Source organism: Musa acuminata, chromosome BXJ2-8, assembly GCF_036884655.1.
Source record: "Musa acuminata AAA Group cultivar baxijiao chromosome BXJ2-8, Cavendish_Baxijiao_AAA, whole genome shotgun sequence".
NCBI classification, from domain to species: Eukaryota; Viridiplantae; Streptophyta; class Magnoliopsida; order Zingiberales; family Musaceae; genus Musa; species Musa acuminata.
The window spans coordinates 52696479-52822125 of record NC_088345.1 but is presented as its reverse complement, the minus strand read 5'-3'; the positions used below and the strand labels follow the sequence as shown (position 1 = coordinate 52822125).

The following is a 125647-nucleotide window of genomic DNA, read 5'->3' as shown; positions in this document are numbered from 1 at the left end:
TAGAAATACTTGATATGTAAATGTGAAGGACATAACGGGGCTATGTTGAGGATAGCTAACATGCATGATCGTTTCAGAGGGAAACTGGTGTTAAGATGTATGGTAATGAGTTACTCAGAGAAGTGAGTATTTAAGATTGATATTCAGAGGAATAATCAATCATTCGTGTGAGAGGCATCACAAGGACAAACGAGCTAGGATGCATGTATAACACATTAAAGGTTATGATGGTTAAGTTTGAGTTACGACTCAACGTTGGTAACCAAAACTTAACGATGCTCAAGGCAAGCAAGGTGTTTGGAAAATGATAAGATCGTGTAAAGTAAGATTGGTTACTTAGCAACCAAAAGAGTTGTGCAAAGCTCACAAAGGTGAGAGAAATTAATGCAAGGGTTTGAATACAGACGATGGATTGTCTGTGGCCATCCCAAAGCGATCGAAACTCGACATCATGGAGCATTAAAACTTTCTCTTTGGCATGGAAAGAATACGTCTGTAAGAGGTTAAAGTGTGTAGGAGTTTAGCATGTTGTTAAGCCTTAAGAGGCATAGTGGGAGCTATATTGGCGAAGAGTTGTAATCTAACAAGTGCATTCACGGGGATGGAACAATGTACAATTTGTTCAACAAGTCGAAGTAGTCCAAGGGGATGGTGGTATTCGAAACTTCTAAAGAGAAGGATGTGAGGAGAGAAGTTGATCCATCAAAGCAGATATCCAGGAGGAATAAGTCTCAATTCTCTAGAGGGAGAATCATGTGCAATGAACTGCACATGTTGAGGAGGGGTACCTCAAGACAACAACTCCACAAAGCTCAACGGATCAAGTAAGCACGAGGAGTCACCGCATGATCTCACATGAGGTAATGCATTAATGCACACATTGCGAGATCAAGTGGGGAAACGACCCAATACATCACCAAACGAAAACATACTTAGAATCGATGTGAAAATTAGATTTAACATAGGGCTAACCCGTGGAATGATATACACGAGGGCTACAAACTCAATGCAAATCGAGGAGTGGAGCAACTTGGTGAAGTGCCCAAGTTGCATGAAGGGAGTTAACATAAAAGATGAAATATGAAGTGGAGGCACGAAGCTTTCCTTGGATAGAGGTCAATAACATGAACTCTCGTAGAAGTAAGAGCGAGATCATGTTGTTGCATGGGTCCCTCATTCTGATGGAGCGAACTCAACCTGCATGATGCCAAAGTTGAAGGGAGTTTCAAGACACATGCATCTTATCTCGAGAAAGCATTTGATGGAGGAACTAACATAACTCAACTTACAAACATGAAGTTCGAGTCAAAAGGCCTTAGCATTGGGCAAGAGGATGCGAAGATGGATACTTTTAAAAAAAATGTCATAGTGTTGCCATTTGAATTATCGTGAAGGAAACAATGCGTTATAGAGATTGCGTTGGTGGGTCAAAGGCGTAGGATCCAAATAATGGTGCACCAACTTCAACAAAGTCAGTGGACTTCAGGAGCTGTTAGGCGACGGATTATCCTAGAGCTATGTTTCCTCCGAGTGTGACCTGAGAGCGGGTGGATGAAGATTGATTGCCTAAGGAGAGAACATAATCGAGGTGGCTGAGGCCTTGTAATGTGCTGGCAGAGGCCACACATGGAGAGATCGCAGTCCGAGTTCATCCCACAAAGATCAGAATGTAATGATAATGTCACCAGGAGGCGACATGATGCAGTGGATCATAGTGCTTCTTTGGTAGTAACGTTTGCATACTCAGCTTTATCCTCTGACTTTTCGGACTCCCTTAAGCAAATATAAGCTCTAAAGCAATCTAACTCTCCAACCGCTCTGATCATACTTTTGTATAATCAAGCCCCATTATGAGACTCATTGGTGCTTGCACTCGGAATTCCTCCTCAAATGTACACAGCCCCTATATGCTGATAACTATGGCTTTCATCCGATGTAAAACTCGATACACGCATGAAAGACCCGCCTTTGTGGTACCATAACATTCACTCCTTGAATCCATAGTCTTATTTGTCGTCATGTTGTTCACCGAAGTAGAGCTCCCAATAGCTTTCGATCATACCTCTGTATGATTAAGTCCCTCGTAGGACTTCTCACGTATGTGTCACAGAGGTGTTGAAGCAAGTGGAATTGCTCAAGGGGAATTGCTCGAAGAACACAGAGGTGTTGATTAAGTTCCATCGACCAAGGGGAATTGCTCGAAGGACACAGAGGTATTGAAGTAAGTGGTTGAAAGGGGCGAGGAAGTGACGACGAGTCCAAAGGGACTTAGCTACCTAAAGTCAAGCGTCAGTTAAAATTGAGGTGGACTTAGTGGAGTGCTACAGTACCGTAGAGGTGGATCTACCGATCACGAAGAAAGGGATGTAGATACGAGGAAATGGATAGTAGGGCCATGAGCATGACAACGCCATGGTATTATAGAGGTAAGACTTCCGTGGAGTCATCGATCCCTTACATTCATGAAGGAAGAGCACTTGGTTATAAAATGGGTTGAGGAGGTGGAAAAAGCAGAGGCAGACTTTAACTACTAAGACAAGGCTGAAGGGTAAAGGCTATGGAACTTCGTAAGACCGGTGTCAACAAATTTCTCATCAAAAGCCAAAAGTGAAGGACTTCATATCGATGTACGAGTGCTCGACCAAGGAACTAAGTAGGTAGTATGCGATGTTGTACCTTTTCTACTCAGAGGAATAGGCGACAAAGATGATGGAGAAGATAATACAGTCCCAAAGGCGATCAAAATTATTGAAGACTTGCTCAAAGTCGAGACAAATGTTTACTCTTTTTTGACAAAACTTCTTGTATTTCAGAAGTTTGATGGCAATAAGAAGCTGAATCGCAGTAGCTAACTTAATGCAAGGAGTGCAAACACTTCAAATGCTTCGGAAGTATAAGCAAAGAGTAGGCGAAGGCTAGTAACCGGCTCAATGCATAGAGTACAACCCTCGATGAGGTGAGCGAAGCCGAGTAACTTTTGTCTTCTCAACTCTTAAGAGAATGGGTGAAATCGAGTGCCCCGGTCCTCTTATTTATCCAATAGAAGAGCTTTACACAAGTTCAAAGGCCCTTCAAAGATACTTAGTAGAAGACAATAGTTATCAAATTTTGATCGATGGTGATCAATACTATCGAGAGTAGACTATCTGCTTCATTTCTCAATAGAATACCAATCGAAAACGAAAGTGATGCAAACCTACTTGGAGGCGACAATTAAGTAGAAGAGGAATCGATGGACAAATTTTGTGTAGGAAAGATTCCAAAAACTTCAAAATCTATGTGGCGATGCTCATTAAAGCTACAATAAACATCCACCCAATTTAAGTGACATAAGACATTTGAAAGAATGACGTATAACAACAAAGTTCTTTTCCTTCATCTTAAGGATCCGTGAGAATCAACGAGAATCAACACAACTCGATTAACCTCACACTAGAGTCAGAATTATTGGCAAGTTGAAGCAACGTGATAAATCAAAGTTCGACTACTCAACAATAGTGGTGGAGTGCAATTAGGAGCCAAGAGACATGTTGTAAGTGAAGCAGAAGATTGAAGATTTAACAAAAGCGAGAAGATGTAGCATTCATAAAGGCTTCGATGAGGACATCAAATTAATAAGTATGAGAGAATATCACGGACAAAGCTATAAACTGGATGTTTGATGTAATGCTTATATATGTTCATGTCTTTCGATTTTGTTTATGCTTTGTATAGCATATAAAGGGCTTGTAGTAAGTTTGGTAGCCCCAATTTAATTGGCTTTTATAGTCGTTTTAGGCTTGTAAACGTAGGTAGTGTACAATCATCATGTAAAGGTAAAACTAACTAGAAATAGTCCATCCAAACAATCATTTTGGGGGTTTTCTAACTCCACAAAGTGATGTGGTATATCAGCCATTACAACACCCAAGAACTATCCATGCAGCACATAATTGGATGAGCCTTTGGGGTAGTATTTAGTGCTGGTTTGATGTCTTATTTCATAGCTATGTGGGCACTTGTGATGTCTTTTAGTCACCGCAAACCATCTTGGACCCTTTGTTATACGACCGTTCAAAGCTTACGTCAAGTGTTTATTGAAATAGTTGCTTGTGGTTCTCTAGTTAAGTTTTTTCTTTGTTTCTTTTTTATAGATCCTTAAGGGATCATAAAAGATTCCAAGAAGGCTGATCCTTTACGAATGGACACGTAAGGGTACCACGTGACTTAGGCATTAGAAACTAAATATGTGACATATGGGTGGTTTGATTTTGGTTCTTGGCTTTGGGGAATTAAAATTAATAGTTTTAGTTTTGATTTCAATTCAAACCCATGATTTTAGATTTTTTCAAAGAAAAAAAAATTATTAAGTGAGCAAAGAGTAGTAGAATTAGTAAGAAAAAAATTACTATTGCAAAGACAAAATAAATCAATGGGATTGTTAGGTTCGAACTTCCTGTTTTAAATTTATCTAAGTATTATTATTATTATTTTGGTTGGGTGACAATATTGTACGTATATAATTTTAAATTTTTGAATGATGGACATGATATGTAATAATCTTTTCAATTTTAACGATGATTGTAAAACATATTAGCAATTCTCATGTCAATGATAGTTGGATGATTGATGATTGGACTAAGGAGAAGAAACGAAAATACCCTCGACGTATCGACTGAAGGAACGATTGATAATTTTATAATTATATTAATTTTTATGTCATTATACTCATTACATAGAAATACATCAATTTTGCAAAGAAAAATTATGATCAGGCAAAACATCTTACAGCTCATGTGGCCAAATTCATCTGTGCATCTTTTGAGCTTTCCTTTGTTGTCCACCTAAAGATTCCATCAGGCAACATTTTTAACTCAATAATTTCTCGGCAAATTCAAAATCATTAACACGATTGTAACCAATATAGAGATCAGCCCTAAGGTTATTTGAAGATGAAAATAACATCATGCCACAAGTCTTGTGCATAAAGATGGCATGTAGTGCTGCTGTCTGTCTAATTGCACCTAAAACCCTACAAGAGTGTCCACCTTGCCTAATTGTTTACTTGATGTTCTCTAACAGAGGAAAATATGAACAAATAGCAACAAAGGGAAAGGGAAAGATAATCCTATTGGACAAACACACTGATGATTCTGTTTTCTCAAAAGAAGTGCAAATTGATATACAACATAAAAGTGCAGTTAGAATGAACCTTATTTTAAACCTGCACAATGGTCATACAAGAATAAATTAAGAAATCGAGATGCAGATTAAATGGAAGAAAAATGAAAATGGCAATGGGCAAACCCCCAGTACTGCTCTTTAACTTGGACAAGAAACAAGAGATTTCCATTATTTTCAAGAAGAGAAAGGAGAAGACATGAAACTATATGTAAATGTGTAACTTGTTACATGGTAGCAGAAATCAGAATATCATGTCTAATTTTCTTGGTTGCGTCAATGATTCAGCCTAAGAAAAATTCCATTGGATGAATCAAATTTCTTTGGAGTTGGGAATATGCTTCAAGCACAAAGGTGGAGGTATTTGGAAGCATAAATGTCAAAATCACTGTTTTCTTTCTTTTTGGAATTATAGATACTACAAAAGAAGAATTCACTAGATTATGTGTCATTTTTCCATGTATGAGACATCCTAGTCCTGTGACTGCAGATCTTGAAATTGCATGTCCAATTTGCTAAGGTATACCGGTAAGATCATATGCAATTTGGGTTGCATGCTTAGCCTGCAAATCCATCATATGATTCTCCAATTGACAACAAAATCAATATATTTTATCAATTTGTAATTTCAAGCTCATTTGCATCAATAGTTTGAGATGAATATCTCTCATCCTTTATTATCTTAAAGAGTTCTTCCAATCTCTCATAGATTAATGCAAATCTAGGATGAGACTTATCTCTTGCAACAAAAGCATGTACCTCATTGTTAATCTGGATCCAACTCCATCCTGCTGCTTTCTGGACTTCATTCTCATCCATTTTTCTCCTTACTCTCTCTGCCTCCTGCCATTCACCATGCAAAGCATGCAAGTTTGAGAGAAGCACATAGCTTGCGCTGTCTGTTGGGGTCAGCTCGAAAATCTTCTCTGCAGCAAGTTTTCCTAGTTCTAGATTCCTGTGCAATGTACAAGATCCTAATAGTGCCTTCCACATAGTAATATCTGGCTCAAATGGCATCTGCTCAATTATATGATGTGCCTCTTCGAGTCTTCCAGCTCGACCCATCATGTCAATCATGCATGCACAATGTGAGGCAGAGGGTATAATGCCATAGTGATCATTCATCATCTTGAAATATCTAACTGCTTCATCAACACAACCTGCATGATTACACCCAACCAAAATCCCTAGAAATGTAGAGTCATCTGGCATGCTACAGCTGCTCTCTAACATCTTATCAATTACTTTGAAGGCCTCTACCCCATGCCCATTATATGAATAGCCATGAATTAATGAGTTCCATGACAATATATCATGAGTATGCATGTTGTCAAATACCAGTTCTGAATCCTTGATGCAGCCGCACTTGGCATACATAGTGATCAGTGAATTCCCCATGCAAACATCGTGGTCACACCCTAACTTTAGTGAAAGAGAATGAAGTTGCCTTCCTTGATCGAGTAAGGCAAGATTTGCACAAGAACTTATGGCACTAGATAATCCGTACTCGTTAGGTTTGTGTCCTTCCCTATGCATGTGGCGAAGTAATTCAATGGACCTGTCATCGCATCCATTCTGGAAATTACCAGAGATAGCAGCAGTCCAGGAGACAGTATCAGGTGCCTCAATTTTCACAAACACCTTCTCTAGCTCTTCAATCTTACCACATCTAGCGTACATGGTCAGCAAAGCATTAGACACTCGGATATCAGAGGTTAACTTACGCTTGATCGCCAAGCAGTGGAGCTGCAATCCCAACTTAGCTAACTCTTGAGGTAATCCACAAGCTCCAATAATAGTTGAAAAAGTGAACTCATTAGGTTGTATGCCTGCACTAACCATGTCATTGAATACTCTCAAGGCATCCTCTGGTTGCTCATTCCGAAGACAGCATGAGATCATTGAGCTCCAAGTGACAACATTCTTAGGTTCCAATTGTTGAAACACCAATTTAGCCCGAGTAAACTCAAAATTCCTCGAGTAAAAATCAATCAAAGCACTCGCAGAATAAACACTGTTGATGATCATGGTTTTGATCATGAAAGCATGGATCTGTTCACCAAGAAGTGGTCCGCATGCTGTTAAGATACTTGTAAGAGTATGCTCATTTGGCTTGATCCCTTGTCTCACCATTTGATCAAACACTCCAACCGCAGATTCTAACACATTATTCCTACAATATCCTGAAATTAGTGAAGTATAACTCACCACATCAGGATCTGTAATCCTATCAAAGACTGACTTAGCTTTGTCAATCAACCCACATCTCGAATAGAACTCGATCAGACAACTGGCAGTCCAGCGATCATCCCCAAGACCAGAGCGGGCGATCAGCGAATGCAGCTGCTCTCCAGGCTCAGCAGCTGCCGTATCAGTGCAGGCCTGGAGGGCAGCATTGACTGCAAAATCATTGGGAAGCACACCAGAGTCGAGCATATCGACGAAAAGGTGAAGCCCCAATTCTCCATAACCATTTCGGACGCACCCAGAAATCATCGAAGTCCACGTGACAACGTTCCTCTCAGGCATTTCGTCGAACACCAGAAAAGCATCATCTACGCGTTCAACTTTCATAAACAAATCGATCAGCCTGGTCTCGAGAACAACCCCCAGTTCGATTCCTTGACGTTTGATTTGGAGATACAGATCCAGAGCCTCGGAATGCGTCTTCGATGCTACTGCTTGCTTCAATCTCTCGACAGAGGTTGGCGAGACGGTCGGGCGGGTCTTCTGCGGGAGTGGGGCAGTGGGAATGCAATTTTTTGGTGACAGAGAAGTGGGGTTTGAAGGGAGTTTGGTCCATTTTGGATGAGGATGGAGAGGCTGATTCGAAGCTCGGAGCTTAACGGGGTTTAAGTATTCGGAAGAGGACAGAGGAGATGAGCTAATCATGTTTGTGGTACTCGTGGCGGGAACGAAAAGGTCCATTTATGGTCTATTTCGAGGGAACGGCATAGGATTTCTAAGAAGTTATATATATATATATATATATATATATATATATATATATATATATAGGAAATTCATATTATAATAATACTAATAATAATAATAATAATAATAATAATAAGTCAAACGGGCAGATTGATGAGATGACAGATTGATCGCTGGCTTCTTCTAACCATTACACAAATCTTTTTGTTTTAGGATGATGAAGTCACTAAGAAATTTACAATGCTGACTTGGATAGTTTCTAGAACAGAAGAAAAGGTTTTTGGTCAACGCCACTGAACTGTTCAACATTGCACCTTCGCATTAATTAGGGATAAATGAAGTCTCAATTCATGACGAATTAACGAGTAAACCAACGAATGATGGATGAAACAAGTTTCTCAAGTTGGTGCATATGCAACTAATATTACAGTTTCTATCCCATCACATAGGCAATATGGAGGCATAACATACGGCACAAATACCTGCTCACATAAATGAGGATGCAAAACAAAAGGGAACTCTCCGGTGACAAAAACATATCAGCAACCTGCACGGGAATTGGAAAGCAAAAACGTAAAATTCAAAATGAGGATAAGAATAGATCGAGGATAACTCAGAGAGACCTACCAAACTTCCGAACGTAGGTATCATTGCATCCTCAGGGATCCGAGGATGGGGCAGCAGCAGTCGTTGGGTTAGGAACCTGTTTATTTACAAGAGCAGATAGTGCTTTGACCACAATGCTCATATTTGGCCTGAACTCAGCTTCATATTGCACACACAGAGCTGCCACAGCAGCAAGCTGCATGAATGGAACAAATTCCTCACTAGAGTCCAGCAAAATTGATCTATGCCACATGGAATGATCCTTAGATGACACATGAACATGCAGAAATAGTAACAAAGGGGAGGAGAGACCTTAGCAACTGCCTTTGGTGCATAATCTCCCTTCAGTCTTGGATCCACACACTGTTTGACCTTGTCCTCGCTCAATCTAGGAGATGCCTGTATGGAGCGAGGTGACAAGGAAACAGTACAAGGCTGGTTATCTTACCACATATAATTTGAAGTTGATGCTGGTGTTACATCAGCATTGGTGTTAAAAAAGAGCATCTTGTGGAGAAGTTCTCCATATATGGATTACAGCATCAATCTATAACCCAAAGAGTAGGCTAGACTAGACATATATGAGAATCAAAGTGACAAGTTACAATTAATCTGAATACATGAATAAGACTCTGCAAATATCATTCAAACTTTGGATAAAGATACTCATTGAAGTCTTTCAAATGCCCTATCAATCATGGCACTGTACCATATTTGTTTAATGTGTTTTATTATGAAGGTCAACCATGGCTGGTAAGAGGGGTACCTAAAGAACATAGGATTGTATTGCTTGCAGAGTCAATACATAAAATGATTTTTTTATAATGACCATTCTCAAGCCTCAGCCCTTCCAAATGATGTGAGCAAAACTATCAGAGTTCATGCTTCATGAAATCCTGGAGGCAAACAGATGAATGACCGAATTAGCTAATCAGTAGACTCAAGCACCAAGGTTACCTGACCCATTATGCATAAAGGTTTCCAACCATTGCCGAGGCTAAGATCATCTATTGAGTCACCAAGTTCTCAAGGTGGATAAATTTAGGACTCTTATGACACTGTTATTTCAAAGAACATTGACCTACTAATGATGGGATTAAAACTTATTTCTTCAGTGTCATCTAACAAAGCACTAAATAGCCAAAACAAATTGTAAAAAGGGTTGTTCAGACAGTTTTATCACCAATCATGGTGAAGCAGTTAGCAATGTGTCACTTTTACATGTTCCTAATTCAAAATTTCCAATGCTGAGCTTGTAGACATTTTTCCTAATTTAAAACATCCAAGGAGAGGCTATATCTGTACCAATGTGTATCCACATATATGCTCTTTAAGACATGTACATTCTCGCTGAGCTTGTAGTGTCCTCTCACAAACAGAATACCACTGTTGATGAGCATAATTGATCACAATACAACCTATGTTGCTCGGAGTTGGATATCAGCATCAGACAGTTATCCTCCTTAGGAATACAGGAATTTTCAAACTTGAGTATGGAAATAATACCAATATATATTTAAATTGTTTTGTCGAGTACTTAAATACTATTTTCTTTTCTCCTCTTCTGTTCTCTTTATCACTTATTTTATCATTTCCCTGTTACTTTTTATTCTCTTCTCTTCTCCCATCTTCTGCTCTCTCTCTTCTTCTTTTTTTCTCCTGTTGCCAGATATTAAATCCCATTTCACAAAATCAATTCTTTCCTCAAGTCTCAACCTCCCTACTCAGGCAGATTCCTGTCCTTGAGAGTCCCGCCTCCCTCTCGAGCAGCAGAGGCAGCACTTTAGATCAGAGATTTTGGTGGCAGGAATGTACTACATGGACACCTCCCCTCTCTCTTCATCTTATTTGCCTTCATCTCTTGGTCTGTGGTCACTGCTTATTCTTCGCCTCAGGCAAAGGATCAACAGGAAACAACCAGACAGCCAAGTCCAGCTCAGAGTACAGATGCCACACCCACACTCGTATCGAGTGTGTTGTTCACAATACAGTAGGAGAAACACAGTTCGATTCATCAACTTAGCGAGACCCACACTACAATGTGCCCGAATACTTGTAGTGGCAGTCTTAACTTGATGGTGTACATGCGAAGAGGATCTTCCTCAGTTATATCAGATGTGGGACAATATAACCATGAAAGTGATCTTTGTTTCCGGTAATACGCTGGCCATGTTGCCAACACAACATGGCATAAAGTATTTCCGAGAAATGAGAAGGTTACAGAGCTCAAATTCTTTATGCATATAGCCACATATATGTATGAACATAAATATGTATACAAGAAATGTATACGAATATATGTGTGTATATTCCTCATCATAGACTTCTACTTAGGACTGCACGAATGAAATTATAGAGATGCGATCAAGTAATAGTTCCCTTTGAAATTAATACTAACCCAAGTAACCAGACTTTGCTGCCCTCTGGGCATTGTGTGGTCAACCGGTTTCCTGCCAGTCAGCAGCTCCAGAAGTACAACACCAAAGCTATAGACATCACTTTTCTGTGTCAGCTGGCCTGTCATAGCATACCTGCATAAGTTTTGACATCATTCATTAGAACCAGAAACCTGCATTATACTTGAGAATTCGAAATTAAGTCTATCTCAAACTAAACTAATGTCTCTATGTTCCAGGATAAGATTTATCTGGTTCCTCACGAGGAACAGATTCAACTAATGATGGATGATTGATAAATGATGATAGTTCAATTGCTTCCATTGTGTTGGTTCTACACCTCAATGTTCTTTCACACTAGCTATGTCTTCCAAAACTAAAACAATAAATTATGTAGGGTTCTGTTGCAACAAAACATTCAGTAAGACAAATTTGGACAAGGAACTACCTTCAATAAGTGATCAGCTATTCAGTAAAACACATGCTACAAAAAGTAACTTTTATGTGCAGATGAAGACAGAACATTTCCCCAATTATTAGTAACTTTGTTTGTCTTGATCCTTTGTCCATAAATTATCTAAAATTCTCCAGTAGAGAAGTAAAGATAAGCAGCATAATATGAGGAGTTAAAAGATTAAGCTGTCCAATTAGCCTTCCGAAAGCTTCTGTTGGAAGCCACTAACAAACTCTCATTTGATTTCCAGTGTTGTTCAAGAAATTCCAAATAAAGATTGATTGCCCTGTTAAACTTTACAAGTATTTTAGCAATCATAACATTCAAAAGAATAAAGATTTCAGGATTTCTTGGTACTGGGTTCAAAATCAAATTCAAAAACATCAAAGTGAATTACATCCATAGGATAAAGTACTCCCAAAACTTGCAATCAGAAAGAATACTTCATATCCCATAACTGATAACTAAAAACTGCTAATCCTTACAAACAGTGTTTGATTTATATTTTTTTTTTTTTGCAAATAAAATTATGTCAGATGACATTTCGAACTCTCAACCTTTTGATGAGTGGGTCTGGTACAAAATTTGCCTTATATGATGGCTAAATCTACTGAGTCAAGACTTACCAGTGGTCTTTCTGATCACTCCTTTCTCTATCCTACAAGTACTGGTGGCATAAAGGCTTCTATTCTAACATTCAGTATGATTTTGAAGCAACCCCTACAAGTAGAACCACATAAAATTTGCAACAAAAAAATTCTATGATGATCACATCAGTCTGTATCCTTATTAGTGTATTAGAGTAATCAAACAGCTCAGAGCCTTCTTAAATCAATGGCATAGAATATATATTCACAGTTAGGCTTCTAGTTTCTTTGTAGTTTCCCCCTCAACTCCAACTCAAGATAGCCAGTCTCAAATCCTTGAAGACTCGGCCTGTCTCCACAAGCATAAGAAGTTACTATCAAGTTTCAACCTTTCTAAACCACGTCACTCCTTTCTCATGTTTATCCATCTTTCTACTTGTTTCTCCCCTATATATATATATATATATATATATATATATATATATAGACACACACACAAGCAATATGGATACACACATTATGACCATAAGATCCTGGGTTCACCTTATTGAGTAATTGGATAGCAATCATTGTCACAACCTTTAATAAGTAAAAGCATAGTCAAACAAAGAACATAAAATAAGATTGAACATATGAACATTAGAATGTATATAAACAATTTGAGTCTCCATGTTGTAATTACTCTGGCGCATGATAACCAAAAGTTCCAAGAACACGAGTTGAATGAAGACGAGCAGCCATGTCAGGTGCTTGATTTAAGAGGTTAAAGTCTGCAATTTTTGCTTTGAAGTCCTCAAATAAAAGGACATTGCTTGATCTGATGTCACGATGTATAATAGAAGGCTGAACCTTCTCATGAAGATACTCTAGCCCCCTTGCAGCATCAACTGCAATCCTCACTCGCTGCATCCAGTCAAGTGGGGGACCAGGTTGTGCACCTTGAACTCCCTTTCTGCCTAAAGTTCCATGAAAGCATAATAGTATCTCATACAATAGAAACATTTCGAATTTATTGAAAGAATGTGAAAAGTGAAATATATAGCAATGCCACATGTCATACCATGAAGGATGTCATGCAAAGAACCCATTGTTGCAAATTCATAAGCCAGCAATCGAAGATTTCCTTCAACACAATACCCCAACATTTCCACAACATTTTCATGCTTCAACCTAGACACTATAGATACCTAATGTTCAAAGAAGGTGAAGTCAGGTTTTCAAGAATATGTACCGAGATGACAGTATATAGAACCAAGGCTTATGTATTGACCTGCAAAGTCCATCTGTAAAAATGAAAAAGGCAGACAAATTATTATCAGTACTACTATAACAGAAAACATACCTGAACCAAAAATTCAGTACTGGCCTCAGAGTCTGATGAAGAATCAAATTTTTTCAGGGCCACTTGATTTCCATTGTTCAGAACTGCTAGATACACTCTTCCGTATGATCCCTCACCCACCAAAGCCTTTGTTCCAAAATTATCAGTCTTCTCTTTTAATTCATCTAATGAGAGTGCAGGCACTTCGATAGAAGGTGTTGCCTTTGGGGGTTCATTTATGGGAAAAGTGCAATAATTTGAACCATTGGGCATATCTGCCAAAAAGAAAAGAAAATATCAGCTAATGCAACAGCAAAAGCACAGGCAACAGCATAAGATTAAAAAGATGCACAGAAGAACAAAATAATTTTTCAAAGCCTCTTGCAAGAGATTATAGAAGAAAGCTTTGACATGCTAGACATTTAATAATAAATAAAAGATTTTGTATACTATCTTTTCCAAAAATACATGTGCTGCTCTGATTCATTGAAGAGTGAAGCAATACTAATGTAATTGAGGAGTTCTCCACGGAATACATAGACAGTTTTGCCATTACTTTCATACATAAATAAACTGACAGCAATTGCTAGTGTGGCCTTGACTCAAATAATCGAGATGATGTCATAAACAGCAAGCAATTTATGTGTTTACTACCAAAAATGCAAAAAAAAAATCACAAATCAAGATTTGATGACCAACATAGTAGAGCCACCAAGGCAGGTTCATAAGACAAATATCTCATCCCTAATATCAGCAAATGTTTGTATTTCATCCAAGATTCTTGTATAAATTCCAAAGCAGTGGATGAAAAATATTAAAGTTTCAGATGCTGATCCCTCAATATCGAAGAATTTGGTACACTGAGCTAATAACTTCACTAACCTACTGTAAGGTATTACATGTTAAAATAAGAATGATACAGTGACACCAAACTCATAAGTTCCAACACCACATTTTATTATTATATGTATAACTGTTTTGGATTTCTAGTTTATCGGCAACAGGCTCACAAAGATCTACCTGGAATAGATCTAACCCAGTTAAATCCTAATTGTAAGATGAAGTAGAGGCTTTACTAAGGTAAACTCATATATTTCAGAATATCCGAGCTCCAATAATTAGCAACAGTCTCAAGAAAATCTAGCTAGGGTAGCACTAACACAATAAAACCATAAAATCAGGCAGACACTCACTTAGGAGGAAGACTAATAATTCAGAACCTCGAACCTCCAGCATTATCTCAAGTGCAGGCTTTCATAGATGAACTTAATTCAGTCATTCTTGACTAAAAGGGCATGAGCAAAGCATAAAGTATCATAAATAATACTATCACATGTCAACTGTAAACGTGTAGCAAAGTAATGCTTCAGTTAAACTTCATTAAGAGACGAATATCGTTTAAAGAAATGATGCAGGCACCCACCTAGACTGAGGTGGCATATTTGACCACTGTAGGTGTTGAAGCAGACAGACGGACACTAGAAAGCCATTCAATTGGCTCATTAGCAATCTATTGGTCCATTAAAACAAGCACCTCAATGTTAAAAATTAGTATAGTGATTTGGTAATGGGTTTTAACACATGTTATCTCATGACCATATAATTTTGAACATTTGTTGACTTCTCTCCATACACCTTCCATCGATGCCTAACAACGATCAGATAACTAAAACAGATGGTGGTGTTCCTCATCACCCATAAGCTGAGATTTTTCTTTTTATGTATTTTCAAAATTCCTATGCATACTTCTTCTTCTTTCTTTTTTTTCCAATCTTCTTCAGTGCCAGCAGCTGTTGTTGACCCCATCAAAGTTGGCAAAGCAAGATCTGCTGCTATGGTGAATCACCAGTGTCCTGACAGTTGCAAAGGCACCGCTTTTGCTGCTGCCAATGTAGGTTTTAGCTCTTTATGCTACTTCCATGGCAGCCAAATAGCGCCTAAATACTCATTGGCACCTAAGATGCTATTTTTTTTACATCAACTAATTTCTAAACATTGCAAATGACATCACAGGTAACAAAAAAAATAGAACTTTAGCTTTTGTAAGTAGTCATCAAGATAAAATCAGAAGTTTATCTCATTCCAACAATAATCATCATCATTTATAACATCAATCAAGAATTGAAACATCTAAGTTTAATCTTCAGTTAGAAGGTTTACAATCATAGTTGGTGAAAGAAAAAGTAAAAAAGGGGCCAGAAAGGGAATATTGCATGTCTTAACACAAAAAGCACCATTGATCTTCAAGGGACAAACGATCAAAGCAGCCAATAGACTACATATCCAATATCATCAAGTAAAAGTGAGACCATATAAATATACTTTAAAATAGTTTCAGGCTTGGGGAAATTGGGCATGCCCTATAATAAGATTTAAATAATATACAAGTGTAGATCAAGTTATTAGATTGTGAAGGAAGCAAAACCATAGGTTTATGAGAGTGGAGCACAAGCTAGAAACTCAAACAGGAAAACAATATGTTAAAACAATACAAATAAAAATATTCTATGCATGACAAGCGTGAGAGATAATAGAATCAAATCATCGGACATAATGAGTACGCATATGTAAGTTAGAAAGCATCAAATATTAAAAAGATACCATATTAGTGCAATGATCCAAGTTGATGATCTCAAGAAACCAAAACAAGCCACAAGGATAAAGAAGATAGGACTAAAACAAATAGAAAATACACTTCTAATGACATTTTTTTTCTAGTCTAGTTTCAACAACAACAGATACCTTCACTAGGTATCTTCTTTATCTGTTTAGAAACTCAGTGCACAAGGTGCATTTTACAGAGTGCAAATATTAGAGGAAAACATCAGGACACTTCAGAGAAACTAATTCATGTACAGTAATTCAACAGGAAAAACAACATACCATATGCGTCATGCATTGAGCTTGTCAGGTATTCATTTTCATGAACATGGAAAGAACCATCCAAATGTCGAGAACAGCAAAACCAGCGCCGCATCTTACTCTTTCTTCTTTATCTTATTTTACGTGGTGAATGTACCTTCTGAGATGAGTGGCACAATGAATTGTGTTAAAACACGATTATAGGAACTCAAACTCCAGACATTTAATTTCGTAATGTGAGAATGCAAATAAGTTCGTGATGTACAACAGAAAACTAAATGATAAATATTAAAAACAAAACAAAACAGCACAGGAGAATCACACATAATAAAGATGCCCAAATTGAAGTACGAAACCATTTAATGTCATCATAGACGACAACGCTAAGCAGCTGAACTATGAGGACGTCAACCGATTTCACCCCCAGGCGGGTGGGAACCAGAGACAGGTCCTTTTCGCAATCTTGATACGCACTGTCATTTGAGATCAAGGCGCAGCATTCTACTATCGAGTATGAATCATTGCATATGACATTGCACAGACCAATTTTAATCAAAACAAAGCCATATAAGAAATAGACGTTCAAAGAAAATCATAACCTCTCTTCTGTTTTGCTGCTTCAGCATCATATATGTAACATTAAAAACAATGTTTGACACGGAGGAACCGAACAAAATGATGCCCAATCGACAAAATAAGATAACTTGTCTCCAGCTAACACTCTCAAAATCCAAAGCAATCACGAGTCAGACAAATCGACGAAACTCGTTTAAACGTAAACCAAGTGCCACCAAGCATCGAAATCGGGACGAACAACAGCGATCGGAGAGTGGATCACGAATAAAATGTAGAAAAAGTCAGAAGAACCAAAGACAATGGAGAGGGAGATCGGGGAGAACGTAAGGGGAGTGCCTCACCTGGTCGCTGGAAGCCAAGGGAGCCCTTCACTCTCTCCAGCCACCGACCCCCGCGGTTGGGGTTGGGGATAGCGTTACAGTTAGGATTTGGAAAGGGGAGGAGCGAGAAGAGAAAGGCGAGGAAGAGGGAGAGACAAGGAGGAGGAGGAGGAGGAAGAGAGCCACCACTCGCTCGCCGCTCGCGACGCCAGCGGAGCTCCTCCTTTACGCATTCAAAAGTATTTTGCCGTGCGCCCCTCTCCCTCGTTCCGTTTCTTTCCAGGTTGGCTACTGGTGGTTAATAATAAATGTTCTACCACTCGAACATGAGGTACTCAACTTCTTAACCTCTCGTAATTGGAGACACTAATGGGGCCCGCGCTCGTATATAGTCCAAATGTACAGTCTCACGTCCCCATGGAGTGCTGTAACGGAATAAACATACTTGTTCTTGTCGCCGACCACGCCTCTCCTCTCCGGACTAGGACGTGGCCCACCAAATGGGCCCCGCGAAGATATCCATCAACAACGGAATCGTCGGAAGCGGTTAAGTAAACAGTATTACTCCACGAAAACGTGGGCCAGCTAAAGCTGCCGACTCAGAAGTCGGACCCACCATCCTGGACGCGTGGCTTGTCGCGGCCCCAGGCATATCCTGGAACTTGTCTTGTCGCCAACATATTATCCAATGGCTGTTGACATATTTTTATTTGAGGATAACTAAAGGAACAAAAAATGTTGTTTTATAGGACTATATATATATATTTATATATATATTTATTTATTTATTTATATTTATATTTATATTTATATTTATTTAAATAACACTGTTTTTCCAACTTATTGATTAATTAAGAATTAAACGCTGTAAAAATTGACAACCCAAATTAGCTCTTTCAAGAAAAGTTATTATTATTTAGAAATATAACAAATATATATATATATATATATATATATATATATATATATGGTTGGATCACTTGCAGTGCATAATAATTTAGATAAGTGAAAAATAATAATAATAATAATTTAATTTATTTAACATGAATACTAACAAAAACGTATGTCTATGTTCTTAGGCTCAAATGTATTTTTATAGTCGATAAGTAGGTTTCATAGGTAATTTGCCATTAATTATGTTTCACCTTTGTTTAAGGACTATAAATTCATAGTTGAATTCTTTTTTATCAATATCATCCTATTCAATTCAAATGCTTAAGGCATTATCCAATAAATTTTGATGATATCAGCTACTAATCCCATCCTTATAGCTTACCATTTGTCAAAAACAAATAAAAAGAAAGTTAAAGATTTGCACACCTTTGAGAGAGAAAGAAATGAATATTAGTTGAGAACTTCCTTTTTAGAGAGTAGAATGTGATGTTTGAGGGAGGCCAAACAAGAATGTGATTCGGAGTATGACCGATTGGATTCCAAAGGCGAAGTGAAAGCACGCACGGGCGGAAATGGGAGGAGCACTGATGTGTACATGAAGAAGAAGAAGAAGAAGAAGAAGAAGAAGAAGAAGAAGAAGAAGAAGAAGAAGAAGAAGAAGAAGAAGCCAATGGCGATGCAAAAGGTTGGGCAAGATAAAAGAATGGCCGACATCCAACAACAACTAAGACTCAATTTGATGCGACAACTACAAGTTGGTCAGGTCAACTTACTTAGATAAAGCTTAGAAGGACATGGAGGTGGTGATGAGCTCGGCATACGAAGTCACCTTGAGAAGATAACGTGGGACAGATTACGAGGCACGCCATCCCTTCCCTTTGGGCTAATGCTTCTAAAGAAAGAGATAAGCTGGATAATATGATCGATTTTGATCTATAGGGTGAGAGTCGCCTTTATTTATTGAGTTCATCAACTGTTACATATGCTGAAATAAATAATAAAAAAGTATGTTAAAACAGGATGGTGCAGAAACCAAGCGTGCAATGATGATGACGATGAATCACTTGATGCAGTGCATCAAGTACATGTTCTTTTACGACGTTCCTATTTACATTTTTTTTTTCTTTTTACTATTTATAATATTTTTTAAAAAGTAATAAAGTAATAATATACTATTCACAATTTCTTTATTTTTCTTTTTACTCTCACTTTTTTTTCCCTGAGTTTTTTTAATATTTTATGAATGCTGATGTCTTTTTGGACTATCATAGAATATATATATCTCAAAAAAATATAATAAATATTATGGGTTTAATATTTATATTAACAACTGAACGGATAAAAAATAGATATTATAGTTAATTTCTACTAACATTTGCAAAGGCTTGCAATATGACCCACCCTCTTGTAGGTCAATCTAGTTGTGTCATAACATGTTGAGCTATTATAGAATTTATACGATCATAAAAACTTTAAATCATGTAAATAAATGTGAAAAATATTTCTCATCTCTTTTTTTTATCTTTAGATTATCTCATTTTTATCATCTATCTTTTTTACATCATTTTATCACATCTTTACAAGGTGAAAATGAAAAAGAAGAAGAAAAGAAAAAGGAAAAAGAAAAAAAGGTTATAGGAAGGAGTGAAAAGGATTTTATTAGCATTGAATTATAAAATAAGAGTATATATCTATTTACAAAATGATAATTTATAAATATTTAAAATTCATAAGACAAAAACAAGACTCTAAATAATATGCCCATTCTCTTCTCTTAAGGAAGATGTAAAAACATATCAACTTAAAAATATTTTTAAAAATAAGCATATTCTTGAAAAAAAATTATAACTTTGAATATTTTTAAACTTCTGACAGACTCCATCGATTCCATTCCTACATGTCTTGTTCACGATCCTCGCATAAGGAAAGAGAGGGCACAAGAGTCATCGTAACTCGTAACTCTCGTGCCATCAGGACTGTGGTGCAAGATCAAGATGAGTCGAATGAAGATAAATATAAAATGAGGAGGAAAATTTTTTTAAAGTCAGGATGCTATGTATGAAAAATTTTCAAAGTAAAGAGTTTTTTTTTTTTTTTTTTTGACAAAAACTCACCTTTAATATTATATTTTTTATTTTTTAAAATTATATTTTTTTATTCTGTTGGTTGAGTGCATGCTTAAACAAGCAGCTAAGAGAAAAAGTGGGTTTTCCTAGCTCAGAAAAATAAAGAATATATATATATATATATATATGTTTGACCGAATTTTAAATAGAGTTCGCTTAACTCAATACTGAGTGCATCGGCCTCCAACGCAAGATTCGTGCGCATGCCACGAGCCACCACATGGGAAGCCATTCATAATATGACGGATGCCAACTCTGCCTTATTCCTCTCGCTATTCCCTCCACAGTAGTCGCACTCCTCCACTGACCTTATCGCTTGGCTCGGGCCCCACTCACGGCATTCGATCCCGATCGTTGATTCCTTCTTTTCCCTTTTATCGACGCATAAAGTCACTTAACCCCTCGCCCTTCCTCACTCGTCCGCGCACGTTTCCGCGCGGGGCTGCCATGAACCAGTCCCCATCCGGCGGGAACAAATCGGGCTCGATGGGGCCTCTAGAGGGGCTCTCCCGGTACGGATCGGCGCCGGGCTCGTTCCTCTCCGGGCTTGCCGACTCGGCCATCGCAGGCGGGGGAGGAGGAGGGGAGCCGTCTGCTGCCGGCGCCAGGTCGGAGGGGATGGTGGGCCGGTTCTTCGCGGGCGAATCGTCCTGCCCCACGTCCGAGTCTGGTTGCCGGGACTCCGCTGGCGGCGTTGGGGGATGCCTGCAAGGGTCGTACCGCCCCGGGGATCTCCACCTTTCGGCGGGCGGGTCCCTCTTGGTCCGCCACAGCAGCTCGCCCGCGGGGTTCTTCTCCCATCCCCTAACGGATCACGGTTAGTCTCTCTGGCTCCTGTGATCTCGAGTAGAATAGATCATGTGACGGCCTATTGCTGGCCCTCGATTCTGTATTGGCACGCTCGAGTACAGTGTACGAGTCTGTCGGCGTCCGTGGTTGTGGATCTGCACGACGAGGTAGACACAAAGAAGGCTTGGGATGCATGTGCTGGGTGGCATGAACTCGAAGAGGAGCCCACGAGGGGATATGGCTGGCTAGGCTCATGTGTCATGTGGACTATGATTGCTTCATTCATTTTATGGTTGGTGCTGCAAGAAAGAGAAAATTATTGCGACCAGGAGTAGGTGGCATCGGAACTATGACTCATGGATCAAATGACTAGGAAATAGTAAGACAAGATGGAGATAATTAGACTTATCCAAGCCCAGAATTATTATTCACTTACTATACACTTGTTTATCTAGCTTAGCTGACACAATGGTAACATCTCCAGTTATTGATGAAGGATCGTCATACAGAACGCAAGTAAGGATTGTTCTTATGTTAGGTTGGTCATTAGATTTCATCTGCTGAATCATTATCAGGTGATTAATGTGTGCAAACCTGATGCCAATGAGATCAACATCACAATGGAACGCTTGTGTCCTGGTAATATCTGACGTTGATTAATTGACCAAAGCCTTTGGTGGACTTTGAACTTTTAAATATAAAAACAGATAATGGAAGGTTGCATGTGTAGTTGCACAAGTGCTTATTTTAATGTTTAAACTTTGAATATTCATGCTTTAGCTTTTATGTCTATTCAAAACACTTTTTCTTTCACAAGTACATATCATACAACAACATCAGAGACAACATTAAACAAAAAGTCTTGGGAGATTGGAAACCCATATCTTGGGTCCTGTCCAAGTTTGAGCAAATTAGCCAAGTAATGACCAGCCTGATTAACACCTCGAGATGTGTTAGTCCTCTTAACTACATTTGTTATTTGAGGGAGATAGAGACAATCCCAAGGGACGTTCTGTGGGGGCATGGAGGGGCCATCGATTTGTTGAGGATCTTGGTAAACTGAGAAGAGTCTAATTTCACTCACACATTGCAGTAGTCATTTTACTGTCTAACTATTAACTCACCTGATTTGTTTAACTATAATTCATGGTTCAAGGAGCGATGACATTCGTTTAGTTGCATAAAGAAAACATTTGTTATGGGGCTCCTTGAGACAACAGAGGGTCTCTCTCTCTCTCTCTCTCTCTCTCTCTCTCTTTCTCTTCTGGAACATTTTTTCTAGATACTTTCCTTTTCGGTTCTGATATTTGGTTGAGAGACGCAGCTTTCCTGATTATTATTAGTAACCAATTGATATTTTGGACTGACCTATTAGAACTGTGAAGATCAATGTCAACCGTGAATGCCATATATTTTGATCTGTAATTTAGATCAGCTTGTGTGGAAGAGATATGCAATCACAAAATCTTTTGCAAACTGGCACTTACCATGTGCCAGTTTTTTGTGGGTCCTTTAGGTGCATAGAACTTGCCACTTACCGTGCACTAAATATACATAATAATTTACTGCACTGGTGGCATGAGTCCAGTTGCATAGCATGCCAGCGCCTTCGTGCTCAGATTTTCCCTTCTTTTGTTATTTGCTCTTTCAAACACTTTATAGTTAATGCAATACAAAGTTACAAACTACTAAATTTTATCTGGCCTTTGTAATAATACAATATGAACAGCTAAATTTTCTGATCACTGTCACATAAAATAAAAGATAGCCCACACTGCCCAAAGGTTATGCTGGATCACATCATATGGCTAATGATTTAAATTTTTGTTCTGTTTAGTGAGCTGAGTAAAATTTTCTTGGTATAATTTTTAGATCAGCTCCTAAACAACAAGGCATTGCATGTCTGTGACATGATTGTAATTAATTTTTTTATTGTATTTTCTTCATCTTCATCATAGAGAACATTCTATGTTGTTGTTATAACTAAAAGCTATGAAGACATTGTTCAATTATAATATGTCACGCTTGATTGCGAATAACATAATAAGCTTCTGCTTATTGTTTGATGATCTTGTTCTACAAAGTTTTTCTTTTTGATAAAACAGCTTCTGAATGACAAATTGAAATACAAAGTCATGAAGAATCAACTGTTGGATTAATTTTTAGCTTTCTTGTTGTCCTGGAATGTCAAGATCCAATCTGTAAAAGGACATATATTAATTTATTTTTTGTTCTACTCAAAGTGCTAATAGTTCAAGGAATAATTATCGTACACAATGTTGTTAATAAATGCCAAATAATTCTATCAAATGACTTGATCTGCATTTTGAATCTGTTTATTTTGTCTTGGAAGCCCTGATCTCCTGCTAATAATGATTAACTATTTTATTAACTCTTTCATTATTGATTAAATTTCTGTTACTAAAAATAGGTGTTTCCACTACAAGGGTGTCTGCTAATTACTCTCAAACAGGCACTGACAGCATTCATGCATCTGCAAATAGAAGGTTGAGGTCTCAATGGAGTTTTTCAAGAGATTCACTGTCACAAATCTCAGAATTGAGCATTCCAGAAATAGGAGAGAATGATACATGCTGCAACAGTTCGGATGAGGCTACTGGGCATGCTGGCCAATCCTACATTTCTGGCAATTTTCAGTTGGGCTCTTGGGAGGATAACAATTCAATTGCGTTTTCTGCTCCACCTAATAAACAGGCCAAAGATAATGCTGATGATATGGTCACTGGTCTCAGTAACATTGCCTCTCAGGTATGTTGTGGAGAATGGAACAGAGTCACAAATTAGAGATGTCTATGAATGTTAAGAATTGCTGATTAGCAATTTGGACATAATATCTTTATTGGACCTTGGTTGTTGCTTAAGTTGGTCACTCACCTTTCTTAATAAATAGCCAGATTCTTGATTACATCTCAGTATCTTGGATCTTGTTTTGCCTTTGACTTCATATCAATTTGTTCTTAAATCGACATGAGTTCTGTTAATCAGGGGATTTTCTTGAATGATTACAGTTTAGCTTTCCAAGAACTTCATCAGAAATGTCTGCTTTAGAGAAGTACCTTCAAGTCCAACAAGATTCAGTGCCTTGCAGAGTCCGAGCAAAGCGTGGTTGTGCCACACATCCCCGGAGTATTGCTGAGAGGGTTAGCTCAGCCTCAGACTGATCTCTTATTTTCTCTCTTTTAAGCATTCTCTGTGATGTTGTATTTCTTATATATGAATCTTGAAAGTGAAAAACACAAGCACTTATGTGGATCCTGCATCTGTTATCCGTCATATATTTTTCCATTGGCTCTGCAAGGCACTTATGTGCCTTGCAGAGTCCAAAGCGTGGTTGTGCCACACTCCTTAGCTCAGCCTCAGACTGATCTCTTGTTTTCTCTCTTTTAAGCATTCTCTGTGATTTTGTACTTCTTATACATGAATCTTGTAAGTGAAAAATACAAGCTCTGCAGTTGTTTCTTGCACCAGCTTTATGTTGTATGTGCTATTTATACTTGATATTTGTCTCTAGTTGTTAGAAGCACAACATAACTTATTCTGAACTTACTCTTATTGTCTTTGTAAGGAGAGGAGAACTCGAATTAGTAAAAGGTTGCGGAAATTACAAGATATTGTGCCTAATATGGACAAGGTAAAATGACACATGTAAAACACTTTGTTTAGAAGGTGATGAACGTTATATCCTTCCATCATAATATAGATGAATAAAGATTATCTGGTAAATAGATTTTGCACAAATCTTAGTCTCATCTGATTACTCACTGCTTATACTTCTTACATAAGTGATGATTTTATTTGTCAAATTCATTGAAGCAAACGAGCACCTCGGATATGTTGGAGCTGGCAATTCAGCACATCAAAGAGCTTCAGAGCCAAGTTCAGGTGCATACTGAAAACATTTACTTTTCTGAAAAATGCAGTTATAGCATCATACCAGGCAAAGGCTGTGTCTAGATGTTACCAGTTGGGGTAAAATAACTTAATATTTGTAGAAAATTGTGTGTCCATCAGTTGTCTTATCTTGCTAGATTTCAACTTAATCATACCAACAGATACATAAACATCGTCAATGTTCCTTCACATTGTTGCTCTTCTGTGTTTTTTTCCTTCACCTTAGCTGTACATGTTGTACCTGTGAAGCTGTGATGTATAATTTTAAAATTAGTTGTGACTTTTCCAACAATACAAATGTTATGTTTAAATCACGAGATCTCTTGGTCATAAACTGTAACAAAAACTTGCCTATTCACGCATGTTGTGCTTCTCTGCAGTATCAATGGTTCCACTAAAATATGACATTGTTGGTGAGAGCAAACTAGGCTCAGGAATAAATAGTTGCTGATGGTTATATCTTCTATTGAGAATAAAGACTGAAGCCCAAATCCGAACAACAATTTAGAAAAACTTTCAAACACTGTATCTGTACTTAAAAGGACATCAATGCAGTTCAATTATTTGCATTTTACACCCGTTTAAGACAGGATATATACACTTCCACTCTTGTATCTATTGTCCAGCACTGTCTTTACCTGGAACTGACAACTTAGCTCACAGAAAAGGGTCTTCTTGCTTGTTTCATGATTGACTAGTATATCAGATATAATGACTCAACGTTATCCTATGTTTTGTTTCTTCAGAAGCTTAAGCAAGAGCAAGCAAATTGCACGTGTCCAGGGAAGCAAGAAAAGGCTGGAGAGTAATACTAGTATTATGAACATTCTGTGCCATATTGTTGTTGTATTGGTATGTGTATTAAATAACAAAGTCATCGTCATTTGTAAGTTATGTTTTTTTGTTTTCCCTGCGATCTTTGGGTTATTTTGCAGATTGTAGGTGATAATAATGAGTCACTGCAAACTTTCTTCTGTTGTAGTTTCATATAACATTTGCACTTTTTTACCTTTGTATGGATCTGTCGTAGTCTTTTCGTATTAGCAGGAGCCTCGTGCACTCGTACAGTCCATGACAGTTATGTTGTGGTGAGCGCAGCCCAAACTAACAGATGGAGGCCATCATCTCATCATCTATGGATGGTTGAGATGTTTTATGGGGGAGATGAATGTATGCCAAGGGGAGAATAGGAGATGGACTGAATTCTCTCTGACTTCACATGGAGTTTTACTGTAAGTTTCTGAGTTTGAGTTACATGATATAAGCATGACTTTAAATTTTCTCCATTATCATACATCTTTTATATATATTTTTCTTGTTACATATAAGAAGTATGACTTACCTTATTATCTCTAAGGCCATACATACTACATAATTAAGATAGCATTAAACAGCTCATACTACATAATTATCTCTAAGGCCATTATTATCTTTAATGGAAGGAGGTTTGGTGTATTCGGGAAATATCTTCAAGTATTAGTTGTTTTAATGCTTCATTTAGGTATGCATGATGTACAGCTATTACCATAAAGAGCTCTAACTTATTTAGTGTGTATAGCTGTAACTTATCTCCAAGGCATTAAATGCTTATGTGTTGTGTTACTGTTCCTTGCAATGGAAGCACTAATTTACTCTCCTTTTCCTTACCATGAAACCGAGACAACTATCCCCAATATTTGTTGCTTGAGAACAATATCAAAAATGATTATTATTATTATTTTCAGAACATAACTCCTAAGGTTTTTCTTTTTTCTCATAAAAAACTTCTCATTGTATTTTTCATCTAAGAAAAATACATTGATTATTTTCGTATTATGATGTTCCTCTAAGTAGTATTTTAACATATATAAATACTAGTCTAAGATTCATGCTTAGTTTATAATTGACAGTATCACTCTTAAAATTATTATGAAGATAAAGTAAGTAAGAACAATCTGATGGATGCTTATGGAATATTTTAATGTTTAAAGAACACGTTGGTGATGATAATTTCGGTAGGGGTAGAAACGACATTTCATAAATACGTAAATAAACCCCAATAATCTCTTTCCCCCCTTCGCCGCGTTCGTTGGAGACCACCAAACCCTCTCTCTCTCTCTCTCTCTCTCTCTCTCTCTCTCCGCGTTCTTGCCAGCTTCCACCTCTCCTCCTCGCATTATGCCGTCTCCAACTGTGACGCGATGCGACGCGGCCTCACTCACCGAATCGACCTACCTGCTTTCTTTCTTCCCCCTCCGCCGCGATCCTTTGCCTTCCCGAGATCTTTGGGCCGTCCCACCTTCTCGGAAGAAGAGACGCCGATACCGTAGGGTTGCGCCTCCCCCCTGATTCGCCCCTTCGATAAATCCCGATCGTCGTCATCTTCTGCGCACCGAGGCGTGGCGAAACTTCGTGATAAGGATGTCATGGAGCGTCGTCAACGATGGCGATGGGTTGCCCAGGATCATCCTGACGGAGCCTGCCGGCTCTTCCGCAGTGGTTCGCTACTTGAACCCCAAACCCCTCTTCTTCTTCTGGTTGATTGCGCTGGTGATGTTGATTTTGATGCTAATGTCGGATGTCAAGTACTTCCTTTTGCGACAAAAACCACTTTGTCGATATATCATCATCATCATCGTCATTATCGTTATCGTCATCCACGTCATGTCATATGATTGTTGCAAACGATGTTTTCTATCTTAGATTCATCTTTATGGAGGACAAGTTCTGTCCTGGAAGAACGAAAAGCAAGAGGAGCTTCTTTTTGTGAGCACAAAGGTACTTGATACATCTCTTTCTGTACACTTGATCACGGAGGTCTATTATTTACCTTAAGGCAAAGACTTCCCTTCTTTATTGGTCCAAACCGGGCCTTTAAGATTTATTCGACTACCTTACTTCCTTTTTTAGCTCAAGAACAAAGTAGACGATCGCCAAGTACCTTTAGATTTTGTTTCTTAACCTTAACATCTGTCATTGTCTAAACCTAAAAATGCTTGAACTTTGATCTGTGGGCTTAACATGCTCCAAGATTTGAACTTGATGTTGTTTCTGTCTTTTAGGCTAGCACAAAGTCACCTAAGCCAATCAGAGGAGGAATACCAATCTGCTTCCCGCAGGTAGGTTTTTTGCTTGATTTATATTTTATGTTTTTTTTTCTCTGTAGGGGACATTTAATTGATCCCAAGCCACAGTTTGACAATTTAGGTTATCCGGAGCGGCATGGATTTGCTAGAAACAGATTATGGGAATTGGACACATGCCCATCCCCGCTGCCACGATCTAACAATCATTCTTCGGTGGACCTGATTTTGAAGTCCACAGATGAGGATCTGAAGACATGGCCGCATAGGTACTATTTGAGAAGTGGATTTATCCATATGATCTCTGATAAGCAGATGACCATCCTAACTTACAAATGGTTACCTTTTGTTTGATGTTTATGCAGCTTTGAATTGCGACTTCGTGTTATTCTGCATCCTAGTAAGCTGACTTTGATTCCTCGTGTGAGAAATACTGGTAGCAAGGACTTCTCATTCACTTTTGCAATCCAAAATTACCTGTCTATGTCAGATGTCAGGTATGCATACACTTACAGTTTCTTCTTTCTTAAAATTTGGTGGCTTCATAAATTCGACATCTTCATCATATCATTGTTAGCGTTTTTTTTCTTTTCCCACCCTTACCATATACTTATCAGTATGATCATTTGGTGGCACAAATATCTTCTTTTTCATTTTTATTCTTAAATGATTTTTTTGTTTACAGTGAAATTCGTGTCGAGGGATTGGAAACGCTTGACTATTTTGATAATATTGAAAATGGAGAGAGGTTTACGGAGCAGGGCGATGCACTTACGTTTGATGGAGAGGTACCCCTAGGTGTCTCCTCAAGTCGTTTGCATTTATGCACAATGTGATACACATGTTTGATTTCGCATTAATTTGTACAATGGGGCCTTTTAGATACTGATATTTTATACACAAACAACATTCAGCATGACAGCGTTTAAGTTAAGAAGCATAATCCACATCATAGTACTTAAATGTTGTTAACAGTATATAGATAATTTCCCTTAATTGATGGAAAAATCCAGTGACAGTTAATTAGTGGTATCTTACCATTAATCTTTACTAATCAAATAGGGCAATGATGAACAGGTGACATGATTTGTCTTGATGTGATCCTTGTTCATTTAAGTAGCAGTTAAGTGCTTAAGGTTGTCAGACCTTCTGTCTTAAGAACTCATGCATCATCCTTGACAAGTTCAGCAGCGTGGTAGGTGGTATTCTAGAATTAGTGGTAGTTTTTCTTGGCATGATTCTTTGTGAGGGATATGGCACCAAACCTGAGTTTGTCTTAAGTTTGAACCCACTAAGTTTTCTGAACAATCGATGAGGTTTCCTCAACATGTTTATTCTAGCTAGTAAGAGTGCCAAACCACCATATTTCATATTGATCTGTAAATATTTCTAAACTGATGAGTGTTTTTCCTCTGGATGATAATGGCCATCCCGCCACCTGCTTATCTCCAAACTTCGAGTTCTCGTCTGGGCTCTTCTTCATTCCAGCTCTATCACTTCCTAGATTAATTCACCATTTCATGGAATATTACCACATGATAAATCATGTTGCTCGTGATCATTCTTCTCAGTTATAGAAGATCATACATAACATGTCTATAATATTGAATAATTGTGTTCCATCTGGCAGGTGGACAGGGTGTACCTAAGGACCCCAGCCAAGATTGCCATCATAGATCACGAGAAGAAACGAACTTTGGTGCTGAGAAAAGAGTGCCTACCTGATGCTGGTAAGCTGGTGGCTTGGCTCTTCACCATTTTTTTCGGTTGACAAGAGGTCAAGGTTGGTGTTTCCTGTAGGATCAATCTTTACTTGATGGTTCCTCTATCTGATGCAGGAGTATGGAACCCCTGGAATAAGAAAGCCAAGGCTTTGCCAGATTTTGGCGATGAGGATTACAAAGCCATGCTGTGCATCGATTCGGCTGTTGCGGAAACCACTGTGGTTCTGAAGCCTCTCGAGGAGTGGAGAGGATGCCAGGAGCTTAGTGTTGTCTCATCAAGCTACTGCAGTGGGCAACTGGATCCCAGAATAGTTCTCCATGGATGAACTCCATTCCCCTCTCCTACTCTTACCCAATAACACCTGGCCATGCAACATTGCAGGGAAGCTTGTGTATAACAATGAGTAGTACTGTAGTGATCGAGGCCTTTTTTTTGTTTCTTAATTTATTTTCTTGATTAAATATAAGATCAGATTTGGTCGAGTCATGACTTGAAGATTTCATCAGATGTGTGTGTATATGTATAAAATATGTGGAAGAATTACATCATGTGGAAGAATTAAAAAAGCATAATTTATGCTGCATTACAGGGAACCTTTCTTTTAAAGTAATGTATAAAAAGCAAAAAAGATAAGAGGGTGTTTTTGCAACATTGCAGGGAACGTTGTGCCATCGAAAGCAAAAATGTGTATATAAAAAAAATTTATTTTCTGATGATTCATTACAATGTCTTATGCCCACGCATATGAAATAAGGGAACATATATAATTTATTAAATCAAATAAATCGTTTCTTGGATCCTTCTTTAAAGAAGATGACGGTCCACTTTTAACTTGAAAATAAATTTTTTTAATGATAAACTATAAGATTAGAAAATGACTAATAAAGGAAGCTTTTTTGTAATAATAAAACAATGAAAAGAGAGAGAAAAGAAAACTAGTAATTAAAAGATAACAAGATATCTATTTTAATCTATCTAACTCAAGAAGTAATTTAATAAACAGTGGGTTTAAAGCACCAATTTAGAGTTATTTTAGCCATTTTTAGTGTTTGAGGGTCTTCCGATAGAGGACGGATAGTTATTTTCCTGTAAAAACAAATTAGTGAAGACATTTTTCTGTAAATTTCCGAAACAAATGTAACACAAAAGCATCTTATTAATGTCATAACAAGTGAATGCAACAACCTTCATAAATCGAAAGATGAAAATAAAGATCATGCCACCAAGATGAAATTCCTTGCCATCTCGTTTTCTCTTTCTTTCTTTCTTTGTTTTCAGAGGGAACATTTCTTGTTACAAGAAAGTCAAAAGAAAAAAAAAAAAACACTTTTCTTGAAGAATAACATTGATGTTTCACTGACACTGTAAAAAAGAATCACTATTGTTTGTGGTATGAATAGTTTTTGGGCAATTTTGTATCATAGATCACTTTGGCTGTTCCACTCAAATAAAACCATGGAGTAAGCCAATCAGTCTGCAAACATACTGGAAGTTGTATCAATATGCGAAAGCATCAGCCTGTCTCCTAACCAACCGTGCATACAAGCCATCCCTTTGAATGAGCTCCATATGTTTTCCCATCTGTATAGATGCACAAAGATAAATAATTTTCATGTTGGAAACACAGATGGAGAAAGGGGATCTTTATTTCATAGAGCAGAATCGTTTATTGTCCGACAGGCATGACCAGCAGAGGTGGGTCTTTGGCTGACGAGATGATGCAAAGATGGCCATCTAAACCTTGATAAACAAGATGCTCTTTTTGCAGTTTGAAAATTACTGATGCTAAGTATTTTTTAGCATCGAAAACAACAATATAACTATATATCTATCATGGGACAATTTACGTAAAAATTATGCTGAAGAACAGAGGAAATACCTCGACAATTCTGCCACCATCCATTACTATTATTCTGTCAGCAGCTTGTATCGTAGATAGCCTGCAAAAATTGATGGTAAGATGAGAACGATAACACAGTATTGCAATTTGAAATCTCCGGATTTACCTATGCGCTATTACAAAAATGGTTCTCTTTATACTGGAACTGTTCTGCATTGTACGAAGTACCTCCTGTACCAAACCAAGAATAGAACAAAGCATTCAGTATAAATATCTCAACTTTTTAATGTCCGTCAAGTACATTTTGTATCTGGTAGAAAATACCTTTACATAATATTCACTTTCTGCATCGAGAGCGCTAGTGGCTTCATCAAGAATCAAAATAGTTGGATCTCTGAGAATAGCCCTGGCAATAGCAATCCGCTGCTTTTGTCCTCCACTAAGAAGAGTGTCATCGACGAGTGTGCCATAGCCATTGGGAAGAGCTGATATAAATTCGTGAGCATATGCTTGTTTAGCAGCCCATTCCACCTCTTCACGACCGACTTCCCTTGGGCATCCATACCTTATGTTTGAACTAATATCCATACGGAAAAGTCGTGGTTCCTGCCAGTTCCATACAAACAAAAAGCAAACATATATACTTCTCACATGCCACTATATTGTGATGCCTACAAAAGTGTAAAGTTTCAGAACCACATTACTTGTCCCACATATCCAATATTTTGCCGCAGCCATTTGATATCCAGATCACTAAGAGGGACGCCATCAACTAATATCTGCAGTGAAAAACACATTTCCCTCGATACATAGTAAGCAAGTTTGCTCAAGAGGCAATAATGACCTTATTGACAATTTGACATAATAATATAATTTATCAAGCAATATTGAGAACGATCTTCAAATATTTGGTTGATTTTGGCAGATTCCATCATGAAATCCTATCATCCAACATTGTGGGGTCACACCATGTGTTGGATTTGGAAAAGAGAATAAAATGGAAATGAGGAGGCAAGAGAGAAGAAACAGTGCACATGTCAGCTTGTGGTTGAATTATTATGAATTTGCAATCCTTGTCACATGCTGCCTTGTCAGTGTCTGCACAGTGCAGCTTGCCTTGCATGAGGACTGAACAAGGTTTTGCTACCTTGTCATGTGTTTTTCTTTTTAACTTAATTAGAAGAGGATAAAGTTTATAATAATTACCATGGGGGCTCAAAATCTAGCTGCCGATAGAAGGATTACAAGTTAAGATTCCAGTCTCAATTGGGACCCCTGTGGCAGCTAGGAGGTGAAGAAATTCTTTTCTAGTGGGATGACTGCAACCCACTAGAAGTTGGAAAATGAATTGGAGTCCTATCTCAATTAATATCGATCCAAAATAGGACACCATTATATGGAAGCAATAGCTAGTTATGGAAGCCAAATATAGAGATAATTTTAAAACAGTATGGAATATCACTATCTTCTGCCAGACCAAACATTGGTCCAGTTAAATCTCGAGTCATAGTTGAACTAGTGGGTCAACTTGTCCAGAACATAGGTTTAATATTTTTTAAAAACAAAGATATAATTGAATATTATGTTAAAATATATATAGATAACACTATAAAGATATTCTTAATGCACAAATAAATAAGAGAATAATAGTCAAACAGGATGGTAGAGTGACACAAGAGAGCAGACATATTAAAAATTTAAGATGGTAGAGTGATGACAAGAGAGCAGACATATTAATTACTCAAACAGGACTAATTAGACCATTTGAATCTTAAAAAGACTGAAATTATGCCAATAGCTATTTATTGTCCATTTTTTACATAGAAATTTAAGGGGAGAGTAATGAATATAATAACATTTTCTTCTCTTTTCTTTTATATGAAAAGACTTAAATTTCTATGAAAAAAATGGACAATAAATAACAATTGAGATAATTTCAGTCTTTTTAAGATTCAAATGATCTCATTAGTTAATTGAACCAGTCAAAGGTCTGGTTCCTGAATTTTCTAGTCTGACCAGCCAATCTTGTCGGTTACTTAAATATAACCAAGGTAGTGTCTTTACAAACTTTTACCGATAAAAATTCACATTGTGATGTTAAGGTTTTAAATACTGATCGAACTAACAAATAATGATAGGTCCTTACTGGTCCAACAACATATCATTATTATATCATTTATTTTTTCTATTATCTTATTCAATAGCATTGGACAGTACAAGTCATTCTACTATCCGCTACACCAAGATCATACTATTCCAATATGTTAACCAAAACTAGTACTAAATTAAGATTTAAAATCTTAAGATATATTAATTAGTTGAACCACATCGTTATCGTTCTATGCCTAGTAATACATAGAGTTGAAGGAACAAATTACGAGTCTGCTGTAAGAGTTGATTTTTACCTGGCCGTTGGTTGGTTCAAATAAACGAAGAAGAAGATTAAGAAGGGTGCTTTTACCACTTCCACTAAGACCAACCTGTAAAGGAGAAGAAAAGGCGACACCAACAATAGCATATAAGCCATGCTGCAGCTTATATTTGTGTGTCAACAAAGAATTCTCGCACCAATATTGACACAAGAGTACATATAAGTCAAGTTTCATAATAAATTAAGTATACTTACAATTGCAACTACTTCATTAGGGTGTACTGACAGATTTACTTGTTTCAGCACTGGTACCTGTTTAAATATAAAATGTAATAATAAGTACATAAACATTTCCATCTAAATATTTACTCCCTGTTTATTAAAGAAAAGGTTGAATTAAATATTATGTGCATGTAGAAAACATAATACAGTGGCAACACTGTTTCTACAATGGTGGTGTCTTGTATTTACTTCCTCGAGATATGTGCCCAAACAGAGCTGGGTCCTCTACGAGTAGATAACCATTATGAAAACCATAATGATGTTAGGTGTGATCAAACAATCACTTAACAACTCCAATTTTTATATTAAATGTCATCTCCACTGTGGATCTCGAGTAGATACTGATAGAATCTAGTCTATTTTCTTTTCCTCAAGTTGTATTAGTACTGCAATGTTTGCTCCTATTTATTGAAGAATGGATAATCTTGTATCCACTGACAATTCACAACTAATAAGGTCAAACCTGGTGAAATTATAATTTCTAGTATTACCAATCATAAATGAACAGGCTATCCTGTTATATTTGCAGTCAAGTGCTTTTGTGCTGCAACTGTAGCTGATCCACTCTAAAAGACACCTCAGTCACAAACAATAGGTCATTGATCCACCGTGTAAATAATTTTTTTTGGAACAACTGAGTTGTTAGGCCATGCTTTCTCATAGCACTTTGTAGACTTGTAACTGGTACTTTTTTCTACTTAATTACTTTATAAGATCTTCTTGGTCATTGGAGTAATTTTACTCTTGAACTGTAAATGGACCAGCTTGGTAAAAATAATTGGCAATTCTAGGAATCACCAATGAAGCGACAATTGAATTTCCCTGAATATGTTGTGACTTGTGACTTGTGAGCATGAAAATTTTCCTTATTATTAAAATATGATGAGGTGAAAATATTTGGAAATTAAAACCTGTCAGAACTTTTTTTCTCCGTTACATTCATAAAAGTTCCATGACAGATTATATCCATCTGAAAGATGAGCAAACAGAGAGACAAGTACTTGGATATGCATGTTTTGTTGCTATATTAATAGTTTCTGAAAAACTCAGACAATAATCTTTAGGCATACCATTGATCTTGAAGGATAACTAAATGATACATCCACAAAATCAATATGTCCCACAAGCTTTTGCAATTTCAGTCCTGTCATACCGCAGTTGTTCAGAAAAATTGGAAAATATGTGATTAATTGAATAAGTAAAAAAAAAACAACAAAGCAGTAAGATTGAACAAGTGAAAACTGAATATAGAAACCAAATAAAAATATAAAAATAAATGAATTTTTCCACTATAACAACATTACTTGTGAAATGATCAGATTTATAATTGTTTATGAAAAAATCTTTAGAAGATGGCAGTTGTACTCCATTGCCTGGGAAAAAAAATCTCCATTGTGATTAACTTAATTGGAATAGACATTTTTTTTAGCTACATTTCAACTAAAGAAGATTTACCATCACCTTTTCTGATATTTTGGTCTAGATGAGAAACACTGTTTTTATGACAAATTTCTGGGTGTCAGAAGATATTATTTATCTATTCCTATTCAAACTATGTCAATCTCTAGCGACATGATGAAATTTTTGTATAAGCATACATATTCTAATGATCATTGCCGCCACACTGGAAACCCAGGAATTAAAAATGAACAATAAGGAAGATAAACTAATAGATGTCAAAATTTTAAAGAAATTGTCATTTAAAATTTTGCCTTGGACAATCGGAATTTGACAAGCTGAGTTCACAAAATCAATCTTCAATGTCCTACATTTGATCGTGTACTTTAGAACTCCAATATTTTGTACAGATTATGGTATTTGACAAGGCATTTCAAAATATATTGGATTCAACATTACATTGGTGCCTTTGAAGTTATGATAATAATTATACAGCAAGTGTATTAATTTGCAGCACTTTCATAATAATTATACAACAAGAATATTAATCTTCATAAAATGTCTCTGTTAATCCAACATTAGTAATGGCAAGAACATTATTTTTCATAGCATTGGAAAAATGATTTATGTTGGATGTTTGGTAACTTTGGTTACCTCTATGTCCAGAAAAACAACACATGATTATTATTTAAAGGGAGAAATGCAGATTCCAACATGGATGCTTATTGAAGAACCATGATGAGATAAAAAATACCAAGATTTTCTGAGATACTAGTTTCCAAGGAAAGCTCAAAATCATGACATTAGTAAAAAACAGAAGGCCACCACAGTGTGAGAGCAATATATAGTGCTTGCCTTCAGATAGGAACTGGTTGCTTGGCAACAAATCCATCAGCTCAAAAACCTTTTCACTTGCTCCGATGGACTGCATTAGTGAAGACCAGTTGTCTCCCACCCACCAAGTTGAATAAATCATCCATTCAGAGTATAGGATAAACTTGGTTAGTTGCTCTGCTGTCATCTGACCAGAAAGAATAGATATTCCTCCTACCAGAACTGCAATAACCTATAAATATTAATTGTCAGATAAAACTAAATAGTGCAAAAGATTAATCAAATTCAACTGTCAAGTAACAATCAATTGATTGTTTTCCTTTCCAAAAATGCAGAGCATACACAATTAATTTGCATGTGTTAAAACTAAATCATATATACAAAGGTACATATCCATTCAAATAGTAAAAATAAACTATTCACATTAAGAACATTCACAACAGGAAAGGCTGGACTTCTTCCAGCGGATGTAGATTTTGCCAGAACAACTTGGAAGATGCTGATCACCTGCTGATGATATTCTTCTTCACTTCACAATTGCGGAATGCTTTGTGCAGTGGTAGATGCTATCAAATTTCTCTAACTATATTTCTACACTATGGACGAATTGGTCCTATCTTAATGTCGATAAAGAATTGAGATTTAGCTATTTTTCTTTAGTTATGGTGCTCTGGCTAAGCATTTGAAATAGAAAACTACAGGTCTATTGATGACAAGGAGAAGAAAAAAATAGAGTTTATGCAAGATGCTATTATTTGCTTGTAAAAATGGATGATGGGTGGGAAACAAAGTAAATTTCTGCTTATTTATGTGCACTAAAACTTATGAATTAAATCGTGCCATTCTTAAATAATGTATGAGGAACTTAAGTTTCATTTGTTATGGATTATGTAATGCTAGCAGACTTGATTTTGGTTTATGTGGTCCGTTTTGTGGTTGTTTGTTAATATTAATGGTCTCTTATTGAATTTTCTTTAGCTGTTATTTTCCTTTCAACCTATGGGAATGTCCTCTCTTCTCTACTTGAGACAAATTGTGAAGAATTAGCTCTTCTGTTTCCCTCTATTTGTTATAAATTGATGAGACAATTACCCCATTCTTTTCATAAAAGATTGATTCCAACAAACTAGAAACAAATTATGCAATCTTATAGAAACCTTATAAGAATATGCAATCTAAGAACAGTGAACAATAATAATATGCCCTCTAAAAACTGTTAAATAATAATAACAAAGCAGTAAAATACTAAAATGTGTCATCCTTCAGACGGCTGCTTTTCTTGATGTATAGGACTGTTGCTTAATTTGCAAATACAATACAAGCTGTCACCTTCTATTCGTTGCTTAATTTGCAAATACAATACAAGCTGTCACCTTCTATTCTTAGTTACTTTACAAGCTCAATCCTTTTTTATGAATCTTTGCATGGCAAGCATCAAGGCATCCTTGTTAAGCTCCTTGCCATGTACCAAAATAACTGTTCAGTTACAAAGATGTAATTGTTGGCACATTGTATCTGTGGCCGCAACATACCAGGCAAAGGAATCAGACTTGTTGCATCTCCATTTAAATCAGGAATGTGGCAATAAAGAACTAATTGCTCATATAATCATATGAGCAAATGAACTAGTTGGATTCATACCCCATGACTGTTACAGTCTGACCAAAGACTGATACTGGACCATTTAGGTTGGTGCAGTTAGTACGTAATTTTTTATTTTTAATGATATTGGATGGTAGAGGTCAGTATACCACCAAGTGTACAAGTACAATACAGGTCCAGGTCCAATCGTTTTGCCGAAACTGGTATTTTACCAATAATTGAAACCTTCAATTTGACTATAGTAGCATAAGAGGGCTTTTTTCCGAGTAAATAACCAAGGCGGTGTTTTTGCCTTCATTCAAGGCCTTGTCTTTCTCACTTTTCTCAGGAATTCATTTCTTTTTGCACCTTTAAAACCATCCTACCCTCAAATCTAAGGCTATTTCACTCCCTCAAATGGCTTCAATAAGTAGATTATGAAAATTTACTCCTAAAGAATGATCCTTGAAAGAATTTTCTCATAAAATTCCATGTTGAGATTGGAAAAAACATGAGTAGCAGGCCGGAGAATATCTATTCACATTGCAGTAACAAGGGAGTGACATGCCACAACTGGATGAAAGCAATTACAGGAAGTGAGAGTGACAGTGATAACAAGGGGACCAGCACATGCTTGCAGCAGATCAGTTAGGTCTTTTTGAAAACAAGGCCTGTCTGACCTCTTCAAAAGCTTCCTCATCTATGAATTTAGTTTCCTGATTTTCTTGCACCACCTTCAACATTCTTTGCTATCCCCAGAAGTTTTAAATATCTTTGACAGAAAACGTATATTCTTGTAGCATCATCTTCATCTAGCCAAGATTGACTCCAACATAGCCATCTTTTATGGAGCATCACCTTCCTTGTCAACACCTATGCTCTCACATCATCGTCCTGTACTGTAACTATGTCTCACACATGTATGAGCTGTCCGACATCATCCCACATTGTCTCCACCTTGAAATCCATCATGATCTTCAGGCATTAACACACTCGGAATATGCTGCTTTCTCACTGTGTTCCAAGATAAATCATGTTTAAGCTTCTCATCTGTCCACCCAGTTCACACAAACCCAGCCATGATATTCCCAAACCAGTAACTACTCTGCATCCTTAGACACTCAACAAGGGGTGACCAACCAGCCCAACCCTATTGGATCATGGAAAGGAGCCCCATAACAGTAAGAAACAGTTGGAACTTAACATCTACACAATTTGTTGGGTAAATTAGAACAGTAAAAGCCAATAAGGGAGTTTGTAAGGCTAGAAAAACATGAAAACAATAGGGTCTTATAGTAAAATAAGGTCTATTATGTTTAGGATGCTTGTAACTAAGAGTCTGTGAGTCCTAATGCCATGCTCGACTACTTTTAATATTTTCAACTATTTCTAAGTATATTCCAAGAAATAAATATTCTAGATTTTATGAGATCAATTCCTTAGGAGGTTTTGTTCTTCCTCAAATAGGAACTCCAAATTAGGAGGATCAGTTCCCGAAAGGCCATGTTCCAATAGGATCACTCCCTCTGCTTGATTTTTTTATCATCTTTTAAAGTTTAAACCCACAAACACATGCAAAGCCTTCTCTCTGAGTGTCCACCATTTCTTGGCTCTACCTTCTACTACAAAGTCAAACCTAGATAACGTTGGTGATCCATTGAGGAGTCGTGTCAGGTTCTGGCCAGACTCAGATAGTATTTGATTAATACAATAATTAGCACTATTAAAAAGACATGTGTACACTTTGTTGAAACTTGTGCAATGAATAATACAAAATGTGCCCAACAAATATAACACCATGACCATAATAAACTGTCTGAATTATACAGTTTAATACCAACTTATTCTATAGTTAAGGACATAATAATTATCAACCAAACATAGATTTTGAGTATATAAAATGTAAAGAATGGACCTGTGTTGAATGATAGAGAAAATTGAAGCTTAAACTACAATATCCATAAGCCACACTCTGTCGCAAGCTTACTTCGGACAATCTTTCAAGCCAGTTCACATACCTGTCCCAAAAGAGTTTTAAATTTAAGAATTATGGCTGCAAGATATCAAGCAAGTGACATGGATCAACATGGGATGGTTTTGTCAAATGATGTATACATGCATATCGATCAAATGATGTGTACTTGTAAACAAAGAGAAAAAGGAGATATTACCTTCCAAATTCTTGTTTCTCTGTTCCATAAACACGGACTGTCCTGAACAGAGATAATGCCTCTTGTGCAACCTAGATTGAAAAATGAACAAGATTCAAGAAGAAGATTCACATATTAAAAATTGAAGTTATCTTACTTCATTAGCACTTGCAGTGAGCTCCTGAGTTAACTTTGCTGCTTTCTTCTGGTACCTATATCATTAGGATCATGTCAAGTCACCACAAGATTTAATATTGTTCATAAGGGCAGGAGCTACAAGATTGAGACTCATTGTATGAAAAAGTGGGATGAAAGGATTTCTACTTAGAAGGTGTGAGTACATTTCAACTAGTAAACGAGTTCATCTACTATCAATAAATGGTTTTTTAAAGTGTCTTGAGTATCAGAATCAGCTTTAAATTGGTATATGATCCAAGAAATGAATAAGATTTTTAAATGAAAAAAGCATCATATGAAAATGAGACTAGAACAAATATGAACTTCTATCAACTAATTTAACTGGTAATAATAGATCATCTTGACCTCACCATTCAATATTCACATCTCTTTCAAATAATAGATCACTGACTTTATTCCATCAAGTTATGCATCAAAGCTCTCTTCATTCAACATCATATATAGAGATCCATTAAATAGATACTAAAACAGTAACTGCTTTCCCAAAACTCTCTTCATTAAGAAAAGCAATCAACAACAGTAACAATAGGCAAGGGGTGTACTCGCTAGCTCATGCAAAATTGAGATGCAGTACTAACTAGTTATAACCATTATAACGAGGGGTGTACTCACTAGCTCATGCAAAATTGAGATGCACATTCGATAGAGCAAACATTCGAATGTGAAGTTCTATGTGGTACTTCTATCAAATCTTGCCCTATCCTCTTCTATACTGATTCTAAGCATAGTTCAATCATCAATGTCGTACTTCCATCAAATCTTGCCCTATCCTCCTCTTTTATACTGATACTAAGTGTAGTTCTATGTGGTGCTTCTATCGTCGAATCAACATTTAGGGTTGCTTAAACCTATCTTATCTGTCACTTTCCTAGACTCAACTTGGAAGTTCCGTGCTAGCTCTGAAGTGTTGAAAACAGGATGATATCCGGTCATAAAAACAAATTCCCATGGAGTCTTCTCAACATAATTCAGCCACTTTAGTCACTTCCACATTATTGGGCAGAAACATAGGTGTACTAAAGAGAAGTCTAATTTTTCAGTAATTATTACATAGTCAAAGACTCAAAGAAACATGCACCATTTACACTGTATACTATTTGAAACTAAAAGACTAGAAATTTGCAAGGGTGGAACATGACATTCAGAGGCATGTAAACTAACTAGATAGAAATAGCTGTACCGGCCATAGAAGAGCACAATTGTTAACAGGGCAGTACATATCAGCAATGTAGACAACGTAAGACGCCAGGATAAGATAAACAAATATATCAGTGCACCTGTCGCCTGTAAAAAGATGACCGGAGTGAATGACATCCCAGATGGTTATATATTATTAAAAGTGTAAAAAACCAAAAAATACCTGAAGTAGATTCCGTGATATTAGATTAAGATCATTCCCAATGACACGAGATACTTGCTGACAGTCCGAACCAAGTCTGCTAGTTAAATCACCAACCGTTTCATTGTCCAAGAAGGACACATCCTGAAAGCAACATGGCACAAAACTGGATTCAGGGTGAGAAATGATGTCAAAGAAAAAAGTCACAAAGGATGTCTCTTGCATTAGTGGACAATTTCAAATTAAATTTATCGATGAAGATTTGACCTGGAAAAGTAGAGAATCATAAAGCATTTCTCTCATACGCCTAACCTAGGAAATATTGCAAAAAACAGCTTATATGAGATTTTCTACTACACAGACTTATCTAATATATGTGAACAAAGAGTTAAGAAAGAGCTTATTTTTCTTGAAATAAGGCCAATCACAAATCCATTAGATTTTACCAACATCATGTTTGCAATGCCAAAACAGCAACCTCGTAAACCACTGTACATAACATCAACATTCAAATTGTCAGAATTGTGCTATACTCATTCTTTACCAAATATTACATCATATTAACATTGTTAAATAAAATTCAGCATCAATGTATATGAATCTTATGTGAAAAACTAAGTATCAATATGCAAAGCAATATTTTTAATTTTGTATCTATGATGGTTTTGTATTCATCAACACAAGTCAAACATCTAACAGATTAATGATGGAAGGGCCTTTTGTATGTATGTTATATTAAGGAATTAAATCTTACAGACCAAACCCATATCTTAGAAAACAGTCAAACCCCATACCACCAACAACAACAGCTCTGCTTTGATCAGCCCTACTAAGGGCTGGACTGACCGCTTCAAAGCTATAACAAGGTAAGATAAAGCCATGCATTACAATAGACTCTTATTTGGTTTTTGACACCGGAGAGTTAATTTTGGAACACATACAAGCTCATCTTCTGGTCCAGAAGGTATTTCTAATTAAAGTAGAAGTACAGGCTAGCATGTTTCCTAAATTAGAATGGACATCTTTAGCAGGTTTTTTAGAAATAAAGGTTCTCTACAACAATCCTAAAAAATCCATGATTTGGTGAGAAAAAGATCTATCAAAAAAGAAATTCCCCTCCAAACTAGGATAGGAAGTTAATAAAATTATATATTTTTCCACAGTATTTGGACTATTTTTCACAGGTATTTATAATAGTTTCTCTTAAGGAGTCTATAGAGATCTTTATTAGGTTTGTTGGTGTCTTAAGTGCCCCGATATGGGTCTAGTATAGATCAACTATGCTTTTTTACTATTACAATTCATGCTGTGAGAATTCTAGAAACCTCTTCTGATAGGATTGTCAGGGTGATGAGATTACCTTTCACACAATTCCCATAATTCAAAGAAGCTCAAGTGGCCATGCTACGTGATATTAGTGTTTTTTTATTAATTTAGTAATAGTTTAGTAGCAATTTCTCTTTCTTCTCTTGTTGTGTTTTTGGAAGGACCTTTATCATCCTCAAATTAGAGAAAATCTCATTTGCAGGATTGCTTATAGAAGCCACAAGAAGGAAGATTGCTAATGCCCTATTCAAAACCCAATACAGATAAAGTAAGAAGCTATGTCATTTGCTGTCTAACTATTCATCATAAATATATGTAGTTCCAATAAGCAGCTAGAGGTTGAAAACTTTATAAGCACATGTTAACTACCACATGAGACTAATGTAAATAATGTTATCAAATGGTTCACAGTGGACTAGGTAGATTTTAGAATTTATATGAAGATATTATAAAATTATGTGAAGCATTCTCCAAAAAGACTAAGAGTACAGAGTCATCTTTTTAATCACCATTTGAGCAAACTAGAAAATGAGCAAACAAGGACACGAGTACCTAAATAGATAATTTTCTTAGCTAGAAAGTTGTGTTATATTGAATATAGCTGATGTATAACAATCAACAGCAGATAGGTGATTGTGATAAATTAATGTGCTTGAAGAATTTGAAGGACTTATAATTATACAAGCAACACAAACAAGGTAAATTTGAACTTCAACTTGGTGCAGGTCATGCAATGGTCACTAAGAAAAAGTAAAAAAAATAAAGAATAATACTAAGAACCATCAGATCATAGCCTGACCAGAAATACAACTGATACAACAACTTACAAGGTGCTGCTTAGTAATTAGCAAGAAAATTCTACTTAGGGTCCCAAACCCACAGAAGAATCTTCTCATTGCAGCATCAGCTTCCTAGTTATCTTCTTTCACATATTTAAACCGGAATATGATCTTATAGATATACCAGTTCCATGTAACCATGTAACTGTGGTGCTAGGCATCACCAAGATGAAAGAACGGAAGCTCCCAGCAAGATAATATTCAGCACCAACACAAAGAGTATCATTTCATGTATGCTACCAGAAATCAGTGAAATTTAGTAATTGTTAACCAGAGTATATGCCCTACCCTATGTGGTTGCAAATGGAGGCATATGATGAAAACACAAGAACAAAAGAAATGTGAGATAATGGTCATGGACTGTTTAAGCCAGGGTTCTCAATTTCAATGTGTACTGTCCGATACGGGCGGTATGTACCGGTACGTGGACCATCCTCTACCGGGTAGTTCCAGTGTTTTGACCGATACCGAGGCGTACCGACCGATACCACCTCGGATTTCGATCATTACTGAGGCATACCGATCAGTACATCCTAGCATGGTAGGTGAAGGTATTTTTAAGATTTTAGGATGTACCATCGGTACGCCCTAGTGTACCGATGGTATATACCGGTACGTATCGTACCGAGCACAACTCAGTACGCCGATACGGACCGGTATTCAAAACCCTGGTTTAAGCTGTATAATCTCGAGAGTGTATATAAAGAAAACTATTTATCCCAAAAAATAATTTCAAGATCTACATTGGAAAAGCTTTCCATGTCCATCTGAGACATTGAGCAGCAAACATGAGCCCATGGGTTGTGTTCGAAAGGACAGACTTTGTTCATTGAAGTTGATATCTGAAGTGCTAATACTTAAAGTAGCACATTGGAGCGGAAAAACTGGACATCAGAAATTTGTGTAGAGAGTAAAGTGTTAAATAGCACGGTAAATCCACAAGAAATACCAGATACAGCATTCAGAAGAGGTATATTTTGAAAACAGATTATTGTAGAATGCATACAAGAAAATCATCCACCTATCTTGTTGAACAACAACTGTGGAAGAATGCTCATGTGATCAATATTATCTCAATAAGATGGCTAAAAAGCTATTTATAACATCAATGCAGTCAGCCAATAATATTTTCATAGCATCATGAACTTGATGTAAAGTCTAAAAATGTTTTTAGGTTATACACTTATGAAATAAGTATCAAATATTAGGCAAAATAGTTAGGACAGAAACCATATGAGAGATCAACTTGGGTTGTGGAAGAATGCTTATATGATCAGTTTAATTCGATAGGATGGCTAAATAGCTACTTATAAGTTATAACATCAATGCAGTCAGCAGATAATATTTTATAGTGTTGGAGCTTGACGTAAAGTTACTTGAGTTTAAAGTTTCTTTTAGGATATACACTAACAAAATAGTATCAAATGTTAGACAAAACATATAGGATGGAAACCATACAAGACATCAACCTGCATATGCCAGATATGAAACACAGCAGAACGAGCAGCCTCGCATTTCTGTAGAACATCATGCTTTCATGAGTTTGGGCAGAAAAAATAGATGCTGTCAAGAAATGAGGTATTGATACTTCTGATAGCTGCACCAAATAAAAGGAATTAAGTCCAATGACTAAGTAAAATGAACATGAATATGCCTGATACATAGCTTCAAATTGTTTGTTGAACTGTGGTATCAGAATATCAATCTATTTCATGCTTTCAATAGTTTCCCATACTATCTTTTACTAGTTCGGTTATCAGCATGTAGTTATAATGACTGTGGCTCCCGTAAGTCCATTTCGCTCTTGGGATCAGTTGGACACTATTTCCCCTACTTCCCTAGCATATACCAAAAGTGCAGTTGTGATTCGAAATACATCCATTAAGATGGAGCAGGAAAATAATAATTAGTCAACTAAACAAAGTCGCAATGATCATTGAAGACATCGTACCGCTGCAAAGAGAAGGGAAGCAAAGGCCAGGAAGATGACCAATCTATCTTTAGCAACGAGCTCCCACATGCGACGGAGTGCAGTGATCACGGACAAGCCCTTCTTCCCACGATCCTGTTCTTCAGCGTTCACCTTCATTCCTTCTTCTTGCTCGAGCTTCCACCAACTTCCGCCAGGAAAGACGTATCGAAGGAGAAGGAGACCAGATCGCAGTCGACCAAGAAACCCCACGTTGCCGTTGTTCTCTACATCGGGAACCCCAATTCTGCGCCCAAGATTAGCTCCAAGAGGAAAAGAGGAGGAGGAGGAGGAGGGGGAAGAGGCTGCCCTGAGAGGAGGAGCGAATCGGCGGCGGCATCGATTGGAGTTGAGGAGGAGAAGGAAGGGGGAGGAGGGAAGCTTCAAGGCCGGGGTGAGGGGAGGACATGATATATTGTTCGATCGGAGGATGGATGAGCAGCGGCGGGAATGGATTCTTCTGCGGCGATTGATGATGGAATTGGAATCGGTAGGTGAGGCAGCGGCAGCGGCAGCCGCTGCTGCAGTAGCCATAACCGGGAAATGGGGAGATCCAGTTTCCGGTTGGCGTTAGGAAATGGATATCCGAAACGAATTTTTGTGCTGTAAGTTTGGCTCACATTTTTGTTGACCAAAAGAAAATGATTCTATGAAATACCGAAAATGTCCCCGAAAATATTAGCTTAATATTTCTTCATTTTTTATCTATATTTTTTTTATAAGTGATATTACATAGTTTTTATTAGTCTACTCTAGAATCATCTTATATTATTAATTAATATTTTATAATATTATATTTAACAGGGTTTTCAAATTATAACTTTATTATAATTTTTCGTGCATAGTAATTATTAAGAGAGTTAAAACACTTTGAGAAAAAGATTCAATTCTGCTATATATATATATATATATATATATATATATATATATAAAGAAAGAAAGAGAGAAAAATATGTTCTAGGTATTAGGTAAAAAAAATTATTTTAGAATCTTGAAAATGAAAGACACTTTTTCAAGCTTTTGGTATGATTTGCTTTCATGTCCTTATTCTAAAATATTACTGGCCAGAAAAGTGCCACGTTGGAATCTTTCCCAAGTCAACCAGGTGCCACATCAGTGACAGGTGAGTGCCACAGTGCAAATGGAATGTTCAACAGCGTTTAGAACCAGTTGAACCACACATGTTTTATCCTCGACATAAAGAGCTCACACAAGTCTTAATGGATGGGATATTTACCTGTCGCCTCTGAGAAGCTGTTGGCTTGAAGAAAACCTGTAAGCTAGCGTTGGCATTCTTCCAGGAACTCCTGCTGACTTTTGCAAAAGCACCAAGTGGGATATACCAAAGTGCCATTTCATAAGACTACTAATCATAGAACAAGCAGCCAATTCTATCTACGGAGGAGAATCACAAAACTCATGCGGTGCCATGAGTATCTAATAAGAGAAGCACAATCTGCGGAATACACATATTATTATACGCATTTATCAACCTCACATTAACATGTGTTCCTTTTGATTTTGACCGAGTCCCCCACTCGACGCTTATGAGCTATGTAAATGGCTCATCACCAGGATCCTTTCGTCAAAATCATATGTACTTCGCAACCAACAAGTCAGTTGTTGTGCAGTTGTGCTGCTTTACTTGTCAGCGGAACGTAGCGTACAGGTGTTTCACTTCGGATACTGACTGAGCCGTCCATCTTCTTGTCAACCACCTGCAGATCCTGGAAAATGGTTCCTACCGGGATCACCATTCGGCCACCAGGTTTCAATTGATCGATCAGCGGCTGAGGGATCTCAGGGGCAGCAGCCCCGACATGAATGACATCATAGGGTGCCAGATCCGGCCACCCTAGTCTTCCATCTGGAGGCAGTGGATGAACCAGTGAAATGCTTAGATAGGAGATAAATCTGAAGAGGCAATCTAACAGTGCAAACTGCAAATTATCAATCACGTTACTGAACTTGTGAAAAAAGTTGAAATATCAACAGCATCATTATCAAGTGCACTTAATTGATTTTTGACAAAAATTAGCCCCTTGAAAAAATAATAGCCATCCTTTGAGATGTGTGTATGAAGAGAACATTCCTGTTTGATGGGAGTTTTAATGTACCAGGAGGAGAAAGGCTGACTTTGGGTGCAACAAAGAAACAGCTACTGTCGATGAAGCAGAAAGTCTGAGCACAGTGTATTTGATTAGATTAACCATGTGGAATGAAGGAGGCACATCATAATAACCTGGTTACTCTGGAATAAATGAAACAAAACTACGACTGGATAGTAACTGTTCTGCAGAATAATCAAGAATACCACTGTCGTTTCCTTCAAGAACATAACAAGTCTTATTTTGGATATACTTGTAGCCAAAGCTACTTAGAAAGTGCTTCTATATAGTGTTAGGGTTAATGGGTAATAACATTTGGCAACAGAATTGAAGGATTGGAACAGATAATCAGCAACAAGAGTGACATGGTGCAGCTATGTTGCATAAGAGAAAACTGTTAAGGATACTCGTACAGAAGTGGTTGCAGTTCTGGAGCGACCAATATTTGCTTGAGCTTGGATCTATGTGAATATGAGCTTCCTAGGAGTTTCTAAATAATAAAATAAATGAGGATGATCTATCTCCTACGATTCTGTTGATCAATGAGGCAAAGAAGCTAATGGTAACGTTCAGAATCTACAACCATAAACCACATTTGAGAAGAGAGCAACAGTGTCGCACATTCTCAGTGAATTCGTCTTTACTTACATATGATGCTCCTTTTACTCTGGCCCTTGAAGGTTTGCATCATGAAACAGTGACGATATTATGATATTTGGGACCATTGGATTCCTAAGGTCTTATGCCAAAAAATGGATTCCTTCGATCCAAAAGTTCCTGTTTGTACATATTGTTTCCTGGTATTCCAACACTCTGATCTAGAAAAAGAAACATGACTAAAAATATTGCTTTGGTATAAATAATTTGAAAACACTAAGAGGGGAGAATAAGTTTCTCCGCTAAGTTGAACAAATCTTCATTAACACAACCACCTTGAATGATCACCATTTGATGGTCCTTTCCCCTGAAACAAAGTAATCTATTACTAAGAACTTAAAAGGAAAGGAAAAGAAAAGAGAGATTCATGTTTCTTTTCTTCAATAGAGCTTCATTTTAGATTGCTTATCAGGCCTTTGCATACAAGAATCCAAGAAACTGCCATTGGCATGGGTGTTCCATGGTTAATTCAGTTAATATGTAAGGGTATCTACCCAAATAAGACAGCACAATTCCATCTTGATTGTCCAACTAACACGATCCTAGCTTGTGGAGTAGATTATCCAAAAACCACCAACAAGCCACTCCAATCGACTGCATAAATAGATCTTAAAAGCCTGAACACACACATGATATTCATGTGAATGTCATCATCTAGGAATCTTTGAACAAGTTTTTGAACAACTTCAAATTTCCATCTAATGCTTACCTATTGAAAAAATATATGATTTGTAACCTAAATAATTAAGCTGACAATTCCATTTGTGCTTGGGAACCACATCCACGTTGGATACTCTGGTGACACGGGTATCGAGTATGTGCATCTATGTGATTGACATATTCACTTAGTAGGGAGACCATGATGTTCAATTAAGTCTAAACTGTCATGTCCGTTACATGTCATTCATACTTTTGTAAATAAAAGTACATTCAATATCATTGTATCTATGTTGTGTTGTGTCCCATGTCCGATGTCCCATGTTCATGCCTCATAATTAGCTACTTCACAAAATTGCTCTATGAAGGTCCCCTTAATTTTCAAGCAAAACAGTCACATTTTGTCTTTAGACATCTGGATATGCCAAAAAAGGTATTCATCACTTTGTTTTCTTGTTTTTTCTTTACACCAAAGATAAACAGTATTACATCATATAAGCTGTATGAAAATTCTACTGAAAATACTCAAGTTATACATGTTTTAAATATTTCAATATCATCATATGCGGCTGCAGCTTCTTCAGGAAGTTTATTCATGAGTAGGCATATTTGACTCACAACCAAAACTCACCGATAACTTAATTGATTTCAATCATATAAGACGGAAACACAGAAAGCGAGAAACACAAATCATTTATGCTGGAGTTTTTGCCAATATATATGTTGGTATGGTCTAGAAGAAAAATGCTTCCATAAATAAGTCTTGTTCAGTTTTCACCATTAAGTGGGTTGGGTCGAGTAGAACATACCGGTAACGTGGACAGACAATGAACCTTCCTTCAAAAGTGTTGATGCTGCACTATTCTTGATGTTGTTGATTGAAAAATCAACTAGTTCAGGAATGTGTTCAACCCCTACAGCACGACCTTGTGGTCCAACCATCATCGCAAAGCATGCTGTTAAGTAGCCAGTCCCTAAATAAAGGAAAAATGACAACATAATCAACAAAAAAAGAGGAAAAGCACCACTTTTAGATCCTTTAACTAAGGAATCAAGCAACACAGAGTGAAAGATAATGACAGCTACCAACAAATTTACCAGCATAATAGCTCTTAATCCCAAGGAACCTAGTGGGAGCTGGAATTCTATGCAAAATAATTTCAACCAGCAAGCATCATAAATGCAGAGTGTAGACATAAACATAGTCAACTGAAGTGTCTGTTGACTAAAGATAGTTTCAATAATTGTAAGAACAAGCATGCAAAAAAACAACAATAATTTAACTGATACAATCAAAATTGGACAGAATAGGTAAAGACAGATTCTCTGGATACAACAAATGGCTATGTTTTTGAGTTTTGACAATGTTGCAGGCTCGTCATACAATACTAACAGTGATATTATGTCAGACAATTATTTAAGTTAAAACCAATTATCCATATATTTGCATCAAATGATTTTTCCATGCAGTGACGAAGAATGTCGCACAGTGACAGGGAAAAAAAGAGAACAAAATAAGGGTGACAAAATCATGACAAACACACGTAGATGGACCTGATCCAACATCCAGAGCTTTCATTCCTGGCTGCAGATGCTCCTCCAAAAGCTCTAGACAAGCTGCATGCATATGAGGAGCAGAAATAGTTGCATTATAACCTATTGGCACAGGAGAATCAACATAAGGTGCACTGCCAGGTGGTACGAAAACCCCCCTGTCAATTGCCTCCATTACTTCTGCCACTTTCTTTGACTTGATAATTCCATACAGCTGCAAGCGTTCTACCAGTTCTTTGTTTTTACCATGTGATCCACTAGTCCAAAGCCTCTGTAATACCAAAGGTGAGAGCATTCATGCAGATAATCATCAAGAAATACAAGCTCAATTCTATTAGATCTTTTAGAATAACATGTATGACTGTATTAAACCTCGAATAGGGATCTCATACCTAGAAAATTATTAGACGCTTAAAACTCACAACTCATAGAAGAAAAAAGAACCAGATAGTAAGCGATCTGATATACTTTTACATACAACTAGTAGAGATCAAGACAAGTAGTACATATACCAGATAGGGCATATTCTGAAGAAGATGACTCAGGACGATCTGATATACTTTTACTACAATTTCGCTATTCAGTGAACCAACAGCGAGAGGACAAACAAGAAAATTGAACTTTATTGTCCACCATAGATGAATCGATCACCCGAATTCGCTCGCAAGAATCCAAGATTTTTCTAGAGCCCCTTTATTTGTCTCTCGAAGCAGACACACCAGATTCCAATCAGCACAACAAGACCGATCATCCAAAATTTAACACATTAAACTATAAAACGAGAAAGAAAAGAACGAGATTACCCCCCAAAACACAATAAAGAGAAGAAGGATGAAAAGGGAAAAGATAAAAGAATCGGACTTCCGCGAAAGAAATTCTAAGCTTTCTCGTTTATTCAATGAACCAACAGCTAGAGGAGAAACAAGAAATCAAACTTTATCGTCCACCATACGTGAACCGATCGCCCGTATTCACTCGCAAGAATCCAAGAGTCTCTGAGACTTGCTTCTTTATTCGTTTCTTGAAGCGGACACACCAAATTCCGATCATCCATGTCACGAGCACAACAAAACCGATGGTCCAAATCGTCCAAAATTTAACACATTAAGGTACAAATAGAGAAGAAAAGAACGGAATTCACGAAAAGGCAAAAAAAAAAGAAAAAGGGAAAAGCAAAATGAAAATCGAACTTACGCGAAGGGAAGGAGGGAGAAGTGAACGAAGTACCTCCATTCGTCCAAGAATCGGCTTGGGGCAGCAAACCACGAAGGGATTCTCCGGAAGAGAGGGAGTAGCGGCGGCGAGGAGGGCGAGGGGGAGAGGAGTAGGAGACGGAGGACGTCGCCGTCAACAACCGCACCGGATTCCGTCGCGGGACGCCAAAAAGGAAAAGTGGCAGCGGAGACTACACGCAAGCCCGCAGCATCTCTTTTGTTAAAAGAAATTAATATTTTCTATGATTATTGGGTTGAATATGTGAATTTAACTAATATTAAATGATTTATTAATTTGTTGTAAAATCAAATTATAAATAGAGATCAAATAATTACTATCGATAATGTGAGAAAAGACTTTTTTTTCTTTTAATATTTATAAATTAATTAATATTTTATACTATTTTTGATTAAAAAATTTATTTAGATGATATTTCTTTGTGTTTTCGTTAATAATATTATGAAATTCTTTCTTTTCCGTACCAACATCGTTCTCCGCCGGAAGTCACTCTAAAGGGCCCCGCCATGGTTTCCAATCATGAGGCAGGTGGGTTGTGGGGGAGAGGATGGCAATCGGATAAAGACGTATCACAATTCGTTCACGACGCTAACGTACCCACGAATCTTACCGCCAATCACGAGGTAGGATTGCACTGTAGACGTGGAATTTGCTTCATTTTCTTTTGATTTTTAAGGATAAGATCAAAAGCAAAGAAATGAATGTGTTTGATGGGTGACGTGAAAGTTGAGAGAGACTGTGATCATCGATGGGACTTCTTTACCCCACCCTCCCCCACCCAAAAACACAGTGAATGCCCTATTGATCGAACGTGACCTTTTGGGAAAGACGATACACGGTTGGTTTGATGGCGTACCGAATCGATGAGGGGTGATTGCCACGAAGAAATGAAGGTATGTATCTCTATGTGTTGGAGAGACGAGGGTGTGTGTGCGCGCGCATGGATCCAACTTAGAATAACCGACGGTGCCAATTTGTTAGAATTTGACTTTTGTGGGTCCCTTTTGGAACAAAATAAGAAAAATGTGCTCTATTTTTTTAGTCAATTAATTTCGTAGTTTTTAAGAAAAAAATTATAATTTTCTTTAGTATAGAAGGTAGAAGAGATAGAAGATAAAAGAGATATTTTTCATTGATACGTTCTTCCTATTTATACAATTTAGAAGGAAGAATTTCTTTTAATAAAACAGTCCGATTTTCTCATGCAATTGAGAAAATTTATCATGCCCCTGCAAGATGTTGTTTCTGTTAAGAATGTCGATCATGGATCGATATAATTATAATAGTTTATGGGTGATAGGATTCGTGAGTGAGTATATATATATATATATATATATATATATATATATATATATATATATATATATATATATATATATATATATATATATATATATATATGAGAAACACGGTAGTTGATGTGAGATAATTTGATCTTATACGAAATAGAAGTCGATGACAATATATTTCATGCGGGAGTGGAACATTGGATTGATGCATGGGTTGATTGATAATCATAATGTATCTTTCTTCTTTCTTTCGTTCTTTCATTTGTTTTCATTATCCACCCCCCTAAAAGAGGGAATGCCCCTAATAACTATAGTACGGAATTATTAATCACATTTGTTTTCATTACTCGTAAGCATCTCTAATAATTTTTTTAAAAATAATTTTTATTACTCATTCAAGTTTAGAATATATATTAAAATTTTTACGGGATAAACTAATTGATTGCTTATTCATGAGATGCGGTGGAGGTGAATATTTTTTGTCGCAAAAGAATTAATGGGCATCTGAAAAGGTGAAAGTGATGGGCTTAATGCGGTGGCCGTATGTACTGTTGTGACTTAGTTGAAAGCTACAGGAGATGGGATTAAACCCTTATAAGGGCACTCAAATTATTGAGGAACCAAAGAGTGGCAGCCTCTCATAGTACACTCCACCTGAATCCAAGACAAAATGCCTTTACGTCAATAATCTTATAGCTTATAGATTTAATTATATATATATATTGATAAGATCGTTTAGTCTCACGTTGATTGAAGAGTACGAGAATCAAAGACTCATAAATCCATCGGATCTCTCTTTCCCTTTAAGATATTTTTTGAAATTTACGTGTTCCGAAAGGTAGAGAAAGAACTCGAGACCTATACCTCGATCAAGCAAACTCGCTTTCGATTTTATATGTTATGTCGTAGACGCCCCAATCTCTACTCTCTCAATCTGAATGTAATCATGTTGTAATTACATTAAGTCCAAATAAGATCACTATCTCTACTCTTTAGCTTACACTCAACCACTTTGTACTTTTGATATTTGTTATTATTATTATTTTATGCTAATCTTCTTCTTATTTAGGTTGGTGATGGCTCAATCTTTATTTTGTAATTTTAATATATATTATTTTAAAAAATAAGTAATTTTATATATTTTAAGAACGAAGTAATTGATTGGATGATCGAATGACTTGAGGTTCTGATCGAATTATTTTCCAATATCACCTATAATTTAATAATTATGAATAAATACATATAAAATGATAAGAGGGATTTAATATAAATAAAAATAATATTTATGATTTATTATGTGTGTGTGTTGGGGAAAAAAGGGATAGTGGGGACGAATCATATTGGCTTCCAAAGGGGATTGGGCGGTGGTCCAAGCTGTGTTGGGTGGTGGTGGTGGTGGTGGAGGGGTACGGAGGCGGTCAACGGGCGACGACCGTGCGCAGGTGGAAGGGGGGACACGTCATGGGGGAAATCGTCCTACGTGGTCTGCCTGCCTACCTGTCAGGCACTTAGTCTCTGACACACCCTCGATGTCCGATCCCTCCCTGTCTCCTTCTCTCTCGTCTTCTCCTCCCATTTATTATTTCCCTGCCTCTGTGCCTTCGTCCCACGCTCTCCCCTTTTGCATGAACGACATCCCAATACCCGGGCAATTCGACGCACTCCCATCTCCACCCCACTCTCTCTTTCTCTCTCTCCAGAAACAACGGTATTCGTTCGGATCAGGGCGATGGAGGGGCGCCATAGTACAGCCACGAGGAAGCTAAGCCGGTGGATTAACGCTGCCACTGACCCTCATCAGGTAGGCTTGAGGTCCCCAACAGCGTTGATGAAGCTTGGTGTCATGTCTTTTCCTTGTTCGCATTTGGGTTTCGCCTCTGTTCTGCCATCCACTGCATGATCAAACTCGTTGGTACAGACAGTCTTCTTCTGCTGCCTCCTGCAGTCAATTTTTTTTGGATGCGCAGATGCTCGCGCAGCAGGAGGAGGAGGAGGAGGAGGAGGAGCAGGAGGACCACAAGTGTAGTGTTCCATGATCGATGTGTTACCGCATTGTTATCGGCGTGGGTTTGGAGGGTCTCGGAATTCCAAGGACCGACGCGTTGCCCGGTGCGGGTTGGGGAGCATCGGGCGGATCCACTTCCTTAATCCGAGCACAGAGTGGAGGAGCGAATCCTTCTACCGATACCACTCGATGAATGGTTTCTCTGCGTGAACAGTAGCCAGTCAAAGCACCGCCACGGGAATGCCTCCGCCGCTCGCGTTCGTAGCAGACGGGTGTGGGCGCCACCAGCGTGCGCCCTGTGGCGTCCCTGCACTTGGCCTCCCTCCCCTTCTTTTCCTTCGTTGATGAGCATAAAATAATGGCATGGTGAGGGGATATCTGTGACAGGGACAAGCAAACACAGACAAGCATGTGGAGAAGAGAAAGATCACGTACGCCAGTTGAGAAGAGATGCTTAACTGTAATAAATGAGAAGTAACAACAACAACCACAACAACAACATCATCATCATCATCATCAATGTCTCGAATACACTCAGATATATGCGCTACCATCCCAAGCTTAATCTCAAAGGTATCAGAGAGAGAGAGAGAGAATACATGGCTGCAAGACTCGGGATGGGATTGGCCGACTCGACCGGTATGGTTTTCTGGAGTCTTCTTTCTAGTTGCAGGATAGGTGCAGCACAGATTGGCTCAGTTGAAGGCCAGTCTCGTCGCCGCCGCTACCGTCGTCCCCTCGGCGGCCCATGCCTAGGCCAACCTCCTCGTCATCATTACTGTCGTCGTCGTCGTCGTCGTCGTCTCCGCCGTCGGGGTTGTCGGATGGCGCGTGGGTGGAGGTGGTGGTGGAGGACGCCCCGCCGCTGTCCGCTGCCTGCTGCGACGCAGTCTCGTCGGTGAGGCTGGTGCACCCGGACTGCGCCCGGGCGAGGTCCACCATACGCTGCTCGCGCCCGACCACGACCGGGACGGGCTCCGTGAGCCGCCGCCCGTCGCGGGGCGGCGAGAAGACCACCGGCATGTACTCGTCGTTGTCGCACGCGAACTTGGAGTTCCTGAAGTGCTCCTTGAGCGCCTCCAATCCCTTGAAAGAGAAATCAACCAAGTCAGGCAAAGAATTCCAGGCCAAATCCATGAAGAAACGTCGAGAGCTGCCACCACCTGCAACCGAGCGTAGGTAACCTGGCAGATCTTGCGCGAGTTGAAGACTTCCCACGGCTGCAGGTGGAAGGCCTTGTAGAGCCTGAACGCGGCCTCCGGCGACGTCAGGTTCACGAATCCATAGCCAACATTGCACTTGTTGCTTCACAACGTCAACCAAAGACGAGCTCATGAGCTAATGCTACTACAACGTCTACATTACAAGAAGATGCAATCGAACTAGAGAAAGCAGCTCAAATCAAAGAATCAGTCATGTCATGTTCCTATGTTCTCGCTTGCAATGCAACTTTTCATTATTTTTTGTGTCCAAAGCTGCTTTCCCCCTCCCCACCCCGTTGATATCCGATGTGAGAGGAAAAGCGAACCAGTTGACAGGATGATCATGGAAACACAAACATCTGTGGATCTTTGGGTGTATAATACTAATAAAGAAATCATATAATGCTTCTGCTGTCGTAGTCCTTAATTATCAATGTCTCTGAAGGCCTCCTGCCAACATGAGCTCTGATGGGTCTTTTCCAACCTACTTGCTGTGAAATCACAAATGAGCAGTAGGGTTCGCTGCCCATATTCTATGCCTTGGAAAGTTTCCTTTCTGATTAGGGTTTGATGGGGTTCATTCTCCTTTCACGGTTGTGGTGGGCAAAGGATTTCCTGGCGTTCTTCTTTATTCTGTCTTTCCCCGGCCTCGCTACAGCGGGGAAGGGAAGGGAAGGGAAGGGAAGGGAGGGAGAGAGAAAGGATCCGTCTTTATGTGCCAGGCAGCGACTTCATTGCCATTTGGGCTCTCTACAGCCATTTGCTGAGCAGCCAAAGGTGCAGGGTACGGAAGGTAGGAGAAGCACAGCTCATGAAGCAGCTGCAGCGGCCGGCAGGGATCCCTCCCTTTTTTTTTTCTCTCTCCCCCTCCTCCCCCGTCCTCCTTCCTCCGCCGCCTCCTATTACTACCCTTCTCGGGCTTGTTTCTGTGAATCTCCCATGTATGTTACCACTCTCGGCAAAAACATCTGCTACCATCTCATTTGTGGTGCTGCTTCTTTCACTCGAAGGTGAAAGAAACAAACAACTTTATCATCAAGGTCTCTACAGAATCCACTATCTCTGAGTTTTCTCAAGGTTGGATGTCTTACTTGAAGTCGATAGGCAGGTAGACGAAGTCGTAGGCGGAGTAGGGCTCGTCTGCTCCCTCGCCGAGCTGCTCATTGCACTGAATGCAGTGGTTGTCCAACATGTTCAACAGCAGCTTCTGACTGCACCACCAAGAGATAGAGAGAGAAAGAGAGGGATTGAAGCAAGTAAAGGAGACGAATGCATCCAATTAACCGACGGAGAGATCATATGTATCAAGAGACACCGACATCTGGATAAGATACTTTGAAGGGGGGGGGGGGGGGGGGGCGCGGGGGAGAAGAGTGGGGGACCTGTACTTGTTTGGGATGTTCTTAATCATGACTGTGGTTCTGGAATCCCTACATGAGGATTCGGATGATTCCTCCGATTCCGCTTCTTTGAAGAGAAACCTCGACTCGCCGCTACTCTTGCTTCGGTTCTTCCAACTCCGCCTGCCGCTGCCGCTGCCGCTGCCGTTGCCCCCGCCACCGCTCGACTGCCGCTGCTGTTGCTGCTGCTTCGATGACGACGATGACGCTGCCGGGTAGTTGGAGCTGCTGCTGTTCTTATTTCTCCTCCCACTGCTACTACCACTTCTGGCAACGGAGGCAGGAGTTGTAGTGGCATTGGTCCTCTTCAGCACCACCACGGATCCGGGGCTTGACTCCCCGCGGAGCGACGACGAGGACGATCTCGGCGAACCTCCACTTGCCTGCGCCCACCTGCTGGGCTGGGGACTACCGCGAAGAAACCTCGGCGGCAAAGGGGAACCGTGGTGGCCATGGGCGTGCCCGGGACTGCTCCTTGTATGGCTGCCGGTGGCATACGAACCCAAAACCATCAGCAGCAGACTCTTCTAACATAGAAACAGCGAAATAGTAGTCTCAACTACAAGCGAACAGTGTAACCTCCTGGTGTGGCTGCTGCCGTGTCTGCTAAATTCCAGCAGCAGACGCCTTCCGTTGATCTCCTTCCCGTTGAGCTCCGCGATGGCGCGAGCTGCATCCCTCGTGTCGAAGAACTCCACTACCCTGTGCTGCGGCTTCGACGGCATCTCCCTCGCCTCCTTCACCGCCCCTGTCACATCATCACAAGGTATAAGAATTGAACAAGAACGACACCGACAGAAGATGAGGAACTCACCAAGTAAAGCCTAAGAAAGAACGAGAATGGCAACGATAATAAGACGAACCCGACAGATGCAATTATAACACAAATCTTTGGAAATCTTTGTCTCTCTTGCTTGACGACATCGAGACAAAGCAAAGCAGATGCAATAGTCATTTATTGCTGCTGCTCGCTTCGATCTATTCTCGCAAAAGAGAGATAGAAGGGGGGCCGCTGAAGCAAAAGAAGAATGAAGAGGCTGACAGGCTATAACGAGTTGCTGTTCCATACCCAAGGGTTCGAAGATTTCTCTGAGTGCGAGCAAGGGGATGGTGGTATCCGAATTGAGGACGACGAGGGAACCCTGGTTGGGGTCGTCGAGACCGACGGCGGCGAACTGGGCCCAGACGGGCTGCCCAGCTATCGTCCCCCGGCCGCCGCCGGGCTGCTGAGGGCACCACATCCACGGCGCCGCCCAATTCCCCGCTGCGGCGGAGCCGGCCGGGGCGCCGAACCCGATCCCGCCGTGCTGCCGCGCGTGCTGTTCCCGAACCTCCGCCACCGCCGCCTCCGCGCTCCGCAGGTCGAAGAAGTGGACGATGACGACCCCCTCCGCCGCCAGCGCGCCCATCTCCACCGCCCGAACCCCGCCGAAGGCCTCCATCCCCGCCCTCACCTCCGCCTCCCCCACGTGCCGGGGCACCATGCTCAGCGCCACCGCCCTCGTCGCGGCGGCCACCTCCACCTGCTGCGGCTGCTGGAGGTGGAACACCGGGACCGCCACAACCGGCGGATGCGGCGGCGGCGGAGGAGGAGGAGCGTAGGCGTAGTAAATTTGCGGGTGTCCAAGGGCGAGCTGGCCCGCCGTTGCCGCTGTCGGGTGGAACTCCGCCGCCGCCGGATCTAGAAGATTCCCCCGGCCGCCCCCCTCCATCCTCGCAACCCCAAGAGATCCTAAACCCCTCTCTCCGCTCCTCCTCTCTCTTTAAACCCTGCACACAAAACCGCTACAAGCTAAAAAAAACCGGTACGGAAGACCGCTACGCCGGAGGGCGAGGAAGGACAGCGACAGCCAGAGCAAGAGCGAGACGAGAGAGCGAAAGGGAGTGAGCGAGAGAGATAGAGAGAGAGAGAGAGAGAGCGGAGCGCAATCAATCAAAAGAAGGCGAAGAAGGAAATAAAGCGAGCGAGTGCGGTTTTAATGCGGTGGCGATATGCCGGCGCTCCCACGTAACGGGGGGGAGGGCTCCCGTAGATTCACCCCGTAATTTCGACGACCGCACGCCCTCTGTCCCACCTGGCTCGCCGAAACGTAAGGTGGAAAGTGGGAAAAGCGGGGGTGGTTCTATCAGTTATCGGTTTTGCCCAGACGGGGGGTTTTGAACGGCGACTTCCATAACGGGAAGCCACCCGCCAAGAGAGTAAATGACGAAGGTGCCCCTGGGGCTTCCCCCCTGGTCCGTGAGCGGAGGCTTTGCTTGCACCGAAATGGGGACTGGCCTGGGGTTTCCCCTGGGACGCTGTGCCTGCCTGCTATAAAGAGGTGCTGGGGAAGAGGGGCGGGGAGAGGAAGGGGGAGGGGGTGGCGGAAGGAGAAGGGAGAAGCAGTGAGAATGTGTCTTCCTGGGGCTGCTGCCCCCTGCTGTTGCTGCCGCTGCTCCTGCTGCTACTGCTGCTGCTGCTACTGCTCTTCCTGGTGCAGCTTATCATCTCCTAGGAGAAAGATCTGTTTTTGCTACATATGGCCTGGAGAAAGTTGCGAAGGGGCTCGCTTTGACCATTGGATATTGCAAAGTTGACAGGGGTGTAAAAGAGCTCTCCCACTTTGCCTTCCTTGTCTGGGTTTGCTGCAAGCACCGCATCACCATCTCTCTCTCTCTCTCTCCCTCGTGCATTAATAAATGTGCTATTTCTTCCTTTCAGTGTTATTGGCATATGCCTTAATTAGGTACTCTCACCACGACCCCGGTCAAAATTAGTCAAACCTGATCGAGCCAGACCGATGGACACACCATGAGCTCAATCTCAAATCATCATCCTCGGTTTGACTCAGTTGCCATTGACTAGATGCTATATTGGTTCAAATCTTTATGACATGAACAGCACGTTAATCCAAGTGTTTTCATTTGCTGAGGTGGAGATTTACGTAGGGATGCATTCCACGTTACATCTGGTGGCGCGTGGACTGTATTCCAGGGTTCCGATGCAGCAAGGACCCCTGAGACATGGACGACGTATACGTGGTCTCCAACTCCCAGGTTCTACCAAAAATGTGGGTTGCATTGTGCTTCTGCCTCCAAACTAATATACTAACATCCATCCGTTCCATGACTGACATGGTAGAATCGAGTTCATGCAAGAAGCGATTAAGATTGCTAAAGCTTTTGAGAGAGAGAGAGAGAGAGAGAGAGAGAGAGAGATGACTATGGCTCAAGTCGAAAAATAATAGAGGAGGGGGGGAGAGAGAGAGTACGGGCGCGTGCAAACGGCAGCTGGTGGCCGTGCGCACTCCCGGCTTCCAACGCCACCCCGCCGGTTCTCGCCATGCATGCATACAATATCCGACCGTCTTCCCCGACACGTGATTCCCGAGACCACGTCAATCTACGTGTTCTCTTCGTTACTTGCACGCCCCTGTCTCCTCCTCCCTATTATATTACATTCCCATCCTTTCTCTCTCCTCTCTCTCATCCCAATACTCGTGCATATCTTTTAATCGAATGGTGCAATGACCCGGCAAGGCAAATCGAACCGGACGAGGCTTTAAACCGGGGTTTAAAGATACAATGTACACATTCTCCATTACTAAACCGGTCGATCTCATCGATTTTGGTTCAAAACCGGTGTCGATTTTTCCGGTCCAGCTGGTTCGGATTCGATCGCTCGACCGCGTTGGATATCCTAAGCGTAGTAGGCAACGCCTGATGGGAGATGGCTTAAGTTATTTGTGCCCCACGCTCGGGTGGGTTTCCATCATGGCCACGTATCGCTCACTTTTCCCTCCCATCAATGCATCCATTTCTCACTCCTCCCCGTAAGATCATATACAAAAGGCACGTCTCTTTCTTCCATTCCTCGGTGCCCGCTTTAGGGCTCCCCCCACTCTAGTCTTGATCGAAGGGGTCCCATTATATTACATGTATTCGCATGGGCATACGCTCCCTCATGTCACCCCATACTGTTTCTTTTCTTGAATGGTCTCATAGATCAAGGTTCAGCAAAGAAATTGTACTCTTGGTTGTTATAATTAATTGCTTTGGTTACTCAAAATCGAGTGGATTGTGGAACATAATACTTTCTCGGAGAGAGAGATTCTCCGTCGCACATTGTTCTCAACGGGGATTATGCGAATTTTGATGATTAATCTTCACCTCAAAATTGCAAGTTTAATTTCCCACCACCAAGTATTATTTGTACACATCAATGGCAAGCTAAAATGCAGCAGGAAACATTCCATCCAAGTGTACTGAGGTGGTGGGGTGGACTTTGTGAAGAGAGAGAGAGAGAGAGAGAGAGAGAGAGAGACCCCATCGCCATCGCTATCACCATCACCGTCGCCATCGCCATCTCCATCCCCTTTTCATGGTGCTTAACTAGCTTGTGCCGTTTGACAAGAAGCAAGCAGGGAGGCAGTGCCACCTTTTGCTTGCTTTCTCCTCTTTCAGGGGACCTGCTTTTGTCATCGAAACAGGGGGTTGTCACTGCTGAGGCCGTCTTCCATCATGCATCACATTGCACATCGCACATCGCACATCGCACATCGCACATTGCAGTGCTTGGGAGTTTGGAAGGATGCGAGTGGGGTCCCGAGGATTTGCTCTGCCTCTGCCCCATGGCTTCCACTTTTGCCTCATTCCCCCCTCCCAGCTGCTGGTGCTGCTGCTGCTGCTGCTCCTCCTCTAGTCTTTTGCCTGCCCAACGGAAGGGGAATGAATGAATGGGGTTAGCGCCGTGCCTTGCCTTTCCTGCCCCCAGTTCCTTGGGTGTTCTTGCCTCCCTAGATTTGGAGATGGGGAAGACCTCTCTCTATGGAGACTACCAGTCGTATATTGTAGCTACAATTTTGTTTACACATGATCACGTGATCTTGTGCATACTATCATGAAAGTCTTTAGAGGACCAAAGATGGCTAGAAATCCTTGTCATTAGTAATGAACTTAAGAGGACCAAAGATGGCTAGAATTCCTTGTCATTAGTAATGAACTTACAAAGATTTGATGACTATCAATGTGGTAAATAGTAGCCTCACGTTCTCCACATGCTGCTGGGCAATTAAAAGACATGACTTTATTGGTAGGGATAGCAACTTTATTCCATGCCCATATGTTTCACCAATATCTGAACCCTGACCAACCTCATTGGGTCTAAACCCTAATCTAAACCCGACTAAAGTACCTGTTTTTCTATCTAACCCCGGTTTAAGTGGCTCGTACAACATCTGAATGACGACAAGTAGGATACTCGTGAATTTTCTTCTACTAGTGTTGTGAAAATTCCGAGAGGATAAACTGAGCCTCGACAAGCCGCTAATCCATCCCGACGAATGTGACCCTCCAATGGTAATAGAGAAGGAGAGAAGATCGAGAGAGAATGAGATAGGGTCTAACCCTACTACTCCAAGAGGACAAGAGTCCTAAAGCACTTAGGATCAAGGAAATATTCTCTAAATCATTTTTTATCTAAAAAATATCTTTCGTTACGATCGGTGCTAACATGATCGTTCTGATATTTTGTCGTCATCTTGCATCGAATTCCACATGTCAAGATTACGTGGGATGAACAATTTTGTCTCTATCAGCCAGAAACCAAATATGTCTAACTACATAGTACCTCGATTCAAACCTGAATCAGGTACCTACTTTTCTACTCAATTTGTCTGTCTCAAACCAAATTAAAGAGTACTGAAACCAATTTAAATGGTTGGAGATACTAAAGACAATGCTGCTGCCATCCCTATCTATAGCATTTGCTCTAGTAAAGTAACAAAACAAGAAATACATATTTTTACGATAGAATATTAACCGGAAAGGCTTAGGTCGAACTCGATGCATGCAAAAACAATCATAGGTCTTCTCTCTTATAGAGGATCTCAAATGGTTTTCATCCATGGCAGTTGAACTCATCTGAAGTTAAAGGCAAATAAATTCAGTACCAAAACTCTTAATTATCAAGTTTTTCTTGGTTTCTTCCAAGGGAACAGGGAACTTAGCATTGGCATGGCACACTACACAAATGAGATTAAGTTTCATCTGAAATTACTGAAAAGGATAATATTTAAATAAAGAAAGCAGAATAGACAGCAAATAATGGGTTGAATTTTAAATGCTTTCTAGAGTTAAAACTAATATGCAAACTTTCATAGTAAGTACTTAACAAAATACTACATGAAAGTATAATTTATGAGATAGAAGGGATCCTTGATGTAGGTAACTAGCCAATCAGATCTAATCAAGAACAATGCCAAACATATAAAGAGCAACAAGTACTGTACAATGTGGATCCAACTAAATAGATTAATTTTATAGGAGACAATAATAGGAAAGCATGGAGAACACATAACAAGAAGAGATGTATGGTTGGCTGGTCATGTTGATGAAAGATTGATACAGAAAAAGAACACTTAGAACAAGTTTAACTGCTCGAAGAACAGGTGCTACTTCTGTTGATGGACCAAAGCATCCAATTGGAAGTCCTATATGTAAATACAAAAATGCTGGGTACATCTGTTGATGCATGGTGAGGTTCATATCATCAACCAATGCTAGCCTTTGCATTTAGTAACATAAAAGTACACAATGCATATCCAAAAGCAAATCAGTTAGATTTTCAAAAGAAATTGAATTCAGCACAATTATAGTGCAGTATACTAATTCTAATGACTGTCATTGAATCAAAATCATATCCTTAGATGTTTATCCTTAGATTCTAATACAGTATTCTTAGGTCTCTCTCTCTCTCTCTCTCTCTCCTAATGTCACTAATGCTAATTCTTTCATCCTTCTAGTCTCTGTCTTTGAATATATAAATGATAAAATGGAATTAAATGGAGTCCTAAATGAAGTCAACTATCTTGAAGGAGCCTTCAACTAGTTACTGTGAAATCTTCTCAATTGTAGTTCTTACGAAGAGCACAAAAATGCAAAGGATGATGATCCCATGGTTCTAAGGCACTACAAGAGACTGTACAAACAATGCTAAAGGAATTATATCATGTGCAGTGACTTATATTAATAAATAAAACCTACACAAGTTATCATCTTATTCATCTATTGTAGTATGCCATTTGAAACACAAACCCTAGAAATTTGACATTCAATTCATCTTTTCAATGACCAGATAAGTACGGGATAAAGATCAAGCAAATGTCACAAAGGATTCCTAGAAATCGTTGAGTGTTAATCGCCAAAGAGAAGAAAAGATACGATTATGGCAAACGAGAGGTTCTACAAGGCAACCATCAAGCCCTAACCTTACCATTGGTTTCCGGAAGCGGCAAAGAAGTCCGGGGGTCTCCCCTCATCACCCCACTCTGCTCGTCCGTCAAGAACCCCTCTTTCTCGCCGACGCAATCTTCCCCAACAAATCTTAAACGAGGAACAGGTGGAAAACGCACCTCAAATCCATGCCTCAAACAAGATCCGCCGTCCATGAAAAGAACAAGATAGGAGGCGAGGAAAGACGCGCTGGTCTCTTCGCTGTTGCTCGAAACGGGAGTCGAGGTTTGATAGGGAAGTGCTTCTGGAATGGGAGTACACGTCAGCGCAAGCAGTGGACCCGTAGAGAATGATGCAGTAGCCGACTCACACGTGGCACACTTATTTTAATTTCTTAAAATTAATTCCTTAGGAAAATCCCTATTATTTAAAAAAATAAAATAATCTGCGAGAAATTTGAAATACAAAACATTTTGCAAAAAAAAAAAAAGAACATAAATTTTCTTTTCCAAGAATTCATTATTGTCATATCATCACAATATCTGAATTGATATTATTTAGATTATATAATATTTTATTCTATTGCACTGTTATTTTGTTGCTAGAGAAGGAATATAATTAGCTTAATATATATATTTTCCGCCTGATCATTTTAAGTAACAGACTTGGGTATAATATCCAGAATTCTTTTTTCAGCTTGATCTTTAGTTTCATCAAAATATGTAGAAGGGTTGTGATCTGTTGGAAACTTTGGCTGTGTTCAATATGGAAATCTTTAGATTTTATGCAAGACATTTGATTTATTACATCCATACTTATGCTTTGAAAATTTTGACTTGTATCTCTTTATTTTTGTACATTTCTTAGGATTTTTTTTATTTATCAAAATATAAGTAAGATGACTCTTACTCTTTTTTTTTTTTTTCCTTTGTGATATTATCTAATTAGATAAGATATATTATAAATATAATTAGATTCTATTTACAATATTAACCAATAGAAAAGAAATCTAATTATGATAGGATTCCTTACGAGATATCTCGATGTAATGGATTACGAGACTTGGGTATAATATCTAAGTACAAGACCTCTTAAAAATTAATAGGAAGATATGAAGATAAAAAGAAATAGGAATTAGTGATATTATTAAGGGATTAGAGATCTTCTCTCATCTTCTTTTGTCCTGATCGATATAATTGTAACTTTTAGATTGATGATGATGTGTCCGTAATTAAAAAAAAAATTAAATAATATCAAAAGATACATATCATATATTTAATCTATTATAATTTGATTTCAGATTTTCACATTAAATTTTTTTTACAACATAGGGATGATTTCTATGCTTCCATCACAATCTATCTTGGCTGCTCGTTGAGACTGTTGTTCTTCACTCCACATTGACTACTCTTTAGACTGAGAAATATTATGGTCAATGCAACCTAAATTCCAAGCTCTGAGCATTTATCTGTCTCATATTTTGCAGAAACATGACACAATTGACAAGCCATACTAATCGGACTAAGCTAATCCATTCTTCACATAGATTACTATGCTGCTGCTTATTACTTCATGAAGTCAATCTTGCTTTACCTCAGCTGCCGCTTCTTCCTCCGTGAAGACGAATCGATCTTTGCCGACCATATGTGGCTTTGTCTGATGCTGTTCTGTGCTTGATTTCTCTTTCTCATATTATGAAACCAGCAAAATTTGAGCCTTTGGGAGGGTCTTCTCATTCATTGCTCAAGACCTTCAACAAAGTGATAGATCTTTGCAGCTGGTGCAGAATCGTTCTTAGAACATCAAGATACATTCTGAACCAAACTATTCTAAGAATTGTTTACTTCATAATTAGTTCATCAGAAATTCCACTTCTCAAACTGATCGTAGTCATTGCAGTACCTCTTAAATGAATGCACGAGTCTCCTCCACTTTATTGGACTGCAACTCTCAGTTCAGTGGCACTCATCGGCTGCGTTTAGCTGTCCGCGTTTCAAGCCCGGGTGGAAACAAGTTAGCTACATAGAGCTTATGTGTCATCCACGTAGAGGAATAGGGGGTATCGATTGATCGATCATGTGTTTTTGATGTGTCAGTCTGGTGGAGTCAGCACGTTGACGTGTGGAGCTGACATGTCGACCAAGTCACTTCTGCCATTTCACATGTGCCACCATTTTTTAGGTTAGCGAGAGCAGGCGGAATCAGGTCAGGAAGTAGAGTCGATGTCTTGATTCGAACGTGGGCGTGCACGGTGAGCCAGCAAGGCCGGGCGCGGTGGTGAACGGTGGAGAATGAGGAGGCACAACGGACTGACGTGGTCGAGCACAGCGATAAGCGATGGAGAACAAGGAGGTGCAATGGGCCAACATGACTAGGCACAGTGATGAGCAAGAAGCAATGGGCCAACATGAGTAGGCGCGGTGATGAGCAAGAAGCAACGGGCCAGCACGATTAGGCGCGACAGCAAGCAAGGCACATGATCAGGCGTGGGCACATGCCATGCACAGCTCCTCCTTTGATAGGCAGGAGAATCCTAGCAGGTCTAGCTTGATCTGATCTGTCAACCGATCATGCATAATACTTGTCTATCATGAGGTTGACGCGGCACAATTATCATGTGTCATGTGCCTTTGGTGTACCGATCTTCCGGACGATATAAATGACCATCACATCCGTGGATCGCGTTATGCGTCCTTGAGCTCTCTAACTGATGTCGTATGTCTCACCCTCTTTGAGACACTAGGGAGCCAAATGAGCATATGGGTAGCGGAATCATCACCCTCGACCCTTGTAAATAGGAACCCTTAGTCATTGTTACTCGTCGCTCCTACTTATAGCTCAAACATCATTGGATAACCAACTTGAACCTCCTCTTTTAACAAACTCAAGGTCCTTAATATCCTCTTCTTTCTCTTTGAGTGACTTAGATTCGAATAGGTAATCGAATTTGTCACCACCTTTGGTGTTGGTGGTTGAAAATTTGGACTCAGAGAAAGACGAGTCAATCGCTCCAATAAAGACTAAACCCTTCGAAGGCAAATCCATCATACAGTATGGCTCCACTTTTGATGGTGGAGTCCTTCGACTCTAATTTATTGGTATTGACCTTTTAACCTTGTGACTAACCTTTTGTATCATATCATATGTTTTGCACAAGTACTAATGTAATGAAGGCAAGACTTCACTCCTTTCTATCATTTTCTTATTAAGGCTTTTAGTTTTAAGAAGTTTTCACCCAAACATATGGTGCCAAATTCCTAATGCTTTCTTGTGATATTTGTCAAGAAATGTTAAGGATATGCATTTTCCCAACGCTAACCCTCCTACTGTACTACTATAGAATGTGATTCAGGGGCTTGGTTTACTTCCTCTTTGTCTAACCCGATTGTAGGGTTGCTAATGCTCTAACTTTTGTAAGGTTGGAAGAAGAGGTTCTTTTTGTTTCTTCTAGGAATAGTTGGCTAATGGACTTGGATTGATCTATTTGTAAATTTTTCAATGTCACCTCGAAATTGCATGAGTCGAAAAATGATCAATTTTGTTGATTATCTCTAGCCCCATTCGAGTCCACTATCATCCTCCAAATGAGCAAGCAGTAACTTATTAATGTGGGACTAAGCTCGGCTCCTTAAGGTAAGCAGATGGAGTTTTACTTTTAAGGCTTTGCTTGGGCTGTCTAACCTTCAGCTTACTTTTGCATATATGAATCTTCAAGAGGACATCCTAGCAATAACTTCTCGTTATTGGGGAGGACGCATGAAGGTAGTAGTCAGGGTTCGAGTCACAAAAATAGTTTATTTAAATATTTAAATATAAGGTTGTATATATTAACCCTCCCAAAATCTTGCATTGGCAGGAGTTTTGTGACCCGAGTATGTCAATTTTTTTTGTTTCCAAGGGAGAAGATACCTACAAGATTCATTTCTCTCAAATTTGCACGAATACCTCTGTATGGGAGGTATTGAGTGATGTGAAGTCCTATCGATGAGGCATTTGGTCACTCCTTTGTCTATCATTTCGTGATCTTTCCATTGGGGTTTGTTGCTGAGACATTTTCTCCTTCACTATTTTTTTTTTTGCTTGACCTTTCTTTTTCCAACAATCACATACTCAGGCTACAATGTAGCGGTTTGCCTTTTGCATAAGCTCTGAGAAGGTGGTTGAAGGCTAAGTGATAACTTTGTAAAACAATCACGATGGCTAAAGCCTATTGATGTATGGCATTAATATGGACAGATGGAGTTGGGTTAGCAACTAGGCTAACTCATCATTAAACCTCCTTGTATAGCTCTCCAAGAATTTCTTTTCCTCCTATCTAATGGTAAGGAGGGAAGTAGTGGGCTTCTTCTTCGAGAGTCGATAGCTAATAAAGTTAAACTCAAACTCTCTAACTAATTGCCTAAAGGAAGAATTGACTCTAGAGAGAGCTTAGTAAACCATTCACGTGCAACTACCCTTAAGGGGAAATTTTAGCACATGAGTAAGTCTGTCATTGAAATATAAAGGCTATGATGTGCTTTCAAGGGTCAAACTTTCTATCTTACACATCGAGCAATAGGAGTCAGATACCTTGAGGGATTGGCTCCTAGTTGATGCCTCTTGTAAAAGAGATCACAAGTATGACTCTACTTATGGCTATTTTCCCTTCTTTATTACCTTCTAGATATCTTCGGGCTACTGGTCCATCTTATCAAGATGGTCTTAGAACTCGATTGGGAGGTCGATCAATTGGGCGATCGGCTCATTGGAAATATTTGGGACTTGTGTTGGAATAGGAATTTGAGTCGGGGGAGGAGAATACACTTCTTGTAGCACGCTGAAGCATGAGTAAGACTCGACTACCAAGCTCAAGATAGAAATGGGTGGTGGAATACATGTAGGGAATGGTAAAGTGAATGAAGCGAGCGGTGCTCGTTGAAAACTTGTACTTACTAGACTAGAGTATTGAAAACTTCAGTGGGGATAATCATTGTAGGTTGAGTCGATAGTTGATAGTTGGTGTGGAGGTGATTAAAGGAAAAAGATTCAGTTCTAATATTTGAGGTGGTGGATTTAGATCGGTCGAAACTCCCGATTGACTCAAATTACTTGAGATCGAGGGATTCAGCAAAGAGGCATTCGGAGCAGTTGGACTCAAGTTCATTAAAGGGTTTTTGCTCCTCAGGATTTGGTCAACTCAGACTCATCAAATTTTTCTAAAACATGATTGGCCCTCCGAGCACTAATATGATTGAGTAGATTTTGATTGTCCAATTTGGAAGCCGAATCAGATCCAACTTGATTTATCTCCAAACCGTTCTGTAGTAAAAATCTTATTATGTCGGGCATTCAAATCGTGTAAAATTATATTGGGACGTTCCTGACAAATATCCCTCCGAAACTAACTGAACTAGTCAAATTAACTGAGATAAAAACGATCATTTTGAAACCATTATTTCCGCCCATTACTCGATTCGTGCAGCGATGTAAAGTTCAGTAGTAACTGTCGTCATCATATGCTGAGCTTAGGATTACGTGTTTCTATCCACATTACACTCATTAAGTAATTGGTCATTTCAATCAAGTAGTAGCAAGTGGCGGCTGATCGAGCACTGGTCCACGCAGGCTAGTCAGCTACGTGGAGCTAACGTGTTCTCCACATGGAATAGGGGTGTCAGCTGGTCGACCATGTGATCGGGTGGAGCCACGTGTAGAGCTGATGTGTTGGCCATGTCACTTGTGCCATGTAATCACAGGATCTCATTGGAGCAGTGCTCGGCTGTTCATATTCCTTTTCGTGAAGGTATTTTAAGTTGATTGTGACAACAGATGTGTTGGGAGGAAAGAATCTGATGGTAAAAGAATCAGCAGTCTTTCAAACCTGGCTTCCACTTTGTTCCTTCTATTTCATGGTTCACTCTCACTGGAATCACAAGCCCAGTCAAACTGTTCTGTAATGGATTTATCCTGGAGAGCAGGAGGGTGCTGTCTTTTTGCCCAACCTTTTTTTTTGTGCATATTCTGCTGGAGTTTTGAACCTGTTCTGTTCTATGAGCCTCACCAGTATATCAAGCTCTTTGATCTTAGAGGAAAAAGCTTTGTAGCATTTGGAGAAGACAATTGTCAGGTTTGTTCTACGAAGACTGAGATCCAGTAAATCAAGTCCCTAACATTGATTTCAGAAGACAATTGTCAGTAACCAAAGAAGAAAGAGGATCACAAATTTCCAGATTGAGCCATTTAATATAGACTTCCAACCTTTCTAGCCTATCTTTCCAAGCCATTGTCATCACAAATTTAGATGGCATCCATATATCCATCCCCATCCTCAAAACTAAAGAGAGAAGGCTTTGGTATTGCTTATGGTTTGGCAAAGGAATAAACCATTCAATCACTTCCTCACCACTTCCAAAAGTTGTGCATTCCCATGTGGAAGTAAGTACCAAATGAGCAAAGTGAAGTATTCCAGCTTTGGATTATTTAAAACCATCTATGCCTTTCAGATAAGAAACATGATTTCTCCTCCTCAGTCCCATTTGCCAAACATCTCTTTACAGCCCCCCTCTATTTTAATCAAAGAATACTGGTAGTGGACATTTCCTTTCTCCTCCCACATTCAAAGGGCTACAACTTTAGCACCTTGAGGATTGAACACATCATGCTGCAACCCTTTTATCTGATTGCTCATTAGATTAGAATGGAATAATGCTGCAATCCTTTTTATCTGATTGCTCATAGAATCAATCTTAGTGTGGATAGTTAATTGTTGAAATGCTTAATGGCTGAACATCTAATTCTGTATTTGACATGACTCCACAGAGAAGGGAAAAGGATTGAAGCAGCAAATCCATGCTCAAGTGGCTCAAAGAAAAGATGGTCGAGGATGATTGAGATTAACAGGAGGAGATAAATTGGAATCCACTCATCTCATTGGCTACAAAGCTTGGTGGATTTTGTACTCCTTTGTTGGCCTCTTACTGTCTGATTTGTCTCTCCACCTACATGCATAAACAATCATCAGATAAAAGCTATGCCCCTAACTTCATCCATCAATCAAATGCAGTGAATTATGAGAGAATCCATCAACTAATGGTTGTAAGTGCTGATTTAACAAATGTGCATTCTTTTCTCCCCACTTCAAGTTTTCTTTTCGAAGGTCTTCAATAGGAACACTCTCCAAGTGGGTTCCAAATTCTCTATAAGTATTTTATAAGGAGCACAAGTCATTTGTAGAAGTATGATATCTTCCTTTCAAACACTTTATACTTTCAACCGAGTTCTAGACAATAAGATTTATAATAGTGGCAATAGGATTTGAATAATTAGAGTCTTTTTGATTAATTAATAGGAGAATAAACTCAATAGTTCCTATCGATACGAGGAAGGAACCACGTATGTCATATTAGAAGGCGGACTTCAATAACTAATGTAAATTTTATATGAAAGTTTATAAATAAAAGTATGATAAACGCTTCGTCGATAGTCATTCATCAAAATTTCAAATTTAAAATTCTAATCTCTCGCCTATATTTTAATTTATAAAACTATTAAGTCATATATATATATATAATGATCATTACTACCCTAAGTTAATGAGACTTATAATTTAATTCAACTTTGATCTTAAGATTAACTATTGATTAATCTAGTTAATTTTAATCAACTCTATGGAATTTAATTTTGGTTCAAAAGAAGCTGACAACCAAAATCCATTTGAATGACCATCAAGACTTTCCCTCGATGACAAGCTTTTAAGCTTTGCATCATGGAAATGATAATGGACATGCTTTATGTCCCCACCCAGAGAAGGAATTAGAATGGAAAGAAGTGCCACCCACAATGATAAGATGTGCAGCATCAACTCACAGCATCCAACACTGAGCATAGGCTGCTTTGCTAGGGTTGTAGCTACTAATATTTGTCCACAGGAGATTTGCCACCATAACTTGCTTATCATTTGATGCATGACATTATACACCCTATTCATTATAGTACACTTTAGCTTATACCTCTCAAGAATTTTTATCATCCCTATTATGGTTTCTGAAAGAAATATACACTAAAGTCAATGACACCTTCTCACTCTAAAGAAGAAAAAAAAAATTGTTTTATTGCACATCTTTAATCATAAGAACAAATATACATCTCTAATCATCTTTTCAGCACAATATCCTATAAGTTGTTTGTCATATACAAGTACCTTTTTTATTTTTATCAGTTTGATGTAGCAAAATGCAACTGTGTCTGTTTCTTTTTCTTTTTTTTTTCACATATGAATTTATGTAAATGAAGAATACCATATTTGTCATTATAAATTTTAATATCCAAATATTAAGATCATTCACTTCTAACCTTGTTTAGCATTAGTTTGTTTGGGTTAAATAAACAAATAGATATATATATAGTATTAGATACCTAAAATGCCCTCAATATCTTAGCATCATAATGTTTTTAGAACTAATGCATGCTGCAATTTCAACTAATAGCTCATTTGTTGTATCTATTTATGATGACTTCTATGCTATATCTATATATATATATATATATATATATATATATATATATATATATATATATATATATATATATATATATATATATATATATATATATATATATACACTTAGAGGGATAAGATGGTATATATTCATTAGAAAATTCTATGCTAAGACTTGGAACAATCCTTACTTAAAAAGGAAGCCGAAAAATCGACATCATTCGATGGGTTTTATTTTCTTATTGATCTTAAGCTAATCAAATAAAAGGACAAATGCAATTTGGTGTTGACATTGTTGTCTTACCCAATAATTATCCACTTAATCAAAGGTTCCACCCCTCCTATAAGCCAATATATAATGATGCAAAAGGGGGAAAAAGAACCAAAAGTGGTGTAGTGGGCATTATAAATGTTAACACTTGCAGTGAGTGGCAGTTAACTGACGAGGCGCCAATATTCGTTACAAAAGGCTTCCCCCCTTTTGAGCCCTCTTTGACACCGAACTCTGCCCCCACCCTCCCTCTTCCCAACCCGAGAATGGGGAACCCATTGCCCTCCTCCAGAGCAGCCGAAGCCTTCCCGGCCGGCCTTCGGGTTCTGATCGTCGATGATGATCCCACCTGGTTGAAGATCCTGGAGAAGATGCTCAGGAAGTGCTCCTACCAAGGTCGTTTGCTGTTTGCCCCGATCGGTTGCGAGGGGAGGGGCCGTTCTTCTTCTTCTCCGTGTTTCCTCTCTGCTTTTTTGTGCTCGATAGAGATTTTGGTGTGCAGCTATGGTGTTTGTAGTTAGTTCTCTTTGGTAGCGCCGCAAACTAGCTCCTCGGCTTGATTTGCTAGACCAACAGATTTGAGCGGCTCGTCACTCTTGCTAGCTTATCTAACAAGAGATACAAAATTTGTGTGATAATGTGATCGAGTGTTAATTTAGTTTTGTTCTTTGTGGTGAGATCGCAATTAGGTATCCAAAGTGTTGGGGTTGGCAAGTATTTTGGGATTTCTGGAGTCAAATGTTCTACGAGGATAAGGAATCATAGTATGAAAAACTCCTCAGGAAATCCTAAAAATCAGGATTCGACTTTCTATAAATCCTAAAAATCAGGTTTCTCTTTAGGGTGTCTCGAGGGTCGAGGGAAAATGTGTGAATTCTTCGAGATCTATGTGAGAGGATGTACATAGACATTTGTGCTTAGGCGGAGATAACTCAGATTTCTCTGTTGATTTAGGTAAAAAAAGTGTTGAATTACGTAAATCTTCTTTCTAGTATGTTTTTGGTTATTGATCTCTAAAATTTTTCTTTTCATTTCGAGTTATTCTCTCCCTCTTTTAACAGGAAGGAGGCTGCTAAATATCTGTGATTTAATTACGTTAAGTTTCACATTGATATATAGATACATATAAGGAGCTTCTTCTTTCACTTCCAAGCGATTAACGTGATCATTTGGGAAAGCATTTTGCTTCTAATTGTTTTTCATTGGATTTTGTGTTTAGTGGGTTTAGTTTATTTGGTAACTTGAAAGAAAAGCTTTTACTGTTCCATATACTACTGTAATTACACACACATATATGTCTGAAGGTTCCATGCTTGCTGGAGATTTTTTGATCCCAAAGGTTTTGTGGAGGAGTTGAAGCATCTCACTAAAACTAAAATACTATAAGCTTGTACTTGATTTGGACCATGATATGTTCCCTTTCCACAAAGCTTGTTACAGTGATCTCCATGTCACTAGGCCTCTTCACTTGAAGTTTCTTCAGGAGCTTCTTAGCTCTGAAGTCACTCCATGGCAACCATATGATTTATCATTTTCGTCAGAAATGGAAAATTATGGTCAGCATTACATAGCGATTTAAGGTCTGTCATCATAATACCAAATCATGACATTTTATAAACAAGACAAAAAAATATGTTAATTTTGTTCTGCATCTTACTTTCCCCATGAACAGATTTGGTCATGCATTACTGAGGCTGCTTACCAGGTGCAATCATTTTTGTTGACATGATTAAGGGTAATGGTAAAAATATATATATATTAATTTTGAGTACCCTCTGAATCATGATACTTTTGACTTTTGAGAAGGTATAATGATTTTCTCGATTGAATTTTTTCTTGTAAGCTAAATTCATTCTGCAAAACCTTTAAACCATGGTAAAAAGTATTCATCATGAGACTCCTAAGAAAGTATACTGACTTTTTGTTATTGAGCTTCTGCTGTGAGCTAAATTTATCTTGCAAAACCACCAAAATCATGATGTGCCAGTTGTGATGGCTTTTTATTATTGTGTTCATTATAGATATAATAAGAGCAATTGGTTTAACATATCATCCTGTATGAATTTGCAAATTCACTAGATTACTAAGTTAGAAATTACAACCATTATTAGGAGACAGTTTCTTGCTTGACATAGAAATAACATCTCCTGCAAAAAATCATTGGATCTAAACCTGATGTGTCGTTTGTGTCTGAAACTTGTTCCTAGTTTATACTTAAATCTCTACCTTGTCTTCACTAAAAAGTGTTGATGCTTCATTTCTTTTATGATATTTTCTTTATTGCCTATGTAAATGCAGTATATTCTTAAATGGTGACAATGCTTAAAATGAATGGTGCAATTTTTACAGTTACCACATGCAGTTTAGCAACAGATGCTCTGCACATACTTCGTGAAAGGAAAGCTAGATTTGACATTGTAATTAGTGATGTCAATATGCCCGATATGGATGGTTTCAAGCTTCTTGAGCATGTTGGACTTGAAATGGATCTGCCTGTCATAAGTTAGCTATCCATATCCAAATCCTTTATCATTCTAACATTAACAAATGAAATCCCATACCATCAATTTTTCCTTTTTCTCGCATAAGCCATAAGCATTGCTTATGTCCATGTTCTATAATTTTTGCAGTGATGTCCATAGATGGGGAGACAAGCAGGGTAATGAAAGGTGTTCAACATGGTGCTTGTGATTACCTTCTTAAACCCGTGAGAATGAAGGAGCTAAGGAATATATGGCAGCATGTTTACAGAAAGAAAATGCAGGAGTTGAAAGAAGTAGAAACTCACAGTATCGATGAGGTCATCAACATCTTAAGAAATGGATCCGAAGATATTGAAGACAGACATCTGATAGATGAAACTGAGATGAGCTCCATGAGGAAACGGAAGGATGTTGACAACAAAGAGTTTGTTGACCAGGAGCTCAATGATCCTTCCACAGTAAAGAAGGCAAGAGTGGTTTGGTCCGTGGATCTTCATCAGAAGTTTGTAAATGCTGTAGATCAGATTGGATTCGACAGTGAGTATCAGCTACTAGCTGCAGCCATTCTGTATAATCTTTTATTTGCTCATACTATAAAATTATTTTCTCTAGAATTTTAAGATGCTAATGCCTCTTTCTTCCATGATAATTTTTCTTTTTGAGCTATAACTATGATGGTGCTTTCAATTCCATAATTGTCATGTGTTCTGGCAGAAGTTGGTCCAAAGAAAATACTTGACTTGATGAGTGTTCCTGGCCTCACAAGAGAGAATGTCGCAAGCCATCTTCAGGTATGATCTTACTCCATTAGTTTTACTATTCCAAGAGGAGCATAACTAGTTAGCCACAATCAACATTCTTTTAATCTCTGTTTCAATGGCTACATGCTGTGATTACTCAAGGCTTGTAATAAAATGCAATCAACGAAGATAAGGAAGATTGAAAAGGTTGTTGAGAATATTCTTATGTTCTTTGTAGCAGAAAGAACCAGACCTATAACAATCACAAATAATTTGTATAGGTTTATGAACAGAAAGATAGGCTAAAAGAAAATTCTTGAGGAATTTAAATGTATAACGTAGCATTAAGAGAGAGTTGGTGGTGGTGTGAAGAAGCTCAAAAGATTGCCATAATCATTAGTGAGGAGAAATTCAAAAGTATACAACAGGTAAAGAAGTGGTAAAAAGAGTTGTGCGTCTGATAAGATACAAGACTTACGATAGCTTTCATAATAAATTATATATTAAGGATGGTGAAAAGGATTAAGGAAAATATTAGGAACAGCTTTCAAGCATCAGAACTAAAAAGGGGTTGGAAATAGAATGCAGAAAACTTTAAACTAACTAGGTATTTGGTATGTCTTATATGGCTTACATGAGATTTTCAGATTCAGTGCTCACATTACTTTCTCTTTTGAACCGTATTGGATTTCTGATATTTATAGGTCTAGTAGTATGACCATCATTTTCTAAATTACATCATTATCTTCACTAAATACAGTTAGTTTTAAATTCTTTCATTATCTTAAGTTCTATTGTTTATCAGAAGACATGTAGAAGTTCTATTGTTGCATCATTTATGCAGAAGTATCGCCTTTACTTGAGTAGACTACAAAAGCAGAATGGAGGGACTTGTGGTGGAAATATGCAATCTGACCACATAAATAAAACCATCAAAGGAAAATTTGGACTAAAAAGCTCAACAAACGTGCAACAAGATTGGGAGCTTACCAAATATGCATGCACAACTGAGAATTTCCAGACTCATGGGATTGTTGCCAATGCAGCTCATGTGAGTGAAATGAACAGAGTGGCACCTGCACAAGTAATAGCAAGTAAGAAAGCTTTAGTGAATGATGCTCAGTTAGGTCTATTTCTTTCTTTCAAGGGCATGCTGCCAAGCATTAGGGAGAAGGCATGCAAGCCTTTGCATGATGAAAGGCCAGTGATGCAGCTCATGCAGTATCCAGAACAACAAAACTACAGCGTATTGGAAGGCTACTCATGTTTGGCAAATCCTGATCGAGATCATGAGCCCTGTTTTGATTATTTTCCGTCTTCACAACCCTTAGTCACATCAGCCACTTGCACAAATGGTAAGGATATGAAAGATCTCTATGAAGTGAAACCTCTCCAGCCTGCTATGCCTCCAATGGCATGCACGATTGACTCGGTATCTATTCAAGTTAAACATGGACTAGTTAACTTACAAGACACTGGAGCAATTTGTAAACTAGAGGGATCACCAAGCATAGAAGATTGTTACCTTGATGAGACATGCAACCAAGGGTGTTTTCCTCTAACATGTGAGGTCAGTCTTAAAAGTAAGAGCGACTCGGATTCTATGCTTGAGGATTTACATCTGTATTCTGTTCAGAAGCTCAGCTACTTGGAGAATGTGAGTTGTACTGGCACAGAAATATATCAGTACATTGATTCAGTGCCGATTTCTGAAGTCCAACGTATTAACTTGTGCGAGGATTCTGAACCCAGTGGTGAGTACTTATATGACCCGGTGGATTACTCAATTGATGAATACCTTTTTTCATAGTCACTCCCTGCACTTCTCTTCAAACATCTTTACTTGTCAGGAAGGATACTGCCCTTGTATCCATATTTAGTGCCTGTAATGGTGCATTTGCATTGTGGGAATCGGCATGATGGACACTATGGGGACATTGATGTTCATCCACTTATTTTAAGGATGTACTCTGGGCAGAAGTATAATAATTTATATTTGAGAAACATGTAAAGGAGGTTAAGTAAACTGATGTTAGACTGTAGCTAAATAATCTTTTCTTATCGCTCAAGCCCCTGACATTGATAATAAGTCCATCATCATTCTGCATGTTTGGCATTATGATACACATAAACTGAGTCAAAAAACAATCTCAGCTGCAGAAAAGAGGGGTTGCACATCTTTACATTTACTTTTAGTCTGTTCTGTTCTCCGGCATGTCTAGTTGTGAAACATTTTTTCTCAACTTAGTTCCATATATTTCCAGGAAAATACGGCGATTGTCTTCTTCTTCACTACTTTGAGTTTGGCTCCTTTTTGTCATCTTAGGTCTGTGACATTTCATTTCATGCATGGATGCAATTACTGAAACAGCTACTAACATAAAAGAAACATAAGAAGCTCGATTCTGCATGGTTTCAGTTTTGCAGGTGTCATCTTATTATCTCTGTGTGTACTACTTTTGTAGGTCTTCATGACATAAAAGTTAAAGAAATCTGTGTTTTATGTTAAGTATGTGAAATTTATTTTATTTTTTGAAAATGATAACTGCGATTAAAGTCAAACTGGGTTTACAAATGGACCATATGAGGATCATCCGAAGACCAAAAAAATGGAGAACTTAAAGTTCTCCCAAAATTGGCAAGCCTGTGAGCTACCCCATTTGTGACCCGAGAAATATAGACCACATCAACAACATGAAGATGTAAGCAAAGGTACGAAATATCCACCAAAATTGTTCCTAATTGACTAACTCAAAAGAGTCAGTTTTGACACATATATTGTATGGTTGGAGTTCTGCAGCTTTCTTAGCAAACATGTTTGATTCTGCTGATATGGAGACTTGTTGCTTGGTTTATCTTCTTAGGTTTTATTGATCAGATATCTGCTCGCAATGCAGAAACAAATTCTTCTTTCTAAGATACTTTGGTGACAAAAAAAATGTACGGACATCACAATGTTACATAAGAGACTAATCGATGTTGTAGGAAAGAAATCTTATTATCTGACTGTTAATGTCATCAGGATGTGAGATACGGACTGTTGATTCAGACCACTGATAGATCAAGATGTGAATTGGTCAATCTGTCCCAAAGCCTTGCTTTTATAGAGCAGCAGAATGTTCCTATACAATTATTAGAGTAACGAAGATAGTCTCTCATATATGATACGTGTGTCACGCAAAAATAATTTCCTTCGTATTGTAGAAGAAAACGCTCCTACAAGTTCAAGGAAAGCTCTGTTGTCCGTGAGTTCTCAATATACCTTAAGTTACAGAACAAACACAATAGTGCTTGTCAAAATGTTCACGTGCACGGAACGGAACATTCCAAACCTCTAATGAATTCGCAGACAATGCTTTCGGCATGTGAGACAGTGTCCACAGCTCAGCCAAGTTGTCCAAACGTCAGGCTCTTCCCCACCCCATCCCTCCCTTGTTGAAGTCCTTAAAGCCATCTCAACCGGATGTGCACCTACCTCCTTGTGTTGCTGATATCTTATATCTTTTATCATCTGTTATCTAATAACATCAAGCAGCAGATGACAGATGATAAAAGAAGATCTAAGAAACCTCCCTTCATTGTAGAGTAAGAAAGGAGATGCAGTTTGACAGCAGGTGTCAACCTAACATTACCAGTTTTCTGAACCATGCTGGTAGTGTTTATTGGCTTTGAATACACACTGGTGGAAAAGAAGATTCAACAAAACCCCTCTTCTGAACCATGGTGGTAGTGTGTATTAATTAGCATGTAGACCAGAATAATAATCATGGAGAAAATGTAAAGGTAAAAAGAGAGGCTGATAAGGTTGACTTTGGCAAAAGGAATATTTCTTAAAGGGAAAACAGTGATCTTTAGCTTCCACTGAAGCACCTACCTCTCTCTCTCTCTCTCTTCAATATTCTTGCTGGACCACATCAAGAAAGGTGCAACATCCTTATCTAGATCACAAGTTAGACTGAATTACGACATCCTTATCTAGATCACAAGTTAGACTGAATTACGCAAACAATAGATCCTAATAAGCATGGATGCAAGTGTGTTCTGAAACCATAACAAATAGAGCTCAAACTGACAAGAGAGTAAGAAGATAAACAAATAGTTAAAAGGAACTGACCGCTAAGCTTCCATTCGATTCATCCCTTGTATCATTGCAAGGCGCTGTATTGTCTCCATCTACAAAAGAATAATTGTCTCATCTATAGTTAGAAGTAGGAAGAAAAAACAAATTAAGACTCACCTTCAACAATTTTGCCAAAAGCCTCTTTTCCCCCTTGTTTCTCATCATCTACCGTCTCTGTGTCAAAGCGAAGAATCAAATCAAATTCTTCCCCCTTCTGCCATGGGAGAAGACTCATCAACCTTCGACAATTGGCCAAAACCCTCTTTTCCCCCTTGTTTCTCATCATCTACCTTCTATGTATCAAAGTGATGAATCAAATCAAATTCTTCCCCCTTCTGCCATGGGAGAAGGCCAGTTCGTGGATTGGCGAAAGCCACAGAAACCCAATCCTTGAGTCCTGTGTCATGAACCTCACAAAATCTGCTTGGCCAATCCGATGGCTCTACTGCCTTTGTTCCCAAACCCGGTGCCCGGTCCTTCGATCCCACATTCTCCTCGATCTGCCAATCCACAACGTAGGTGGCCACCCTCCGATAAAACTTCTCCTTGAACACTTGCCACACTTGGTACTTATAGTGGTTGACCACTATAAGTCCCTTCTCCATGTTCACGTATCTCATCCCATCTTTCAAATGGAAATGGTGCACAACATTGATCAGAGAAGGATTCAGTACCTCCGGACGAACAATCGACTTGTGCCGCTCAGGCGCACTCAGCCTGCATGTGTAGCCCGCCATGACGCCTTCCGATGGCACAGTTCTTCTCCCTGAAGGTCCAAAACTGTGGCATGCTATCCGGAGCTCTCCAATCCGAGGCTTTCTCGAGTAGTTCCGAAGAACATCATGCAGTGTGACGTTCGTAGGAAGGTACAAGAATTCATCTACGTCGATGAATCCGACCCACCGGCAGTGACCTCTGGCACGAAGAGCACAGTGTGCAAAGCCTGCTTCCTGAGTCTTTACCCAGGGCCACAAATGGCGGGTGACATTGTAATCGGAAGACGCGTCCATGGACTCGAGCACCTGCTCTGTGTCATCATCGCTATCGTTATCGTAGATGAACCACCGTTCGACGCCGAGGCGTGAGTGGTAAATGATCCACTCCGGGAGGAACCTGGCTTGGTTGCGCACCATCGTGCACACGCACATGGTGTGCCGGCCCTGCCTTCTGCTCGGCGAGAGGATCTCATGATGAGCAACAGAGGGGAGGGTGACGGCACCGCGGCCCTTGGTCTTGACTGATACCAAGGGAGGATTCAGGACGGCATGGCTGCGGAGGCGGAGGAGGATGCTGTGTGGGGTGGGGCAACGGATGATTTCCTGGGCTGCTGTGAGGACAGGAGAGGTCATGAAGTAGTTGGGCTTCGCGAAGTTCCAGCCGTATACACACTCATAGCGAGATGGGTCGGCGAGGCGGGCGGGACGGAGGTTGAAGCCTTTGGCAAAGACAATGGAGGAGTTGTCATGAGGATCGAGAATGGCGGCGTAGACGAGATGGTCCCATGGCCGTGGTTGGAACAGGGGGAGGTCAGGGGATAGGGAAACAAAGAAGCCACGGGGCGCAAGGGGGCAGCGGACGAAAGAAGGCAGGGGAGACGGGATGGTGGCGGGGAGATGGAATTGGGCAACAGGGGAAGAGGAGGAGGAGGAGGAGGAGGATATGGTGGTGGTGGGATTGCTTGGGGGATAGTACAGGCAAGCAAGGTCCGATCTAGGGAGGGAGCCGGGAAATTGGAGGAAGAGGAGGACTTGATCCGGGAAGGAGATGGCTTCTTCGATACGGACGGAAGGAGGGTTGTCACTGCGATTCTTGGTGGCGGCGAAGGTGAAGAAGGAGTGGTCGGTGGCCATGGCATTGATGGCCGAGTTCTGCCATGTTGGGAGCATCAGCACCGGGCGGAATGACACTGTCCAAATTGAGATCAGAGTTTGAGACTGCTCTATGCATAAATTATTTGCGCATTCGCAGTCAAATCATGACGTTATGTTGGGTTGGAACGATCTGAGAGTATCAAGATAACCTAATCCAAGAAATCACACACGGTTCTTCCACACGCTTAGAGAAGGAAGGAGGTAAGGAAGAGAAACAATGGAGAGCCGATGCAGAGATCATGGATCACAAACCATGATCGTTAGCAAATCAACGAAAGAACGAGTTCCATAAGGGTTACCTCCGAAGATTCGGAAGGTGGAGAAGGCGACAGCGGCGAAGAGGGCGCAGCAGAGGAAGGCGAACAGGAGGAACCACGAGGGCGACGCGGAGGAGCCCCTCGCCCAAGACCGCCCTCCGCCGGCTCTCCTTCGGTGCTTCATGGATGGCCTCATCATTTCCGGCGGTTGCGGCGAAGCTCCAGATCCAAGCCTCCTCCTCCTCTCCTCCCGTTCGCAAAGTGGCTCATGAGAAGACAGCCCGATCGCCACAGGATACCGTTGCAAGTGTCGGCTCCGGAAGCGCTGGTTATGACGAAGAGACGAATCACCCTCGCACGAGAGAGAGAGAGAGAGAGAGCGAGCTATCACTGTTTTCGGGCTATACTGATTAGCTTATGATTACAGAGAGAGAGAGAGAGAGAGAGAGAGACGTATCACTGTGAGACGTATCACTGTCTTCGGGCTCTCCTGCTTTCCTTATGATTAGAGAGATGAGGCATTTTACGTATTTGAAGAGACATGAGCAATGATGGAGGCTGGCTTTTGACATATTACCTCTTATATTTAAAAAAATAAGATGGTTAGAATTTTTATATTTTAAAAAATAATATTAAAAAATTTATATAAAAAATATTTAATCTTAATTCTTCTCACACGTTAACTTCATTGATAAAAAAAATTATATGCTTATTATCACGTATAAAAGAATACGAATAAAAAATATATATAATTTTACTTTTTTAAGTTATTAATTTTTCACTCGCAAACTGATGCTTTCACATAAATCGTTTTCCTCCCCTCCGGTTCTCTTCGCTCCGACTACACTACAAACAATATAAGTGGCGACGTTGGTGGCTCGTAAGGTCAGTTCTCCGATACAAGGTAACTCCATGATATTATGAACTAAGAGACCTCAGTCCTCTTATGTTTTTCTTCACCTATTGCTTTTGTCATCGCTACAGTTGCAGTTTGGCCTCCGACTCCACCAAACCACTCATCATTGTAGAGAATTATAGGAGCAATATCACATGCGCAGTAGAATAACAGAAAACAAAATTTCTCAAATTTTTCATAAATTATGTTCATCGTCATACGAAGATTTATGTGTAAAATTCGTAAAACTAAAAACTACGCGTGAGATGGCTGTGTTACTTAGAGAGATCGTATATCTATGAATCCCTGCAGAACTGTAGGAGATGACGAAGAAGGTCAAACGTCTTTCTCTCTAGAGATGATCCACACAGTAGAGCTACGACGACGCTCCTCAAATTTTCAAGTCTACTATCTGAGAAGGAGAAGGGGAGAGGAGAATAGGAGGTGACAATCAAGAGAAGCTTTAACCTATGAACATTTGGTTCCCTCATATTTATAGAGGCCCCCTGTCAACTTAACCCTAATGGATCATGCCCTATTGGGTATTGGATCTTCATCCAATTACCCAAACCTCTTAGATTAGTAGATCTCTGTCCAATAATCTTTCATTGGCTCTTATTGGATCTTATTCATATGATCCAATAATTTAGTGGCTTATTGGATATCCAATACGATAGGGGCTCAAACCGATATCTCATATCTGAACCTCTACTTGTCGCAATGCATACCATATGTGTGTGACCCTCTAGGCCAAATATCGAGCTAGATGTGAGTCATATCATAACTCTTTCTGATTCAATAGATTATTATCTCCATAATAATTCACGTGACTCATCGATTGCGGATGTACTATGCTACTACGCTGCAATCCCCAAACGATACAGGGGAATCCAATCCATTGGACATATCTATCCTCAGTTACCGTGTACCTATAGTCTCTCATCTATCTAATACCACAGAGATCGTATAGCGAGCATGGTACTGTTAAGCCCATACGGTTTCTCCTCGAGTCTCACTCTAATCGGATTCCCTTGGAGAACTATTTCTCTCTCAATCCGAATGACCTTAGCTAGAGATTTGTCTAAACAAGAACATATGCGATATTCCTCTTATGACACCGAGAGCGGATGATCCTTTATCAACACTCAATAATCCTCGTAAGGTTAGCTGCCACTCCCGATGACCGGTTGTACTAGATCTGAAACTTCCAGGCCTATAAGTTCAGTATCAAAGAATAGAGTACTCATACAAGACATCCTTAGTGTCTTAAGTCTAAGGGCAGATACACCACTAAGGCGATGAAATCATTATCTGACAATAAGGCGTCATCAACTATTCAACATTCCGTGGGCAGATCAATCAATGAACTTATTCTCCAATGAGCACCTGCACTATATCCCTGGTGTCCCCGCACGAACTTGTATAAGACCCATCCATCATATGGATGGGTATACAACATACTAGTTTATCCGGTTATCTTGATATCCCTCTTAAGTAACCTATGATCGGGATTATTTAGGATCCGTGTTTAAGGGTAAATCGATCTCATTATCGTGATCTCATCATGATCCGATTCCCTTGTATATATCTATAGACATCACAATATATTCATGCAACAAGCAATATAAAGTGATAAAATATCAAATAATAATAATAAACAAAAAGACTACATATCAAGTCATATGTCATCACTGATTTGATTGGCTTAGAAAGCACATATGACTAACAGTTATTCCCTTCCAGAAGCCAACAACAGCAAAGCTTAAAAGCAAACAAGAGGACGAGTCTATAGCTACATGAGGTTGCATCGCAGCAACCTCTACAGCCAAAGGGAATAGCTGCTGCATGGCAATGCTCAACACCAATGAGACACATCCCTCCTCAACCTTGTCCTTATCAATAACCAACTAGGCGAGATGACTGAGGACATCAGAATAGAAGACGAAGGCAGCACCATTAGAGGAGCATGCGTCCTCGTCTCCGATGATGATGGTGGCGATGTCGTTGCTCGATGACTCAAAGGAGTACAACGTCATAGCAAGAGAGTCGCCACCACTAGTCTTCCGATTTTTCGTTGGCCTTTTTGCCTTCTTTGTTGGGGAAGACTTCACATGCCAACAACCATAGGGTGTCTCCTCTGCAAGCACACTTCACAGGTGACAAAACCTTCCTCTGACCACTTCCTTCCTTGCAGCCATCAATCGCCCTCCCCTAGCCTCCCCTGACCACATTTGTGCCACCATCCATCTCAATGCCCTGCACTGGGTCGACACTGACGTGCTAGTCATCAACGTCGACCACTGATGGAACGATTAAGAAGACGATCATTGCGTAAGTAGGGTTATGCTTCTATAAACAAGATGGCGGGTGAGCAAGTGTGGCAAACAAGCAGGATCAATAAAGGTGCAACGGGCAAGTAGGTTGGAAAGAGGAGAGAAGGAGAATCGATCGTTGGTATGATATCCGCAATGTAGCCGAAGGGGAGGGAACCGGAGGGGAGGAAAGTAGTTTCTCTGAAAGCCTTCATGCTACGAGCGATAAATTTATATAAGATTAATAATTTAAAAGATAATAAAATTATCTTTTTATTTTTTTCATTCATGCCCTTTTTGCATGTGATATATAAGTGTTTCACAAAGTTACCGGTAGAAGAATTGAGATTAAATGTTTCACCGTATAAATCTCAATGATACTTTTAAGGTATAAGGATCCAAGATACATCATAGTTAACCCATGCACCGGTGTTCCATAAAACATCCATCCCAATTTTTAGGCCTTTTGCCGTTAGGCCTTTGTATGCTTACAGTAGCCGGTAAAAACAAAAAAGTCATTATATGATATATGATTATAAACACGACAATAATGAGATGAGTAATATATTAATTACTCAAGAACTAATAAAACGTATCATTAAAACATTATGCAATTAGTATGATTACCCCAAAGTATAATGATAAATATGAGAAAAAAATTCAACATACAATGTAAAATCTTTATCCATTTATCCCCATAGTTTCACAGTTTATGTTTTGGTAAAACATTATGCATGATTGCAATCTTGATCTGTTTCTTTTACCTTTACTAATAACAAAATAATATAGTAAATTGGATGAAGGAAATCAACTCAAGACAGAACATAACAAATAAACCTGATGACAGTCTTTGCAGAATTTATTATGTTATCAAGAAGAGGTCATGTTTTTGCCAACCTTACCAAATGAAAAATAAGAAACAAGAACAGCAAGTCATATTAGACATGACTCCAAAGCTCTACGCTTATGCTTCAAACCAACGTCAGAACAATAACAAGTCATAATGTCAGCCCTATGGAGACATTACCAAACAACTAGCTATGCTTGATGTCATCAGAGCAATACTTGTGCCTGACCAGCCCAATGACAAACAAAAGCATTTCCCTGCTTGTTTCCAGAAACTTAGAACTCATAGAGGCTCCACCAAGGCCGAGAAATAGCTGAGAAGCTTAATTATCAGATGAAAAAGGAGTGAGAAAAGGGCTTTGAAGAATTTTTTTACCATCATGCTGGTTGATGTACAGTATTAATAACTAAATATGTTACAGAAAACACAAAGGAATAAAAGAATGATATCAAAGGGGAACAAAGTGACAATTACCGACCCAACAGCTTGCATGTTCCAACATACAAGAAAACAAAGACCGCAAAAGCATTTATAAACTCATCAAACCTGATCATCAGATTCATCTAAAAGCATACAGCCTGGTGAAGCAAAACGCAAAAATGCCCTTCCCATTTAACTACTATACAAACTGCTGTATCTCTAGTATGAGAATTCATGTCCGCGGATCGATATATACTTCTTCACCCATATTGCAATATCGTCGGCACAGGCCTGTGCTTGAGGTGTCTTGAGGAGCATGTCAAGTGTGGCAAACTCATGAACTGAATCCTTGTATTCCAGGACTGGTGCATCAACATTCACCTTCCGCAGCTCCTCGGAATATGCAATTGCTTGGTCCCGCATCCAGTCATGTTCCGCAACTACTGTAAGGGTTGGCGGCATGCATTTCAGTGGTGGTCCCCTGCCAGGCACAAGGGGGTTTGCAGCTGGATGATCTAAACTAAATTCCGTCTCAGGTAAGAACAGCTTCCAAGCAAGTACGCACAGCGACTTGTCGTAGAAATAAGTATTTGCTAGTTTGATTTCTGAATGGGTAGCGATGCTTCCAGTGAAGAAAGGATACATCAGAACCTGGGCAACAACCTTAACAGGATCTATAAGTTTTCCAGCCTCGACTGCCTTTCGAGCCACAAAATCAGCAATATTAGCACCACAGCTCACACCAAGAAGAACACATCTGTTACAACAAAGTAGCCAACGGGTAATGCCAAGTAGTTCAAATATATGTTTTAATCCTAGCAGAACATGGATGGAGTACCGGGTAACATGGAATGGAATGACTGATAAAATATAACTTGTAGCAAGGTAGGCAATACCGAATGATACCACCCGGTACAGGCGATACGTACCGGTCCGACGGCATACCGATACGTGGACCGCTCGCTACCGGACAAAACAAAAAATAATAATAATATTATATATATATATATATATATATATATATATATATATATATATATATATATATATATATATATATGAGGCAACGTCGCCCCATCTGGGAGAAGAGAGAGGCGACGTCACCGAGTTATATATATATATATATATATATATATATATATATATATATATATATATATATATATATATATATATATATATACCGAGCAGTATACCGAACGGTATACCGCTCTACAATAAGATTGAGTCATCATATCAGTTGAGGTGGACTCACTAGTTCAATAATTAATTTAGAGAAAAGTTTGTATACATTAGATGCAGGTGCTTGCACTATACAAAGTCTACAGTCGAAGAAGTATGCTGTGACAAAGTGGTATAAAAAATATCAAAATAATTGGAGCAAACATGCTACAGAAGCAACACAACATTTGAGATGAGTACATAATTGTTACATGAGTAGAAATTTGAACATTGCAAGCTTTCTATATGGTTCTTCATTGCAAAAGGAGATGGATCCTGGGTACAAACATAAACTAAGTTAAAAACCAATGATAGTTTTGTTTTATAAAGTATAATATGCTCTAATTATCAGTTTCAGAAATGCCATAAGGTTGGCAGTTCACCTGTTAAGACTCTATCTACTTGCTTTCTTGCTCTTATGACCAGAATCAATCCATAACCTTTGTATGATAAATAATTAATCATTGTATGTTTTCAATGTCAATAAAGTTACGACTATACTCGGATAAGCCTTGAATAAATCTGCACCAAGAAGCTGCCGCAACAGTTTTGAGAGAAAGCAAATAGGAGTAAGATAACTTTCTCATGAGGTTTTAACTATCTAGATGCATAAATAACTATCCTCTCATTTTGCATTAACACACATCCAAGTCCTTGAAGCGAGGCATCACTTGATACCACAAAAATATCTCCTCTAGAAGAAATCACCAAGATAGGAGCATTGGTTAATTTCACCTTTAATTCTTGAAAACTTCGGTGACACTTATTCCAAATGAATTTCACATTCTTCTGTGTCAAACTGGTATTAAAAGTCTTCTAGAAGTCTTCTATAATATCCAACCAAACCCAAGAAACTTTTGATCTTCGAAACATTAGAAAGTCACTTCCAATTCATTGCAGCTTCAATCTTTTGGGGGTTAACATATATACCAACACTAGAAATTACATGACCGAGAAACATAACTTTATTGAGCCAAAAATTACACTTACTCAATTTGGCATACAGTGTCTTGTCATAAGATGGTGTTCATGTTCCGCGCTTCTTTTGGAATAGATCATAATGTCATCAATGAACATGATTACAAATTTATCAAAATAAGAATGGAACACTCTATTCATGAGATCCATGAAAGCAGTTGGTGTATTCGTGAGAAGTGATTTAAAAAGGCGCTCCGGCGTTCGCTTGCCTTGCTCGAGCACCTCGTTTGAGGGCCAAGCGACGCACTTCAATGAGACACCGCCTAGGCACTCGCCCAGGCCAAGCATCGAGCGCTTCGGGCGAGCGCCTTATTGATATTAGGCAACCGAACTAGACTTTTTACATCTGGTTCAGTTAAATTTACATTAGTTGGTTCAATTGAACCAACTAACACACGTAGTTATATCAAAACCTGCGCGCGACCCGACTCCCAACCCTACGCTTTCTCCCTTTGCGTTCACCGACAACAATTTCTCCCTATACCTACGCAGTCGACAATTTCTCCTGCTGCCTCCGAGTCTTCCTCTATCGCCGATCGAGTCTCCTCAGCTTCCGCTGTTGTCCACTGTTTGTCTCCTGTCGCTGCTACTATCCACGGCCTACTACTGTCCACGACGTGACTCCGCTACCTCCTGCTGTCCGCAACTCCGCTGCCGCTGCTATTGTCTGCTGTTGTGACTGTTGTCCACTGACTTCTCACTGTCAGTTTTTACTCTTCCCTTCTAAGTGCTGTTAACAATAAATATACTGTTAACAGTAAATTATTAATTAATGTACAAAATAACTTTATTTATTAGATTAATAATATTATATATATTTATATTTTTAATATTTTAGAGCACCTTGGGCGTTTTAGGTCATTGGCACCTAGTGCTTTTTAAATCACTGTTTGTGAGTCCAAAAGACATTGTTAAGAATTCGTAATGATCATATCATGTTCTAAATGCAGTTTTCTATACATCTCCTTCACTAATCTTTAGTTGATCATACTCAGACCTCGAATCAATCTTTGAGTATACCCGAGTACCTTGAAGTTGATCAAATAGGTCATCTATCCAAAGAAGGGAATACTTAATTCTTTATGGTCCCCTGGTTAAATTACTTTCTTCATCTTTCTTCTTCACAAACAGGACAAGGGCACCCTAGGGTGATGATACATTGGGTTGAATAATAAGTCGGTATCCTACCTTTCAACAACTCCTTTCTAACTAAAGTAGTACAATTACAACAAATTTGGATATACTTATAGCCTAAAAATCCCTATAAAAGTTACAAAAAATAAGGAAAAACCTAATCCATACCTACTTAGACCCTAGATAATACTCCTAGCTGTATGATGATATAACAAGAGGAACCAATTTCATCATAGAATACCAAGTTTTTAAAAAAAGATGATAATTTTTTTTTTCCCCAAACTAAAGCACTTATAAGATCTGGTCTAAAGAATTTTGTTTCCAAACTCTGAATCCTTTGTTTTATAAAAAAAAAAGAATTTGTGGCGTGATTTCATTATGTTTGGCTAAAAATGTGGTCAAGGGGTATGATTCAGTGTGGGCATTGTAACTGAAGCAAATTTCACAAGTTTCAGGGATGCTATTGGTGATTATGTAGAGGTTATTCATTGTCAATATAGGCTATCATTTATGGTGGCATAAACCTGGAATATAGCAGGATATTATTGAGAAGTGCTGATGAATAGTTCAGGTCTACAGGAGGACATTTTATATTATTAGTAATAATAACAGCATTGCTTGGTTGTGGATTGACTCTAGGTCTGAAATGCTCATGATTGGGCAAGAAACAGATGTGGAAGGGGATAAAAAGAGACTCTTGGTGCTGACTTCTTGTGTTGCATGGAAAGATTCAGGGTATCTCTGCAGGTGGTTTGTGTGAGATAAAAGCCAAAAAGGAGACAAATAGGAAAAGAAAGACACAGATCAGTATAGATAGAGGTACATAATAAAAAGATCCGGCGAATATAAAGATAAATCCTTATCTACCACCATCTGTAGGACACCTAGGAACATATGTGTGCTAATTAGATCCTTAGCCAATTCTCATAAGATAGCAGCCAACTTGAAAAGCTTTCCACCACTTTAACTAAGTCCTGTCTAACTACTTCACTTGGAATTAAGATATGCACCTTTGTCCTTTCAGTAGCCATCTCTGGACTATCTCCACACTGTCTCAAGAAAATTTCCTTTGATCCTTCACTAATCCCAAAGTTTCATGTCATGTCCTTAGGCTAAATCAACGTGTCTATGTCATGTCTAATTATCCTTCTTCACAATATTATAAAAATATTTCATATAATATTATTCATATTTTTTTATATTTTTAATATAATATATAATTATGTTTTATTTTCAAAAAAATATTAAACCTGTAGCCAGACCAGTTGACCCACAGTTCAACCAATAGCCCAATGATTTGAGACTTGACCAGGTCAGTATATAGTCTGGTTCTCATAATTATGGTTTAGACTTACTGATCATCATACCATCATTAACAAACAGCTTGTACACAATCTACTTATTCTAACCCACAAGATATGATATTATGTGCAATCACCTAACCACAAAATGATGTTCAATTGACAAATATATAGTCTAAAAGTTTTTTGATGATCAATATAATGTGTCACCTGTAAATGCATCTTAACACAAATAACAAAAAACACTTGCTAAAGCAATTTTACCACAGAAACCTACCGTAGAGACCGTCAAGGTGTAACTTTGAAGAGGGTGATAAAATACTTGAGAAACTAAAACCTTCTAGAGTTCAGTGAACAGACTGTCATATGTTGCATTCAATTCTAACCAAATATGCAGTAGTCGTGCATATATATCCTTGTGGTATATTTCCAACCAACAAAAAGTATACTAACATCCCAAAACACCAATAATTCAAGGTGACTACAATGTGGCATTTAACAGAATGGTTACGAACTTATTCTACATAGACTCTAATAGATCTGCAAAACTTTAATCCCAAACAAATTAACCAAGCAAAAAATTCCAAAATTTATATTCACCAAAAGAAAACAATCACCTGGAAGGATCACCATGAGCTGCTAACCAAGGCTCGACGGAAGATGCACCGAAAGAATCGACAATCTGTGACCTGCTCGCATCCCCAAGGCCACCAGCCTTCGTGCTCTCCATCGACTTGCTGCACTCCGCCAGATTCGCCTGCTTCCCCAACCAATTCAGCACCTTGAATCCATCCTCAAAAGCGGCAGGGTACCGGCTCTCCGGCGCCAACCGATACCCCACAGCGATCACGATCGCATCCAACAGCTTGGCGATCCTCCTGCAGAAGAAATCGTTGGCCGTGGACGTATTGCTCCCGCCGACGAACGCGCCCCCGTGGAACTGCAGGATCACAGGCAACTTCCGAGGAGACCCGGCGTGGGACCCGCGGCAGGCGTCCGGCGGCGACACGGGCGGCAGATAGCCCCCGTAGGCCCCGCCGTTTTCGACGTGGCCATTGCAGGGGGCGAGGGAGGAGTCGGGGAGGAAGAGGCGGAGGGAGAGGGAGCTGAGGGGGTCGACGTGGATGTCCTTGGTGGCAACCCCGTCGGGGCCAAAGGAAGGGTTAGAGGGGGCGGCAGACTCGTCCGGGCGGGAAGCGACGCCGAAGGAGGCCTCCGTGCCGCCCGCCGCCGACTGCTGCAGGAGGGTTTGGAGCTTGTGCTTGAGAAGTAGCTTGAAGAAGACGCTGTAGACCTTCACCGACACGCTCGGCATCGCTACCCACCGATCTCCGACGCTGGATTCCGCTCTCTACAGAGCATGTATTCTTTGGTTGTTGGACAAGGAATTAGGGATACCAATGATTAGGTAGCGCGTCGGATAGATCTGAGAGAGAGAGAGAGAGAGAGAGAGAGAGAGAGAGAGAAGGTGGTGGATTTGGATCAGGTTTGCTTCGATCCCTCGTTGTTCGTTGTGGGTGGGTTTTGAGGCTGCCGATAGCTGCGAATTTTGAGCGAGAGAGAGAGAGAGAGAGAGGAAAGGGGAAGAGAGATTGCGGAGGAATTGGGGGTGGTAATCGGAAATGGATGTCAATGGGAGGGAGTTTTAAATATTATATAGTTTGATTAAAAAAACAAAAATCTCAAGATATAGTGGAGAGAAGAAAAGAACTCTTGAGAAAATAAATAAATAAATAAATATTGTTATTGATAGGTAACCCTTTATTTTATATAATTATTTTTAAAATAATTAAATATAATTTTACTAAATATAATCTCTTATTTTTTTATGTTTTTTAATTATCATTATTTTATACAACTCATTTCATCGGTCGATCAATCATCCCACAAAAATCGATGTTATATGTATATGATTGATATCGTAATGATATATATATATATATATATATATATATATATATATATATATATATATAACACGATAAAAAGGGAAGTAGAAAAAATATATACAATAGTAAAAAGGGAACAAAGATTGTATAGAAAGAGTTGGAAGAGGGTAAAAATTAAGTGATAAGTTAATGACATTTAGGGATATTTTAGAAATATTAAAAATTCTTAAAATATCATAGTAAATAGAAAATGGTTACAAATAAAAATATCCATAAAAAATCTTAATTTTATTAAGGATCCCATTGAGAAAATATTTAAAATTATGATTTTGTTAATGTGTTATGCAGAAATATCTGTAAAATACACCATTAAAAACTTTGGATTTATCTCCTGTGCATTGTTTATTTTGTTTTCTTTTTTATTATTTGTTTGATTATTATAAAATTTTGGTTTTAAGTTAAAACAGGAAAAGATATTTGGATATAAATTTAGAAATTGGAATTATTAGAGAAAATATCACTGCCGGCAAAAAAAAAATATCTATTTCAATTTTATCATGTATCATTATTTTTTTTCCTTTGATGATTTTTTTTATGATCTTTGGCTCAGCTTATATTTTGAAGTAAAATATCGAATATTAAATTTTGACACATTTGGGATTTTATTATTATACACTAATGCATAGTATAGCTATCTCATTTCCTCTGACATGGGTAATAATAATAATAATACAGAAAATTTTCCTTTTTTAATTCACCAATATGTATTAAGACATCTCACATCAGATCTTTGATGAAAACATTCCATAAGCCTACTTCAATTGCATTACTGCAACTCTACATGCAGGCAAATACTAATTGAATTATTTTTCTTTCTTTCTTACATCAGATGTTGTGTTCATGGGATTTTGTGTTAGTTTTGGGACAGCATAAAAAGATGAATCAATTTGACATTATAGATCCAGAATCATTCAACCAGTCTGAATGAAGAGGAGGTTGAAAACTTTCAGGTCTTCTACACAGAAAGAGGCCAATGTGGCCAGCTTGACCTCTTTGCTCATCTTGCACTCAGCCAACTCAGAGCAGAAGCTGTTATCATTAACAGGACAAGTTTTAATGGTAAGTCATTGTCTTGCACACTGAGTACCCAGGTTTGTGATATTTATCTGTCTGGTTTTATTTTTTATTTATTTATTTCAAAGATTTTTCTAATTCAGCATATATCGATACTCGGCACTGTGATATCGGCACATATCGGTATGTCGACACACGAGTACTTATCTGAAACACTATTGGTACATGAAGTTGCAAGCCTTAGTGCACCTATTTTGCCTCTTTTATTTTCATAAACAAGCTCACTGGCTACAACATTCAACAAGAAGCATAGACTTGTTCCTTTGTAATAGGAGATGATTGACTGGCATTTTGTAGGAAGAATGTTGATATTGGACAGGAAAGAGAAATTAACAGCATACTAAGATGAACATAAGGCAAGACCATCTTTAAGACTGATGCAAGTTACCTGAGATATGGTCCAATAAGTCAGTAGTAGAAGACAGACTTTGCCAACCACTTTGAAATCAGACCCACATTAGCAATTGCACATTTTAATGACCTGATAAACCTTAAAATCATACAAATTAGGGCTTGGAGAAAAAGATGGAACATAAAGAATTGAGTGTTTCAAAATTTAACCATGGAAAACATGAATGGACAAAGCAAATCACCTGAAATTTCAAATGCATCATCCTTTATCATGTCAAGCATCAACTTAATGAAACATTTGCTCCTACTTTGCACTGTGTTTGTAGAACACTAACCTATTAACTCCCATATTATCATATTTTACACATGGATATAGTAGTTCTTTAAGATTCTTAAAAAACCCCTTAAACCTGTACAATTTTCCTAAATACTCAAAAGAACCTGACATGCAGACAATCCAGATGCATTACATTGGGTGTAATCTATATGCATTCATGTTACCCATATCAACGTCAATAACCTCATAATATAACAAAAAGGTTGAGCTACCACACATGTAGCTTTAAACTGGACTGCGTATGATGTGTGGAATAAGCACAGGTTCATTGCTCACAGCTTTTGTAGCGGCAATTTCTTCAAGGCGTTTCCATGTCACTTCTCGTTTTGATTGGATCTCTTTGCCTTTAACTTCATCTTCCTCAAACTTCTTCAAGCACTTGGCAAAAAGCTCAGGATCATTATCAGAGAAAAACTTGCTCACATTTAACGTCAAGCTCTGGACAGCTTGATTCCAGTGGCTTTTGGCATTTCTTTCGAGCGCAGGAAAGATTATGGGTAATAGGACCTTGACATTTTGTTTGATCAAGTTTTCGATATGATCATTATTCCATAGGAACAATGCCCTCTCAGCCACCTGCATAGAGAGATTGATTCAAGGATAATCTAATTACAGAACAACAAAGTAATAGGTATTTGTACATAATTCAAGTCTTCATTTTAGGTTCAGATAGTTCCAGAACAATTTATTTTATTATGGTGCAAACTACAGGATTCTTCAATTCAATGACGTCTAAGGTGGCTAAGCAACCAATACATGGTAAAAGACACCTAACTGCCCAAGAAGCATCTCAGGGTACTGCTATGAGGTATTAGATCCATTTAAAAAAAGCAAATAGGTAAATAACATATATCATGGTGTTCTATCCTGCATAAGATAGTAAGATCACCAATCATCAAGAAAAAGAAAAAAAGATCACCAATAATCAATGTGAAGATAAGAACTCAAGATTGATCTTAATGTAATCCTCTAGTTACAAAAAGCTCGTTAGGCACATTCTCTATAATTCTAAAACCAGTGACTACTTTGTCATACTGATCTTTTATAGCATCCTTTTTTTTTTACAAATTAGCAAAACCTAAAATTTGTATGTTGCAACACTTTCAGTAGAATGTACTTACTAAGGCTTTTTTTTGTCCTATAACAGTTTGAATTTTGAACCATTTTGACACATGCGAAAGATGACAATGAATGTTAGGAAAGGAAGAAAAAAAATTTAACTGCACCAGATAATCAACTGCAGCAGCTTAGAAAGGTGATAAATTTTGAACCATTTTGACATGTGCGAAAGATGACAACGAATGCTAGGAAAGTAAGAAAAAAATTTAACTGCACCAGCTAATCAACTACAGCAGCTTGAAGGGTAATAAATGAAATGCAGGAATAACTTAAAAGTAAAATGCTAGCCACGCTAAATAAAACAAAAAGGAGGCAAATGCTAAATGACACCTTTCTAATGACACAAAGCAAGGAAGATTAAAAAGTTTCTACATGGCAGTTTAAACGATGTATACACATGAGGACAATATTTGAAATAGAACCATCACGATTTTTGATTGATTGAAATTTATGGCTACAAGTTGCAATAGCATAAGAGAGTGCCAACTGGCCATCCAAATAGTTTGTGAACATGTCATGCTATATTGTGCCAACACCCGACAAGACAATGTATGCTGCCAAAACATATAATATCGGGACAGTCTTATGGATTCTCTTCTCCTAGGACAACACTAACATAACCAACATCCCCTGACGTCTCCTCCCCTAAGACCAATTCAATTAAGAGGTCAAGTCCCTTGGGTCCTTCAAGAACCCAACCAAATTCAGTTTGATCCTAATCAGTGATCACAATGCTTATCATCATCCAGTATCGGGTCTGAAGAAGATCAATATACTCGGTCTTAAACCCTACAAATAAAGAGATTTTTTCCATGTTACAAACCTTGATCATCTACGTCGCAAGGGAGCAACCTTAGAAACAGATTTGGAACTTATCAAAAGGTAAAAGTCATCAATTTCTTTCCTAGAAGAACTATGTCTAAATAATTAATGGTTTCTTTTACCATTAGAAACCCTGATCAACCTAACATAGAAAATTTTGGGTTTTAATGGTTCGATCAGGATTCTAATTCGATTTACCTGTAGACTATGAAGAATCAATAACATCATTTACCTATGAAATGTGAGAATGACCAATCAATTACTGTGGTGCCGTAGTTGCCTCCCACTTTGACCAAAAAACAAGACCTTGATTCCGACCAATCTTGTAGAAATGTCATCCTTAGTCCAAACCACTCGAAATAAGATGGCATTGGATTAGTCAGGTCAGGTTCAAATGACAAAAATCAAACCCAAACAAACTAGAAAAGGATTTGCCTCCTTGGTGGATTAAAATTGAATACAAATTGGTGTTATTCAACTTGTGCAAAAACGACCTTCAGGATACTTCCTCTGAGATCGACTCAACTGCTATGTACGTGCTATTTGTATGTTTTTACATATGAATTACACATATAGATGATTGCATCACCAGGATGGATCAATTCATGAGCAGATATGTAAAGACATATACATATATAACATCGTAGCAGAGACATACCTGCATCAGGTTTATTTTACAATAGTTAATTTGTGTGCAAACTTATGCATGGATGCAACCTAATCTAAACCATAAGTTAAAGTTAAATTTTATCTTAGGGCAAGTGTCCTCCTTGAAATAGATGTTAGTGCTCAATAAAGCTAAAACCTCATTTGTGCAATCTTAGTACATCTTACCAAAAAGCAAAATCTTGATTTTCCCCTATACACAAATAGAACCTAGACCAAGAGACAAAAATGCCATATCTGAAACTTCAAGGTTAAATTTGACAGAATAAATAAAATATAAGATCAATTAAACTAACTGCCACCAAGCATCTTCTCAACAACTTGCAAGATATAATTTGAGAAGAGATCCTAAAAAACAGTGGTAAAAAAATTGATCAAATAGTCTTCCTGAAGAAAGCAGTCACAAAAGAATGAGAGGAACACTTGAATTTGAACAGTGCTCTAAAGAATACTTGTCAAACTTTAATTTAAAATAGTCCAATGTTCAAAGAGAGGACTGAAAATTGCACCTACTACCTAGATATGGAACACCATGGTTTGCTTATGCATATGCAAAACCACTAGGAGCACTGATGCAAGAAAATGTGCTCAAAAGGCTTTATCCTAATGAAGTAATGGAAATACTCCTTCACTTGAGTATGCATCAACGCCATGAGTCAAGCATGATTTGGAGAGTGTTGGTGTTATCTGGTAAATTGTTTATCTGTCGATGAACCAGAGAAGGATACCATAGTGCAGGGTGGACAGTGCTTATGACAAAACATGCATCTATAAGTTAAAACAAAAGATATGAAAAAGGTAAAATGTCCTCAAAGTGAAGGTTGAAAGTAAACCAGCTGACCTAATATTCTAAAGTTATAACTGAAAATACCTGAAAATGAGAACTATTCAAGCAGCGGGCTATCTGATGGAATAGTGGTATCATACATCGCTGGAACTCTGCAGGCTGAGTTGCATCCAATATCTCTTCTAATTCTCCCAAAAACATAACTTCCTTTGAACTATTTGTAATTGGCCAAAATTTCAGCAAGCCCCGTATGACGGTATCTGCAAGCTTGCAATCTTTTTCAATAAATTGAGTGATGCAGTATGATAACTGCTGATGGTACATGCCCATGCATTTTGGTTTATGAAGTGGGATTAACGCTCGGACAAGAAATAATTTATGCTCTTCTTTTAAAGGTAATGCAAAACCATTAATGATACTTCCAAGCACCTCCAGCAGCTCTGCAATGCCATTGTGTTTCTCAGTTTCAAAGATAAACTGGTAAAAAATGTTATTAATAGATTTCCTTATGAATGGCCGGTGAACCATAAATTTTCCATAGATACGGTGAAGAATTGTCTTTAAGTATTCCCTCTCTCTAACATCTTCTGAGTCAAAGAGATCGAGCAGCTTAAGAACAAAGGAATGATCAATATATCTTTTTGCCAGCTTAGCATCCGTCTCAGGAGATTGAAGGAATCTTAAAAACAAGTCATAAACAAGATGCAAGTGTGGCCATGCAGGGTCCATTACAGGTTCGTCTTCCTCCAAATCAAGGGATTGCAAAACTTTGTACTCACGAGGCGGGGAAGTGAAAGTCCTAAACAAGTTTATGGATATCATCTTTATGATTTCTTGCATAACACTCTCCGAAAACTTTGCATTGGATGATGCCACATAGTCAACAAGATCTTGCAGAGTCTGCCGTTTGATGTCCTTCTCTTTCAAGTTCTTTGTTGCATCCGTGAAGTCAAACACAGCACAACACAAGTTCAATTTTTTTATGAATAAGCTCTGCCTCTCGGAGCTTGGGACATCTTTGAAGCTCGGCAATGCTTCATAGGCCAGGACGACTGAACCACCATTTGGCTCTGACATAACAGCAGGGATTTGATTGGCTGGATGGTCTAACCCAGGATCCAAACCAGGAGGGAGAATTGTGACTCTGCTGCTTGGCAAGTCCCCATCTCTTGAACTGGTTGAAGAAGTCGATGATGGCGGACTCACTCCAGCAAGTGAATCCCGTTTATCGCCTGACTTTGACTGCTTGCGGGGAAGCCGACTCAAAAACTGCTTAATCATGCTTCGAGGCATGCATGCATGCAAAAGGAAAAACAGGAGAAAAACACAAATTGAAGGCCCTAGCTATGTACCGTCCAAGGTAAAACTTCAGCAAAAAAGGGATCTCATTGCCGCCACCTGCTGTTCCTCACTCCAAAATCCTTCCTTTGTTAAAGCACTTTTTTTACCATCACCTGAAGATGTTCCAGATCGAGAACAAAGATATATCTTCTCCCACATGAAGTCAGCCCTTTCTCCGTTGCAAAGACCCGATAACAATAGCAGATCAAGAAAGAACTCAAGATTCTACCATTTTAAGGAGGCCCGGACCAATGACAGATGCGATCGGCGGAAAGATCCCCTCTTCCATACCCTTCTACCCGCAACTAAAGAGGGGCACCCAAAAGCGGGATGGATCTCGAGGGCCAAATTCCTCTTCCGCCCCTAAAATCGACGGGTTCGAAGGACTAAACGATCAGGAAACGGCCGAGAGCGAGCGAGACAGCATTTGGCGCTCGAAATCTCGAAGTCGAAGTACAAAGGTGAAAGAATTGCCAACAAAAGGAGATTTTTCTTTATTCGCTTCAAAACCCACACGGAAAAGAAGAAAAAACCTACCTTTTTCGAGACCAAAGAAGCGCTGCACTCTCCCTATGTATATTCCCCGACGGATCCCTCGCTGCCGTCCTTTTCCTTTCGGTGATCGGAAGGAGAGAAGACAAAGAGAAGGCGCAGAGCGATGAGGTCGATGTCTTTGGCTTCAGCAATTAAAATAACCTTCCTAAAACAACGCGAACATAATAATGATTATAATAAATAATAATTATTTATTATAATAAATAATAAGTATACTTATTATTATAATAAATAATAATGATTACGATAAATAATAAATATTTATTATTATTATTATTAGTATACTTATTATTATTATTTAAAAATTTTATGCTTTCCTTGAATGCACCTCATTGTTGCTTGCCATTTCACTACTTTGATTATCTCTTTTTTTTTTCCCTTTCCTTTTGCGAGGTCTATCGTTTTGTTTCGTTGTGAGGCCTTGTCACCCCTATCCTATGGAAGCGATGGATCCTCATAATAAAGATAAAACCTATTCTTCTTTTCTTTATCTATTTAAATTTTTTTCTCTTCTTTTCTCTTCTATTTGATCACATGTAAACCAAAGAGGAGAGACGATCATGGCGGGAGAGAAGCGATAGGCGATGATAAAAGATATTTAGGGTATTAGAGAAATTTTAAAGTACTAACTGAAAAAACTAAAAATAAGAGCACCATTCGTAAAAAAAAACTAAAAAATATTTTTTTTCAATAATCCTAATAATAATAATAATATTCTAATATATTTATAGATAATAAACTGAAATTTATATTTATATCCTCACAAAGTTTTGGAATAACATATATATATATATATAGTACGATTACCCAATTAATATTTATTGAATATCATCATCCATCAAGAACTAGAAAGAATCCATAGGTACGATATTCCCTCAAGCCAAGATACTATATAAAATAATATTATCGGATATATTATCGAACAAACACTTAAGGACTTCAAAATCATTGATACATACTAACTTAACCGTAGAAGATTTTTTTTCGATAAACCCTAACATGAACTTTTACAAAAATTAAACTAAAAGATATTATGATCCTCCATTGTGCAATTTAAGTAAGATAAGAAATACGATATATATATATATATATATATCCTCGTTCAAGTCATCAAGAACACTTAGTAACTCCTATTCTCTTATTCAAAACATCAATCGAGTCAAATCAATTTTATGAAGTAAAATTGATAATCAAATTTGATTTTATTAGGTATATATATAATTTATAATTTAATTCTTTTTTTTTTTACTTTTTATTGTCTCTTTTTTTTCTTCTTCTCCTTTTTAGATGACGTAAAATGATAAAAATAAGATAGATGATGAAATAAGACGAAATGAAGATTAAAAAGGAAGAGATGAAAAATAATTTTTGACATTTACTATAATACTTTAATGTTTTTAGGGTTACATATATTTTGTAATACCTCAAGAGATTTCATCTTGTAAACTTTCCAATAGGATATGTGGGTGATGGGAGAGCTATGGGGAAGGGAAAAAAAAAAGGGTAACATAAAAAAAAATATAATAATAATAATAATAGTAAAATTATTTTATTATTTTTTAAAAAATATTATGAATAATAAAGAGGTTGTGAATAATAAAAATTGAGTTCTAAATTTTTTACTTTTACCATTGAGAATTTGTTGCTATCGTCTAACTCTTTAAAAAATAAAAAAAAACTTATCGATTTATTTTTTTTCTTATCGCACCCTTTTACTTCATCCTCTTCGTCAATATCGTTCTTTGTTGTCATTATTATTTAGTGTCGATGTAGCTTGTTATTGTCGTTCAATATTATCCAATTTTACTTATCATCTCCTTCGTGTCATTATTATTTTCATCTATTTATAAATAAATAATTTAGAAATATTAAATATATTTAAAAATAGAGTTATATAATAGTAAAAAAGGACTATAATATGCTTTAGCGAAACCTAAGGGTTCGATTAGGTTATAAATACGGGACGGACTCAAAAGTGACTCCTATTCCGCCCCAAAGCGCTCTGGGAGTCGCAGAGAGTACGGTTTCGGAAGCCAACGCTCGGCTACCTTTCTCCTCATGGCCTCCAAGCGTGCGAGGCTCTCCACATCCGTGGAAGCCGAGAGTGCTCGGGTCCGCAAGCTTCTCCCCTTCCCCCTGGCAAATGGATTCTTGAAGTTGTGTTCCTTCTGCCCTCTGTTTGATCGATCCGCGCCCTTCTGTCTCTTGGTGGTTTAGTTCTTTGATTTTTTTATTTGAGTCTTGGAGAAAGTCTTGATCGCGATACGGGATTTTCTAGGCTGCTTTCCTTCATTGATGATGAAAATTTCGGAATCTTGGATGTGTTTCTCGTGGGAAGAATGGTTTTTGGTTCACTCGTGGGTTGTAATGATGGCCTTGGTTTGCAAGCCGGGAGATGTAATTTTCTTGCGATTAAAGTTCCTACTTTTTCTGATGTGCGATGATGATTCTGATTTCTTGCCTTGGCGTTCTTGTATCCAAGAACGGTGGTTCGTGTTGAAAGCACTCTTTTTATTAAAGCAGGAAGTGTTAGGATGCTTTCTTGTCTATGATGAATTCGACAATGCTTTTTGGATGGGTCTTGGGTGTAATGTTGGAATTTTGGTTTGCAGCTAAAAGGTTTATTTTTCTATCATTGAAGAAATCCTTTGTGTTTCCGTTGGGTGATGATGATTTTGGTTTCTGGCCTCGGCGCTCTTGTTTTAGAATAACGGGTTTTGTGCTTCTGGCTCTGTTCTATTTAACTAAGAAAGTCATTCTGACATCCCCGTTTGAGTGATTCAGGCAAAGCTTGAAGTGGTGGCTGCTGAGCTGGGGCATGAAATCCGTGTGTTCTTGGCAACATCTCAGACGAAACATGCTACATTGACTACGTCTAATGGTATTAACCTTCTTCGAAAATGCCATTCATATAATTCTGCCTCTTTTTTAATTTTAGTTTCGAGGTTAAACTCCAGATTCGTCGTCTTTGTTCATTTTGTTCGCTGAAGCTCTATGTGTGTCTTTGTAGTCTGACCTAATTTCCAATGAATTCGTTGCTACTGCTTATGACCGCTGCAAGTCAATTTTCTCATTATTTCCACTATACGGTATGCAGAAGATGATGCAGATGACTTCTACGATTTAACTGCCGAGGATTATTATAACCTCATGTCAAGTAGAGGTAATATCGAGGATAAGATTTATTTGTACCTTATTTATAGAGTTAGATTTAGTGGGCATATATCTTGTCCTTTGGAGTAGGAATAAACTTCAGTGATGAACACTCATCACTGTATTTGATGCAATCTAATGCTTGCTCATCGACTTTACTATGTACAGCTGAGTCTCAGATTATGAAGACCCAGAAGATGCGAGAAGCAGAAGCAGTTGCTAGTAGAGAAAGATTAACTAAGGTGTGAAAGAACTTTATATTTGTTTGGGTTCTCTACAATTTATGATTTTAGGACCCATAATGCCTAGTTCTCCATCTCTCTGTTGCTATTATTTCAAAGGACCCAATGGATATTGTGAATACTTGTCCTTCTTCATAGTTACATTGTCCACACCATGCTCGTATCTTGGTGTTTTAAAATGGTAAAGCAATGTTATGTTGGTGCAATCTCACTTTAAGATCATTTTGATTGTTTGCTTTCAAATATCATGCACTAGTGACCAGGAAGAATCAATAAATTATATAGAAGTTTTAAATTAATTTCATGCCTCAAGCCCACCATGTCCTACATTAAGAAGGGTTTCTCCAAGTGGTAGGAACGTTTCCCACAGGGAAAGATCTCTCCTTGCTTTCCTATGCTAGACCGACGTTCATGTGAGCTAGACAATTTTGCAGATATGTGCCGAAAAGGGATGGTTTAGGCTGGAATTTATTGAACCAATGTATGCTCGGGATTAAACATGCTTCAGTTTGCTGTGCCGAGTTGCTTATGCCTTGGTTGTGCTTAGAACTGATGGGAGATTGTTTGGGTCGGGCTTCATTTTAACATAATTTTTTTCAGACTTTTCACTACTGTTCTTGGGCTATTTTCTCTGAGTACATGCATTCTCTATTGAACATTTTGATGTCCTCTCCTGCACTAGATTATATACTTTTATTGGTTGTTGTCTGTGGCTTTAACCTTTGCTTTTTTTCCCTTTCTCATTTCAATCTTTCTTTGGAATAAGTACCCAGTTTTGTGGTTTTCAAAAAATGGCAGAAAACTAAACAGGATTTTCCACTTTAAATTCTAGCCTTTGGAATCTAACTCATTTGATAGAAGAGTTAAGTTCAACTGTATTCTTAGGAGCTTCTGAAGTTTTTTCTTGTATTTTTTTCAAATGTCAATCTTTGATGTCGATACTAAAGTTTAGTGGCTGAATTTTTTTTATATCTGATTTTTTTTTGTCTTTTTTAAGCTGTGTTGATTCTAATGATAATGGCAGTATACTGTCTGCAGCTTATATTGGTGAGGGAGTTGTATAATGCAAGGGTTACTTTTCCTCAGATTCTACTTAATTTATCTTCTTTGTTTTGTTATCCATTAACTAATTTTTGGGATAAACATAAGCATCAATCTGTTTTCTATTGCTTGGTTATATTACCAGTCATTTTGCAGGCAGTGATTAGGGTCCGCTTCCCTGATGACTATATTCTGGAGGCAAAGTTTCAGCCATCTGAGACCATTCAAACTTTAGTGAATCTTCTTGTGAAAGTTGTTGCTCAACCCAACTTGCCATTCTATTTATGTAAGTATTGATTCATCCTTCTTGAATGGGTTCTTGTGAAATGTTTGGTCTATAAATTAATTTGCTATTGTTATGTTAGTATTTCTTGGTATCATCTCGATGTTGTTTTTCACCAGTTACCACTCCACCAAAGCAACAAATTGCAGATTTATCAAAGGATTTTTACTCAGCTGGTTTTGCTCCTGGTGCTAATGTTTACTTCTCCTATGATGTTCCAGGTCTGCTCTTTGACATAATAATATCTTCTCAAAATCATTCCTCTGGATGATGTTAGTTTGTTCTGTAATTCATAATTATTAAATTACTGATGATCTGTTTGTGATTAAAATTGGAACAGTAGAGAAGTCTAAGCATCCCAAATTTTCAAAGTGGGAATTTGATCAGAATGCTGTCTTTTAGGATAAACCAATCGTTTGCCAGCATTGTAAAAGATGACATGGTGGGTTCATGATACTCACATGACATTATAGTGCTAACATCATGATACTTTATGAAACTTCTAGGCACATTCCTGTGGTTAGAACATTGTGGTTTTCATGCCTGCATGTTAGCTTTGCAGTTCATAAGTCCAGTAAAGATCATTGACAAACTTAAAATTATACCTAAAGTTGACTGGATCGTACATTTTCTGGTTTAGTTGTTTACATACTAATAAGATTCATTCTAATTTGTGCACGGAATACAATTAGTAGTACGGATTTGTGCAGTGTTGTCTCTGAAGGTTTCTATGCTCTGACATTCAGTCCCGTGATCTGCAGAATGATCTAACAAATTTGAAATAAATTGTCATGTGGTGACTCGTGCCATAGCATACGTATCTTCTCCTTATTCTGTAGTCTCATCAAAGATTTGTTTATAGTGCCTTTCGGGGTTTTATTTTTTGATCTTTTTGCAGAGTCTCATGGTTTGTATACCAATGAACCTTTTCTACGTGAAGACATCCGCATTTTGAGCACACTGGATCTCGGTCAGGAACAGATTGATCTCAAGTATGTTGCACCAAAACCTGCTTTGTTGGAGGCTGCCTCTGTCGTCGTCAATGCGAAACCAGTGGTGGTGAGGTCAACTAAACCAAAATGGTTTAGGCGCTAAACCACCGAACGCTGGTCCCGCTTTTTGTTCAACTTTTAGATCTGCCTGAACTACTTTTTTACACACTATTTCTTTTCTCCCATTGTAAATCATTTTATTTTCAAGTGGGAGAAGTAAATTTTTGGAAAGAGAATTGCATCTGAAGTTCTGAATGTGAATTCGGTCTGACTGTATCGTGGGATATTGACCTGCATAAGTAATCTAAATGCTGATGGTTGCTCTGTAGATGATGTGATTAGACCTCCATTAAAGTCATTACCCACTTTTAGTGTAGGATTAGACCAAAGTATTATAATAAGATGGAGATGATGTGATTTTGACATTTAGATGTGGGAGATACAAGTGAAGATCGGAGGACTAAAGAGGATATGTTTATGGCAGAAGAGACCCCCTCCCTCGGAGACTTGGTAAAAGATGGAACAGTTGCATGACACAACAACAGATACATGCTGTGAGGTCTGCAGGAAAGCCAATAGATACATTTTAGATAGCTTGGCAATAGATTCCATGTCTCACAATGCCATTCCTTCCCATGACATCATTCATGGAGGATGGAACAAATTGGTACGAGTCAATGATCCAACCCTGCAAAGCAAGTCACTTGGTATATATAATTCGGCGACCTTCACTTCCCATGTGCACTCCCATCTTATACATGCTTTCTTTGAGGTTCTTCTCTAATCTCTCCAAATTCTTGTGTGCCCAATACGTCTCCAGCTCTCAAGTCAACCAAACTAAGAAGCAGGAGGCGTTTGTTTGCATGCATGTGAGCTGTTTCAAGGACTCAATCATGATGCTCTTTCCCAGTATTTTCTCTTCGTTTTATGTCAACTTCTCACATGACATGAAGAAGATAGATAGATGAATGATTGGGGGTGCATCAATTATTCCAAGGAAATGACTCGGAAGTTTCATGATATGTTTCCTTCTATGTTTTAGAAGAAGATGCAAATGATGTATACCACACACTATACATCGATATTTTCTTGGAGGCTTGTTTGAAAGATACATACATTACGCGGCGTTCTAAGAACATGATGACACAAATTGGGTCAACAAAATTCTATGCGGAAAAATAAGAGAGGAAAGCAACGAGTGAGGAAGTCGATCCACGCGGAAAAACAATTCTTTGCGGTCCTCTTCTTGTGAATCCATTTATGACGGGTACAGTGACATGTGGTTGGAAGTAGCTGCGAAACTTTATGTTCTTGTTTAGAACGGGGAGTCGAGTGTTTTATAGATTGGGATGTGAGTTTTGATAACAAGTTTAAACTTTAATTAGCTTTTCGAGCTACCGATTGCTTATATATATATATATCCAAGTCTATTTAATATTTTAGAATTTTAAATTAAAATTTAGAAAATATTTATCGGGATTATATATATATATATCATCCTTTTATTATCTTTTTTAAATAAAAAATTAAATATTATTAAGTCTTATTTTATTTGTTCGAAATCGTTGTCAATTCTAGACTACAGGTGGTCCTTCTCCGTGTTTATCTTGACATGACGTGGGAAGTTCGATTTCGCCGTCAAGGGTATACCTACCAAATTATTCTGATACTAAGTTGTTTGTTTGAAAGATTCGATCAAATGTTACAATTGTACTGAAATAATTCAAATGTCCAAAAACATAAATTTGAGAGATTTTTTATAATAATTTAAGATATCGAGGAATAATAATGATGTAATGACATATATCAAATTCGATAGATATAAGGTAATTATCAATTGAATCAGTTTTTTCGACCACAAGAGTCAAGTTAGTCTTAAGGTGTTTGATGGATAATGTATGAGCTTGATATGATAATATTGATGTGTCGATCGGATCAAGATAATATGATGCATCGAAGATCAATATATCATCGTCTCTATACCAAATATTAATTACATAAGCAAGTGTAAGCAATGCTAGAGAGAGAGAGAGATATATATATATATATATATATATATATATATATATATATATATATATATATATATATATATATATATATATATATATATATATATATGGATTTCCAAGAACAAAAAGGAAAAGAAAAGTGAGTGTGGACACTAATTTTAGTGGCGGAGGGAAGGACAAAGCGTGGTACCCCTTAATTGACCCAAGACCAAGAAGCAAATCACGGTTGACTTTGACTTCCATTCTACCTTTTTGGGTTGGTCAAAGTTCCAATCGAGTGCTTGTCTATATCCGATGATGACATTTCGATTTTGTACAACATTTCGGCCAGCATGAGAACACATTTTCTTGTTCAGCTAAGTATATCATTCTTTTCCAAAAATAATATTATATTTAAAGATTATTTTTTGGTGCATTTTAATGTAAAGTTAATCATTAGAAAATTTCTTTTTGAAATTAGTGCAATAGTTATTTAGAAATTTTGATGAGGGCAAAATAATTATTGTCATTTTCATTATTATAAAAAAGATGTTATCCATATGTTTTTGCCCCTATGGTTTTGATGTTAATTATCATCAACTCCAAGAATTAAACAAAAGGGTAGGGCAGAATTATACCATATGATATCGAAAGTATTAGTTTGGTGATTATATATCTAATTTAGATACTTAAATTCGGTAAATTCTTATATCTAAAATACTAGTCAGAGACAATGATATGCTTGACTCACCTAATTTATGTTAAGAATTTAATACACCATCCGATATTTTTTTAATTAATTGATATATATATATATATACATATATCTCAAAAATTAAATAATTAGGTTTTAGAAATTGAGAGAGATGACATAGTTAGATGGAAGAAAATTCAAGATATTCGCACGTAATTTTCAAAGAAAATTATTCTGATTTTGATAGATAGAGAGTGGATGTGAACTTCCTTCTAAGTAATAAATTATTTGTGATTTGTATGTGTGTAAATATATTATTTTATTATTATCAAGATTAGAAAAATATTTCTTTTAGATTTGGACTAGGATACATTTTACAACCACTGACTGCTGTGGATAGTTTCCCATGGAGAAGCTTTAGAGTTGGATGAGAAGAAGCTACTGTTCTCCAAGCTGACAAAACTCTTTGGTGGATATGGTTGTCTACTGTGAAGTAGAGTTCCACAAGTAATTGGAAACTGTTGTTTGGTTTCTCATTTGATGCAATGTAACAATCTCCAAAGCTGGAGTACCACAATCAAAGTCAACTTTGCAGAAGGTGATCTGTAAGCACATAGTTCTTTGAATCAAAGACTTCAGCCACTAGTTTGAGTTGTAAACTAATCGATTAGATGGTGTATGTCTAAAGGATACATGTAGATATGATATGATATGATGGTTAGATGAGATGAATCAATTACTACTAATACTAATTGTATGAGGAGAGATGAAAGAAAATTTTAATAAGATATTTGAAATGGAGTCTCAATGGTGATGAGAAAAGATTCACAATGATTCTCACTCCAATAGAAGTTTTTAGTTTTTTATTAAAAAAAAAAGAAAAAATAAAGACATGATTTGATCCTTTCTTAATATTATTCTATGGAGAAGAAATATATATCAAATTACAATAATGTATCTTAATGTTACCTTTCTTTTTCCCCCCCTTGTTTCCTATATACATGAATTTAATTTAGTTCTTTTATTGTTTTAATATATTAAAATTGAGTTCCAACATTTTTTTTAAATCTTATTTCATTCTCCAAAAAAGATTTATCTGTCTTTCTTTCCTTCCCATATGTGAGCTTAACTTATGACTCTATATAAACATATAATCTTCTTCATTTCAATGAAGCATTCTCTAATATAATCTTCTTCATTTCCAAGGACTTATGTATGATAAAAAAAAAAACATAATTAAGAGTGGAAACATAATTGGAGGATATAAATCTTATGGTAAGAATGTAATGATAGATTTGTGATCCAAACAAGATAGAAACTTACAGGTTGATGGTACATATGTTTGTTTATCCTTTGTGAATGCTTGTGTTGTTCTCTTATTTTATTGGGAGCTTTAAGTAGGAGGCTTTGGATTAAAGAACAGCATAGAAAGTCGAGCAGTACAGCGTTGCTTATCTGAGTTTACGGAAGAGTGCGTGTCAGCATATCAAAGATTCACGATTCGAAGATGGTACGAAAGAAGTAGAAGTCAAAGCGGTGGGATGCGCTGAGCTCCGAAGGTCAACTCAGCCTACGCACCGAATGAGACAGGTGGAGACGCCCGGCAGTCGGCAGTCGGCAGTCGACAGTCGAAAGCTTGGGTTGGGTGTTGCTTGCCGAGATGGATTGGGCATTGGAGTGGAGCATTCGGATTCAATCTCTCGTCACCGAACAAGAAAGTGAGAGATAAATATAGTAAATAACATGTTGGAATTTATCTGAAGCTTTTCGATAATTTTAAACTCTATGTTATTCTTTTCTAAGCATCAATAACTTAAATATCGATGTGGAATCTTATAAGAAATAATCGAATCATTCATTTTTCGATATCAAACTTACGAGAGACTTAGATGCGAGTTAATATCGATTCTCTGTATCGACGTATCAAAAAATAAAAAAAAATTAAAATTAAAAAATCAGATATTTTGGGTCATTAAAAGACAGACAGGCTGAATGAATGAATTAATATCAATTATGATTCTTAGAACATATGGTGGGTGGTGCAAAGGAATTAAAAACAGCTAGTGGTAAGATGTTTACCCACCTCCACCATCACTATCCACCTTTTGAATCCCAAGAATCAGACTACGATTGGATGCATTACTCCCAAAGTCTGGTAGTTCAGATCTCTTCGGATTCATAATCATCCATTTATTTATTTTTTTAATATTTTAAAGATTATAAAAATATATCATACTCGAAAGTACTTTTATGGTAGGAGGTCTTTGATCATACGCGATAAGTGAATAGTCATCGAGATTGAATCGATGCGATTAGTGAATAGTCATAAGAACTCTTTAGATTCCTAATCATTCATTCATTTCTTCAATCAATTCAAATTTATCTTTTTTGATATTTTTAAAAATCATAAAAATATATTATACGTGAAAATGCTCTTTATGGTAGAAAACATTTGACCATATGCTATTAGTGAATAGTCATCAATATTGGATCTCTATGGATTCCTAATCATTCATCTATTTTTTTTCAATCTTCAAATTTATCTTTATAATATTTAAAAAAATTATAAAACTATATCACGCCTGAAAGTTCTCTTCCACATCGCGCTATATAAATGTATCATATTATACATATCAAATCTATTTTTTAAAAATATCAAAAGAGGTATATGTGAGCAAACAAATGTTATATTATCTTAATTTTATAAGGATGATTGTGTAAAACTACTTATTAAGTTGTATATATTTTAAAAATAATAAAACTTAGAATTAATTAAGAATTTTCAGAAAATAAAAAATAATTCAATAATAATAACAGGTAAACTTACACTTCCAATCATATTATTATTATTATTATTATTATTATTATTATTATTATTATTATTGGAGTCGTCGAGTCAACTGGTGGATCCATCAACATCGGTGAGAAGATGCAATTTCCTCCGCTCCTTCCGAACTCTCCCATTCAAGTCTATTAATATCTCCACCCGCTCTCCCCTCTTCGCGCATCCAACCCACTCCACACTTCTTCCTTCTCTTCTTTCTGCCTGCAAGGCGGGCAGGCGTTGCAGACCACCGGAAGCTTGCGTTCATACGACACGCTCCCCACCTCATGGGAACTCAAGCTCCATCTCCCCCGGAAGCCTATGCCAGCAACCAGGACAAGGTACGTCGAATTGCCTAACGCTACCCCCCCCCCCCCCCCCCTCCTCCTCCTCCTCTTCTTCTTTAAGCTCTTCACAGGAATACAACACCATGCCTTTCTTAGCGGTGGGATCAGATTAGGTCTGCAGCGGGAGCTCCTTGCTCTTGTCTTTTCCCCTTTGCCCTCCTCGCTCTTCAGACGTTAGTGGAAGAGGACATAGATTCCTATAGTGATCCACATAAGTATTTGGGACCTCAAACATGCAGCTTAATCTCCATTTCTGTTCTAAATTATTACTATTACTATTGCTATTTTTATTTTGTTTCTCTCTCTCTCTCTCTCTCTCTCTCTCTGTGTTGGGATTCAACATAACCGAGTTATCTTTAATTAAATTTAAATCTGAGAAAGAAAATAAGAATTCGAAGCTTCATGAAACTGGAGCTTTTATATTCTCAGGAGTCAGAGATCGATCTTTCACAGTTTATATATATATATATATATATATATATATATATATATATATATATATATATATATATATATATATATATATATATTGTTGACTATGCTTATAGTATTTTATTGAAATTTAAGTAAGTTAATTAATCTCAGTTATAGTATTTTGAGAAAAGTGATTTTTATGAGAAAGGACTTGGTTTTTTCTTTCTAGAATTCACATGAAACTCGAAGACTGAAGTGATTGCAGTCTGATCTGAGAGCTGGAACCAGTCAGTAATGCGACAGCTTCTAGACTTTGTGCCCGAGAATCTCGTATTAATGTCAAAGATGATGAGCCTAATTCTTCTTAGAAATAGTAGTTCTAACCCTACCCGGAAGAAAAGGATAGAGACCAGCGGCGGTGCAATAGATCATAAGTCTTTGTTGACTTGTGATAGAAAAGCAATGGGCCCACGAGGAGCATGTGATTGCAAAGTCAATCACTTGCCGCCAACAATTTCCGAGCTGTCGACGCCGAGAACTCGGAAAAGAAGAGACGTGAGGCCGAAGCAAGCTGTGTAAGTTCGGCCATTCCGGCCGATGCACTTGACAGAGACTCAAAGACGTCCTGCGTCCATGAAACGTAGTCAAAGAAGAAACCTCCATGGGCGATGATGGAGCCTGCAGGTGAATAAGCTTCATATGTCCGCTTGTGGATCTCATGGCCTATGTTAATCGTCATGAGGAAATCATTCAACTGAGCTTAGAAAATGATCATCAATGTTAATCTAACCTTACTTATCTCCAACATAACAGATAAAACTTCTTAGATCTCCTTATCAGCCTGCACTTGGGTCAACGACGATTCCGTATCAAAGGCGACATCTACGCTTCATCTTTGACTTTATCTTTTATCCAAAGTATCTCAAGAATTCGGATAGTGATAAGGGTATTATTTATAGGGGATCACAGTCCTTATGTACCTCGATACATTTCTGATAGCTTTCTCTTGTGGAAGTCGGACTGGTCTCATGGTTTATTCCGTTGACAATGGTGTGCAGACGCAGAAGGAAAAGTCGATCGATGACTGGTTGCCCATCACATCGTCGAGGAACGCCAAGTGGTGGTACTCCGCCTTCCACAATGTCACGGCCATGGTGGGAGCTGGCGTCCTCAGCCTGCCCTATGCCATGTCGGAACTTGGATGGTATGTGGTTGTCATTGATCTCATTTTCACTACTGGTTTGGCCTATACATTGTTTGATTTGTCATTGATCTCATCTTCTATTTCTGAGAGAAACAAAGATTACATGAACTGAGATTTGACTTAGTTCCATGTGTTGCTCCGAGCAGGGGACCTGGCATCGCTGTGCTGATTCTGTCGTGGGTCATCACCCTGTATACTCTGTGGCAGATGGTGGAGATGCACGAGATGGTGCCGGGGAAGCGGTTCGATCGGTACCACGAGCTGGGGCAGCACGCCTTCGGCGACAAGCTCGGCCTCTGGATCGTCGTCCCGCAGCAACTGGTCGTGGAGGTGGGCGTCAACATCGTCTACATGGTCACCGGCGGCAAGTCCCTCAAGAAGTTCCACGACGTCGTCTGTACCGACTGCAAGTCCATCAAGCTCACTTACTTCATCATGATCTTCGGCTCCGTCCACTTCGTCCTATCCCAGCTGCCCAACTTCAACTCCATCTCCGGCGTCTCCTTGGCCGCTGCAGTCATGTCTCTCAGGTACCTACCACATTCTCCTCTCTTTCTTTCTCCCCCAGGTCACAGTAATCAACATCGATCCTCCCCTCCGCAGCTACTCCACCATTGCCTGGGGAGCATCCGTCGACAAGGGGAAGCAGGAGAACGTGGAATACGGATACAAGTCCGCAAGCACATCAGGCACCGTCTTCAACTTCTTCAGCGCACTGGGAGACGTCGCCTTCGCCTACGCTGGCCACAACGTGGTCTTGGAGATCCAAGCCACCATTCCTTCCACTCCCGAGAAGCCTTCCAAGAAACCCATGTGGAGGGGCGTCATCGTCGCCTACATCGTCGTAGCGCTCTGTTACTTCCCCGTCGCGCTCGTTGGTTACTGGGCATTCGGCAACGCCGTCGACGACAACATCCTCATGACACTGGAGAAGCCTCGATGGCTGATCGCCATGGCCAACATGATGGTCGTCGTCCATGTCATCGGCAGCTACCAGGTAATCGATGCAGTTGATCTTTCTGCTTCGTTACAGCAGTTCTTTGACCTTTCTCGAATCATGCATCTCATTCTTCTTCATGCAGATCTATGCCATGCCTGTCTTCGACATGATCGAAACGGTGCTCGTCAAGAAGCTTCATTTCCCGCCCGGTCTCACTCTTCGCCTGATTGCACGCAGTGTTTATGTTGGTAATGCCCCTTTCCTTCAGCTCTCATTCTTCTCTGTTCGAGATGAACTCACCAGTTCACATACATGCAGCCTTCACAATGTTCATCGGTATGACCTTCCCATTCTTCGGCGGACTGCTCGGGTTCTTTGGTGGATTTGCATTTGCGCCAACCACATACTTCGTGAGCTCCCATCCCATCTCTCATCTCATAAACCAGAAGAGGCTCTGTAATCCGAACAAATTGTTGATGCTTTCGATTTATCTTCTGCAGCTTCCTTGCATCATGTGGCTTGCCATTTACCAGCCTAGAAGATTCAGCTTGTCTTGGATCACTAACTGGGTAAGTCGAACAACTCCATGGTGTTCCATTGCATGCTCATCTAAGATCTGTAGCTGATCTGTTCGGCTTTTTTTCATGTTTTCTCAGATCTGCATTATATTCGGAGTCCTGTTGATGATTTTGTCTCCCATTGGCGGACTACGGCAGATCATCATAGACGCAAAGAACTACACGTTCTACTCGTAGGCTGCCAGTCTATATATAGATTCGGTGATTCGTTCCCTGTCTAAAGGCGACGAACAGTTTAGAGATAGGTGAAGAACAATTGTTGTTTGCATGGTAAAAAGAAAGAGTGTGTTTTATGGTAGATTATGGTGGGTTAATAATCCAGGAGAAAATGGTGTATGTGTTTGGAGTGTGATCAGTACGTGATGGATTTTGTGTTTTGTCTTTTTTGCTAAATCTTTCTTCTATCGATCAAAAGCTATATGAACAAAAGGAGATGAAAGCATCCGAAATTATGATGATGCAATTACATACTTAAAGATATCCTAATGATCTTAACGAGTGGTGTATTTTATTTATACAGATTTAACTAAATGCTATATACTTTTTTATAAGGCTTAATTAATATTTTTTTTTAAAAGATAAATAGTAAATGAATTTTATAATAAACATATTTATTGATTAAGTTAGGTTAAGATAAGATTTTGAATATTTAATATTTAGCATGTGAGTCTGATAATAGTATACCACTTTAAGGTGTAAAAATACGAACTGAAAATTTAAAAAAAATACTAAAAATTATTTCTGCTTACACGAAGTTAAAAGAAAAAACTTAAAATTGCAAAAGAGAGAAGTTTTTTTATGGAATTAATAAAAATTAAGAATTTAAATTCACAAAATATTTTTTAAATAAATAAAACAGGTAAAAATATCACATGATGGTAAGAAAGGATAGGCGACGGTTGATCGTCCCGCATAGGCAGGCGGTGGCCGTGAGGCGTCGTACGGAGAGAGAGAAAGAGGGCGAAGAATCAAGCAGGAGGAAGCGAGTGAGGTGGAGGCGGAAGAAGAATCTTGTAAGAGGAGGGTGGTGGAAGGCGGGAAGGGAAGAGGGGTAAGGTTGAGACAGGAGCCTCGGGGTATCCCTCTTCGCATCCAGGCCATGGATTTGTGCCTCTCCACAGCGGTAATAGGGCTTATCTTCTTTATTAGCCTCTTCTCATCTTCTTCCTGAAAGAAAATGTAAAGAAAAAGGCCTTCTTGATGTAATGTGCATTCACCTGACAAATTCTTTCTTGGGTAACTGCAGTTGGGTTGTTCTTCTCTTCTTTTCGATCAAAAGCATTTCCCTTTAGTTCTCTGAAACATGAAGTCAAGAAAAGCTCGAATTGTGGAGGATTGAGAATGTTTTGTGTGGAAACTGTTTGCTAGTCGCAGTTCTGCTTTTAATCTCGCCATACAATGTAAAATATCTGAATTCTATGCCGAAACACAATTCTATGCGGTCCTCTTCTTGTGAATCCATTTATGACGGATACAGTGACGTGTGCTTGGAAGTAGCTGCGAAACTTGGGATGGGTTGAAGCCATGGTTGAAACTTTATGTTCTTGTTTAGAACGGGGAGTCGAGTGCTTTTAAAGATTGGGATGTGAGTTTAATTAGCTTTTCAGCAACTGATTGTCTTTATTTATATATATATATATATATATATATATATATATATATATATATATATATATATATATATATATATATATATTGACAACGAGAGATTTCCTCTGATAACATAGAGATTTCCTCGACTGCATCCTCAACCGTCGATTGAGGCAATTCTCTATTCAGTTAAAGAAATCTTTATCTTTCACCGTGTATAAATAGGCTTCATATAATATTAATTATAATATATTTTTTTTATTCTCTCAATTTTTCATGGTATCAGAGCAGAAATTGTGAGGAGCCATCGCTGCTATTTCTCCTCGTATGTGGTAGTCCCCCCTTTCCCCCCCACCCCACTCAGTCGCCCACAGTCGGTCGTTCGACGACAGCTTCTCTGCTTTCAGTCTCGACCACGGCTACTGCATTAAGTTCTAAGCCTATGGTACAGCGCCAAGCATTTGTTGGTGACTTTGCATCGCATGGAGCACACACTCTTGGTTTCTCATTACGAGAACTTGTTGATTTCCTCAACTGCATAACGATTTCATCAATTGTACGGGGCAATCTCTCTGTTCAGAAATCTTATCTTTCACCACGTATAAATAGGCTTCATATGATACTAATTGAAATATACTTTTCTTCATTCTCTCAATTCTTCGTATATATATCCAAATCTATTTAATATTTTAAAATTTTAAATTAAAATCTAAAAATATTTATTAGGAATATATATATATATATATCATTTTTATTATTTTTAAAATAAATAAAATAAAAAATATTATTAAATCAAATTTTATTTATCGAAAGTCGATGTCAAATTTAGACGAAATGTGATCATTCTTTGTGTTTATCTTGACATGGTGTCAGATAAAAAGAAGGTTTGATTTGAAACCCTGTAAAATTACGTGGAGGGTACACCTGATAAATTGTTTTAATACTTAGATTAGTTATTTGTTTTGAGGATTGGATCAAATGTTGCAAGTATACTGAAACGGCTCAAATGTTAAAAAAAAAAAACTTTCATAATAACTTAAGGTCATTACGTTCAAGGTCATAATTAAATATCAAGAGGGATAATAATATAATGGCATAATATCAAACTTGATAAATACGAGGTAATTACTAATTGAGTCGATTGATTATGTAGCGTGAGTTAGTCTCTTAGTCGATGTAACACTGATCACAACATTAACGGAATGAGACTGAATGAGTTAAGGTGTTGATAAGAAGATGATGATGGATGACGTATCAGCTTGATAATGTTGATGTGTCGATCATACGATGATAAGGTATTAACCACGCTACAATAATCGATTAACATGATATGATTTCCATACCAAATATTAATTACATAAACAAGTGCAAGTAATTCTTAATAAATTAGAATTCAACAAATTATAAACAATGATAGTCGAAAGAAATATTTCTAATAATATCATGTTTACTGGATTCGACAAAGTTTACTGGCCGAGGGAAGGACAAAGCATGGTACCCCTTAATTGAATCAAGAACAAGAAGCAAATCCGGGTTGACTTTGACTTCCGACATACTTTTTTGCGTTGGTCAAGTCACAATTCAGTGCTTGTCTATACTTTTTTTGCGTTGGTCAAGTCAACATACATTTTCTTGTTCAGCCAAGTATATTATTCTTTTCCAAAGCTAATATTATTTTAAAAGATAATTTTTTGGTGCATTTTAATGTAAAGTTAATCATTAGAAATTTTCTTTTTGAAATTAGTGCAATAGTTATTTAGAAATTTTGATGAGGGTAAAATAATTATTATCATTTTCATTATTATAAAAAATATTATCCATATGTTTTTGCCCCTATGCCTCTGAAGTTAATTATTATCAACTCCAAGAATTAAACAAAAGGGTAGGGTAGAATTATACCATATGATATGCAAAGTATTTGTTTGGTGATTATATATCTAATTTAGATACCTAAATTCGTTAAATTCTTATATCTAAAATACTTGACTCACCTAATTTCTGTTAAGAATTTAAGATATCATCCGATATTTTTTAATTAATTGATATATATATATATATATATCTCAAAAATAGATAATTAGGTTTTAGAAATTGAGAGAGATGACATAATTAGATGGGAGAAAATTCAAGATGTTCACAACTTCTTTTCTTGTATATCCGTCGTTGAAGTAAATGTTACAACATGACAAATCTATCCACATTTAAGGGGAGCAATTTTCAAAGAAATTGGTTCTTGATATTGATAGATAGAGAAAGAATGATAGAGAGAGGTATAGACTTCCTTCTATCTAACGAAATTCTCCTATTTGGTCTTAAATATATATATATATATATATATATATATATATATATATATATGTATATATATATATATGTATATATATATATATGTATATATATATATATATATATATGTATATATATATATATGTATATATATATATATGTATATATATATATATATGTATATATATATATATATGTATATATATACATATATATATGTATATATATACATATATATATATGTATATATATACATATATACATATATATGTATATATATATGTATATATATATACATATATATATATATGTATATATATATATATGTATGTATATATATATGTATGTATATATATATGTATATATATATATATATATGTATGTATATATATATATATATGTATGTATATATATATATATATGTATGTATATATATATATATATGTATATATATACATATGTATATATATATGTATATATATACATATGTATATATATATATATGTATATATATACATATATATATATATGTATCTGTATATGTATATGTCTATGTATATATATATGTATATATATATATATGTATATGTATGTATATATATATAAATCAAATAGTTTTCTTATTTATTTTCCCAAATGAAATTTTACACCATATTTTCCTTCAAAACCTTAGAAACTTTATCTATATTGTTGTAATCAATCCTCCCAAGTGATTATCATTTAATTATTGGTTGGAAACTCTATATTAAAAACAATGCATGTCTCTTAATTTTTATGTATTTTATGAAACCCAAATTAGCTGATGCTAATCATAATCAGAAGCCCATAACCAAAGTTTTTCTTGGGTTATATATGTTATACAACAATCTTTTATTACATGAAACTTTTTTTCACTATTGAATTCTTCATAAAATAATATTTTCAATTAAATCAATAGCATATATATATATATATGTATATATATATATATATATGTATGTATATATATATATATATGTATGTACATATATATATATATATATGTATGTACATATATATATGTATGTACATATATATATATATATATTTATATGTATATGTATATGTATATACACATATACATATATATATGTATAACATATTGTCTACTTTTATGCTAATTATTATTTCTTGAAAATAAAGTGAATATTTGATAATGACAATATTTCTCACTCTAATAGAAGTTTTTAGTTTTTTATAAAAAATAAATGATAAAAACAGGATTTGATCCAAAAATCTTACTATAAAAAATCAAAGTTCTTATACCTACATCTAATCACATGTCATCTAAAAATATGCATGATAAGTTTTTTTGTTTTTTTTATTATGTTGAGAAGAAATATGTATTAAATTACAATAATGTATCTTAATATTAGCCCCGTTTTTTCTCATTGTTTCTTATATACAATATTTGAAAGTGATAATAAAACAATGTCGAGCCATAGACACATCATATGATCCATATCAAATTTATTTTTTAAAAATATCAATAATAAAAATATATGTGAGCAAACAAATATTATATATATATACCTAATTTTATAAGGATGATTGTGTAAAACTACTTATTAAGTTGTAGATATTTTAAAAATAATAAAATTTAAAATGAATTAAGAATTTTTCAAAAAATAAAAAAATAACAATAATAATAATAAGTAAACTTATTCTTTCAATCAGATAATAATAATAATAATAATAATTATTATTATTATTATTATTATCGGAGTCGTCTGAGTCAACGGATGAAACCATCCACATCAGTGAGAAAATATAATTTCTATCCATAATAATAATAATAATTATAATAATAATAATAATAATAATAATAATAATAATAATAATAATTATTATTATTATTATTATTATTATTATTATTATCGGAGTCGTCGAGTCAACAGGTGAAACCATCCGCATCAGTGAGAAGATGCAATTTCCACCCCTCCTTCCGAAGTCGCATCCAAGTCTACTAATACCTGCATCGTCTCTCCCCTCTTCCCGCACCCAACCCACTCGACACTTCTTGCTTCTCTTCTTTCTCCCTGAGGCGTTGCAGACCACCGGAAGCTTGGGTTCATACGACACACTCGCCACCTCATGGGAATTCAAGCTCCATCTCCCCCGGAAGCCTATGTCAGAAACCAGGACAAGGTACGTCGAATTGCCTACTGCTACCCCCTCTCTCCTCCTCCTCCTTAGGCTCTTCACAGGAATACAACACCATGTCTTTGTTAGCGGTAGGATCAGATTAGGTCTGCTGCGGGAGCTCCTTGCTCTTGTCTTTTCCCCTTCGCCCTCCTCGCTCTTCAGACGTTAGTGCATCGAGATAAGTATTTGGGACCTCAAACATGCAGCTTAATCACTATTTATGTTCTAAATTATTACTATTACTATTGCTATTTTTATTTTGTTTCTCTCTCTGTGTGTGTTGGTATTCAAAATAACTGAGTTATCTTTAATTAAATTTAAATCTGAGAAAGAAAATAAGAATTTGAAGCTTCATGAAACTGGAGCTTTTATATTCTCAGGAGTACAAGATCAATCTTTCTCAATTTTATATATATATATATATATATATATATATATATATATATATATATATATATATATATATATAGTTTTTTCAAAACACTATAAGTTTATTTTATTGAATTTTAAGTTAATTTATCTCAGTTGTAGTATTTTGAGAAAAGTGAATTTTATGAGAAAGGGTCTTAGTTTTTTCTTTCTAGAATTCACATGAAACTTGAAGACTGAAGTGATTGCAGTCTGATCTGAGAGTTGGAACCATTAATGCGACAGCTTCGAGACCTTTTGCCCAAGAATCTCGTATTAATGTCAAAGCTGATGAGCCTAATTCTTCTTAGAAATGATCTCATGGCCTAGGTTAATTGCCATAAGGAAATCATTCAACTGAGCTTAGAAATGATCATCAATGTTAATCTAACCTCTCTTATCTCCAACATAAAAGTTAAAACATCTTGGATCTCCTTATCAGCCTGCACTTGGGTCAACGACGACTCCGTATCCAAGTCGACCTCTACGCTTCATCTTTGACTTTATCTTTTATCCAAAGTATCTCAAGAATTCGGATAGTGATAAGGGTATTATTTATAGGGGATCACAGTCCTTATGTACCTCGATACATTTCTGATAGCTTTCTCTTGTGGAAGTCGGACTGGTCTCATGGTTTATTCCGTTGACAATGGTGTGCAGACGCAGAAGGAAAAGTCGATCGATGACTGGTTGCCCATCACATCGTCGAGGAACGCCAAGTGGTGGTACTCCGCCTTCCACAATGTCACGGCCATGGTGGGAGCTGGCGTCCTCAGCCTGCCCTATGCCATGTCGGAACTTGGATGGTATGTGGTTGTCATTGATCTCATTTTCACTACTGGTTTGGCCTATACATTGTTTGATTTGTCATTGATCTCATCTTCTATTTCTGAGAGAAACAAAGATTACATGAACTGAGATTTGACTTAGTTCCATGTGTTGCTCCGAGCAGGGGACCTGGCATCGCTGTGCTGATTCTGTCGTGGGTCATCACCCTGTATACTCTGTGGCAGATGGTGGAGATGCACGAGATGGTGCCGGGGAAGCGGTTCGATCGGTACCACGAGCTGGGGCAGCACGCCTTCGGCGACAAGCTCGGCCTCTGGATCGTCGTCCCGCAGCAACTGGTCGTGGAGGTGGGCGTCAACATCGTCTACATGGTCACCGGCGGCAAGTCCCTCAAGAAGTTCCACGACGTCGTCTGTACCGACTGCAAGTCCATCAAGCTCACTTACTTCATCATGATCTTCGGCTCCGTCCACTTCGTCCTATCCCAGCTGCCCAACTTCAACTCCATCTCCGGCGTCTCCTTGGCCGCTGCAGTCATGTCTCTCAGGTACCTACCACATTCTCCTCTCTTTCTTTCTCCCCCAGGTCACAGTAATCAACATCGATCCTCCCCTCCGCAGCTACTCCACCATTGCCTGGGGAGCATCCGTCGACAAGGGGAAGCAGGAGAACGTGGAATACGGATACAAGTCCGCAAGCACATCAGGCACCGTCTTCAACTTCTTCAGCGCACTGGGAGACGTCGCCTTCGCCTACGCTGGCCACAACGTGGTCTTGGAGATCCAAGCCACCATTCCTTCCACTCCCGAGAAGCCTTCCAAGAAACCCATGTGGAGGGGCGTCATCGTCGCCTACATCGTCGTAGCGCTCTGTTACTTCCCCGTCGCGCTCGTTGGTTACTGGGCATTCGGCAACGCCGTCGACGACAACATCCTCATGACACTGGAGAAGCCTCGATGGCTGATCGCCATGGCCAACATGATGGTCGTCGTCCATGTCATCGGCAGCTACCAGGTAATCGATGCAGTTGATCTTTCTGCTTCGTTACAGCAGTTCTTTGACCTTTCTCGAATCATGCATCTCATTCTTCTTCATGCAGATCTATGCCATGCCTGTCTTCGACATGATCGAAACGGTGCTCGTCAAGAAGCTTCATTTCCCGCCCGGTCTCACTCTTCGCCTGATTGCACGCAGTGTTTATGTTGGTAATGCCCCTTTCCTTCAGCTCTCATTCTTCTCTGTTCGAGATGAACTCACCAGTTCACATACATGCAGCCTTCACAATGTTCATCGGTATGACCTTCCCATTCTTCGGCGGACTGCTCGGGTTCTTTGGTGGATTTGCATTTGCGCCAACCACATACTTCGTGAGCTCCCATCCCATCTCTCATCTCATAAACCAGAAGAGGCTCTGTAATCCGAACAAATTGTTGATGCTTTCGATTTATCTTCTGCAGCTTCCTTGCATCATGTGGCTTGCCATTTACCAGCCTAGAAGATTCAGCTTGTCTTGGATCACTAACTGGGTAAGTCGAACAACTCCATGGTGTTCCATTGCATGCTCATCTAAGATCTGTAGCTGATCTGTTCGGCTTTTTTTCATGTTTTCTCAGATCTGCATTATATTCGGAGTCCTGTTGATGATTTTGTCTCCCATTGGCGGACTACGGCAGATCATCATAGACGCAAAGAACTACACGTTCTACTCGTAGGCTGCCAGTCTATATATAGATTCGGTGATTCGTTCCCTGTCTAAAGGCGACGAACAGTTTAGAGATAGGTGAAGAACAATTGTTGTTTGCATGGTAAAAAGAAAGAGTGTGTTTTATGGTAGATTATGGTGGGTTAATAATCCAGGAGAAAATGGTGTATGTGTTTGGAGTGTGATCAGTACGTGATGGATTTTGTGTTTTGTCTTTTTTGCTAAATCTTTCTTCTATCGATCAAAAGCTATATGAACAAAAGGAGATGAAAGCATCCGAAATTATGATGATGCAATTACATACTTAAAGATATCCTAATGATCTTAACGAGTGGTGTATTTTATTTATACAGATTTAACTAAATGCTATATACTTTTTTATAAGGCTTAATTAATATTTTTTTTTAAAAGATAAATAGTAAATGAATTTTATAATAAACATATTTATTGATTAAGTTAGGTTAAGATAAGATTTTGAATATTTAATATTTAGCATGTGAGTCTGATAATA

General features: G+C 38.1%; 14 protein-coding genes across 32 annotated transcripts; 6 read left to right on the top strand and 8 right to left on the bottom strand.

Moving 5' to 3' along the window:
• Positions 1-4758: 4758 nt before the first annotated feature.
• LOC135620241 (putative pentatricopeptide repeat-containing protein At3g01580) lies at positions 4759-8099 on the bottom strand. Its single transcript, XM_065123042.1, has one exon. The coding sequence runs from the start codon at positions 8086-8088 to the stop codon at positions 5776-5778; it is 2313 nt and encodes a 770-aa protein (XP_064979114.1). The 5' UTR covers positions 8089-8099; the 3' UTR covers positions 4759-5775.
• Positions 8100-8472: 373 nt separating this feature from the next.
• LOC103995720 (PTI1-like tyrosine-protein kinase 1) lies at positions 8473-17441 on the bottom strand. The gene is made up of 9 exons (XM_009416391.3): positions 17238-17441; positions 16342-16480; positions 13480-13733; positions 13198-13324; positions 12820-13093; positions 11099-11231; positions 9013-9099; positions 8722-8896; positions 8473-8641 (listed from the first exon to the last, which is right to left on the bottom strand). Exons 2-8 carry the CDS (start codon positions 16433-16435, stop codon positions 8753-8755), a joined length of 1113 nt encoding a protein of 370 aa, XP_009414666.2. The 5' UTR covers positions 16436-16480; positions 17238-17441; the 3' UTR covers positions 8473-8641; positions 8722-8752.
• A 3200-nt stretch (positions 17442-20641) lies between these two features.
• On the top strand, positions 20642-25945 carry LOC135620240 (transcription factor bHLH128-like). 2 transcript variants are annotated; one of them, XM_065123041.1, is made up of 6 exons: positions 20642-21053; positions 23499-23794; positions 24055-24186; positions 24612-24677; positions 24860-24928; positions 25684-25945. In XM_065123041.1, the coding sequence occupies exons 1-6, from the start codon at positions 20684-20686 to the stop codon at positions 25744-25746; spliced, it is 996 nt and encodes a 331-aa protein (XP_064979113.1). In that variant the 5' UTR covers positions 20642-20683; the 3' UTR covers positions 25747-25945. The 2 variants fall into 2 exon arrangements, with proteins under 2 accessions (XP_064979113.1, XP_064979112.1); XM_065123040.1 differs by having other exon boundaries at positions 23457-23794.
• Positions 25946-26983: 1038 nt separating this feature from the next.
• Positions 26984-30210, top strand: LOC103995722 (putative glucose-6-phosphate 1-epimerase). The gene is made up of 8 exons (XM_009416394.3): positions 26984-27415; positions 27620-27694; positions 27979-28035; positions 28111-28268; positions 28365-28496; positions 28685-28787; positions 29630-29729; positions 29838-30210. The coding sequence occupies exons 1-8, from the start codon at positions 27338-27340 to the stop codon at positions 30047-30049; spliced, it is 915 nt and encodes a 304-aa protein (XP_009414669.2). The 5' UTR covers positions 26984-27337; the 3' UTR covers positions 30050-30210.
• A 716-nt stretch (positions 30211-30926) lies between these two features.
• LOC135620239 (ABC transporter B family member 26, chloroplastic-like) lies at positions 30927-46443 on the bottom strand. Of its 5 annotated transcripts, none has more exons than XM_065123035.1 (18): positions 45834-46443; positions 45352-45479; positions 42164-42206; positions 41985-42029; positions 41739-41861; positions 41559-41662; positions 40338-40392; positions 40202-40272; positions 39946-40048; positions 36471-36681; positions 35288-35361; positions 34191-34247; positions 33970-34044; positions 32269-32343; positions 31889-32170; positions 31731-31795; positions 31604-31664; positions 30927-31305 (listed from the first exon to the last, which is right to left on the bottom strand). In XM_065123035.1, exons 1-18 carry the CDS (start codon positions 46383-46385, stop codon positions 31222-31224), a joined length of 2208 nt encoding a protein of 735 aa, XP_064979107.1. In that variant the 5' UTR covers positions 46386-46443; the 3' UTR covers positions 30927-31221. The 5 variants fall into 5 exon arrangements, with proteins under 5 accessions (XP_064979107.1, XP_064979108.1, XP_064979109.1 ...); XM_065123036.1 differs by having other exon boundaries at positions 41985-42024; positions 42168-42206; XM_065123037.1 differs by having other exon boundaries at positions 45341-45399.
• A 781-nt stretch (positions 46444-47224) lies between these two features.
• LOC135581389 (protein-L-isoaspartate O-methyltransferase-like) lies at positions 47225-52242 on the bottom strand. Of its 5 annotated transcripts, none has more exons than XM_065123031.1 (4): positions 52022-52242; positions 50828-51098; positions 50083-50247; positions 47225-47718 (listed from the first exon to the last, which is right to left on the bottom strand). In XM_065123031.1, exons 1-4 carry the CDS (start codon positions 52058-52060, stop codon positions 47468-47470), a joined length of 726 nt encoding a protein of 241 aa, XP_064979103.1. In that variant the 5' UTR covers positions 52061-52242; the 3' UTR covers positions 47225-47467. The 5 variants fall into 5 exon arrangements, with proteins under 5 accessions (XP_064979103.1, XP_064979105.1, XP_064979102.1 ...); XM_065123033.1 differs by having other exon boundaries at positions 52055-52242; XM_065123030.1 differs by lacking the exon at positions 52022-52242 and adding an exon at positions 51780-51968.
• A 3691-nt stretch (positions 52243-55933) lies between these two features.
• LOC135620238 (protein terminal ear1 homolog) lies at positions 55934-60499 on the bottom strand. Of its 2 annotated transcripts, none has more exons than XM_065123028.1 (6): positions 59026-60499; positions 58536-58704; positions 57939-58439; positions 57648-57767; positions 56518-56659; positions 55934-56440 (listed from the first exon to the last, which is right to left on the bottom strand). In XM_065123028.1, exons 1-6 carry the CDS (start codon positions 59666-59668, stop codon positions 56018-56020), a joined length of 1998 nt encoding a protein of 665 aa, XP_064979100.1. In that variant the 5' UTR covers positions 59669-60499; the 3' UTR covers positions 55934-56017. The 2 variants fall into 2 exon arrangements, with proteins under 2 accessions (XP_064979100.1, XP_064979101.1); XM_065123029.1 differs by having other exon boundaries at positions 57945-58439.
• A 13544-nt stretch (positions 60500-74043) lies between these two features.
• Positions 74044-78948, top strand: LOC135620237 (two-component response regulator ORR26-like). 4 transcript variants are annotated; one of them, XM_065123026.1, is made up of 6 exons: positions 74044-74314; positions 76265-76417; positions 76546-76935; positions 77113-77189; positions 77983-78189; positions 78286-78948. In XM_065123026.1, the coding sequence occupies exons 1-6, from the start codon at positions 74182-74184 to the stop codon at positions 78946-78948; spliced, it is 1623 nt and encodes a 540-aa protein (XP_064979098.1). In that variant the 5' UTR covers positions 74044-74181. The 4 variants fall into 4 exon arrangements, with proteins under 4 accessions (XP_064979098.1, XP_064979096.1, XP_064979099.1 ...); XM_065123024.1 differs by having other exon boundaries at positions 74047-74314; positions 77983-78948; XM_065123025.1 differs by having other exon boundaries at positions 74048-74311; positions 77983-78948.
• Positions 76417-83898, bottom strand: LOC135620236 (glycosyltransferase family 92 protein Os08g0121900-like). 3 transcript variants are annotated; one of them, XM_065123023.1, is made up of 6 exons: positions 83429-83898; positions 81376-83164; positions 81253-81311; positions 78664-79108; positions 78129-78574; positions 76417-76911 (listed from the first exon to the last, which is right to left on the bottom strand). In XM_065123023.1, exons 1-2 carry the CDS (start codon positions 83583-83585, stop codon positions 81552-81554), a joined length of 1770 nt encoding a protein of 589 aa, XP_064979095.1. In that variant the 5' UTR covers positions 83586-83898; the 3' UTR covers positions 76417-76911; positions 78129-78574; positions 78664-79108; positions 81253-81311; positions 81376-81551. The 3 variants fall into 3 exon arrangements, with proteins under 3 accessions (XP_064979095.1, XP_064979094.1, XP_064979093.1); XM_065123022.1 differs by having other exon boundaries at positions 78664-79021; XM_065123021.1 differs by lacking the exon at positions 78664-79108 and having other exon boundaries at positions 78129-78214.
• A 3957-nt stretch (positions 83899-87855) lies between these two features.
• On the bottom strand, positions 87856-94107 carry LOC135620235 (probable carboxylesterase 16). Its single transcript, XM_065123020.1, has 2 exons — positions 93112-94107; positions 87856-88617 (listed from the first exon to the last, which is right to left on the bottom strand). Exons 1-2 carry the CDS (start codon positions 93807-93809, stop codon positions 88080-88082), a joined length of 1236 nt encoding a protein of 411 aa, XP_064979092.1. The 5' UTR covers positions 93810-94107; the 3' UTR covers positions 87856-88079.
• Positions 94108-96111: 2004 nt separating this feature from the next.
• On the bottom strand, positions 96112-101626 carry LOC135620234 (serine/threonine protein phosphatase 2A 57 kDa regulatory subunit B' theta isoform-like). Of its 2 annotated transcripts, none has more exons than XM_065123018.1 (3): positions 101478-101626; positions 99684-101381; positions 96112-96781 (listed from the first exon to the last, which is right to left on the bottom strand). In XM_065123018.1, exons 2-3 carry the CDS (start codon positions 100890-100892, stop codon positions 96431-96433), a joined length of 1560 nt encoding a protein of 519 aa, XP_064979090.1. In that variant the 5' UTR covers positions 100893-101381; positions 101478-101626; the 3' UTR covers positions 96112-96430. The 2 variants fall into 2 exon arrangements, with proteins under 2 accessions (XP_064979090.1, XP_064979091.1); XM_065123019.1 differs by having other exon boundaries at positions 99684-101303.
• Positions 101627-103447: 1821 nt separating this feature from the next.
• Positions 103448-107534, top strand: LOC135620233 (plant UBX domain-containing protein 1-like). The gene is made up of 7 exons (XM_065123017.1): positions 103448-103607; positions 104280-104376; positions 104593-104658; positions 104817-104890; positions 106088-106217; positions 106334-106435; positions 107113-107534. The coding sequence occupies exons 1-7, from the start codon at positions 103554-103556 to the stop codon at positions 107307-107309; spliced, it is 720 nt and encodes a 239-aa protein (XP_064979089.1). The 5' UTR covers positions 103448-103553; the 3' UTR covers positions 107310-107534.
• Positions 107535-112889: 5355 nt separating this feature from the next.
• On the top strand, positions 112890-116575 carry LOC135620232 (lysine histidine transporter 1-like). Of its 2 annotated transcripts, none has more exons than XM_065123016.1 (8): positions 112890-113056; positions 114535-114680; positions 114827-115214; positions 115288-115677; positions 115763-115868; positions 115939-116030; positions 116121-116189; positions 116277-116575. In XM_065123016.1, the coding sequence occupies exons 1-8, from the start codon at positions 113003-113005 to the stop codon at positions 116373-116375; spliced, it is 1344 nt and encodes a 447-aa protein (XP_064979088.1). In that variant the 5' UTR covers positions 112890-113002; the 3' UTR covers positions 116376-116575. The 2 variants fall into 2 exon arrangements, with proteins under 2 accessions (XP_064979088.1, XP_064979086.1); XM_065123014.1 differs by having other exon boundaries at positions 112892-113056; positions 114827-115210; positions 115284-115677.
• Positions 116576-122094: 5519 nt separating this feature from the next.
• LOC135620231 (lysine histidine transporter 1-like) lies at positions 122095-125346 on the top strand. 2 transcript variants are annotated; one of them, XM_065123013.1, is made up of 8 exons: positions 122095-122240; positions 123306-123451; positions 123598-123985; positions 124059-124448; positions 124534-124639; positions 124710-124801; positions 124892-124960; positions 125048-125346. In XM_065123013.1, the coding sequence occupies exons 1-8, from the start codon at positions 122187-122189 to the stop codon at positions 125144-125146; spliced, it is 1344 nt and encodes a 447-aa protein (XP_064979085.1). In that variant the 5' UTR covers positions 122095-122186; the 3' UTR covers positions 125147-125346. The 2 variants fall into 2 exon arrangements, with proteins under 2 accessions (XP_064979085.1, XP_064979084.1); XM_065123012.1 differs by having other exon boundaries at positions 122098-122240; positions 123598-123981; positions 124055-124448.
• Positions 125347-125647: the final 301 nt, after the last annotated feature.

What these genes read in the sequence shown, in the direction of transcription:
- LOC135581389 (XM_065123030.1), bottom strand. Translation starts at nt 51,881, where the DNA reads ATGGATGATCGGAATTTGGTGTGTCCGCTTCAAGAAACGAATAAAGAA. An exon ending in AGCTCTGGATGTTGGATCAG is followed by an intron (nt 50,248 to 50,827) that starts GTCCATCTACGT and finishes TCCTTTATTTAG; the next exon opens with GGACTGGCTACTTAACAGCA. An exon ending in ATTGTCTGTCCACGTTACCG is followed by an intron (nt 47,719 to 50,082) that starts GTATGTTCTACT and finishes CACTGCCTCCAG; the next exon opens with ATGGAAGACTAGGGTGGCCG.
- LOC103995722 (XM_009416394.3), top strand. Translation starts at nt 27,338, where the DNA reads ATGTCATGGAGCGTCGTCAACGATGGCGATGGGTTGCCCAGGATCATC. An exon ending in TTCTTTTTGTGAGCACAAAG is followed by an intron (nt 27,695 to 27,978) that starts GTACTTGATACA and finishes TCTGTCTTTTAG; the next exon opens with GCTAGCACAAAGTCACCTAA. An exon ending in CTGAAGACATGGCCGCATAG is followed by an intron (nt 28,269 to 28,364) that starts GTACTATTTGAG and finishes ATGTTTATGCAG; the next exon opens with CTTTGAATTGCGACTTCGTG.
- LOC135620236 (XM_065123023.1), bottom strand. Translation starts at nt 83,585, where the DNA reads ATGATGAGGCCATCCATGAAGCACCGAAGGAGAGCCGGCGGAGGGCGG. An exon ending in CACCTTCCGAATCTTCGGAG is followed by an intron (nt 83,165 to 83,428) that starts GTAACCCTTATG and finishes CAATTTGGACAG; the next exon opens with TGTCATTCCGCCCGGTGCTG.
- LOC135620235 (XM_065123020.1), bottom strand. Translation starts at nt 93,809, where the DNA reads ATGCCGAGCGTGTCGGTGAAGGTCTACAGCGTCTTCTTCAAGCTACTT. An exon ending in GCTCATGGTGATCCTTCCAG is followed by an intron (nt 88,618 to 93,111) that starts GTGATTGTTTTC and finishes TTGTTGTAACAG; the next exon opens with ATGTGTTCTTCTTGGTGTGA.
- LOC135620237 (XM_065123024.1), top strand. Translation starts at nt 74,182, where the DNA reads ATGGGGAACCCATTGCCCTCCTCCAGAGCAGCCGAAGCCTTCCCGGCC. An exon ending in GAAGTGCTCCTACCAAGGTC is followed by an intron (nt 74,315 to 76,264) that starts GTTTGCTGTTTG and finishes CAATTTTTACAG; the next exon opens with TTACCACATGCAGTTTAGCA. An exon ending in AATGGATCTGCCTGTCATAA is followed by an intron (nt 76,418 to 76,545) that starts GTTAGCTATCCA and finishes TAATTTTTGCAG; the next exon opens with TGATGTCCATAGATGGGGAG.
- LOC135620238 (XM_065123028.1), bottom strand. Translation starts at nt 59,668, where the DNA reads ATGGAGGGGGGCGGCCGGGGGAATCTTCTAGATCCGGCGGCGGCGGAG. An exon ending in TACCTGCCTATCGACTTCAA is followed by an intron (nt 56,660 to 57,647) that starts GTAAGACATCCA and finishes GACGTTGTGAAG; the next exon opens with CAACAAGTGCAATGTTGGCT. An exon ending in TTACCTACGCTCGGTTGCAG is followed by an intron (nt 56,441 to 56,517) that starts GTGGTGGCAGCT and finishes TTCTCTTTCAAG; the next exon opens with GGATTGGAGGCGCTCAAGGA.
- LOC135620234 (XM_065123018.1), bottom strand. Translation starts at nt 100,892, where the DNA reads ATGCCTCGAAGCATGATTAAGCAGTTTTTGAGTCGGCTTCCCCGCAAG. An exon ending in TGAATAGTTCTCATTTTCAG is followed by an intron (nt 96,782 to 99,683) that starts GTATTTTCAGTT and finishes CTCTCTATGCAG; the next exon opens with GTGGCTGAGAGGGCATTGTT.
- LOC135620231 (XM_065123013.1), top strand. Translation starts at nt 122,187, where the DNA reads ATGGGAATTCAAGCTCCATCTCCCCCGGAAGCCTATGTCAGAAACCAG. An exon ending in ATGTCAGAAACCAGGACAAG is followed by an intron (nt 122,241 to 123,305) that starts GTACGTCGAATT and finishes AATGGTGTGCAG; the next exon opens with ACGCAGAAGGAAAAGTCGAT. An exon ending in TGCACGCAGTGTTTATGTTG is followed by an intron (nt 124,640 to 124,709) that starts GTAATGCCCCTT and finishes ACATACATGCAG; the next exon opens with CCTTCACAATGTTCATCGGT.
- LOC135620233 (XM_065123017.1), top strand. Translation starts at nt 103,554, where the DNA reads ATGGCCTCCAAGCGTGCGAGGCTCTCCACATCCGTGGAAGCCGAGAGT. An exon ending in TAACCTCATGTCAAGTAGAG is followed by an intron (nt 104,659 to 104,816) that starts GTAATATCGAGG and finishes TACTATGTACAG; the next exon opens with CTGAGTCTCAGATTATGAAG. An exon ending in GTAGAGAAAGATTAACTAAG is followed by an intron (nt 104,891 to 106,087) that starts GTGTGAAAGAAC and finishes GTCATTTTGCAG; the next exon opens with GCAGTGATTAGGGTCCGCTT.
- LOC135620240 (XM_065123040.1), top strand. Translation starts at nt 20,684, where the DNA reads ATGAACCAGTCCCCATCCGGCGGGAACAAATCGGGCTCGATGGGGCCT. An exon ending in CCCGGAGTATTGCTGAGAGG is followed by an intron (nt 24,187 to 24,611) that starts GTTAGCTCAGCC and finishes TGTCTTTGTAAG; the next exon opens with GAGAGGAGAACTCGAATTAG. An exon ending in AGCTTCAGAGCCAAGTTCAG is followed by an intron (nt 24,929 to 25,683) that starts GTGCATACTGAA and finishes TTGTTTCTTCAG; the next exon opens with AAGCTTAAGCAAGAGCAAGC.
- LOC103995720 (XM_009416391.3), bottom strand. Translation starts at nt 16,435, where the DNA reads ATGCGGCGCTGGTTTTGCTGTTCTCGACATTTGGATGGTTCTTTCCAT. An exon ending in CTCAATGCATGACGCATATG is followed by an intron (nt 13,734 to 16,341) that starts GTATGTTGTTTT and finishes TCTTTTTGGCAG; the next exon opens with ATATGCCCAATGGTTCAAAT. An exon ending in TTTGGTTATCATGCGCCAGA is followed by an intron (nt 11,232 to 12,819) that starts GTAATTACAACA and finishes AAACTTATGCAG; the next exon opens with GTATGCTATGACAGGCCAGC.
- LOC135620241 (XM_065123042.1), bottom strand. Translation starts at nt 8,088, where the DNA reads ATGGACCTTTTCGTTCCCGCCACGAGTACCACAAACATGATTAGCTCA.
- LOC135620239 (XM_065123035.1), bottom strand. Translation starts at nt 46,385, where the DNA reads ATGGCTACTGCAGCAGCGGCTGCCGCTGCCGCTGCCTCACCTACCGAT. An exon ending in TATCACGGAATCTACTTCAG is followed by an intron (nt 41,663 to 41,738) that starts GTATTTTTTGGT and finishes ATCTTTTTACAG; the next exon opens with GCGACAGGTGCACTGATATA. An exon ending in AAAGTGAATATTATGTAAAG is followed by an intron (nt 31,796 to 31,888) that starts GTATTTTCTACC and finishes GGTTTGGTACAG; the next exon opens with GAGGTACTTCGTACAATGCA.
- LOC135620232 (XM_065123016.1), top strand. Translation starts at nt 113,003, where the DNA reads ATGGGAACTCAAGCTCCATCTCCCCCGGAAGCCTATGCCAGCAACCAG. An exon ending in GCCATGTCGGAACTTGGATG is followed by an intron (nt 114,681 to 114,826) that starts GTATGTGGTTGT and finishes TGCTCCGAGCAG; the next exon opens with GGGACCTGGCATCGCTGTGC. An exon ending in TGCACGCAGTGTTTATGTTG is followed by an intron (nt 115,869 to 115,938) that starts GTAATGCCCCTT and finishes ACATACATGCAG; the next exon opens with CCTTCACAATGTTCATCGGT.